Genomic DNA, 110,867 nt, shown 5'->3' with positions numbered 1-110,867 from the left:
TTGTAGGCCCATCGCTCAAGGCGTAGTTGATCACCTCGTGCTTAGGGTATGTCCCTAAGGGTGGTACGTGCTCTTTCGAAAGCTCGTATGGAGTAGTGAGAACTTTTCGCTGTCGGCACAACTTGTAGTCGTCGTAAGGCGCATTGATATCGCGTTCGTTCGCGGTTACCACATGACACGGCTCCTCTAGCAGTTTGTTGAGGACATCCGAGTGCTGCTTGACCAAGAAAATCCACTTCACGTTCGAGTGATATTTCTGGAATTCGGCAACGTACCTGAATACAGTGGTTGGCAGGGAAGTATGATGCGGTGCAGCTATTAAACCTGGTCGCGGGAAATCTACCTCCTGTGTCACGTATCGGACGAAGCTGCGGTAGTGATGTGAATGGCTTGGACACGTCCAAAGGGTCACTGGAACAGGAAAGTCTCTAACCAACTTCCCCAGCGCTGCAGCTTCCGGAGCCATACAGAGCATGGCTACACGAGAAACCGGGACGGCCATCGTCTTCATTGTGTCAAGCATTAATGGACTCATAGGCGTGTAAATCGCTGCAGTGAACGAAAGAAGTGAGAACGGTACTGCTAGAAAAGCGGCCATCTTAACGAACCTCTTAGGACAAATGAAAACCTCGGCCAGAGTTTTCCCTTGAATGAATACTAATCTTAGTTGTTTAGATTTTCGCTCCGGCGTATGAGCACTCTCGGAAATACCACGTGTCACTGAGCCAGCAACGGCCGTAAAATCATATTCGCTCCGAAAGTAAGTGGGTTCGCAAACTGGGAGATCAACCTTCGAATTAACAGAAAAAAATCAATAACGAAAATTCACACTACGCCGTCTGTGAACTCCGAGAATACATCTTCGTTTAAAGCAATCAATATCCTTTCCTCAATTCCGCATGTCTCCCTCTCAATGTTGCTTTCTCCAGTCCGTGTTATTGCGAAATACTTTCTTCCACTGAGAGGCTTTGTGCCATCAGTGCACTTCAGGCTTTTAATGGAGCTCTTTGCACGTTCCCCCGTGTTGACATCTCCAAGCATTAGCCAAAGCATTAGCCAACAGCCTCCAGCTCGAGTGGATCAAATAATGAAGAACCATTTGCCTGCGTCCCGCGTCTCTATAGCACTGCTGCGATATTATTTATTTTTTATTTATTTGTTTTGAACACATATACACATATACATAGGTATCAGGAAAGGGAAAGCGAGGAGCAGGCTGGGAACTGCCACTTGAAGGGGCACAACGCCTGCCTACTCCTCTGAAGGGAGGTGACTGCAACACAGAAATGGAAGATAGGAAGGAGGGGAGGAAAAATGAAAGCGGAAAGGAGAGCAACAGGACAAATCTAAAGACCAAAGTAGAACACTGCAACAGGTCAAATCTAAAGACCTAAGTAGAACTCTGCAGCCGGAGTTAAAGTGACGCCGCGTCGAACATCCTCCACAATTATCAACCACATCCATGGCTAGTTCGCTATGCGGCTAATTGTGTTCTCCACGATGAGACGCCAAGTAAAGCTGCACGTAATCACCGTTTCACCGGTAGTCGGTTAACAATTTACACTATAAGGTGTTTGAACCCGCCACCTCCCATCTTCGAAGGAAGAAGCGTTAGGGTACAGTACTGATCATACACAGTAGAGTCGGTCACTGAAAGTCACGCTACTACAGAATGTTGAATGTTCATGCTACAAACGTGAACAATGTGAAACAAACGTGAAACGAACACAGTAGAGTCGGTCACTGAAGGTCACGCTACTATAGAATGTTGAATGTTCATGCTACAAACGTGAACCTAAGTTAGTTAGTTCTATAAAGGTTAGTAGGGCGCGATGGGCCTGATCACGTTTAGATGCACAGCCACTGGGGTATAAACATTCCTCGAGTGTCGCACACCGCAGGCCAAGGAGATGATAGTTTCTCACTAGCGACATGCGCTGCGCACTGAAAGCGGGACACTCAAATATAAGGTGCTGAAGTGTCTCGTAGCAGCCACAAGACGTACACAATGGACTTTCCGCACGCCCTTGTCTGTATAAACGTTCCTGCACGTTCACGCAACTAACCCTCAGCTTAAGCAGTTGTGCTCTAGCGCGACGAGGCAAGCCTCGACCACGAACACGCGGCGGGAACGTTCCATTTGCGACGCGCTGATCTGGATGCTGCTTGAGTAGGTGGCGACGAATTAGCAGACGAGCATTTAAGCTACAGGATTGAGTCAGCGTCTGTGACCCGGACTGAGTGACCAAACGATATCCCCAGTGGACTTTCTCTTCTTCTTTTAATCTTTCCCTACCCTTTTCCCCTTTCCCATTGTCGGGTAGCCAGCCGGGCTCAGTCCTGGTTAACCTCCCTGCACTGTTAGCAAAAGTTAGCCGACATTGGGGTTCTTGCTGCTCATGAGCTTTGAAGACTACCTTGCGCCGGAAAATTGCGTGACATTACATCGTAACATCACCAGTAAAATGCGTGACATTACATCGTTTAACTACCATCTCTGAGAAACGTAGTAAAAGGATGTCATGAGCCAGCTTCACGACGTACAAAGTTTTAGATCACGTGACCAAAAATCGTCTCTTGAGAGTTTAAAACCACGTGATCTGGAACCAACCTGAAGATCACCTGATTAATACTACCGTTGTACTCCGCAAGGTCTCGATCATAGCAAGCTCCGCCCAATCCAGTTCACCCTATGCTCGGCGACAGGCACGGCCACGCAGAAATGGCAAAGATCGATGCCGTGGCGGTGCATCCGCCAACGGAACCGCAGAACGTTGGAAACTTGGAACGTATGTACGTCGCGTAAGAGGTGCCTCAAATGGTCGCGACTTTCTGCCGGCGCGCCGCCCGTTGCACGACCGACGAGTCTATCGACTGCATTGCGTCAGTGCGAACTCCTCGAAAAATAATGTTGCAATTTCGCTCTGCACGGCGAACCGGCGTGGCCATGCCCGCATTCAGCGACAAAAATCGCCTCAAGAATCTTTCCTGGACCGATCGTCTCTACGGCAGGAAAATATCTTGCCGTTCGCGAGGGATACCGCCATCGGCCGGCAGCCTACAAATGGCGAGTGGTCGCGTCTGCTGCTCTGGCCGGAAGCAAACGTGTCGGTAAGAGCTCATTGCCAAGCACAAGCCCACTGTTTCATGCTTCTACGAGCGAGAAAACGGCCGTCTCTTGTCCACTTTGAAGCTATAAACGGAATCGCCACGGCCCACTGTAGCACAAAAGAAACAAATTGTTGGTTAGTTGTAGCGACAGTCAACGGAAAGCCACACGCACTAGAAATAGATGCGATCATGTCAAGCGCTAGTTCGCATTTCGAGTAGTGTAATACGGGTGTCAGACCGCGCACTCTCCATGGCGATCAAACCCGATCAGGATCGAATTGCTTGGTCGCGTGTGCCCCGCCTTGAGCAAGCCGGGAGAGGAAGCCAATCACAGTCGAGAATTTTCAACGCGATCAGGCTCGACTGCGATCGAAAGGGGCCGTGTGAAACCGATATAATAAAGAAGAAAAAAAGCACCTTGGAACGCTCATTCTTACCCATACAAAAATGCTTCCTTACTTTCTTTAGAACTTTTCTCAACTTTCTATCAGCTTTAGCAACATCCTATAGACTTTTGCTTTTTAGTAACGTTTGTCAAAAGAAAGTTGGTTACTTTGTTTCTAACATCAGTATGTTAAAAAAGTCACTAGAATGTTAATACACGCTATTTTAACTTTTTAGAAGCACCATTCAGTAGGAAGTCAATAGAAATATTTATGCTTTTTAAGGCACTTAACCCAAGTTAGAGAACATGCATGAATATTATCAAATAAGCTTATAATTATTCTGCGAACATGGTAGGTGCAAGACAGTCTTGTTTCATGCACAGGTGTAAATTTGTTTCATTTTCAATCAACTTTCTAGTAACAGTGGTTATTATAAAGTTTGTAAAAATTATTTATTGAAAAATGAATGGATGACATCATCTTAATTATGAATGAATATGCAAAGACTGGCTGCTATTACACATTTTTTTTGCACAGTCTCTGTTTACTTATTTTTTAATCAACTTCCTAATAACAGATGATAGTAGAAGGTTCATAGAAAGAAATTGCTTGTAATACCGGACGCTAAGAGGAAATATGGTCTCACCAATTCAAGATGAGGGCACATGTTCTCGTAAACACGACAGCTAGCACCATAGGAAGCGTGTATACGAGTGGTGATCATGAATTCGTGCTCAGTAGGTGTCAAAGAAGCCCGTAGGCCATCCACCATTGCAAGCAGATGGAGCTGCACGGACGGCGCGCTGATCGGCTCGTGGTCGCCAAAGCTCGCTCATGGTTCGGCGTAAGTCCCTGTATATGCTTTATAAATAAGGAACCCTACCTAGGCACTGTAAACGCAACAATTGGGGCCTAAATGCCGGCCCTCCTCCCAGCTGCAGCTTTCTTTGAGTGACACAGTCCGATTTGGAAGGCCGTGCTTTTACAAACTACATGTGCCTGAAGCGGCTGAGAATCTTGAAGGCAACATCTGCTTAGTTATTTTATATATACATTTCCTTAAACTTCGTATCACAAAGTACAAAGTACGTATTTTTACAAAGTACACGCTTTTAGACCCAATAAATTTGTTAAAGGGTCCCTACGTATTGGTATTGGGAAAAAACACGTAATTTTCTCATTTACGATACATTTTTATAAAAACCGCAGAGTGGATCTACTGCAGTGTTTGGTCGACACACCACGTTGGTTGTACTGAATGCTCCTTGCAGTAAGGCGGTAGTTGAATTATATCTTTGAAGTACCTCGACAAAATGTGCGCCTTTTCGTGTGCATTAACCATCGCAAAACCTCTGGACTTGTGTAACGCCATTAGTTCGCCGTGTGTTTCGTGCGATCCACCAGTGTCGACAGTGAGTGTCCTACTACAGCGCCCGTCCGAGCTGCCTTTGTTCTGCTGAGCTGCCTGCTCGCGCTCTCGTGAAACGTCTGGTACTGGGGCTTCAAATCGTATTGTATGGAAGACTGATGAAGGTTGTGCTTTTGTGGAGCTGGAGTTCATCGGAAGTTCTACAGTGCTTGCGCCAGAAAAACGTCGGTGCCTCCGTACCTGTGAAACGAAGGTGCGTTGGCCAAGTCTTGAAAGGTAAGCAAGTTTGGCGCTTGCGCGCATTCTTGAAGCTTATCATTTACGTTATGAGCGTTGTGTAACTAGCTAGAGCAAAGCGCTTTCTGATCGTTGGTGGGCCATGTTGCTGTGCTTATTTAGCAAGCAATTTCACGAAGGCTTACTCTGATGTTAAAGAGTACTTGCCTTCTGCTGTGAAATATACGCTACTCGCCATGATTTCTATGTCTGAATGGGCACACAATTATGAAAACACTGAACGTTGCTGTTTGTTCGGTAGTTTTCTGGCAAGAAGTTATTCGTTATATAGACATTCCCGCAGGTACAGTACATGTGTAATGTATGCGTCGATGTATCATGGGCTTCCCGCGTTGGCACACGATTGTTATGTTTGACGCTTAAGCACATAGAAGCTTGTATGAAGATTTTTGTATGTATACAGTTCAGTTTGGAGGCCCGCGTCGCGAGAACCTGTGTATTGCTTATGTTCTTGAGTGTCTTCGCGTATTTGTCTTCTATTTTGCAGAGCGTATATAGGCCGATATTACAATAACGAGGTTTATTTTTAATCGAGACATTTCAATCAGACGCCAGCCTTTAAGAAAGACATAGACCAGCCAATTCTGAAGAACGGGATGTCACTTCTTGCAATCGTAGGTTACGGCAGTGCGTAATAAAGTAAGCAGTGCGGTTTTGTAGCGATACTTACCCCTGGGTTCTATACCACTCTTGTCGCCCACCGCTAACGGCTGGCTGTTCCAGTACGTAGCACGGGCCGGGGCATCGGTCAGATCACCAACGAATAGCGAAAAGGAATAGCATCGCTACAAAATCGTGGTCAAGCTTTCAGAATGCTTTTCATGTGCTCAATATGTTTGTTTAATCCAATGCTCTATGTTTTACTGCATATTTGAGTTTTGGTGTTGATTGTCGTGGTAGTCTGTTGCTGCTGCTGATTTCGTTCCTTCCTGAAATTTCACTTGTTACAAAATAGCAGTGTAACCACCTGAGATATAACAAAGAGACATTTGTACAACCAGACGCAAATTCATGCAGCTGGCTGTGTGAGACTGTCTTTGCTATTCCACATGACACTGGTAAATCACAAATTTTCAGGTTCACAGCGCAATAAATTAAACATTTCTAACTTTTGAACGCTATGCTGATTCTGGAGGCATCCCTACATCCCGCAGGAACCTGCTGCACTGCTGGAAGCTGGACAGGACGACGATAAGGCACCTGATCTGAGTGCTTTCTGAAAGGTGCGTACAAAACTGGCGCTCCCTTTCGAGTTGTAGGATACATTTGTGTAATATGCAATCTTTTTACTGTATTGTCATCTTCAGTATTTCTAGTGGCTGATCACGAGTTTTGTAATTCGGTGGAGTGCCCTCAGTTTAGTGAATTTACCTAAAGTAGCCTCCTCTGAGTTAAATATAATTGGGTCCTTGAGTAATTATGCCAGATATACTTCATATAGACGCTATATTAATCTAGCTGAAATGGCTTTTTAAGAACCACGAATTTAGGTTTCGTGCTGTGAATAAAGTGCTCTACAGTGTCTAGAAAATGTGTTCTACCACCTAAAGGCATGGTTTAGGCAAAAGTGCCTTAAATCATCAAGAGTTTCACGGAAGCCTCTGTAGCTGGTAAGAAACATGAGAAAGAAAGACATAGACCATCCAAATACAACATTAAAAGGAATACATTCCAGCTTGGAAGCCTTTTTCACAATGGGACAAGAAAAGTAGGAGTGCATATTTAAGTAAGTGTTCGCATAAGACGGGGGTGGGCTCCTTGGTTTCAGATGAACGTGTGTCCTGTTGATTGCATCTCTAGGGAATCCGGGTACAGGCATGGCTTCCAATTTCTTTCCTGGCCAATTATGCTAGACACTATCCAGTCACTATTGTTTAGTCATTGCTGCATGCTCTGCCAAAGCATTTGATGCCACTCTTTTCTCATCCACATCGATCTGATGTTGGCATAGCCATTGATTAAAGTTGCCCATTGCCCTAATGTAGATAGCATTCATATACAAATGTTATCTTTCAAAGGTCAGAATTTATGTCAGTAAAATTTTTCGTACGGTTTGTTACTGAGATGCCTATCTCGTTGGTTTAGCATGGCTTGTCACTGGGATTGCTGTCTTGCTTGTTTAGCTTCTTGTCGGGTTATTATGGATTTGTTCTAGTGCACAATGAGATGTTACAACACACCTTGCATATACATGAAAAAAAGGTTTACAACAGAGATAACATATGTGCATGGGCACATATATGTGTCAATAAAGTACTCTAGCCTCATTTCTGCCTACAGAAAAAGAAGTTATTTCTCCTCGAGGGCATGGCTGCTTGCAATAATGAACCTCCAAGCGAAGGTTTTTTCTAATCCCTATTTTTGATATCTAAATGCTTATGTGACATGTACAAACTACTTGCGTCAATTTCTCATTGGTATGAGCGGCATAAATTTTAAATTTGAGTAATAATTCCAATAATTAACTCATTCCACCTGTCTTCTAATGACTCTAAAAGTCTATGCTTCTACCTTGCCAAACCTTTTATGAAATTAGTTTGATGAGGCACAATATACAGGCCTTTCTAAATTGAAGGTATTAGTACCTATTAAAGGCTGTCCTAAAAATTAAAATGCTGCTTGTGTATGTGGTTTATTCACTTCGTCAGACAAAATCTTTACACCCAAGGGCAGTCAGTACATCGAGGACAATTCCATCTTGTTTAACAGTTCTCGAGCACTTGTGCGTCACTAATCCAGCACAGTGCGACCCTTGGCCCAATACTCAATCAGGCTTGAAGCTTTCAATGTCTGCTAATCGCTTGAACAGCACCAGATCTCATTCTGTGCCAAGGGGTGGAACGCAATTGCTTAGATCTTGGCAGATGAATGTCTTTCTTTCGTATTGAAGTTCCCAATACTTTCTAGTCTTAGGTGAAAATACACAGCTCAGCACAATGCATGTATGGTATACGTAAGGGTGCTTTGTTCTTTAAACCAAATCAACAAGAAGCTGCTACTTCCGTTTTGGCAAACCTTACTCAATTTCCTAACCATTCCTTGATCAAAAGTGTATAAAATGAATCTGTGCTTGTTCTATTGTTTCACATTTAGACATCAGTGACGGTGTATATGTTGAAAAGGGCCTGCTGAAGAGGCTGCGCCTGCATGCTAATGCGCGGGGGGCCTCCTTAAGACTCCTTTTACAAAAGAAGAGGTTGAAGGGAGGCGCTACACATCGATGCCCAGTGATTTTGTGTGACATCGTCGCTGCTGGCGGGCTTGGCCTGCCTTTTCGCTTCGTTCTTGGTCTTCCACGTTATCTACCCAAAAAAGGCCCACAGGATTTTGACATTTATTGAGCACTGCTTTCTCGATTTGAGCTACGCAAAGCCACGGGTGAAAGCATTGCAGTTAGTCAATTTTCACAAGAACTTTTGCTAGGCAAATAAAATTTCAGATGTATATCCTCAAAAAAGTTTCTGTAAAAATTATTTTGCCTAACAAAAGCACTCGGGGGGTTCTGTGGCCGGCAGGTTGCCCAAGCCATGTACCACAGCGCTTGCTATAAAGGGACACAAAAGAGAAAATTTATTTGTGCTTTATTGAATCATTCTTCTACAACATCGAAAAAACAACTCTTACCGTGAGAATTGGCTTGATAAGCCAGATAACTTGCAAAAACTAAATATGGTGTCGCCACCACCACCTTTTTATTCCTGCACCAGCTTGCTGTGTTATGGAATTTGACGGTGTCTGTTCGGGTCTAGTTAATGTTCTACTGGCCAATATTGATGAATTCTGTTCTAAAGGAGTCAAAGAATAAACTTAGTTGAAGTATGACTCCACACTGATGTGCGTGCGGGCGCTACAAACAATTTGAAAAATGAAAGTTAAATCTTCACTTTCTCTTCTAATAATCCGCTTATTGCCACAATGCTCATGAGTACAAAGTTCTGAAAGATTGTTTTATCAGTCTAAAATGATTTACTGTTTCTCTTTAGTGTCTCTGTAATGGACCTTTAGCAACAAAATATGTGTTAGGTTGTCATTGGTATTCTTAGCGGAGGCAAGAGCGCCAGTAGCAGGCTCAATGGTTCGACCTTCGTAGCCCCGTGGTTGTGGCAGCGTCCACCGTGTCGGTATAGGAGGGCTTGTCGATGGCTCTGTTAATACAGAGTCATCGACAGGCTTTCGCCGTCACCCTCTTTGGCGTATTGTAATGTAACTCTCAATATTATCTATTTACAGTTTGCCCCCCCCTCCATGCATGGTGCATAATAATACCACTATTACCTTGAGCGGGGCCTTGGCCTGCCTGAAGGCGTGTACCATTCTGCACTTGTCTGAAGCAGTCGTTCGAAGGATGTGCCCCTTTGTTCATAGGCGAAATGACAAGCATAAAAGGGAGCAGGGCACCGGCCGGAAATATTTGGGGGTGTCTGAAGCCTGTCAAAACCTCCTCCCCTCCATCTGGCTACGCCACTAATTTTTTTCACGGCTGAGAGACCCGACTGTACTTGCTCCATGCCCTGCACTACAGCTTACTTCGTCCCAGTGCCGTCGCACGGGCACTCATTCCAGTGCCTTGGCCTTTCTGTGAGATCCGTTTTTTGGTTTGGATCCGTGCTGGAGTCGAGACCGCCATAGTTTCGTACCCAAATTGGTTAATCTTTCTGAAAAAAGTTCTTCACAATTCGGTAATTGTCGCGCTCTGCTATTGTTCCTGAAGGCAACACTTTTTATAATCTGGAGCGCGCCTCGCGCTCAGTGAACAGCATGGCTGGTGTTTTATGCGAAGCATATTACGAGAGCTCAACCCAGCTCCTCAGGCGAGGCGGTGTCGCCTTCAGTACCACGTGACACCGTGACGTCACGACAGAGGAGAAATGGAGCTCCAACTCGCGCCGTCGCTCGCGGCGTCGCGGCGGTATATAAGCAGCTGCGCTTGCCTCTGCTAGACACTCACGAGGTGAGATGCCTCTTCGAGACAGAGCTGCTCGTTGGAATGAGAATCGAAGGTTGCGGCGTGCTACAGAGACTGATTTTCTAGGTGGCTTTGGCTCAACTCTTGCAAGATGGGCTGGGTGGGAATCGAACCAGGGTCTCCGGAGTGTGAGACGGACACGCTACCACTGAGCCACAAGTACGATGCTTCGAAGCGGCACAAAAGCGCCTCTAGTGAATGCGGTGTTGCCTTAGAAACGAGCTGTTTCTAAGGCTCAGGCGTGCGTCGCTTGCTCAGGCGCACATTTCGTTGCCGCGCCGAACGCTGCGTTGGTCGACGCTCACCGCGTCCAATGCGGGGCGCGTAGTCGCTGCGCCGTAGCCCATTGTCTTACACCCCTTGGCGGGTCGACGGGAACGCTGTCGCGTTCCACTCTTGAAGGCGAAGCAGAGTAACGCATGAGTTGTTTCTTCGTCTAGCCGAACCAAATATAGCCAAGCAACAGCAGTTCACCAGGCTAAACAGTGGTTCAACAACTAAAATAAAGGCTAGTATGCTTCGCATCCTGGGCTTAACTTTACCTAAGCCACAGCCATTTTTTCCACCTGATAGTGGCGTTCGTAGGCAGATGTGCAAAATCCTGGCCAGCCGCGTTTGCATTGATACTTGCCTGTTTTTCTGCAAGCTTCGTTTTATAGGCAGCACCGCTCGTTTCGCTAAACCGTTCGATTACGGGGGATATGGAGCGACGCGTACGTGATTTATTCATTCAACGTTATGAAAGTCTTGTAATTCAACACTTGAAAACTGTGGTTCATTATCTGTGAGGATTGTGCGCGGCAGCACAACAGTGCTAAAGATGGTGCGCAAGGCATCGATGGTTGTCCCAGCCATGAAAGTTCTCAAGGGCACAGCTTCCAGCGACTTGCTTTGAGAATCGACCTCAATTAACCGCTTATAGCAATTTAAATGTGTGTATTTACAATAAATGTGAAGACGCGACCATGGCTGTCTGGCGTGGTGCCATCGGTGCGGCTTGAACACATAAGTACCATGTATTCCCGAGTTGCTCAGTATTTTTGTCAAAGCGGGGGTACCAAAGCAACGAGCGCGATAGTCGCTTCAAAGCAGTGATTCCTTGATACGTCTAATGAATAAGCCGCAACGCTGCGTTCCTGGCGGCTTTAGGCACGACGACTCGGTGGCTCCGGAACACCAGACCTTCCCTCACCGTCAACTCGTCCTTCCACACCGGATACGGCTGCGGAGTTACTTCTTTTGTGTCTAACTGACGTGGCTAGCCTTCGTACACTCACTTCTCCACCCGAAGTAATTCATCGTCCTCGGCAGTATGGAGAACCAGTAGTTCCACTCTATGGTCCAGACCGGCGTTAGGGAACACATACCCACAGTAATCGACGACGTGGGCGGTGCTCCCCGTGGAAGGTGGCTTAGCGCGTCTCAGTGCGTCAGCCGAATGTTCCGGCTGGCGTTGTTCCGGCTCCGTTGAACTTGGTGTAGGAGTGGGTGCTCAGCTGGAGGGCCCCCCAATCTATCCGGGCAGCGGTCATGGCATGTCTGGATTGAAAACGCTGACTAATGGCTTGTGATGACTCAGAATCGTGAATTTCCGACCTAACAAATATGACCGCAATTTCGCCACTTGAACACAAGCGCCAGGGATCCCTTTTCCAGCTGAGAGTAGTTCCAGTCGGCGAATGTGAGTATGCGGGAGCAGAATCCGGTGGGCTCTCTCGTCCCCTCAGTCATGTTGTGAGACAGAACGGCGCCAATGCTGACTGCTGAAGCATAACATTCTAGTACCAAAGGCTTGTCTGGGTCATGATGAACAAGAGACTCTGCTTCTCTCAGCAATGCTTTGACATCTTGGAAGGCCTCCTGTGTGGCCACACTCCACTTGCACCCCGTCCTTGAGCGCGAAAGTTCATACAAAGGTGCAAGGATCGTGGTCGCCTTAGGCGGAAATTTTGGTTATACGTGATAGGACCCAACATTAGTGGCGTAGCCAGGTGAGGAGGGGAGGGCCTGACAGGTTTCAGCAACCCCCGAAATTTTTCCCGCCGGTGCCCTGCTCCCTTATATGCTTGTCACATCGCCTATGAACAAAGGCACATATCTTTCGAACATCCGCTTGAGACAAGTGCAGCATAGTATACGCCTTCAGGCAGGCCAGGGCCCTGCTCAAGGTAATAGTTGTGTTTGCCATGCACCAAGCATGGTAAACTTAAAATAGATAATATCAACTAAATTATGGGGTTTTACGCGGCAAAACCACTTTCTGATTATGAGGCACGCCGCAGTGGAGGACTCCGGAAATTTTGACCACCTGGGGTTTTTTAACGTGCACCTAAATCTAAGTACACGGGTGTTTTCGCATTTCACCCCCATCGAAATGCGACCGCCGTAGCCGGAATTCGATCCCGCGACCTCGTGCTCAGCAGCCTAACACCATAGCCACTAAGCAACCACGGCGGGTAAAATAGATAATATTGAGAGTTATTTTAGGATGCGCCAAAAAGGGTGAAGGTGAAAGCCTGTGGGATCAAGAGGTATTCATTAAATTGGTTCACATTCTTATTCGAATTTGTTCGTTACTACTTATTACTGGTTTTCTCCCGCCAAAGGTCGTGGGTCCAGTGTGTCAATTGACGCTCACCCGATTAAGTGAACCTTCATTAACTTCGTCCTAACAACCGCATCAGTCCCAGACTGATCCCTCAGGACCTAAGTAAGATTCTTCATACCATACCATACCAAAGGCTTAGCGAGGGTGCGACTCCCGCTAAAGGCCGTGGGTTCGAGTGCCCTAATTAACTTATAATAATTAACCGTGCCCTGATTAACTTAGCCCTAACACCAAAGGTCATGGGTTCGACTTCGACATAAGCTCGAGGGTTCGATTCCCACCGAGGGAAGTGCGTTTGGGTGCCTGAGCTAACTCTATCTTAATTAACTTGGCCTTTTTTTTGCATGATGAGCGGCATCGGAGCCAGCTGTGGAAGAAGAGGACGACGAACGCGCGAGCAGTGGCACGAGCGCGTGTGTGCGCGAGGAGAGCTCACCTGACTTTCTCAACCGCACGCTGCGTTTTCGAGGCCTTCGAGGCTATATCCAGTTAAGAGGAAGCTTTAGCTCGGCGGCTCCTATCTAAATACATGTGAAAGAAGAATTCTTTTTTCTCGGCAACCACTGCACCGAATTTGACAAGGTATGTTGCAATTAAAAGAATAACTTCAAATCTAGTGACTGTTTCGAATGTTCGAGTTAGGTCGTCAATTTTTTTTTTATTATTAGCAAAAATTGAAAATTTTCAGAAAGCGAAAATTTAGGAAGCTTTAGCTCGGGCCCAACTCCGACGCTGCCTATTCAAATACATGTAAAACGCAAAAACGTTTTTCTGAGATAACCCCTGGACCGATTTCAATGATATTTTTGCATTTGAGAGAGAAAGTTAGATTCCAGTGACAGTTGGAAGCAGAATTTCGATTTATGGGCTGAATTATGTTACAGGAATTTTCATAAATGCGAAAGCTTGAAAAAAATGGATGCAAGAAGTTTGCAAGTTAATCGCTTTGCTCCAAGAACAGATATCACGGTTTTGTAAACGGCATCCATTAGATCATCGAAAGTGGACAAATTTGACTTGTCATTTTATGTCTTACGTGAATTTGTTATGCAGTGAACAAGGATCCTGCAAAAGCTGTATTTACATACTACTCAATTTCTTTAGATTAATTGTGTAACATATCAATTTAGTCCGCTTTATGTGAACTATTAGATGCGATTAACAGAATAGTGATATCATCTTTCATTGCTAAGTTACAGGGTTGTAAACTTGATAGTTTCGTTTTCTGGAAATGTTCAATTTTTGCCAAATTTTAATAAATATTGGCCAGCGCACAAGCTGCTCCAAACGGGAGCCGGGTGAAGCAAAGGAGGCCCTCCTTCGTATTGATCTTCGTGAGCAGCTGCGATTCTTTGTCTAAAGCAATTTGGCTGTGTGCTTTATGGAGACCGATGGCTGTAAAAAATTGGCCGGTGATTACAATACTCCCTAATGTGAAATTTCAGCGCAGCTCTATATGCGGTTTCACTTCGCAATATATTTGCCGGTGCGGACAATCTGTCTCGTTTGGGACGTTGCGAACGGAGCGAAGTGTGGCGCGAGAGACAGCGCGTGGGTGGCGCGAGGGCGCGATTCACAGCAGCCACCGCAGACAAACCTCCGCTCATGGAGCGCTTTGTTACCAGCGCCTTATCGATGGCGTCATCGCTGAGCAGATGACACGCGCTACTATGGCGCCATCTCGCAACGACCGTCGCCGCAGAAGACGTGCTGCTCGGCGCAGCGGCTTCGCCATATCCTCCTCCTCCGATTTGCGCCTCCTGGTTCTGCTACACCTTCCTCCTCCGTTTTCTTTCTCTTTTCGCTGTCGCCGTCTTCCTTGCCCCGCTGCACTCCGCGTTGGTTCTTTCATCCTTCGCTGTGCTCATTCTCTCGGTTACGCCGAGGGATGGCGAGTTACTCCGATAAACAACGCAGGAACGGGCGTCCAAGAGATGCGCTCTCAAAGTTCGCCACCGTTAAGAGTCGCCATGATATCCTCTATGCGAGGGCGATGATATTAGATCTTGTGGCATTCTTGGCTGGCTGTAGTTTTTAAATCACCGCATAAGCGAATGCTTCCATTGCGCTTTACAACTGCCACCATGGGATCCGCCAACTCCCAGTGTGGGACCGGGGCAAGAATTCCACCCTCAACTAGGCGATGAATTTTGGCCTCGACTTTGGACCGCAGCGCGCACACCATCTGCCGTGCCTTGACGAACCGGGTAACAGCATCGTCACGCAAAGGCAGATGGGCAAGCGGCCCCTTTAAGAGCCCTAGCTCTAGTTGAAACACGTCGGAAAACTCTTGTAACTTGTCTTCAACGCCAGTGCCAGCTTCACTACTGGTTTCAATCGCACCTTCTTGTGCTGAGCTGAGCACCGGCTCTCCCAGAAAGTCAAGCGCTCCCATGAAGTCCTGGCCTCACTGTTTAGGCCCGCTACAACCCATAGCAGCCTGTCTTATACCCCAGTCACACGGGCACTTTCAAAGTCCTTTGAACCAAAGATCCTTTACTTCAAGGGAGAATGCGCGCTGTCACACGGGCACAGCAAAGGAGCCCTACTGGAAGGGAGCTTTGAGTCGAAGGAGTGCGCGTTCGTCCTTTGAAACCTCAAGGGAATACTCTCGAGCCTAGAGGGCGTCCGACAGCAGAAAAAAAAGATATCCAAAAATATGGGAGTTCAATTTTTACGTCTTCAGAACAAGCTTATAAGTACGAAATACTATTACTAAGGTACTAAACACTTTCGGGACACCCGCAATCTCCATCATGAAGCCGCCGGTACAGCAGCGCCGGCACGGCCTGTCGTCAGCAGCAACATCGACATGATCGACACAAACACGGGCAACACGGGTGCCACGTGCGGTTTGGTTCTTTGGCGAGCGGCAGCTAGGCATTTCAAGTCTCCTCGGCTTTTTTCTGTGCGTCTTCCCTCGTCACTTTTGTTTAGTAGTTCTGTATTTTACCTCGTTTACGCGCACCAACCGCTGCCTAGCCACAAGGAATGAGCGCCTCCGACTCCTCGCAAACGGCAACCCAACAGACGGCCCCGCCGCAACCACGAACAACGTGGGGCGAACGGGAGACATGGGCTCTTATAAGTCTTTGGGAAGAGCATCTAGACCACCTGAGAGGAGAGCGGAGGAATGCTAGAGTATATGATCGCATTGTGCAAGGACTCGCCAGGCTCGAAATTATCCGGACAAGAAAACAGGTGCAGAGCAAGATCGACAACCTCACCCAAATGTACAGGTAAGCCTTGATATTATGTGCTGCACATTGGCAGAAACAGCGTTGGCACTTAATTTCCAGTCATTTAAGGCTAGTATACTGATGTCGTGAGATGTGTGTGTGGGTTCATGGGCATGTTTTCGTCGATCGGCCGTGGTTCATTCAACGGGTGACTGCATTGTTTTATTTCTTTGTCTTTTTGAGTTTGGTGAAGATGCACTTGATATGCCCGCCGAATTGAAACGTTAGACGCAACAGCTGAATTCTCTCACACGAGCACTACCGCAGCGTCCGTTTCAGATCCATATGTGCTGTGCTTGTCTTTCAAAAAAAAAAAAGGGAACGGCTGGGAGCGTAAAGTAAAGTGTGTAGTGGGATTTAGGTGTAGTGTGATTTAAGTTAAGTGTGTAGTGGGATTTAAGTGTAGTGTGATTTAACTTAAGTGTGTAGTGTGAACTGTAGTGTGATTTGATGGAACATAAAATTCCCTAAAGTATTCATTCCCTGTTACCAAGACAGCTAACCATGTCTACTGGATGGTGCAAAATTCGCTGGCCTGCTCAGTGACAGTGAAAATTGTTCATACAGCAGTGCGTGCATGCATGTTGACTTTGAGAATTGCGCAAATGCTAGTTATGTCATGCTTAATCGAGGTCACTGGCACACGGCCACTGTTTATTTTGAAAGTATAGCGCTAAAGCACATACTGTAATTTTCTTCCTGCATGAAGTGTGCTTACTATGCCTATGGATTTTGCCTAGTTCATGCAATAGCACTTATGCTGTTCACCGACCTTTCCAGAAGTTGGGCAAAGAAACGCACAACAGGCTCTGCACCTGTGCCATGGATGTATTTTAATGAAATACATCGCTTTCTTGGAACGCTGCCAGCGAATGACCAGTCGCTGGTAGAAGAAAGTGCAGCGCACTCAGATGCCACAGTTGAACAGGCAAGTTTGTCATGATAAACCTATACAAATGCATGCTCATAATAGTGCATGAAGCAGACTCAGCATGACGTGCTTTTAAATGCATAAGAATGGACAAGTCAGTACAGCTTCGGATAGGTATGGCTGAAAACGCAAACAAAACAAATTGCCAATTGAGGCAGGACAAGTGCTTCCGAAAATGTTTTTATTCAGAAGAATGAAAATTGTATACATAAACTGAATGACAACGAGGTGACAGAAGAGCATGGAAAGCAACGTGATATAAAGGAATGATTGAAGTGCAGTTTAATGATGCTGTTGAATTGTTTACACACATCAAGCTTAATTAAAATGCTTCAGCAATTTCCCTTGCTCTCGTCGTACCTTTATTACAGTAAAGAACTGATGTGCACTCAAGCTGTAACAACGCCACATATCAAGCAATGTACCTACATATGCAGACAAGAATGCCCTCTAAAGCATTGCAATGTGCATGGCATATAATGAGGTAGTGCCCCATCTTCTCATGTATAGCGCTACAAATCGCATGCTTTCTGGTAAAACTGAATGCAGAAAGTGTGCAACAGGAAGTTTTTTGGCGTCGTGAACACTAGATCCACAATGTAAAAAATGCCTATAGAAGACAAGTGTATGGTTTTGATAATCAGGTGTGATGAGGCAGCCTTAAGAGCTAAGTAGGATGCTACTAAATCAAGTTTCACTGTTGTGTATGTGTGCTTAAGATACAATTCTTTTCACCCTTCAGTTGATCTGTAGCATGGAGCATGGCTACGAATCGCCAAACAACGAGGATGAATGGGAGCTGGAGCCATCGGAAGCTGTCCCCACATCAGAACTAGCAGATGAGGCACCATCACAGAGAAGTCGTATAACAAATGAAAACCAGCGTCGTTCTCGAAAGAGAAAGCTCACAAGCACAAGTGAATTTCAGCGGGACCTCCTTAACGAGCAACGCCTGCTTCGGCAGGCATTGGAATCGGCGACCAAAGAAGACCGGGTGCTCAGAGAGCGACAAATAAATGCTCCAGAAAGACTTGTTCGACTGCTGGAGCAGTATTTTAATAAAGATTGACGGGAGGTCGCGTCCCGCATTTGTTGTGACCTATTAGTCATTTCATCCTTGTACCTAGTGAAGAATGAAACTGATGCAGCTGTTGCTCAGCTTACAGCCTCAGGGCTGCAGGTTGTTTGTGCATGATGCTGGAATTCTTTAGTAGTACAGAAGCATTCTTAATAGATGTTTTCTTTTGTGTACATGCAGGGCTTCTCCAGAACGTAGTAGGACTGAACTAAAAAAAAATGTATTCACAATTTTGACACATCGACTTAATACTTAGCAAAATATGCCCAGTCTGCATCAACGCAGCATTTTCAGCGACTTTGCCAATCACTGAAGGCTCACTGGAACGCAGAAACTGAAATGCTCTTCAGCTTCCTCGTTACACCCCCCCCCCCCCCCTCTTGCTCTCTTCCCTCCTGAAACAATTTGTTCCGCTCAAACGCACTTCATTATGCAATGGGTCTCACTCACAGTTATGCAGTTTGATGCAAAAGTTCACTACGTAACGCTGCTCTAACAGACGATTCATTCTGCAGATGACGATGCACTTTTAAAGTGGTTCAGCTTAAACTCTATCTACACTCCCTGAAGGCTTGCAGACGACTGGCGCAACCGTAGCTAAGACCCCTACCACCCAACCAGTGCAACAACATCTTCCTCCTTCACCACGTTGTGGTGGGAAAAAAATCAGTGCTACTAGTTCCCAGACAAATCTTGTATATTGTGAATATACAAAGTGCCAGCATCAGCTGGCGCACATCAGCAACGCACATGTACAAAAGGGACCACAAAACATGTTTTCAATCAGTCCAGTCTCCTGTCATATTGATACAGAACTGCTAGTTCATTAAACAAAAATGGCAGTTGAATAAATGTTGCAAGACGTAATTGTTTGTCGGAACTATTGGCTGTGCTACAGCAGAGCCGCCACCTGCTACCCACTATGTTTACATGTGCTAGGAGAGTTTAAAGGTGATCTGTGTTGTAGTGCAGTCTGCCTATAAATGGTGGTTTGCACTTTTGCAGTGTGTAAACACATCTGGTCTTGCACTGTTATTGCATTGTAAGGTCAGTGACTGAACAGTGTAAGATAACTCATTCAGCTTTCAAATTAATTTTCCTACTTTCTCTGCTACAAAAGAAAAAGGTATTGTATGAGGATCATGATCGTGTGTGACATACCAGTTGGTAGATGCAAGAGACATAACGGGGAGCTGTTCAGCAGCTCCTATAATTGGCTGTTTACTGTGGAATTGTTAGTTTGACTGAAGGTAACAGCTATTATGAGCCTACAGAAAATGTCGATAAAAGGCCTGCAAAATATTTGATACTATTTCGCATCACTGTAATGCATATAATCATGCAGGCAACTTTATTGTTTCTGTGATAAAGATAACTTGTGAAGCAACATGATGACCCCACTAACATGCTGTTATTCAGTGATGTAGCTATTTTGACTTAGAAACTGCTTTTCTATTTCACAGAGAATTCAAGGGGGGAAACAAAAACACGTGGATATGTATGCGTACAAGTGAACAATGAAGAGCAGCGCAGCAAACTGAACACAGCCCTGCATCACAAACTTTGGTGGCCTCCACGCTCGCGGTAATATTCAACGAGGGCTCCTCGAACATCTGGTCCGCTTCCAACTTGCACATCTGTAGAATGTTCAGGTTGCACATACACCATACTTTCAATATCAGACTCTTGCAGCCACTGCTGTGAAAGAGAGTCTGAAAAGTGTTCACATATGTTGTGGAGCACACAACAGGCCCTTACGATCATTGGCACATTCGTAATGTCGGCGTCCATTTTCTTCAGAACCAGCCTAAATCGAGCTTTGAGCCTCCCGAACGCGTTTTCAACAATCCTTCGGGACCTTGATAAATTATAGTTGTACGACCTGTGCCGATCGTTCTCTCCAAAGCTCTTGAAGGGTTTCATCAGGTTAGAAGTCAGCGGAAACGCCTGGTCGCACAGGATCAACGGTGGTACCACAACTCCGCTGATTGTTGCTGTTGGGGCTTGGAACAAGGGTCCCTCAACCATATCGGCCAATATTGACTGGCGGTACACATACGCATCGTGACCGCGCCCTGGTGAACCGACGTTCACGTACCTGAACCGGTACTTATGGTCGACCAGGGCAAGCAATAGGATGCTGTACCGGCAAAGAACAACGTCATAACTATTAAGTTACATAGCACAAGAAAATAAAGAGCAACGAATTACACTTACACAGGTCATATTGCACCACTAAGAACGAGCGTTATGACTGGTGAAATGTCGAAACGCGCAGCAAGCCTAGCATTTATCTTTTAATTGCTTTGAAAACATTTAACGAAGGCAATGTTAAATGTTAATCCTTCAATTTGGTGAAACGTTTTCATCAACTACAGCCATAATTATTCATCACGTCAACGACAACAAAACGACCCAGAGAGAGATACTTACCAGCCTTTGTAGTTGTAGTAATCACTTGCGTGCTCCTTTGGCGGCGATACTGGTATGTGACAGCCGTCCAGGGCCCCGACGCCTTGCGGAAAGTCACACACTGCCTGAAATTCTTTTATGTGCGCTGCCATGTCGTCCGGTGAAGGCATTTTGACCCATTCCTTCTCGAGGGTGGCAACAACAGTCGCACAAAATTCCCTGTAGATCACGTTCACGGTAGAACGACCAATGCCAAAGATGTCTGCTATTGCCCTGTCCTGCGCGCACGAGCACAGCTTATACAAGCTCACCGCCACACGCTTTCCTACGGCGACGCACTCGCGCATGTTGGTCGCTTGCCGTTGCATTGCTGGCCGGCAGACGTCAATCAAGTATCTGAACGTCGTTTCTGATACCCGGAAAGACTGCTTGAAATGCCGGCTGCCAAGGTTTGGTAGCGTTTTCTCGAACCATTGTTCATGGCGACGATAGGCCCAGACCCGTCACTGAACTGCGCGTCGCGATGAAGCGAGCGCCGTCAACAGGCAGTTGTTGGCGATGAGACGCCGCCGTATATCGCGCACTTTTTTGCTTGACGCCTCGACGTCCATTTCTAACGATGCCACTGCAGCAATCGCCAGTGCTATTTCATACTTTTTCGCGCATCTTCAGCGTCGTAGCTCATCTTCACAATCGTTGCTTTGAAAACAGGCGAGAACACTAAACCTAACGAACTGAAGCAAGGGCAACAACGAAGAATCGACGCCAACATGCGGTATACGAAGCGGCACACATGGTGGCCATCATTACAATAAATACGGCTGTATTTGGTAAAGTAATGCCTTTACTGCGCGTGCATTTTGTTTTGATGTTTCTATGTATCAAAAAAAAATATTGCTGAAAAAATATATATAAATTTATTATAAGACGCATTTGAGCCACATTTTTTTATTACTTGCGAGGCGATGGCAGCGCTAAGGATACGTTGCGGTTTCTGTTAAAAGCTTCAACGGAGACCATCTGGAGACCGTGTAGCACCGACACATCTCCCTTGAACTAATGGGCCTTTGAAAGCTCAATGCTCCTTAACCTCAAAGGACTTTGAAAGTGCCCGTGTGACTGGGGTATTAGTCCTCGGGCCAAAGGAAACGCTGAGTGGCGACTGGCCTTGCACTGGCAGTGGCCCAAGGAAGCATGTCAACTTGAGCGACGATTCTTGCAGTTTGGTCCACGCATCTTGGTGCTGTACGTAGGTGGCTCAAGTGATAATAGAAACTGGGCAGGCTGTGTCTAGCTGCATCTGGGATACTACTCTAGCCCAGTGTAGAAAGCATATCATTGGCTTTAGAGTGTGAATGTTTCCGACAAAATTACCTACAGTTCCAAAGAAGAATAGACTTTCCGATCCCGGATCGTTGACATTTCCTGATGACTGATGCACCGCATTTATTTCAGCGAACTGCAGGTTCCTTCGTTTTGTTGTTTGCCTTTATCGGAGACATCTTGCGAATATGGCCGTGCTGCTGGCACTGGTAGCCCTTCACCGAGCTGAATCGACACGTCCCGTGGTCGTGTCCCATGTTTCGACATCTGAAACATGCTGACCTGGCCTCCCGACTTTCACGTGGAGCGCACATGTTTCTTAACATGCGTACGCCTTGATCCTCAGGTACCACCCTCATCGTCTTCACATCTTTTTCCACCATTTCCGCCACTCGAGCAAGTTCCTCCGCTTCGTTTTCTGTCGAGGATGCCTTTTTTATCAATTGACAAAGTACCGCGTGATCCTGCATGCCACAGACTATCCGGCCACGGAGCATTTTATGTAAAGGAGAGCTGAAGTTGCTGGTATGCGGTATCTGCCGAATGGTTACAAGTAAATTTTTGACTGGTTCTTCCGGCATTAATTGCGTAGAAAAATTTGTAGGATTAGGCTATTTCGTTCTGGCTGGACGAAAAATGCCTATGCAGTATGTCGAGCGCTTCGTTATAACTAAGTTCGTTCTCTTTCGTTAGCGTACAGCGTCCACCAACAACGGCAACGGAGTGGGTGCCTAGCCCTGCTACGAGCAATGCTCGCTTTTTTTTTTTTTTGTCCTTGATGCCACTCTCTTTGAAGCAAGCTTCCTTTCTTTCTTCCTTTCTTTCTTTCTTTCTTTCTTTCTTTCTTTCTCTTTCTTTATTAGAACTAGTTGGATATGCGGACGCTTCTAATCGGATATGCGGACACTGGTCCGCAGCTTTCTCGAACTGCGACGGGCTTGTGTTTCTGGCCATGGCTTCCATGGGGTGGTCGGTGGGGCTGGCTTATCCCAGCTTCGTCGCCGCTGAAACGACCATGTACTTCCGGAAAACGGGAACCAAAAGCAGAACGTCTATTGCAGATAGCCGTAACATGAAGCACTTGTTCAGGAAAGGGAACGGGAAGAAGGAGGATGTGGGAAAGACAGCGATAACAGGAACATGTAGAACGACAAGAGTGGGACATCGGCATGTGCTGTGCACGAAGGTACAACACCTTGCATCGCAGCTTTTCAAGCTTGGTTTAAATAAGCAATCGCAGGCAGGTCGTAACGAGCTATTTATGTGGGAACTCCTTATTCAACTACGTATCGAAAATATCGAAAACCGCTCACGGAAGGATAATTAAATCTATTACGGCATTCCTGATCCTTCCAGCTCGGAAACCACTGCCAACCCAGAAATATTGATCGTGGATCTGAGCCGTGATAGGTTGCTACAGCTTTTTGATCAAAAAGAAATATAACATGCACATCGCATCGGTGGTTCGCAGAAGGTAAAGGCGTTCAGTTTTCTCTCCGCTTTTTGACCTTGTTCAGTGGTTCAAAGAGCTACTTTTTTGATGCCACCTGGAATGGTGTGAAAGAGGTAGCACAGCAGTTAAATCGCCACAAACAGGAAAAGCGCTTCGCTGTTGACGTTCTTCTTTTTTCTATAATATACAACAGCGTGCGGAGTTTCCTCCCAAAGCGCGAATTGGTGTCGAACACGTTCTTATCAACCGGTAGTGACATAATATTACTAACTCAAACGTGACTGAGCAGTGACGTTACTGATAGCTAAGTTTCAACAGACAATCCCTGTTTCGGCCTTATAGGAACAACCGTGCAAGAACCCGTAGTAGTGGTGTACCAGTCGCAGTTCGCAAGCAGTTGCCATGCTCACTAATTACCGTTAGGTCCAATATTGATTTGTTATGGTTGATAATCCGTACCTTTCCAAAAAAAGTGTTACTTCGTGCCTGTTACAGACCCACCAGTTCCACTTCTCATTTCACCGATAAACTTAACAACGTCATAAGCTAACTGGTAACAGCCCGCCCAGACGCGCAAATTCTGCTCTTCGGTGATTTCAACTTCCCGCAAATGGACCGGTGTAACACAACATTATTAGCAGTATTCGGACACAAAGAGACCAAGAATTTTGTCGATTTCTGCCTTAACGTTAACCTTTCCCAGCTAGTAACTGAACCAACCAGAGTTTCACATCAAACTGCTACCGTCCGCAATCTCGTACTATATAATCTACCACTCTGACAGCCTTTCATCCATTTGATATTTACCCGAGATCAGTGATCCTAACGTCATCCATGCCACTTCATAGATTGATTTGTTAGTACCGGATCCCTTTAAGAAAGTAATATCTCTATAAAACAAAGGAAATTGCGAAGCAATAACTGAAGCTATGAAAACATAATTTCCTGTATTTGAAACAACTTTCCAAGGTCATTCCATTAACATCAACTTGAGGCGCTTCAAAAACAAACTGAGTGAACTTACAAACAAATTTGTTCCTAGCGTGACGTCTTGTTCCTCTCAGCAAAAAACAATGGTTCACGAAAGCCCTAAAACACCCAGAAAATAAAAAAGCGTCTTTTTCGCGCTGCCAAGCAAAGCGGACGCTCACGCGCCTGGGATAAACATTACGGAGCTGAACATAGCTACACTGACGTACTGCGTGACTGTAAACACTCCTTTTACCACAATGGTCTATCTAACCTAATAATTAATTATCCTAATAATAATATTAATGTCGATAAAGTCCCTCATCAGCGTCTAATATCGAAACACACAAGGCTTCACTTACATCATGATGCTTCGAATTGGATTATACAATTCTTTAGCAACCGCCCCCAATCTATCATAATAAATAATCAACTATCTAGCCCTGTGTTCGTATCATCAGCCGTCCCTATAGGATCGGTTCTTGGCCCTCTGTTATTTTCTATATATATTAATTACTTAACGTTCTATTCAGTGGGCTACCGTGGTCCTTTTTCACTTCTTTGTAATTAGGTTCTATATTTTTCTAACCTCATTGTTTCAGTACTGTCGCTCGTTGTCATTGGCGTTCTGTGCCATTTGCATTCATCTCCCGCTCCCTGTAACTATTGTGCGACTCATACGCGTTCTAGAAGGCTTTTATGATTGATGCGTTCTTTGTCAAAACCATACAACGTGCTTATTCAGTCCCGTTCAGTTTATTGATCTTAACGAACCCCGGAGGGGGTACTACGTAAACGGTGGGTTTTACGTAGGTTCCGCATTATGTACGCATTATTAGCTATCAGCAAAGTGATCAATCACACGCTGTTGGAAAAAACACGGGTAAGCCAAAAATGTCAGCAGGAAGGCAGTTCCAGTCTTTAGTTGTTCGAGGAATGAACGAGGCGCAACAATGAGCGGTTCGCGCACGCGGGCGTGCGGCTCGCTGCGGATGACTAGTGCGGTGAGAGATGTGTGCTGAGGGAACGATGTAGGGCGCACGAAGAAGGGTGCTGAAAAACAAGTTGCGACAGAGCCCAAAACTAGCAATGCGTCGGCGATTAGACAGTAATGTTTATGCAGATTCTGCTTTAAGTGACGAAACATTGACATCGTATGAATCTTGTGAACGAATGAACCTAGCAGGGCAGTTCCGAAGAGATTCAAGTGAGCTGATGAGACGTGCTTGATGTGGGCTCCAGATGGTAAATGCATATTCCAGTTTGGCGTGAAGAAGGGATTTGTATAAGTAGTTTTGCGTTTAGTGTAGCCTGACGGAAATTACGCTTTAAAAAACCCAGTGCCTTATTACCAGATGATATCAAGTCAGAAATATGTTTATGCCAGGACAGATCATGGCACACAGTGACAGCTAGGTACTTATATATGACTCGACTTCGAGAGGCAGGCTTCCGATTTTGTAAAGAAATAGCAGGGGATTGCTTTTACATACATGTACGTGTCTTTAGATTTTTTTTTTCCATTAAGTGTCATTAACCGATCGTCACTCTATGTTAGTGTATTGGTGAGGTCTTTTTCCAGGGCTGCTCGATTGTAGGTGCCACGTATAGTGCGATAAATGATACAGTCATCGTCGAACATTCGAATATTAGAGGACACATGTATGTCGGGCATTCTACTATGAAATTTGACCATTCCGAACGAATACAAACTGCAAGGTAATAAAGTACAAGCAGCTGGATAAAAACAACATTAACATTAATGAGAACAATCACGCCACTAAATAAATGTGGAGCAGAAATATCCCCAGAAATACATGAGAGAAGAAATTATACAATATTTACAATGCCACATTCACATGCTTGCAATATTAGCATACATGCAAATGGGAAACCATGTGATGCCAGTAAAATGCCGGACAGGGCGCTAAGCAGAATGTATTATAATTGAATGCATGGCAATTGCGCTTTGTCACTTACCAAGACGTGAGGCGAGGGCTAGCGGGAGTGATGGACCAGATACTCTTACTTTATTGCATTAGTGAAATGTGGCAGGATGCATCATGAGTCAATAAAAAACCATCAAAATGTATGCATGTAATATTAAAAAGGATGCGGTTCCCACATTCGATGCTTGCAAATAGTGAAGTGTCATGTTTCCTTCTGGTTGTTGATGGAATGCACACTTTGAAATAGTATCCTAAGCTTGCAGGGCGTTGAAATTTGCTCACCGAAATTTAGAATGTCGCGAGTCCGAGCTAAAATGGAATGCGTTTACAACGTGTGTAAGACCGATATTAAAGTATGCCTGCCTTGCATAGGATCCATCGAAAACCACTTTGATTTCACAAATGGATTATATTCGTTTAAAGAAGAGCGGCCAGGCATGCCCTGGGCAGGTATAGAAGAGTGTAGAGCGTTATTATGATGAACCAAGAATTGCGTTGGAAAACTAAGGTTAAATCTATTCCTTTTTCAAATGTTCTACAGCAAGTGTGGAATTATCAAATAAACTTGCCTAAGGAAACCGTTTTATATTTCCAAATAATACGTTTATACCCCAAAAATACGTGAATACAGACCCAGGACGTGCCTGGTCGCTAGTTCGTTGTTTTTTAAAGGTCATAGCGCAATGAAACCAGCTGCCCGAAGAGTATGTACGTTGCCAAAACGAAGAGCTGTTTATATCTATGGTGTTACCGCCCCCCCCCCCCCTCCTGCTTTAACGCTAAAGGGCAAAGCGGCACCACTCCTGAATAAAGAAAGAAGAAAAAAAAGCAGTGAACTCAGCATTAGTCAAGTAAATTATCTCCGTATTCTAACTCCCCATTTTTCAGTTCCCTTGGAAAGATAAGTAGTGCCAACGATTTACATGTACTCTCGGGCTAATTAATTCATGCTTGGAAACTGTTCAGATTCTTGTAATTAAACAAATCAAATTTATTCCATGTTTGACTGCAGATCACTTAGATGCCATTGACAAGCAGCGTTAACTACTGGACCAGTTGGTTCATGTTTAGAGGAATAAAAAAACTGTGAAAACCAAGACGCAGGAGCAGAAGGCGGCACACACACACACACAGTCTTCGGACTCTAGCCGGCGACTGTTTGTGTGTTTGCCTCCTGGTCCTGCGTCATGGTTTTCACTGTTCTTGCTTTCCTGTAATTGGCAAGAAGCCAGCAGACCACTTCATCGCCGCTAAATATATTTAGGAGTGTTTGTACTTCCTCTTTCCACGCATCAAATTCTGAGCAACGCTCGCAAAATTGTGTGCGCAGATCACCGATAAATCTTGTCAGAAATATGGAAGCAAATGCCGTATTAGTGTACGCGCAAGTCCGCGAACTGTAGTGTAAATGCCGACACTTGCAATTTTTACCTTGCTTCTCAAAAAGCTGCAACTTCGCACGTACAGGTCGTAAATGAGGAGTGCATTTCCTTGCAGTTTAACGTTGAGCTTATTCATGTAGTCTGTTACATCTTCACAAAATTCATTTTCCGGAATCCCTAATACCTGGACAGTACTTGCTAGAGCCGATCTTTCTGTGCACTGAATTCTTGATTTCATTCCTAAAGTTATAAAACGGCGACAAAACCTTTAAACACTTCAGCCATAGAACTGCCTCGTAATAGATCAGGTCCTCAAACTTTTATTCTGTGTGCATAAAAATTTCACGGAACTAGCAGAAATTAAGCCGATGCAACCTGAAAAGTTTAAACCTTCATAAATCCTGGGATTTTTAAGTGCCAAGCCACGATTTTATAATGAGGCGTGCCGTAACGAAGGACTCCGGATTAATTTTGACCACCTTGGGCTTTTAACGTGCACTCAATGCACAGTACACGTGCGTGCTTGCATTTAGGCCCTATCGATACGAAGCCGCCGCACCCGAAATTTGATCCCGCGCCCTCGGCCGTATAGCACAGCGTCATAGCCACTACGCCACCACGGCGGGCAACAATAACAAGTGAAAGAACAGGTTTTAGAACAAAGAACATGTCTAGGAATTTTCTACGAAGGATCGCCTGGTGACTTTTGAAGAACAAAACCATTGGCTTTGAGAATCGCCAATTTCAGCTGCTTTTATAATTTGGCATACGTCCTGTATTAACTCTGGAAATGTTTTCGCCCATCAGTTCTTACAGATTTCAGCTATATGTGGACACAATTCTTGGTTGTTGTTTTTTTTTCAATTATTTAGGGGTAACCCTTCTTGTTGCCGTACACAGCATGCTGCTGACTGGAACTTGTACCGTACTGTCGAATGAAGAACGTAGCTTTATTCCATAGGCAGGGATTTACATGCTGGATTTTCCCGGGTAAAGCTCTCTAGGCCCATGCAGGGTGCAGCGCGAATGTGCACAGTCGTGAAAGCTGCGGCCCGTCTTCTGGCGTTGGCCCGAACAGGCCAATTGGAGCATCACGTCATTTGAGGCTCCTGTGCTCCTGTTTCGTCGGCGCTGCATCGGACGAGGTGGCGTTGAGGCTCAATGTTGCAAATGTAAGAAGCGTAACGGCCTAAGATTTGTAGGAAAGCCTTAGGCGAAGGCGCGGTGGAGTCTTTGCGGCTATACGCGGCCCCTTCTACACGGTGGCCCTCAAGGAATGGACCTTCAGCGGCCGACGGCCGGTGACGGTCCATTCCGGCCCACGGCGACAGTCCATCCGGCCCACGGGCCCCTGCAGACCCCTGCTGTACATCAGGGCACTTTATTTTGCTCCCTTTTCACCTTGTGTGGAGCACTCCCGCCATCGCAGGATTTTTGCCCTTTGAGGTCACGCTGAGCCACTCTTCGACCAAACGATCACACTCGGACATGAAGAGTGGAGTAACTCATCGGGTCTTCTAAAGGCAAACGTTCACTGCTGCACACAAGGTGTGAGGTTTGACGAGCACATCATAATTGTATTTCTCCGCTCTTTCTGAGCATTCGCGAGGAGCAGTGGTTGCGAGGGAGAAATGTGGGGACTTTCGGTCCTTGAGATTTCTCTTCGCCTAGGCACTACGGGGTAGAAAGCTGTTAGCTCCGTTTGTCCCTATCGAGCTGGCAGACAATGCGCGGCTGGCAAGGAGAAGAAGCCGTGTCCGAGGTGAGTTTGTTGCTATTTTGTTGCGACAGTAGCATATTACGTTTTTATAGTCGCAGGGGGATACGTTTGCAAGTGAGTTGTCTTCTCGGATGGCTTTAGTGGCAAAGCATTACATCGTGCCGATGCATTGTTCATTAGTGTCGTTCAGCAAGGTCAGCATACCGCACATTTCAGGAGATTCGCGGGAACGGAAACAGTTTATGAATTCGACTGCCGTGCCGATGCGAGGTTGTTGCTTCTTTTTTTTTTTTTTTGTGGTGGTAGCATATTAAATTCAGATAGTCGCAGGGCGATGCGTTTGGACGTGAGGCGTTTTCTCGGATGACTTGAATGGCAAAGCATTACATCGTGCCGATGCATAGTTCATTAGTTTCGTTGAGCATACCACACATTTCAGGGGAATCGCAATAACGTTAACAGCTTATGTATTCAACTGCCGTGCCGATGCATTAGTTCTTAATGTAACTGAGCATACAACACACTTGGAGATTCGTGGAAATGGAACATTTTGTACTCTGTATGTGAAAGTACTAGAACTTGCGTCGCCATGCAATCTCAGCATTAGATCGTTGTGAGAGCTGTACAGCCACACTGGCAAAACACTACACCCTGCGGTCCGTCGCAGTCGTCACCACGCCATAGGGTGGATTCCTCCAGCAGTCGTTCAGTGCTCATCAGTGTGTACACGTGGGAGTGTACGGCGGTGGGTTTTCGCCTTTGCACTTTCGTTGTCGAGGCGCACTCATAATGATTTGTCGTCCTTTCTTTTGTACGATTAACTGCAGCACTTGGCCTTTAGCTATTGTGTGTGCACTGTAGTACTGTGAAGAAAGGAAAAATCAGACGTCCACCCGTTCGTAGCAATTGCTACCAAAGGAAACCCATACGGTTTTCTCGAAAGAAAAGCCTCATAGTTGAAGAAAAATTCGTCCTGGTGCGGGACTCGAACCCGGGACCTCCGCCTTTCCGTGGCAGCCGCTCTACCATCTGAGCTAAACAGGCGGCTAGCATATGGCAGGGCTAAGTCGAATTTGTCGACAACACGAAGCAAAGGCAAGTGTTTGACGTAGTAGTGCTGCGGAAACCCGCAAGGTGGAGAGAAGTAATTCCTTCTCTCCACCTTGCGAGTTTCCGCAGAACTACTACGTCAATCTAGTATTGTCTTTGACGCTCCATCGCGTGCTGCGTGTTCCGTTGCCTGCTCCGTTGGCAGCAGACATTCCCAGTTTCTTGCTGCCCAACGTGTTACGCATATTACAAAAGACGTTCCATGCAATGCTCATGAAGGTACGCGGTCGTTGCGTCGCCTTAATTAATGCACTTCTTTATCGGCATTGCAGCTCAATGTGCGCCGGATTGTCTGACACAAGGGCGGACAAATTTAGTGTAGAAAATAGTTGTGTAGTCTTGTAGTGCAGTGCTCACCTTCGCAAGATTATATTTATTTAAACTTGCTTACTTTCACTGTGACACAGTTCAACTCTGCATGTTGGTCGGCTGAGTGTAACCATTTTCTTTCTTAGCTCCTGTCATCGGTAGCGGGCACATTGCGCTGGTGAGGTTCCTCCATCGATGATAATTAGCTTGGTTGTGTAACAAAAAATGGCGGGAACCTTTGCTTAGACCACCATTTCAAAATACTTCGTTCTGTAAACGCGTCGTACTTATTTATAACTAAAACAACAAAATTGACAAGCTTAGGTTTGTTGGTACTTGACTGAACAAGTAGCTGGAGCGCTATACACGCACCGCATTAATACATACTAAACACATAGACAAAGGCACAATAAAATGTTCACAAGCTCTCTGGCGTTTTAATTCTCGTTATAACAATGTTTTTATAACGCCGTCAAAGTGATACTTTTGAAGTCGTTGCGGGCAGTCTAAAGTGCGTTGAACAGAAATAGTCTTATGCTAACTTACACAAACAATATGTTTGCTTTATAAGTCGTAATGCGAGTGATTTGCAAGAAGGTAGTGTAAGCATGCTTGACGAGTGCGAAACATGAAAGACCGTGGTGTATCTAATGTTGGAGATGAACCGCTCGTCAATAAAATCATGGTATTTTTTAACGTGGAAGAAAGTTTGATGTTTCCCGCAGCAAGTGATTAGAATTATGCACGAAACCTCGAGTTTGTAGTCAGCTACAATATTGCTTAATCGACGCGAAATATTGCGAATGAGCCCTGCGATCCGGCTTCATTTCTAAATGTGCGTCGACTCTCATTTACTCGATCGGCGCGATGTTTTAATACTTAGTCGCGAGTTTTATGGCTGTCCCGGTCCGCGGGGGCTGTGATTACGTAAAAAAAGTTATCTCCCTAAAATTTACACTATTGGACTTTACGTGGCGAAACAACCATATAATTAGTGGGCACGCCGTAGTGCAGAACTGCGGATGTTGACGGCGTGGGTTTTTCAACGCGCATCTAAATCTAAGTATACACCAGCGTTCTTGCTTTTCGCCCCCGTTGAAATGCGGCCGATGTCGAATAAGCAACCTCGGACTTGGCAGCGCTCCGCCGTTGCCACTGAGCTAACACATCGGGTAAAGTTAAATGAAAATACATTAAACATATGAGATTTATTGTACTCCTAATGCTGGCTGTTCTAAATCTACCACTAGCAAGAAATACAGATAGTAATGCGAGAGCGCCGTGCTAAGCGAGCACGCAGTGAGAGGGCGAGCAAACGCGGGCGAGATGAAGCTATTTTAGCGGAAGCCTAGCAAACGACAACGTCGAATCCCTCGTCTGACGTCAGTGGAGCTGTCGTTCGCAGCGCGGCCATCGGTCGCAATCGAGACTAATAGGGAATCTGTGCTTAAAACAGCTAGTTTGAGCAACTGAAATCAGATGGCGATGCCGGCGCGTCCGCGCGCTTGGAATATCCGCGCCCTTGGACGCCAAAACGAAAATATCATTGCTCCGGTGCGAAAGCGCAGCCGGCGGCGTCTGTCAAGCGCCGTTTGCTGAATGCGGTATGCTGTCGGGCGACGGGGAGCATTTGTAGCGGCGCGACTACCGCCTCCAGACTAAAACCGCTCAATCTGCTAAAGTAGCGCCAACCACTTCCCTCCTCCAGCGCATCGTACAACGTGCCAACTACGTACCACAACATGACACGAGGGTTGGCCCCTCCCGCCTTCTACTTTCCTCTCTCTTCATCTTTTTCTCCCCGCGCCCCTTTCCCCGTGCAGTGCTGTTTAGGTGTCCTCCTGTGAGAGACAGTTACGGCACTGCACTTATCTCTTCCATTCTCTTGAAAATCACTTCACACGTACCACAACATGAAATCGTTTTTATTGCGAAAGCAATAGTGCTCGCACTCTCGGCCCATCGGTGGTCGTGGCGCCTCCTCACACAGCTGCGCGTCACGTGACCGTGTGACGTCACGCCCGACCGAGAGACGGGGCCCCAGCTCGCGGCATCGATGGTGAAGGCGAAGGCTTGCGCGCCGCTGCTGCGGCGCTACCGAGAGAGGGCGCTCGCTTGTTTGGCGTCACGCTAGGAGGATAAATGGGGCTACATCTCGGCTCCTCGCAGTGGTCGGCGCGCTGCCTTGCGCTATGTCGGATGATGTATAGCCACAAGTTTACCAAGGGCAACCATGTCCACACCATCAGCCGAACCAAGGCGCAGCCGAGGGTATTGCTTTCGCAATCTTCCAGGCTTAACCAAGCTAAGCCTTCAGCCAATTTTTTATTTATTTATTACAGTGAAAGTGGTTGGAATTCGATAGCAAGAATGAACTTGGTACAACTGGACAGAGGTTGCGAAAATAATTAGGCCACCCCTCATTAGCACCAGTTACATTTATGCTAATTTTTCTATCTGTATACTACGTTCGTCTGTATTCTTTTGCAATGTAGGTTTTCGCAGGGAAGCAGTGTTGCTTTAACACAAGAAAGAAAAAAGACAGAGAAGACAGAGAGACAGACATAGACACAAGACAGAGAAAAAAAGTGATTCTTGGGTCTTACGTGCCACAACCACGATCTGATTATAAGGCACGTCGTAATAGGGGACTTATGATTAGTTTTGACCAGCTTTCTTGAACGTGCGCCGAATGCATGGTACTCTGGCGTTTCTGCATATAGCCTCCGTCCAAATGCGGCCGCCGCGGCCGCGATTTCTCATGCCCCCCCCCCCCCCTCCCCACTTCCGCTATCAATCCGTCTGCGCGTACTCTCGTAGCAACTGGGCCGGCAATGGAGGTTGGAGCGCGCTGGAAAGAAAAAAATAGACAAAACCGCGACGCGTGCTTGCACGTGACACCCAATGGCCAATGGGAGAGCGGAGGGGGCTGAGGCGACAGGAGGGGTGGAGGAGGATAAGCCAGAGAGAGCGGTGTGGTGGAAAGGTCTATGAATGGCGCTACCTTTGGAACATTGAGGGGTTTTACTTCAGAACCGCTAACAAGACGGCTTACGCGCGTGTAGCGCGAGAATAGAACACGCTGGCGCTCGACCTGAGCGGCCACGGCATCGGCCGCTCCAGAGATCGCGCGCTGAGGCTCCCAGACTGGCAAGCCTAAATGAACCCTCGCTACGGCGGCTAGCGGCAAGTGCCTCTTCGCGCCGCCTACCACAAATTCGTTACCCGGACGACCACACCCAGCCATGCCAGCGTCAACTCACCGACTCAGTAAAGGCGAGAGTGACGTGACGTCACCTGGTCCGGCAGACATCCCGCGGTTGTACGGTGTCCGGAACTCTGCATCGACATGCCGGACATCACCTTCATCCTGCTGGACAGCCACTTCTGTATGTACAAAGCTCCAGGCTCGGGCTGCCACCCCGTGGCCCCGACTTCTACGAGGAATTGCGGGCAGCCGTCCTTACTCACTACAGCACATCGAGTGCTCAGTCACAACAGGTCATACCATTTGATCCGTCGCGCCATTCGGCGTGCGATCGTCCTGCATCCACCCGTGCCGACCGTTACCATGCGCGGCCCCAACATCAAACCTCTACTCCGTTCGTGATCCTCCTCCCCAGCTCAAAGGCAGCTGCGCAACGACTCTTTCCAAGTAATTCGCTGGGCCAAACGAACGCGCTTTCCGCTACCCTACGGCCCAGAGCTCTCCTTCCCTGGACGTTCCCGCAAGTTATTCCGCTTTCCGTTCTGGGGCACATCACTCATCGCCGATTCAGAGGCTCTCCCACCGGCTCCACTAGGCGCAAATTTAGCTCTCACAGGCAGGGCGACGCCATATGCACAACCTTGGCGATGCCTTCAGCAACCATGGCAACCCTGATGCTATCGGCATTGGAGGTTTCAACCGAAGCAGCGGTAGCCGAGCCTTCCGATGTTCTGCGGTTGCACATTCCGCAGATGCACAGCCTACCGAAGTTTCGCAGGAGCAGCTCTGCCATCTGATTTCTTCAGGTCGAGAACAATTTCTACAGCGACAGCGTAGCGACACCGTGATTGACCAACACTTGCGCTATGTCTACGCAAGTCGCGAGCTCCCAGATGGTCTTCTTTCGGAGCTCTGACTTCTACCAGGCCCTGGCATCTACGAGAACCTGCGGCAGATCAGGATTTCGCATTACGACATCACTGATAATGATGATGAAGCAACATTTACTGGGCCCGAAATAAATCGGTGGTGCACGCAAGCACCAGACGGGGTGGTTCCCTAGTTACGGGGCCCATATGTTCGCAGCAGCTCCTGGCCCCTGTCCGTCAGTGCGAGCTGAATCGGTAGGGCGGGGCTGGATAACATGGTCTCCCATCGCTCCTGCGCCTCGCTCACGACCTACGCTGTCGGCGCTGCTTGGCACATCTCTCTCGTTTGGCGTGAACCCGACACTGTCAATGCCAACAGCATCTGCTTTCCCTGCCTCTCTGGCAAAAGCCCTGGCAAATTACGCACCAAGCGAGCAACGGCCGGCCTGAACACGCCATCTCGAGCCCAAGCTGTTACTGGTCGCCACAATCCGCTGCCTTGCACGACCCTACCCGCACCTGAAATGGTGGCTCAGCATGAATCCGCAAGGGTAACGAGGCACAGCGACACCCGCAGTTCTCCGCCACTGCCACAGTTACACGCCATTCAATGGCACCGTCTTCTGCATTGTTCCTCTCAACGGCCTGAACTCTCGGCATGCACAAAGATGCATTCTTCTTTTTAACGGTCTGAACTCTCGGCACGCGCCAGTAACCGGCCTATACGCGTCAAATCTGCTTGCCGAGTTGCACCGCATTGGGGGCGCAGGTGCCGACAATGCAAGACGATGTTTTCAACACCCACGACTATGCACCCTGTGTTCAGACATTCAGCCACGACCACCAGAGAGCTACTTGTGTTCTTCGCCGCACAATGGACTTTACCTGCAGTTCTTAAAGGACGCTATGAATTCCCACTCATGTATATAGGCTGACGTAAATAGCTGCACGTGGGGCGACACTTGCCTTTAGATAGGTCCTTCCTTTGGCCTTTATGAAGCGCAACACGAGATCCGCGAGTGCAGGAACAAAGAAGGTACATTATCAGCTCGGAACAGAAAGGAAAGAAACAATGACTCTCCGAATTGGGAGCGCTTTCTGCCATTTTACTTGTACTGCTAGTGGCGGCAAATGCAAAAGAGCTTGGCGAAAGAGATCGAATAAAGACTGGTATTACTCACGTTGCCCGCAGATGGGTTAATTATTAGAATTAGTTACGAATTAATAAATTATGAGCTCATCGGAAGATAAGCAATGGATAGGGTGACTGTTTAAATCATCAAAACTAAATCTCGGTAACTCCAAAGTACAAATAAAAACTAAAAGGTAAAATGGAGGCTGAAAGGAAAATTATCGAAGAAGCATCACATACACTCAGGCATAGAACGCGCGATTCATCGGCAACATTCGAACGTCCACAGGGCATATAGCCAGAACATGTGTCTGTTCATCCACTATACAAAAACAAAACTCGAAAGCAATCTCATCGCTATACGTCGACATTTAGGACATTGGCAGTAAATTCCACCAAAGAAAAACAGGAAAAGTGACGTTACCGACTCGGGTCATTCCCAGGCGCGAGAGATACCATCGCTCTCAATATCGGATCCCTGTGCCACTTTACGTGCATTGCTAGGGGCGATGAAGTCAAGGAAAGCGTGCGAGAATAACATAAAGAGTGAGAGCTGCGTGCGTAGCACGTAGACTAAGCTACTTAGGATGCAGGAAAACTTCAGTAGTGCGACGTCGCGGGCAATGCCTTATTCTCGATAGGTTTAGCTGTGTTCGTGGCTCGAAGCCAGCGTCAGTTGTGACCAACAAAGACGCGACGAGTACCTACGTCGTCGCTTCTGCACCTTCGCCGGCCTTGGACGCGCCTTTCTGCATACACTGCACCGGTCACCGCGCAACCTTCTTCGTTTCGGTAGGTTCAGTTGGTTAAAATGGTAAATGGGTTCTCGGAAAGGCCGCAAGATAGAAGAACTTGCTTGAAATGGAGACTCAGAAGCCAATTCTTCTTTTTCATGAAAGGTTTCTCTACTTTGCGGTCTTCCGCAGAACTCGCTTGGTAGATTGAGTGCCGCTCCGCTTCGACGTGTCAATTACTTCGGCCTCGTCCTGCATTCTGCTAGCTTCATATGGTAGAGCGCCCATTCCGGAAAGGTGTTGGTGCCGGGCTTGATACTGCGATGGGATTCATTTTCATTCAGCTTCGAAACTTTCTTCCTGGGAAACCATTATTGTTCTCCCTTAGCTTCGTCTACAGTCCAGGTTGACAGCACTTTTGTTTTCCTTTCTTCTCTTACGTAACGTGAACAAAAACATGGGCAAGAATGATTGGTCGTATATGTATCTGTCATTATATGAACGGATGGCAGGCGCTTTCAAGCTCATGTTTTTCGTGCACTTAGTTTTCAATGCTGCGCACTCCAAAAACACAAGCCTCTGCGGGGAGTTCACAAAGCGGTAAGTGTACCGAGTTCACTTGTTAATTCCGCTGAGATAGCCTTTCTTGTTTTGGTTTTTGCACTTCCCACATGTAGAGTGATGATCAACGTTATAGACATATTCGTTTATCATAGGGCCCTGTTGTGACATTGCTGATACGTACAAAAAGAATCTTGAAAAATTTTTGCTGGGCTCAAACAACTAATCAGCTATGGAATGAAATTTGAATAATGCTCGTGCTTGTTGCGTTTCAGCAATGAATGTTTGACCGGGGTTGTTGGAGAAGTATGGGAGAGGCCTTTGCCCTGCAGTGGGTGTAACCAGAATGATGATGATGATGAATGAATGTTTGCTTTTCCAGCAATTAATGCATTTTTGCTGCTACACAAATGTCAACAAATTTCGAAAGTTCCACAATTAGATTTTTCCTGAGAACAACAATTTGCATAAAGTTGTTCGTAGTATCCCTTTACGCCCAGTGATAGTGTTGGGTGAACAGGTTTCATCCGATAAACAAAAATTAGGCTCGGTAAAGCCTTATCCAAGTGATCGCTTAGGAAAGATTCATTTTGGCTTGGAAGTTGCTGGTTCTGTACTGAACACTCAAGATCAATGAAATGTGGGCTTTATAGGAATCAAATTTTGGGGTGGTTGGGGGGCAGCAGCCTTGTTATTTCTTTGAGGTGGAGGCGTAACTGAAGCAACATGTTCAGAAATGTCAGTGATATTCATAAATAATACCTCCATTGCGAGAGAACGGGCGGTGAATGAGACGATCAAGGAGCGATTGACCATTCCATGCGCGGTGTAGACGCTCAATATGATATAGAACTCTCTGGTCTGCTTGCAGCCTCAGGGGTAACTGATGCGCTTCAGTGAGCAATGCAATATAAATTGCCTCACGAGCTAATCCAAGCATTAGTCGAAGGGCAACGCGATGGTCTCGCTCCAGTTGGGCCATCAAACTAGGCGGTATATTCAGGACTGGTAATGCGTACATCATGCCTGAGAGTACAGATGACTGGTACACCTGGAGGGAGCCGTTGTAGGCCACACGTCTAGCAGTCAAGACGGCCAGATACTTAAGGAGGGAGTGCAATTTGCGTCGTACAGATTTACGGGTAGGACGCCAAGAGATGCAATCACACACAATTAACTCTATATAACGGTGTTGTCCCACCCAGTTTATAGGCGATTTGTCTATATACAGTCGGCTCATTGTTCGACGAGCACGTTGATTAGGGTGATATGCTATTGCTGCCGACTTAGTAGGTGATATCAGCAGGCCAACTTCATCCAAGTACTCCGAAGTAGCGTTTAGAGCTCTTTGCAGACTTGCACGAAGCCACGTAGCAAGGTGCGAAGGGCCGCTTATCCACAGAGCAATGTCATCTGCGTAGACAGCTATGTCACAGGGAAATCACTGTCCCGAGGCAAACGACTTCGAAGCGCGGCTAGTACGGTGTTAAACAAAAGCGGTGATAATGCGTTGCCCTGTGGGACACCGCACTTCACATTTCGGTATTCACTAGTTACACCTTCGACGCGCACTTTCATCCGGCCCTCCGATAGAAAATTATGCACAACGTGGTGCAGACAGCCCGAAATTCCCGCGTTTGCAAGAGCGAAAATAATTGCCGTATACGGATCTGAATCGAAAGCTTGTTGTATGTCTAGGAAGAGCATGTAGGCTGAATGCTCGTTTCCTTTAGTAAATTCGAGCGCTGAGACAAGATCTGATATGCTGTCCAGAACTGAACGGCGGCGACGAAAGCCACTCATGACATAAGGGAAAACATTCAACTCCTCTAGCCTCACATCTAAGCGAAACAAGACCATTCGCTCCATTAACTTGACATTTCAAGTTTGGCATATTGGCCAGTAGGACTTGAGGTGCGTTGCAGGACACCCGGGCTTTAAGATTTCTATCATCATGGACAATTTCCATTCAGCAGGGATTACACTGGTTCTCCATACTTCATTATATACTCGTCCAGTATACGGTCATGAAAACTCTTATCAACGTTCCCCAACGCTTCATACGTCACACCATCTTCGCTTGGAGCAGTGCCGCATTGGGAGAGGCTCAGCGCATGTCGCAGCTCCTCAAGAGGGAAATCTGCCTCGTCCATCTGGCAGACTGGACCGTAGGAAGCGGTGATGGTGCTGTGACTTGTCAAAGAAGGAAGGTCGCCAATTGTGGTGTCACTAGATGCAGGAGAGACGAAAATGTCTGCAAATTCATCCGCTATTACTTTTGGTGACTGGTCAGTCGCTATGCTCAATGCAGCCGTAGGATTCTTGCACAATTCAGGAGTGCGGAGAGCCTTTAGTACGCGCCATACAGTTCCAAAACCACTTCCAGTATGCAACGAACTAAACAAAGCTTCCCAGCTCTTGCGATGAAGCTGTTTTGTATGCCGCCGTATAGCTGCGTCAATGCGATTATATATAGCCCAGTCGGTGCGTCGTTTAGAGCGCTGTGCCCGTTTATACGCGCGCCGTCGACATTCGCGGAGCAGCAAAAGCTTTAGATCGGCGTTTGGTTTGCCCATACTCCGTCGTCGTTGTACTGTAGCTTCCCGTAAGCACTCACTCATAAGTTTAAACAGGCTGTCTTCAGATGGTGCCTCTGAGATCAGCTGACGGAACTTGTCCCAGTTAGTCACTGTATAAACGACATCCTAGCAACCCACAGTATGTGTTGGTGTTAACCAAATGAGTAGGTGATTTGCGCCCCACGGGTCAGGTTCACATGGCCAGGCTAAGCCCACATCTCGCGTTGATATCGCAATGTCTATAGTGGAATGCTCCTTTCCTCTACCTATAAATGTAGGTGAACCGTCATTCAGTATTTGCAGATCGTTCTTGACAATAATCTCGTATATCTCAGCCCGACGATTGTCTTGGGGAAGGCTGCGCCATCGTGGATGGTGGGCATTAAAATGTCCGCACAACACAAACGATGCACCACACCGAGACACTAAGTACTCAAGTAGTGAGGTATAGCAAGAGCGGGTAGGCCTGTTGTTTATGCTCACCACCGTCGTAGACACACATCTGAGGCTCACAGTAATAGCTGCACACTAAAACTCATCGTCACAGATGTCGTCTGTGTCAAGAACCGCGAAGTCCAAGTAAGCACGCACGTACACTGATGCTTTTCAAGCATTGCGCGTATGCGCCGCGTCCACACACTGGAAAGAACCTCAAGCTGGCTCCGCGCATCGAGTGTTACTGTTGACACCCAAAAATGCTGGCAATCGATATTCGTCTTTCCTTACGTTGGTTCTCTGAAGCGCTATAACGTGTGGTGGAGTCTTCATAGGGATGAGTCGAAAAACTAGATCAGCGTGCCGCGGTCGCATCGACCTGACATTCCATTGCAGCACAAAGGGGCGAGGCTGCTGACAACTGCTAAAATTGTTTCCGGTAAAACGTCTAGTGAAGGCCGTCGAGGACTGGAACGAGGCCCTCCAAAAGTTGCTCTGCTGCTGACACTGCTGGAGTCTGGCTACGCGTGATTAGAGATTCATGACGTTGACAAGCATCTTGCGAAGATTGACAAGTTGCATATCGTCGTTGGCTGATACCGGTTTAGGTACTGTGTTTGCAGTGTTTTAAACTGCGGTCGAAGTCTTTGTAGGTACTTGTTCCGGCGATTTAGATGTCAGCGCTGGCCAGGATGTGTCTGAGAGGCAGAAGGTCCACCCCCCTACTTTCCGATGCGTTTTGTCTTTGTCACTCTTTGAACGCGCTGCTTTTCCAGTCGCTGGGGCAGCACGGCGGCGACGTGCGCCTTCATCACCTGCCGCCTTCTTTTTGGCTTTCTCTTTTAGTGCCTTTAGTTCATTCTTCAATGAGGGACATCTTTTATCCGTTGCCAAATGTTCACCATTACAGTTAGGGCACCGATATGCCTGACTTTCACAGGAATCTACATGGTGATTCCCACCGCATTTGGCACAGGCCAGATCTCTGGTGCAAAAGCCCTGAACATGACCAACCTTAAAACACTTATGACATTGCAAAGGCCGTGGAACGAATGGTCGAACAGGATAGCGCACAAGTCCGGCCTTTACATGACTAGGCAGCTTTCCAGAGGCAAAAAGTATCTTCATACACTTTGACGAGCCCATCCTTCGAACGCTAATTATTTTCCGTGGTGGCAGGCAATCGATCATGTTCTTAAAAACGTCATCTTTGAGATCCAAGTCTACATCACATACGACACCAGCTGCTATATTTGTACCCTGTGGTATGTAAGGAAGCGTGTGGACCCCATAAATTTCAGACAAGCCAAGTAGAGTTTGCACCATCTTATCAGTTGTGTCAACAGCAATGATATTTTCCAGGGTGTTCACGCGAACCTCTTGGTTAGTCCAGGGGCAAGAGTAAAGAAGAAATCATTAAGTTTCTGTCGAGAGATAGCATTCAGGCAATCTCTCGACGCGTCAATGGGCATGAAAGCTACTTTCATAGTCTGCTGTGCTGAACGTAACATTGTTCCATCGGACCAACTCGGTGCACTGAGCCTGTGGCAAGGTGTACAGACGTGCCGCTCTTCAATGAACCTCCTTCACGCCATCATGGGTCACCTTAGATGTTGGACTAGAAAGGTACCGCTGTTCGAATATGTATATATATATATATATATATATATATATATATGTATATATATGTATATATATATAGTGCAACTGGCGGTGGTATGCTCCGGGTCACTGTCAGTTGCAAATCGCTCCTCAAGGAGGAACTACTTGTGACGAATGAGCGCCTGAACCAAGATTTTGCAGCGTGGTTTAAAACATGACTCCGGGAACAGAAAGGGCTGTGAAGTAATGATAAAGCACATCTCTCGCATTTACCGCAACATTGCCACTCATATTTCTTTTATTTTCTTTCTTAGTCTTGCCCAGCCTGCGAAGTGTATTTCAAAGGTGGAAGGAGAATGTTAGGCCTGTACGGTAACTTTCCCTGCACGAACTTCACTTAGCCTGGCATGTCTTAACACAGCATGATCACATGGAAAATGCGCTAGTGTTTCGTTTATTATACTAATGAGCAGTGTATGTGAAGCTACATCGTCCTAGTGTATAACAGTTTTCACAAGAGCGTTCTAAATACGAAGACGAAAGGATCACATACAACAGGACTGGCGGTACTTCCAACTGGCGTTTATTTCAAACGATCATCTATTTATGCTCTGAGCATCGGGTGCGTCTTCAACTCATCATTATACACACAAAAAAGTGTATTAGTGAATCACATCACATAAATGTTTTTATGGTCAATCAGTTCATGTGCCTAGATGCCTCGAAAGTAACGTCACTTCTTTTTCCTGCAAAACCAAAGACGGACAGCTGGCGCACTTGTCACGTGCTTTCCTTGTAAAATACGCTTGAATTATATCGTGTTCTGTCTTTGTGTTTTCCTTCCTCAAGAAAGTTGTGTTGCAAATATGGGTGTTTTTGATGAAAGAAACCACAAAAGCAGAGCGCGAAATAGTTGAAGCGTATTTTACCACTTCTAAATTTTTATACTATTTGTCACTTATTCTGTTACAGGCCTGGTTTAACCACAATTCGAAAGCAAGTAGCAATGCGTGGTGGGCAAGTTGTTGCCTGTTCTGGCGCCGTCATCGTCACTGTAGTTCTTTCATCCATGGCATCCACATTGCCTGAAAGAAAGAGTTACCTCTCTCCGTTTCAGGATGCTTGGAAGGTAATGATTACTAGATGCTAATACTTTTCAGACGTGCATCTTTTTTTTACTGCAAAAGAATGAACACTGCCACAAAAGCTGCCAAACCACGACAATTTACGGTGCAGTCGCCCCATCACCGGCAACACAAACGAGCATTTAAAATAAAATACAAGAAAAAGACAAACGCTGATTCTCTAGAAAATTGGGGAATGCGAGCACACAAAAAAATCTGATCAGGGTGTAAACATCCACAATAATAAATTTGCGCGAATTTAGTAGTTTACATTGCTAGCAAAGCCCAATTCTTTATACACAGAAGAAAAAATGAGAAAAGTGAAAAAAGTGTCTGGGAATCTTTCAGAACGTGCAGTAAAGTTAGTTAGAAAGTGCACTAAGTTCAGCCGTGCCGTTGTTGAAGATAAAACGTAAATATCAGTACCAAAAGTAGTTAGTCCGCGATTTTAAGAGACAATTTCACAACGGCAACGTAGCACTCGTGTCGTTTGGGGCGAACGTATAAACGGCAATAACATTGCTGATTTCCTGCAGGTTAGAGGTGCACATCAGAAGAGTTAATTTTTTTGCGCGCACAATACAGCTGAAAAATCATATCAACGGGTTCTAAAACAAATACCCACGGGCTACCAAGTGCGAGTCATTTCTTGGGCATAGGTCTTTTTTCCAGCACTCAGGCCAAAGGTGAACAAACGTGAACACAGCTGGCCCTTGTGATCTTTGTAGAAATGGAACCTTACTGGAATGCGGAACGGTAAGGATGGAGAACGGTGAACACACACGAGTTCTGTTCAGAGCGCTCAAAATGCCCTTGTGTGCTCACTTTTGCCCGTCCATATGTGCTACGCAGAAAAAAAAGGTTTCATTTCAAGCTGTCAACAGTGAACCTACTAGCCTAGATTAGGCTGCTCACTTTGTAGGATTCTGCATGCACTGCCAATTAGATTAGCTACGCTCAATTCGATCATTGCCAACTTAACAGATGGAAAAACTAACAAAAGAAATTGGCTTTTGTGGTGCTATGGTTATGTATTTTGCCACCTGTAATGAAAAATCCACAAAGGTCTTTCGGTGTCGAAAAGTTTCTGGCTTGCTTGGACTTAGCAAATGGGACGGTATTGTGCAACACAGGAGGGCATATACATACAGGATGGGTGCAAAAGCTGCCAAGGATTAGGTCTGGTGATATTTCAGAACGAAGCGTTCTTTTACTCTCTCTTCATATGTCTATGACCAACGTATAAGCACGGAACGCCGCTCCGAGCGCCAGGTCAGCCAGTGTTCAGAGAATAAGAAAGTCGCAGTTTCGCCTGAAAGGCGAAGCATCGATTGCGACAGCAAATTAGTTGACAGCTATACGAACTACGGATAGTAGATTTTTCGGCCGTATAGTTTTGTAAACATAAGCATACTAACTAAATTAAGAAGCATGGTGTCACGCATGCACAAGCCATGAACACATCTCGCTCTATGATCGCGGAAACTCGCTGTCAAAACGCTGCAGTGAGGAAACGCGGCAGCGGCAGTGAGCGAATTTACCTTCGTGCTACCGCTCGCATCAACGCGAACTACACCGCGAAAACACAGCCTAGCGCGTGTTCGGTACCCGTTGCAGACGGCTTTCAATATACAGCGGCCCGGCCAGGCACGCGCGGCCGCCCGAGGCGCATGGCACATCTCGCAATTTACGAATTCTAGCCCACAGAGTGTCGGAACGGAACCAAAAGAAAAACGAAAAAAAAATCCAAAATTTTTGACTTGTATGAAGATGTAACCGAAACATTATTGATCATTCTGTTTCCGAGTGAAACTGAAATATCTTTTTGGGCGTTCTCCATTAAAGGGGAAATACAGCAATCGGAAATAATCAACGTCAGGCAACGTCAGCATAAACGCTTATCTCAGGGCTCCGCACTAGCGCGTACCTTAGGCAGCGATTTTGCGAGCGATAGCCCGGTCGAGCGCTCCACTAATCTAAGCGTGCCGCTCGGTGCACTAGTAAAGGAGCATCGTAGCAACACCCAGGGCTTGCGTGCTGAAAAGTTGATTGTTTCGTTTCCTACGGCTAGAACGCCTTGTTACCGAAGTTTTATCGTTCATTTAAGTTCGTTTTATCGGTACAGCGTTCTCGCATTTCGGAAAGTACACACGAGGACGTGCTGCTTCTGAGGTCATGCTCAGTGCCTTGACTCAAGGCACTGAGCGTGATCAGAAACTTAAAAATTATTCAGAACAAAAAGTACTATGCTTTCATCGTTACCCTGCATCAGAAATTTTTCCATGCAAACAAAAACCGTTATGAACGGTTACTAATCTTACTTTTTTGAGTTCCGGAGCATAACCGGAATAGAATCTTTTTCAGTGGAACCAAACTAAAACCAGAACGAAAAACATTTCGTTCCGACACCTTCCTAGCCAGTGAATTTACAAGGCGTATTCACTTAGAATGACTTTCCAGAATTACGTCAGTTTGGTGGGATGAGCCGTCAAAGTTTCCGTAAAGATACGCTGTCGTTCCACTTACATTTTTAGTAAAACGCTGTTTTATGCATCTAAGCACAAAAGTAACTAGAACACCCATGTATATCATTCCACACTTTCGTAAATAATATCTCGAAACTGGTGTCATCCTGCAAATTCTTTTTCAATAGATACGTTTGCAATCTCACCAGCTACGATTCGCAATTTGGAATACGTGCCGTAAAGTAATTAAGACATAATTTTGTGTTTTTCGTTAAATTGTTTATGTATTCAGATTTCTCGTGCTAGTAATGTCGGCCTCTTCTAATGACACTGCCAATGGGCAAGAATTACGCTATCTGCCGTAGGCGATTTTCAAAACTTCCATAAAACTTAAATATGATCACTCTGTATATACAGCTCTATGGAAAGGCAAGATGCCTCGTCGTCCATTCTTTGCCTCCACAAGCGCTCCAGGGGAATCAGCCTACGCTTCGGTTATCCAAACTGTCATTTAGGTGCAAGGCTACAAGAACAACCATTTTTTCGAAATATGCAGCCGATATAACATTTCTCCGACTATTTGCAGCCCAACTGCCCGCACTACTGTCTTGCTTTTGTGTTGTAACTTCGTGTAAATGTTTTGAAGCTTCATCTGGACGTAGAGCAACGCACTTTCATTTTTTTAGTTTGGTTCGTTCTGTTTCGCTTTTTACCCGCACGTACAGATGCGTTTAATAAGGCAAATATTTTGAAACCGGAGACCCAAGGTTAGGACGCTGTTGACCAGGCGCACAAAGGACTTACATTTTAGCTACACAAGGCCGTTTCTGAACGCTATTACTGAAACTATGTCACTTCTGAACGGCCAGTAACCTCCACTGGGATCCTTGTTGCCTTCCTATTATTTTTCTTTCACTACACTCATTTCCTTCTTGTAGTCTTCCTCTTTTTCTTCAGCCATCTATATCGTATCCTCCTTTTTTTATTTCTAAAGAAGCTACCTTTTGCCCGTGAGGGAAGTTACAGGCAGCTTTATCTTCTGTGAACGCTATCGTGATTCCAAACCCAAGCACTACTGATAGAAACATGTCTAAATAGAAGGTGTCCCGACAGCATCACCAGTTTTGCAATAACGCGTGCTAAGTTCTGGCGATATGCATTGACTTCTCACCGATAAGCTTTCTGATGCCGTATTTTCTACAGATACTGTTCATTTTTCATTCTTGTTGCCTTGTGTTACAGAATCGCTCGAAGCCTTCGCCACCGCTATTACCGATAGCGGCTAGTCGACTGGACAGTTTATAAGCAATGGAAAGAATTCCACAAAAACTACCCTTACAAAATATGAACCCCAGAAGGCTTCGTCCATGCAGGGCCGACCTGCAGAATGTGAAAAACTTGAACGTTTTGCAGAAGTTTCAGGTGTCGAAAGTTGCGACAACGGTGGCAGTCTCAGGTTTGTTCTTCCGCCGACCTGACCTGAGCAATGAAACCCCCAAACCCCGTTTTATTTTGGCCACTGTTGTGTCGGCAACGGCAGGCAAGCGGGGGCCCCCGACCAGCGAACGCGCGGCGAGCGCCGACGCAGAGAGGGAGACACGGAGCTAACTGCTCCTGATGAAAACCGGACAAGGACTGAGCCGGCTCGCGGCTGTTTATTACTAAAAAGGACTTCACATGCCAGATGACACCTCCTGATTGGTCCCAGCTCGTCACATGACAGAAGGGTGGTGCGCCCCCCCATCTAGCTAAACTACTAGAAACATAAATCTTTGATAACACAGAGATCTGGCAGGGGCGAAACTATACTACAGACTCTACAACGTGTACCTTCAGAAGCTTATTGCAAAGTAATTTCTTCTACTTAACGACGTTTACTAGTGCCCCACACTGGCGCCAGACGCGGTGCCCAGCTTCATTGCGATATGGTTCCTATACCTGCGAGAAGACGCGACCTACGGCCGACTGCTGCGCGCCTGGCTGACGTACAAGGCTAAGCGTGCCACGCCGGCAGCGATTCGCTGCTATACACGTTCAGGTCGACGCCGTCGTGCACCTCTGCGAAGTGGCCGCCGGCCAGAACCAGCGTAGGGGAACGTTTCACGAAGAACGGCTTCGTGCCCAACCGCAACAAGGCAAGTCGTCGTTAGGCTGGTCAAAAAAAAGAAAAAGGCGACACACGTAGGACCATTCACCAATTTTCGCCGTCAGCTCGATGACACCAAGTAGGCGCAGCCAGACTCCGGCGCATAACTGCCGGGTATCAACCCTCTGGTGGCAGCACAGTTAGCAAACGCCAGGACAGTTCATGTTTATCGAAGATAACGGCGTGGACTCCTTGCCACGCTGCGGGAGGATAGCGCCGGCCCTTCTCATGGACATATTGCTGAGAGTTGTAGCATGGATACTCCAGGGGGCCGTTGGGGCGTCCAGGCATCCGAAAAACCCTGTGCATGCTTGCAGCTCGTCCCCAACACATCGTCCAAGTCCACCAGCAATCAAATGCCCACCCAGCAACCGTTACTTCAAGAACTCGTCGTGGGTCCCCAGCATCATCACAGAAAGACGCCCAGTTTGAGGATTGCTGCCATGAGGCACGCTGGAGGACAATCGCAGCCACCGCGCAAGCAAGAAAGAGGCTAAAGTGCAGACTAGCCGCGGCCAGACAAGCATAGTTCGGGCCCGCGTCTAGCGCACAAGTGTTAACTGGCGCTCATCGCACGGCTGTTCGTGGCCGGACGCACTATGGATGTGGCGCCAAGAATTTACGCTTCTTGAACTCGTCTGCATTGATTTAGGTATTTGTTAAATCTTCGCGGGAATGCCTGGCATAAACGCCAGGAGCACCGCCTTCTCAAGTACCCATATTTGGGTTATTAGCTTTGATGCCACAGTTTCACCGCTCATATCGCTAGCATAAATATTGTGCGCCGAAGTTATGCATGAATGATGCTGCATCAAAATCACCATTCTTCTCCCACTTTCGCTGCAGGCCTTTCTTCAGACCTCCGTCTTCGTGCTGTACCAAAGATCGTTCGAACGTGACCTCCTCCTCGGAGGGGATGGCCAGTGCTTCCATGGGAGAAACTACGAGTGGAATCACGAAGAAAAATACTCCCTTGCCGAGACGTATTACTGGGACAACACGACGGCGAGAATGTAAGTCTTTTGTTTGACCTTCGCTTATCGTGTTTGTTAGATGACGGAGTCCTGAAACACCCTAGCATAGTTAGAAAATGTGTTTTCAATTCAGCTTTATAAATCTTTTTCAGCGAGTAGTCTTTGAATGTGCTGCGTCCGAGCGGTGTTACTGGCAACCGAAAAAAGATCACCCTTCGTTTCCCTACATCGCGTTTACGCTGTTCCTTCCGAGTCGTGCACGCTAAAGATTATGGAGGAGCTGTTTTCCTTATAGCGACACGCTGTTGTCGCCGCAAGATCAGTGCAACACACGCTATAGATACGAGGATCAATCAGTTGGTGGCGCACTAAAAGCAAGCGAGACGACAAGGAAGAGTGGGCGAGTAAGCACATGGCGAAGGCGTGCTTTCTATAATGTAGGAAGATGTTCCCGGGACAAGTTACCCGGTGTTTGTGAGAAAACTGGTACTACCTTTTTATTCTGAGGGCGGTGCGAGTGTCGTCCTACGAGGAGTGGATTAGACCGGCAACTGGCTCGATGGATTCTGACAGGGTCATTCTGGACTCGCTCTTGGCTTTCGCCAAAAACGCGCAGCTTCTAGGACGGCTCTGAATACGCCTCCCCCCTTCTCTTCCTATTCTCCATTATAGGCCTTCGCGCCATCCCTTAATAACTACATTTTGTCATCATTCCATGGGGCCAAGATACAAGCTTCCTCAGGTCGTGTTTACGCAGAGCCTTTTAGCGAAGATAAACATTAACCTACCATCACTTCAATGCGTCGCTTCAATGAAAGGATGTAATGCTTGTCAGTTTCATTGCGTCTTTCCAAAGAATGCTAAGTTCATAGCCAAGTAGACACTAGTCGGACTTTTCAATGAGTAGCTGGGAGAGTTACCTTCTGTAGTCAACTAAAACGCAGGTGGGCTTCGATTTTGCATCCAGCTTGAGCACTGCAACATTTGTAGCATTTTCCACTTAGTCCGCCTAAGAACTATGAAAAAACGCGCTCAAGGCTATCCTTGCGCGTCGGAAATTGGACAAACATCAAACTACGAACGATTACATCTCGGTGTGCATTCAAATGATTCTTGACGCTTCGATACAATTAGCAAGCATCAATGCGCATCATAGCATACTGCCGCAACATAAAGGGTCCATCACCAGACCCGATTGTATAAATTCGTATATACGCTCCAAGCTGTAAAACAGTGCATGTAGCTTTTTACCCCCCATAATTCTTAAAATTAGTGAATTATCAGATGAATAAGAGGAATACAAATGTCCCACTGGCATGCTACCATGAGGTGAGCTTCGCCGCCAAAATAATTGGACTCTCCCGTGTCCTTGACTAGCGTTCGCAAGCGGTATTCCCTCCCTATCTTCCGTCATGCCTTAGCCTAGCGAGCGTGCCATGTTCACTTCAGGGGCACCGCCTCCATTATATCTCATAACCTATTTTTTTCATGCATATAATTTTTTGTCTAGGGTTCCGGGACACTTTCGACTTCGTTCAGTTCGTCCTTCCGTTTCGTGTCTCAGCAAATACGTAGCGCCATCTAGGCTTGAACAGGTGAATTTTGGTGAATGCAGTACGGAGCTTTCTGCCCCGTACTTGTGGGCACTGGAACCACCGACACGATATTTTGCCAGCCATCATGGAAGCGTTCGTTTCTACATGCATTTGCCTAAAGTTTATTTATTTATTTATTTATTTATTTAGTTATTTATTTATTTATTTATTTATTTATTTATTTATTTATTTATTTATTTATTTATTTATTTATTCGTCATACCTACATCGTCTGTGCGGCATTATTCTATGGGGGTTCAAATACAGCAGGTCACAATAGAAAAATGCTCAATATCAAAAGAATAGATCAGTAAATGTAACAACGGTTAAGCATTGAAATTCGCGATAATGGAAGACAAACTAACAAAGAGTACAATAATTTGTAGAGTAACAAAAATGGAAAAACAGTGCACACAGTCGTGTATGTTCAGAAATGAATAAAATAATATTCAAAGATTATGGCTCTCAATAGAATTTTCAATACTAGACGCTGCCATTATTTTATTAAGGTGCTCATTGAAAATCTTAATTGTTTTAGGAAAAAGTTAATATCTAAACAGGCTGGTATGGCACTGATAAGCTCTAATATTGTTAGCGTGGTCTCTCCTAGGTGAAACGTAATGCGGCTCCTTAATGAACAGTGTATTGTCAATACCCGTTTTACTGTGCTGCATACTGTAAAGGAATTTCAATCTTGGGATTTTTTTGCCTGAAGAAAGAGTTTTCCAACCCAACCCTTCCCGTATTCTGGATCCTCTGACAGCAAAATTATAATTTCCTGTTACGAAGCGTGATGCTTGTTTCTGTACTTATTTCATTTTGTCTATGAGGTTTTTAGTGTCCGGATCCCAGGTTACGCATACATATTCTAGAATACGCCTAACGCTAGTCAAATACAAGGTTGCTTTTAGTGATTACGGAGAATGCTTGAAATTTCGTTGGAAAAAGTGAAAAAGACGGCAAGCTTTTGCGGTAACGGAGTAAACGTGATTAGCCCATTCAGTCAAGGGTTTCAGAAAACTTAACTCTGAGGTGTTTAACACGCTCAGTGGCAATGAGCGCAATATTATTTACCTTAAAGGAACTGGGGAATTTTTTTCCCTTTTTCTTTGTAAACTGCACATATTTACCCGTATTCAGAGTCATCTGCTACCTGTTGCACAAGACAGACACTTTTTCAAGGTCGTCCTGCAAGACATATCTTTCGGCATGGCATTTCAGTGGACGATACATGATACGGTAATCGGCATACACTCTAATGCTTGAATTAATGCCTACTGCTAAATCATTAATATAAACAAGAAATAAAAGTGACCAATGTACAGAGCCTTGAGGCACTCCCAATATCACTTGCATTGGAGCCGATGTCACCCCATTGAGAACAACCTACTGTTTCCGCAGGTGTAAATAATCCTTTATCCAGACAACAATATGTTCAGGAATGCCCAGGAATAATAATTTTAAGTAAAGCAGCTTATGCGGGACATCAAATGCTTTCCGCAAATCTAGGAAGAGCGCATCTATTTGTTCACAATGGTCCAAGCTGACTGCATTGTCAAGCGTAAGTTCGGCCAGTTGTGTTGCGCATGAAAAACCAGAATGGAAACCAGGCTGAGCTGAGGAAAAAAAAGCTTTTTGCTTAAAAATTCTTCATCGGATTAGAATGCAAGACATTTTCGAGAGAGAGAAAACAAGGCTAGGAAAGGCAGGGAGGTAAACCAGAACAGCATCCCGTTTGCTACCCTACACTGGAGTGGGGGAAAGGGGAATAGAAAGAGAAAGAAAGGGAGAGAGTAAGCACTGAGGTAAAGATACTCGCTGTAATTGCCTATCTGTGCGCCATGCCCCTTTTTAAGTATCGTAGGGACGTTGGCTCTTTTGGGCAGGTTTTGAATTTCTAGTGAGTTGTTGAATAGTATTACTAAGACAGGTGCTATCTGTCTTGAGCAGTGTTTCAAAGCAACCTCCATATGGCTTTCACCGGCTTCGTGACTTTGTACACTCTCAGTTTTAAACGAAGGGCTGTTATATAAGGCCTTAAATAAACACCATTAAAAATGTCCGCGGGCAGGATTCGAACGCACGATGTCGAGAACAGAATGCAGATATTAAAACCCTTACGCCATGGACGCGTGCATGAATAACCGGCATCTAACGCCCTCACGAACTTCTCGCAGGTAAGCGAGTGCGTTCAGGCCCTTGGCGCGTTTGATTTTGGCCTCACGGAGGCGCAGTTAGAATGCAGGAGGGAGCTTGCGCGGACAACGTACGCGTGGAAAACTGAAGCAACCAGAAAATTGCGTCTACAACGACAGGGAGAAGCTTAAAGAGCTTCTGCGCTGGAACGCAGGTGAGCATATCACTGGCCAAAAACGAGAAGAAAAGAAGCCGGCAGATCGCACGCCTTTTGGGAATCGATGTTATGCGAAGCAGTGTTTGGAGAGAGCTTACCAAGTTAACAAATGACCACGAGAGCAACAAGACGAAGTCGGTTGTTTCATGACTTACGTGATACGCATGTCATGACGTTCACGTCATGACCTGTCACTTGTGTTCGTCATACTATGCCAATTCGGGTGCATACCATGTTAACGAAACGACCATGGGAGCACCCAGACGTAGGCCACTGATTCATGGCCTACATGACATACATTTCATGAAATTCAAGTTATAACTATCTATGTTCGTCATACACTCTTGTCATACTATGCCAGTTCTGGCACTTACCAAGTTAACGAAACGACCATGAGATCACCAAGACATAGGCCGCTAGATAAATGCTGTCAAAGTAGCAAATGTTGGCCAATAAGTGCCTCGCATCTAAAAAAAAACCACCACAACATTTCTTTCACTTACCAGCCACAAGATTGGAGGTAAAAAGAAGTTTACAGGGCAGATCTTCATAGTGTGCGTGCTAGTCTTTCGTATTATCTATTAAGATACGGCGATCTTGGTTTCAAGGCCACAGTATAAGCTTCGTAAGTAAATACAAAGAATACTATGCGCTATGTAACAATTCTCGAGTTTGGAGTTTCTGCCCTAATTTCTTTCTTATTGTGCAGCGAATTGTCAGTCTTATGAATTGCACTATTTATAGATATCGCGTGGTATTATCGTTCACGCCCTAAGCTGCACGTTAGAGCTAGACGCGAAGCAGCTATTGCAGGTCTCCGGAAAAAGCTTCTACCTATGCAGTTCGAATTATTTGAAGTGGGCCTCTACCGTTACTCACGGCGTATCTAAGACTCCGTCATTGGAATGAGTGTGAACTCATTCATGATATAGCGCGCCGTGCACGCCGTCAGACATGTCGCACGAGAAGGCGCGTGCCTGCGTCACATGTTCAGTAAAACGCGCTGCTGGGCTAATTGGTGCATGATTGCCTGACGAGAATTGTGGCGGCTGAAAAATACCATGGCCCAGGTGAGCCCAGGTATGTTTTACCGTATGGCTCCGCTCTTTCCAAGACAGTCAAACCGGTGATCGCATCTACGAGTTTGAAATCCGCATTTAAAAAATATTTGCGATCATGCCACCAATTATCAGACAACACTGGTCACTATGGTACATTTGATGGCACCAGCGTGCATTGTTTGCTACCCGCTGGGTCCTCCGTGGTTCTGCGTTGGCATTAAAAATGAAGACAGTGAAATTTCAGTAGTCGTCACCACAGCTACCCGCTTGCGCACCAGGGCTGTCGTGCTAGTAAAGAAGCTGCGGATGGACTTATTGTGGCCCGACATAGGAAATTGGTGGCTGCCTTGTTCTCAAACAAAACATATTCAGTGAAATTCCGCCTTGCATCGGTAATATTAAAACGACAAAGATATGCCACACGCATGATATAACTTGCCACCAAAAGTCTTGCGGTTAGAATGGTTCTGAACATCGTAACCGCAACCAAACAAGGTAAAATTTTCAGCAGATACAAACAAAAGTGTAGGACACTCACATAAAAAACATCATCTGAGAGCAAGCTCAAAAAAAAACGAGAATAGATTCCTTAGAATCCGTAGTTGATCCCTAAGCTTTCACGGAAACCAGTGAAATTTGTAAGTTTTTACTAAAGAACGTCATAAACTTTGAAAAATATTCCAACCTATAGATGCGGCCTCGGTTTTGGCTACCAATGCTTATTTGAAGTTTTTTTTTAATTCCACAACAACAAGCAAGCACAACAAGCAAGTCTTATCCTGGCAAGCATACTCGACAATTTTTCTCGGGTTCCTTTAAGTGGACCTAAGTTGATCGTGTATTTAAATTTCTTTCCTTTCGATGAGTGCTTTATCCCACTCTTCGCCTACGGCGTTTGCACCCGTGGACTGCTCCACGCACTTCTTCAGCTCCACCGCTTGTTGCGTTCCGCTTGAACTTGCCTTTCAGTCGATTCTCCGGTTTGTAAATCAAATACGCAAACACAAAGTGGGTCCAACTTACAGGCCCTCCTACTACATCTACTACTTCATGCGAACATCGAAGTTTACATGCAACAAAAGTTCGCATTATTTTATTTATTTATTTTATTTTATTTACAGATACTGTCGGTCCACATCAGGACCAAGACAGGAGTAGCAACAATATATAAATATACAGCAAGCAGTGAACGGAACAATAGAATACAGTAATACAGCAATATATGCGCTATTGAAAATATTCGGACAAAGGTTCGGAAAACTGCTCGCGGGTCCCTGCGTTTACAATGTTTGCAGGGAGACGATTCCAGTCCCGTGCTGTCGAAAGAAAGAATGAGTATTTGTAGCAATGCTTGTGAAATCGATTTTCCTTAACGTGTCTGCTATGTTTATTTCGCACTATGCGGGTCTTAGATTCATTTATGTAGCGAGACTTATCAACAAGCAGAAGCTCATTATTGATTAAATAGAAAAGGCTAAGTCGTTTTTCCTTCCTCCTGACAGTAAGTAGGAGCAGGTTTGCTCTCGCGTAAAGTGGTGTTACGGCGTCTTGCCGGCGGTATCGGGAATAAGTAAACCGCAATGCACGTTTTTGAACTTGCTCCAATTTTGCCAGTGAATCTTTCAAATACGGATCCCACACCTCACATGCATATTCTATTAGGCGCACGAGCACTTTATAAGCAGTCAGTTTTGTGGCTGGAGATGCTAGCTTAAGGACACGTCGAATATAGCCTAATGTCTGGTTGGCTTTCCCTACTACTTTTTTAATGTGTGGTGTCCAACTAAGGTCAGAAGTTATTAAAATTCCGAGATATTTGTACTCGGTTACACGATGAAGTGGTTCACCTTGTAGAGTATGTGAACGACAGAGGTTCATGTTTGTGTGTGGTGGTCATACATACAGTCTTTGCTGGGTTAAGAGACATCTGCCACGTGTCGCAACATTGGTGCACTTTTCCTAAGAAGTTATTTAAAAGTATCTGTCACTAATAGATTTCACTTCTGTATATATGACACAGTCATCTGCGAATAACCTCGCTGTAACTGTGGCCGATTCTTCGATAAGATCGTTTATATATACCAGAAACAGCACAGGCCCAAGAACTGAACATTGAGGCACGCCTGATTCGACCTCACAGACCTCGGACCTATTTTCATCAATACTGACGAACTGTCGGCGATCAGTAAGAAAGTCCTCCACCCATTTGACTACACCTGTATCACCTAAAATAGCCTTTAGTTTAATTAACAGTTTTCTATGATTAACCTTATCAAATGCCTTTTTGAAGTCGAGAAAGATCAGATCTGTTTGTCCCTTGCCATCGATAACTTTGCTGAAATCGTGAACACTTTCTAGTAATTGCGTTACGGCTGACAAGCCCTCGCGAAACCCATGTTGATAGTTACTAAGAATATTGTTCTGTGACAAAAACAGCCGAATGTACTTAGAAACAATAAGTTCTAACACTTTAGAACAGCCAGACGTTAGTGCAATGGGCCTGTAATTGGCAGTAGACGTGGTGTCACCGTCTTTAAATACGTGTATAACTTTCCTAATTTTCCATTCTGCCGGAAGTGTGCCTGACCGTAGTGACTTCGTGAAGATAATGAAGAGGTACTTTGCAGTCCACTCAGCATACCTCTTTAAGAACAGATTTGGTATCTCATCAGGACCTGCCGATTTCTTTGTATTTAGGTTAAGCAGCAAGTTTAATATTCCTTCATACTGCTACGGGATAGTATTTCAAATGTCGAAGAGCCGAGCAGTAAGAAGACGGCGACGCCGATTGGGAGCTAGCGCGGGCTGTTGCCTCTTGGCCAACTGCGGCGTATTGCCTTGTAAATATACTTGTAAATAGCTTTTCGTCGGTGTCTTCCTACGTAACATATCTGGTGGAGGTGGACGTTAGCTGTACCTCGTCACGGAGCTTCGCAGTGGACGGTACGTCGAGCCTTCCGTCATGGCTCTCGGCGACGACAACTCGACTCCGCCGGCTCCGACACCTGCTGCCACTTCGACGACCTACATCACTCTCCCCTCTCCCCGTGATCCTGACGTATTCTCGGCAAAAGATGGGGAAGGCGTCGATGGCTAGATCAGCCTGTACGAACACGTCAGCCGCAATAACCGGTGGGACCCTACTATCATGCTCGCCAACGTAGTCTTTTACCTCGGTGGCACACCTCGAGTTTGGTATCGGACGCACGAAGATGAGCTGACCAGTTGGGATTCGCTTAAGCAAAAGCTTCGAGACTTGTTCGGCAACCCCTACGGTCACCAACTTGCCGCGCAGAAGGCGCTTTCCGGTCGTGTGCAGACGTCAACGGAGCCCTACGTCACGTACATTCAGGACGTCTTGGCTCTGTGCCGCAAAGTTGACGCACACATGACTGAGTCCGACAAGGTCTCCCACATCCTCAAAGGCATTGCCGATGACGCCTTCAACTTGCTCGTATTTAACAACGTGGCGACGGTGGATGCAGTTATAAAAGAGTGCCGCCGCCTGGAACTCGCCAAAAGCCGACGTATCGGCCAACAGTTTGCCCGTCTGCCCAACACCCCAGCGACATCTTCCTGTGCCGACGCTCCTCGTCCCAACAACACTGGCGGTGTTACGAGGATTGTGCGGCCTGAGATCGAGGCCGCCAATCCGGCTGCCTTCGACTCCAGCCCCTCCAATGCACCTGCTGTCACTGTTTCCCTGATCCAGGCAGTTGTCCGCCAGGAGTTCGCCAACATGGGTATTCAAACCATCTGCTCGGCCCATCGCCCTGATACCCACCCGGCTTCTTCGATTCCACCCCGTCCCGCACCTTCTTACCCAGCACGTTTCCGCAACCCCTCTGAATGGCGCACTGCAGACGACAAACCAATTTGCTTTCACTGCCATCGAATTGGGCACATTTCTCGGTACTGTCGCAGTCGCTGGAATTCCCTGAACCAGTCTACATATACTGGCAACTCTCGCCCCCCAGGTGGCCTTTCTCGTCCCTATGCTGCCCGCTCAGATAATGCCGCAACCGATTCTCCTGCGCCGAACCGCCCCTATTCTCGTTCGCCTTCGCCCCAACGACGACAATCTCGCTCCCCCCATCCCCGTCGCTCCTATTCGCCAACTCCCTTCGGACGCCGCTCCCAGCCGGAAAACTAGACGATGCAGCGCCTCAAGGTGACGCTGCATTGCTCCCTACGCCGCCAAATCCTGTCCTGACGTTGCCCACTCTTCTGAACCTTCATCTGAACACAGGAACGGTGTTCCTGTATCTGCTCTCACAGACACGGGGGCGCATTCGTCATTAATGAGCGCTGACCTTCGTAACCGGCTGAGGAAAATAATCACGCCCGCCACGACGCCTGTTGTCCGTGTCGCCGATGGCGGAACAGCCCCTGTAATTGGTACGTGTGCCGCCCGCGTCTCCTTCGCCGATCGCTCCACTACCGTGCTATTCAGAGTCATCGCTCACTGTCGCCACGACAGCATCCTCGGTTTAGACTTCATCTCCGCACGTTCTGCTCTCATCGATTGCTCCGCTAGTACTCTCCGCCTCGACCTGCCTGTTCTGGATCCCGCTGAACAACACCCTACTCGCCTCAGTTCCGTCGACTTTGTTCGCTTGCCACCTTCGGCACTGACTTACGTTGACTTCGTGTCATCCCCACCAGTCCCCGACGGTCACTACATCGCGGCTCTATGCAAGACGTCCTCCTTACACACGGGATCACAATACCTCATACAGTTTTATCTATTACGGCGAATTGCGTCTGCCTGCCGGTGGTCAATTTTGGCTTGACGACACAAGTGCTGCCACGCGGGATGTCTCTGGCCCAACTTTGCCCATTCGAGGATCACTCTGTAGCATCGATTTCAGTAGACAATTCAGTCGATCCTCCTCTACCATCGCAGTCGGCAACTTATACCATCGCCAACTTACAGAAAATGATTGCACCCGACATGCCGTCCGAGCACGCTCGTGCGCTCTACCGTGTTCTGATTTCCTACCAAGATATTTTTTACTTTTAACGATCGTCCTTTGGCCAAACAACGGCTGTTAAACATCGCATTAATACCGGCGATGCCACTCCTATTCATCGCCGCCCGTATCGAGTATCACCGGCTGAGCGTCAAGTTATTCACACCGAAGTTCGCAAAATGCTTGCCAAGAACATTATTGAACCGTCATGTAGTCCATGGGCGTCAACTGTTGTGCTGGTAAAAAAAAAAAGGATGGCTCATGGCGCTTTTGCGTGGATAATCGGCACCTTAACAGGGTTACACAAAAAGGACGTGTATCCCCTACCTCGGATTGATGACGCCCTTGACTGCCTCCACGGTGCTCGCTATTTCTCTTCTATTGACCTTCGCTCCGGCTATTGGCAGATTGCCGTGGACGATCTCGACCGTGAGAAGACTGCCTTTGTAACACCCGACGGTCTTTATCAATTCAAAGTGATGCCGTTCGGTCTATGTAACGCTCCTGCCACTTTTGAACGCATGATGGACTCCCTTCTTCACGGTTTCAAATGGTCCACGTGCCTGTGCTACTTGGACGACGTTATAGTATTCTCCCCAACATTCGCTACGCACCTCGAGCGTCTCTCTGCAGCCCTGGACGTCTTTTGGCGAGCCGGTCTGCAACTCAACGCATCGAAGTGCCAATTCGGCCGTCGCCAGATTACCGTCCTTGGACATCTCGTTGACGCGAACAGAGTGCAACCGGACCCAGGCAAGATCCATGCTGTTACGCACTTCCCTGTTCCGAAGTGTGTCAAGGATGTGCGCAGCTTCATCGGACTTTGTTCGTACTTCCGCCGTTTCGTGGAAAATTTCGCGGCCATAGCACGACCACTAACCGAGCTTTTGAAAAAAGACGCCCCTTTCCAGTGGGGCGATAACGAGGCCTCTGCATTCTCGCTTCTAATCGACCTTCTCATAACGCCTCCCGTTCTGGCCCATTTCGATCCTTCTGCGCCTACCGAAGTCCGTACTGATGCCAGCGGTCACGGAATTGGCGCAGTACTGGCACAACGCTAGCGTGGCCACGACCATGTTATCGCTTACGCCAGCAGGCTCCTCTCGCCCGCGAAGCGCAACTATTCCATCACTGAGCGTGAGTGTCTGGCCATAGTTTGGGCGGTTGCGAAGTTCCGCCCATGCTTATATGGCCGACCCTTTCCCGTTATCACAGACCATCACGCGCTTTGCTGGTTATGCTCATTGAAAGACCCTACAGGAAGACTTGGTCGCTGGGCCTTACGCCTCCAAGAATATTCGTTCTCTGTCACCTACAAATCTGGCCGACTACACAAGGACGCTGACTGCCTGTCTCGCTACCCGCTAGACGAGCCTGACGACGCGGACAGTAGTATCGCCGACGGCGTTTTCTCTGTGTCTGCCTTCGCTAACATCGCCGATGAGCAGTGCCGAGACCTATCGCTGCGAGTACTCATCGAGCGTCTACGCTCTACACCTACCGACGCATCCGTTCGCCGATATGTCCTGCAGGGCGGCATTCTGTACCGAAGGAACTTCCTCCCTGATGGCCCTGATCTTCTTCTTGTCGTGCCAAAACATCTACGACAGACTGTGCTCTTTGAGATGCATGACGCACCCACTGCAGGACATCTTGGGGTAACCCGCACGTACGACCGCGTCCGCCGCCGCTTCTATTGGCCTGGTCTCGCTCGCTCCGTCCGACGCTATGTTGCTGCCTGTGATCCCTGCCAGCGTCGGAAAACACCTCAGGTGCTACCTTCCGGTCATCTCCAGCCGATCACCATCCCTGTGGAACCGTTCTTTCGTGTTGGATTAGACCTCCTCGGTCCCTTTCCCACTTCATCCTCTGGGAACAAATGGGTAGCCGTCGCAACTGATTACGATACGCTATCACGCGGGCTATCCCTACCAGTTGCACCACTGACGTCGCGGACTTTCTCTTGCCTGACATTATCTTAGTGCATGGCGCTCCGCGACAGCTGCTTACTGAACGTGGTCGTAACTTCCTCTCGAAGGTTATCGCCGGCATTGTGCGTTCCTGCTCTATTCAACACAAGCTGACTACCTCACACCATCCTCAAAGCAATGGCCTGACAGAGCGGTTAAACCGTACTCTTACCGACATGCTGTCCAAGTACGTTTCGAAGGACCACCACGACTGGGACGTTGCCCTTCCTTACGTCACATTTGCTTATAATTCTTCCCGGCACGACACCGCCGGATTTTCTCCATTTTATCTACTCTACGGTCGCGAACCGACCTTGCCCCTTGACACGGTACTTCCCCCTGCTTCGACCTCAACAACCGAGTATGCGCGTGACGCCATCGCCCTCGCCGACTATGCACGCCAGCTTGCCCGTGCTCGACTGACGGACTCGCAAACCACGCAGCAGCGTCAGTACAACGCCCGCCACCGTGACGTACAGTTTTCGCCTGGTGCACTCGTGCTCCTGTGGTCGCCCTCTCGTCACGTCGGACTTTCAGAAAAGCTCCTTTCGCGATACACAGGACCCTACCGTGCGCTGCGCCAGGTGACGCCTGTGACGTACGAAATTTCTCCTGTACGCTCAACCTCGTCATCTACTCTGGCATCTAGTGATGTCGTGCACGTCAGTAGGCTCAAGACCTACTACACTGCTTCAGAGTCCGGCCTTTAGTCGCTCCTGGACGGCGCTTTTGCCGCCGGGGGTAGTGCTACGGGATAGTATTTCAAATGACGAAGAGCCCAGCAGTAAGAAGACGACGACGACGACGATTGGAAGCTAGCGCGGGCTGTTGCCTCTTGGCCAACTGCGGCGTATTGCCTTGTAAATATACTTGTAAATAGCTTTTCGTCGGTGTCTTCCTACGTAACAATACGTTACCCGCAGTTCCTCTGCAACAGGTAGCTGTTGGTGTACCTCAAATTTTCACTGCTTTCCGTCATCACTGGTGAACACACTAGCAAAAAAGTTATTGAAGGCGTCCGCTATATGACCTTTTTCCTCAATAAGTCCCTCTTCTGTGCTTATTTTAGTGACTACCTTCTTAGTTGACGCCAGGTGCCTCCAAAACTTTTGGGGTGATTCACGTAGAACAGTATCCATAGTGACACCATAGTACTTGTCCCTGGATCCCTTCATCATTAACTTTAGCTGTTTACTTAAGTTTGACATATCATCACGAACAGCGGAATCATGTGTACGCTTATAAAGTGTCCTACGCCTTGCCACATTTCTTTTCAGTTGTGTGATCTCTCTCGTAATCCATGGGCTGTGCATTCGTTTTGTTGTACATTTGAGAGGTATATAGCGGCATGTACATTTGTGAACCGTTCGCCTAAAGTTTAACCACAACTCACTGATATGCGCAGATTCATTTTCACTTAATTTTTCAAGCTTCTCAAAAGGGAAGGCTAGTTCATCTATTATTGCAGTATCATCAGCTTCATTAAACTGTCTGTAATGTGAAACAAGCCTACGGACCCTTGAAAAGGAGCTTATATTTAAGGACAATCTTACAATCGAGTGATCCGATCCCGGGCAAAATGTCAACTCTATAGTATCTCGATAGAATGTTATGACTTAAAAAAAAGAGGTCATGAACAGATTTGGTATTACCGCAGACCCTAGTAAAGTCACGTACTACTTGTGTAAGTCCATGTGAGAAGCACATAACTATAATTGCCGAGCCTGCGTCGCGGTCTCGCGTACCCGTTTCCATTTCGTCCCATTCAACGTCTGGAAGATTGAAATCCCCCGCTATGATAACGTTTTTGTTCTGAACGCGTAAGCCATGCAGTTTCTTATTCAGTGCATCAATACTAACGGCAGCACTTCCCGGAGCGCGATACACGCATCCCACAATCAAGTCAGGGCGTCCAAGAATTTTGCAACATATTGCTTCAATGTAGGACGGTTTGTAAAGGACCGTGTATTTAAGGCTGCATTCCAGAAAGATGGCAACGCCCCCATCCCTGCTACTGCGGTCATTTGAATCTCGGACACCCTCATGTAGCCACGTTTCTGTTACAAATACTATATCTGGGTGATGCTCAAGCAAAACGTGCTCCAGGTCTACAGCCTTATTAACAAGGCTACGGGCATTGACGTTCAGTAGCCGAAGCTTGCCCGGATGCGTATGTCAGTCATTTAAGGAAGCAGTGGTTCTTGCACCTGTATTAGACGGGCTGTCAGTCACCCTATAGCGTTGGTTTGAGGCTTCATCCCATGCGTACATCACTCCGTTTATCTTTATTTTATCATACACAAGTGCGACTTTCTCTTTTCTTTTCTTGTTTTCTAATGCGCTGTTGCAAAGGCATTGTTTTTTCCTTCTTACATCATACGAGAAGTCCTCATTGATGAAAATATTTGTGCCCCTGAGCTTATTGCGATTGCGTAGTACGTCATTTTTTTCTGTGAGGCTTCCCAGGCGCATAATGATGGGTCTTGGTTCGTTTGAAGAAGGTTTTCCAATTCGATGTATACGTTCGACACTTGTAACTGATAGATTCAGTTTCCCCTGCATAACTCCCACTACAACCTCCTGCTTCAAAGCTTGTTCCGTCTCATTCTGCGCATCTGGAATGCCTCTGATCACAATGTTATTACTTCTGCTGTGATTCTCTATTTGGTCAACCTTTTTTATCAGTTTCGCCACAGTGTACCGCAGAGTTAACAGTTCTGTTTCAGTCACTTCTACCCTTTTTACCAGTGTAGGAATCTGGGCCAAAGCCATTTCGGCACTAACAATTTTTTGTTTCATTTCCGTTATTTCTGCTTTGATTTCCCTTTGCCCTTCTATCAGCTGTAAGAGCAGTTCCTGCGTTTGAGGGCCAGGGTTTGTTTCCACGTCTCCACTACACGCTAGTAGCAATACAATGACCTCCCAACAGTCGGCAACAAGTACACTGACTGCCTGTGGGCTCGGCAGCACTACAAGACAAAGACGATCATCTCGAATAGAGTCAGAGTAACGTTTGGGACCAACCTGTGCAAACAGCAAGACAGGGTTTAACATTCTTGTCTCTCCGGTGCCGCCAAGCCCATTGACGGCACAGATAGCTTCCTGGCTAGAAGAAACCGCCCCAGGGTTGATGTCGATGATCCTAGTGCCTTCGCTGTCCACGCACCTTCGGCGACATTGCCCGTTCCGTAGTTCCAAAGATTTCGTGAAGCTTGCGCACGTCTAAACACGAAGCAGCTTGTTCCGACGGAGTAAAGGCGTTATCGGCCTGTCCTGTAGCCGAACGAAGCAGCAGCAGCACCTGTGCAAACAGCAAACAATCATTCGACAAAGTTGCATGTTTCTACCGATTGCTGGAACGCCGCTTAGCAAGTTCTAGGTGTTTCGAATTCTTTCTACGTCACCGGGTATCGGTCTTCGCTTTTCAGAGGTAACGAGGGGACCTTTTCTAGAGCACGTGTGATTCACAAGCACGTGGAGAAGTGCCTCTTTTTAAGCTGAAGTCCCCCTGCAGTTTCGTAAAGCAGCGCGCCTTATCCCAAACTGCACTGCGTCAGTAGTACCCGACCGTCTCGTATGATTGGTTACTGATGTGGGTAGTGCGATAAAGAATTGTTTTCCTGCGAAACATTTGTTTCTTTGAAACACACGGTCACACGCACTTTTCTTTTCAGCATAAAGAAGCCTGTATACTTATACCCTGAAGCAACCCCAGGATATGAGGTGCCAAATGCAATGACGGTCTCTCCCTACAAAGGTAATGACACAATGATAAAGAATATTTCGTGATTCGCTGCACGAAAACCAAAGAAATTCTCTCCTAAGGTATTGAGTATACCATCTCTCCTAAGAGGTTATATACAGGCCGCTTCAGTGGCGACTGTCCCCCATTGTTCGAACCATGTAATTTGAGCTAACAAAATTTCTTCTGGCCAAACTTGAGATTGATGGTGGATGCTTGTATTTGCGTGGTTATCTCCAGAAAAGTTGTTCATTTTGTTGAACATCTGAAAAATTATCTTTCCGTACATTTCTATGGTCCATGCTCCAATTTTGAAATTCAATACCGAAAGTGGTCAAGCTATTTCCAGATTAAGGAATCGTAAGACGTGTCATCTTCTATGTCACCCTCCCGAAGCATGCGACGAAGTGCACTGGTGTTTCAGACAGCACCCCCATTGGGCACAAATCTTTAAATCCCTCCAGTATATTTATACCAAAGTAGACTTTACTTCTAAATTATATTTCTCCTTCTCTTAACACTTCGGAAAAACAAACGCAAGATCCTTTTTCTCCCAGCAAGATTCCAAGAAGCCCAATTCTCACCTACGTAATTATTTCTGCGCCTCCACGCAAGTTCTCCAGTATGTTTCTCTTGAAATGAGGTTTGATCTACAATCGTATTCTTTCCAGATTTCCCTGGGGGTTCTGAAGTAACGAACTGTTGAACCGAAACCCAGTACCTTCGTGAGCCTGCTAACTACGAAAACTTCTAAAATGGCCCATTCCTGTCCTTTGTGAGGCTTAACATACATTGTAATCACATTAGGTGGGCTTGAGCTTTCCCTTCAGCAAATTTTCGTGGTCACTAGAAAAGGACATTCTCCACCTCATCGACTCGCACTACCGATTTCGCTGTAAAAAAAACTGAGAATGCGCACAGCAGTGCTGAAAATGTTATCCATAAATCGTTACGTCAGGATGTAACGAATATACAACTTCATTACATTGCGCTGGAACTATATTAATGTGTGTGTGTGTGTGTGTGTGTGTGTGTGTGCGTGCGTGCGTGCGTGTGTGCGTATGTGTGTGTGTGTGTGTGTGTGTGCGTGTGCGTACGTGCGTGTGTGTGTGTGTGTGTGTGTGTGTGTGTGTGTGTGTGTGTGTGTGTGTGTGTGTGTGTGTGTGTGTGTGCGTGTGTGTGTGTGTGTGTGTGTGTGTGTGTGTGTGTGTGTGTGTGTGTGTGTGTGTGTGTGTGTGTGTGTGTGTCATTCTTAAAAAAGCATTTCATTTGTCCCGACAGGTGAATTGAATGAAACCTGCCCAGGAAATTTCTTTCGAAATTTGTTTTTCCTTAACGGCACGTCCATACAGAATAAGAAGCAATAAACTTACAAACAACGTTCCTTTAAACTGATATTTTTTGTCAGTGCTACGTACGTGTCATCTGTTTTCGATGCGATTCTTCCCAAGAGAGCTTTATTGGCATCTATAGCTAAGGTACTACAAAGATAGTTGGACCAATAGCCTAATTAGCTGCTTCCTGGTCCAATACGCAATGCATGTCCAGTCAGCACAAGAGCTACAAGATAACTCTTGCACATCACAATAGAATAACACATCGCATTATTCAAATTTTCTCATTGTGCAGTATAAGCTTTGAAGATAATCTACCAAGATGTCTTTATTGTGAACTTGTAACTAGCAAAAGCCTAGTGTTTGTAGTGATACTGGTATGTAATATATACTTGAGTACAACTACTTATATGACAGATTTGAAGAAGGAATCAAGGGATAGTGAATATTATTTTCACAGAGGGATGACGCTTACACCATCAACCATCAATATTTATTTGTTTGTTTTCCCCTCACAGGCAAGCTTGTGTCCATCTACTATCCATTCGTGGTCTCAGAATATGACAACTGTGATATACTCCGTTCTCCAAGGCACGACAATGGTGAGAGATTTCGGCAGCTGGACTTGTTACGTCAGTAGAAAACTTGAGGCCAACAGTGTGAAAAAATAGGCTTTTTACATTTAAGTTGCATTCATTTTTCGCCTCATGCAGATCATGCGCCACAGATTTAAACGCGCAATTTGCACACCATAGTCGGTGACAACTTCCATATTAAAAGGTTCAATCCACAAAAATACTGTGCAGCTGCGGTTCACCTCTGAAAGACAGGCTAGCCAGCTGGAATCCACTCACAACCTAATGACTTTGCTGATTGCAGCCGTAAGTGTGCGTGTCGGCCGTGCCGTGAAATGTTAGATGCCATGTTTTGTAACTTCTGCAGGTGGGATTTTTGTTTTGTTTTGTGGGATGTACTACATGTGTATTTTTTCAGTGCCTGCTCCTAGCCATTTTTCCCCTATTATCTTGTACCTGGCTTCTTGTTTTTTTCTGTCTTCAGCAGTTTATATTCTGTGTTGTATATTGTTAAGTTTTCTTTGATGAATCCCCCCCTATGTAACGCCCGCATTGGGCCTTTTGAAATAAATAAAATAACGTAAACGTTAGGCTCATTGGAAAATAAAGCTAGTTGTTTCCGGCTAAAATGTTATCTTTTGCTGAGCACTCATACGAGAATCTCTCGCACACTTTGACTAGAGGTTTAGGTTTCATCCTGAAGCAGTGACACAAAGACCGTTGTTTCCGGAAGCAGTTGTTTGAAACATCCGAGACCACTTGACGTCAGATAAGTAGGCGAACCTAATTCGCTGGCGCATCTTTGCCTGTACAATGTAATATTTTTTTTTAATATGGAATTGGCAAAGCCAGTGTCAATCAGACACCACTTACTATTTCGTTTCCTCATCTCTTTTGTTTATATCAAGTACGATGTACTGCATGTGCGATACCTTATGCTGTAATTTGTGATCATACCACAGTTGTAGGCATGCCTATGGGTGAATACATTTTCTAGTGATCTGTGTTTGAGTTGGAAAGCGTACACATGCCCTTTTAATTATTAGGTTGCCACCGACTGCAACAAGTACAACACGTTTTGTCTGAGTAGAGCTACTACACAAGCCTTTCATTATTTGAGACAGAAAGATTACACAGTACCATGATGTGTTTATCCAGCCCTGCTTTAGTCTGTCGTGGCGTAATCACCCAGTGCAATAAAGAAGCAAGTGGAAAATAATGCTCGCAGCCAGATAAATAAACCTGCCGCAACACAGGCTTGCGTTTTCACTAAAACACTATTGGGGCGAGCTCCACTACTGGAAAAGCTGGCGCCGCCGTCGGCGTGACGTGGTTTGAGAGATCACGTGGACACAGCGGCCCCGTCGATTGCTTCAGAATCGCTGGAGCTAGCTGAAAACGAAAGTTTAAGGTCCCGCCTGCGCTACGGTTCTCATTAAGGCATGAATCGGTTCTGATTCCGGATTCGAATGTGTGCTTGACAAAGCTTAAAAGCCCTATAATATGTAGTCGCTGCCTCTGAAGGCGTTCAGCATGATAGGCTACTGCTCGGTGCCGCAGTGCCGGACGTACACAACGGATCCCGGTGCCAACCTTCACGCGTACCTACAGGACAAGAAGCTGCATGAAGCTTGAATCATGAAGCTTGGAATCGGCAAGCAACTCGGGTGTGCAGCAAGCCTTTCCGCGAGGCAGATTTCTGATACGGCGTCGGGGCTGCAATGTTCGTTGAGTAGCAGAATGCGCGTACTGAGACGCTCGCCCGCGCGCGCTACCAGGCTATTGTGAGGAAGCTTTGGTCTATGAGCTTGTTGATGCTAGCTAGTGGTAAGTTCACTGGAATTGAAAGGGCACGGTAAAAGGCAAATTAAAAAAGGCCTGGGATATGCTCATGCTTGTGCAGCACCAAACAATGTAATTTACTGGATTAAGTAAAAGAAACAGCGGGTAATTGCCCGGAGAGAAGTCCGATAAACATGCAGTGCGACGCAACTTGAGAAATCTTGATATTGAAACGTCTAAGACTTTAGAAAAACAAGATTGAATCGTCACGACGGAATGTCACAAGTCGCCGTCGTAGGCGACGAAGTCGCTAGTTATAACGAAATTATTTTGGACACATCTGATAGTGTCCGCACAACAATGGTTGCTTGTGCCCTGTCATATTCTCATATGCTGCGACTTAAAACTCACGGCACGGTGCGAAAACGCGCTCACAGGGAAACCGAAACAATGTGCAAGCACATGCATGCTGACCCGTAATCGGTCTCCACGAGCACGCGCGATCGCTGCATTCAAGCTTCATGCTATGATGCTCCATTTTGCTATACAGGTAGCCTACTATAAGAACATATTTCACAGAGTGAGCTCTCAGTGACTGCCGACGTTTCGTGCATGAAGCCGGTTCGGGTAACTCCATCGCGGCGACCGCGTGCAGTGGGCGTTCACATGCACGTGTTCGGTAAAGAGATAATGTCTGCAAATATTCTGCGCTTTCTGTTCGCCCCAGATTATTATTTTGACAGTAAAAACTACTTCCGTTTCGACATACGCACAGAAATGTCCAGGAGGGCTCCCGCGCGGTGTTCTTATCGAGCGCCGACGGGCAAACCTATGAGGAGCGCACCGCGTTATCCCTCATAGTACGCAAGCGAGGCGCTTCCGACAGATGGCGACTCCGTAAGTCCTCGCCCCTGATATGGCAATAAAAAACTACTCAGCGTAGTGGTTGTTTGAGGACTGCACAAGACATGGTAGTTTCTAGGGAAGGCTTCAAGATGTGTACTGTTCTTAAGAAGCCGTTGTATAATGTATGTTTCACGGCTTGTACTTGTTTACTTATTCTTTACTTATTATTTTACAGTACCTCAGGTAGCCTCAATGTTTATATAGTACATGAACGGCGGCGTTGAACTTAACGCGGCAAGTCATGAAGGATGAAAATTTTAGGGCAGTCTTTTCCAGTCGATGGCTGTTTTCATTGGAGATAATTGAAGATTTGCGGGGCTGCCGGCCATCTCGAACATCAAATTGTTTCTGTATGGTTGAAGCATAGAGAGACGCCCACGTTCCCTGTGTACTGGCAGCTGTGTGACAGATGGCGCCATGTCGCTGGTAAACTCGACTGCACATATACTCTGTCATCGTGCTAAACATGCTCGCCGGCCAATACTTTGAAGTTCCTCTTTCTCGTCCATGTAAATAGTGTGATCCTAAAAAGTATAAATGAACTGCACTATTTAGAATGGACAAAGAGATCAGCAAATTTCCATGAAGAGAGGTTGTCAAATGAAGGGCGAGTACTTACCTTCATTAGGTAGGGCAGGTTTAAAACAACAATTTCATCACTCTGCTTCCGATAAGTTGGGTCCTCGCTTCGGGACTGACTCGAAGTTTCAAGGCCATCTGGAACGAACTTTCACTCTGGTTAAATAGGTAGTAAAAGTGATACACACCACTGAAACTATGATAGCCAAGCTGGAGGACTGGTAATTGTGTAATGTTCTTAGCAGCAGCCTTTCAACAAAACTTAAGCAAACAATGCGTGCATCTGGTGGTTACCGGACATGACGTAACTACCAGCCCGTGGCACCCGATACTTTTCAGCGCGCCGCGGAGTCATGCTTCTCAGGGTCATGCGTCACCTCACGCGAGCGGCAATGGCAACGTTTCGTTTTCTTCCTTCAATTTCGACGTCAAGAATGTCTACCTTTCAAATTATAACTCGATGCGTTCAATCGTATTTAAAAGATAAAATTTCGCACACAGGGTGCTTTATATGTACACAGTCAGAACTGAAGCTACTTAGACGGGGCAAAATTTGTTGCAGTTGGCGTTTGATGACACTCAGAAGTTGCACTCGTGTCCACGTACGTAAAGTTCAGGAGCAATGCAGAATGATTTATGGTATGCCAATAGAGGCTCCACGTCTCGCTCTGCAGCTTTAAGTGAAAAAATAGAGTTTTAGGGAATTCGCTGCATTCCAGAAATATCAATGTGGGAACTAGAGTGCGGGAAATTTTTTTGCAGAAGAAATGCACCACGACCTGTGCACCTAATTTTCAGTTTCTCTTTTCTACACGATTAACTTAAATTCATAACTACCGCACAGCCAATACTTAAGGTAAGCTAAAAAAAAATATGTGTGCGCGTTCAGGTGCCTTTGATTCTATTCTCCTTTAATGCACCAGCGTATTCGCAACTTCGTTGCTCTCTGTACTTCTTGATCGTGAGTTTTGTTTTCCCCACATGCATGCAGTATCCGATGATCACGCAGTATGGCGATGCAGTTGTGATGTATTAATGCTGATTTTGTTCTGCGGGTCCTGCAATGCGGCATGATTATACGCTACTTGTCTCCAATGCAGGCTGCGAGCTCTGGGTCACCCGGCAGGGGGTGCAGAACGTCAGCAGCGCCTGCCTTTTCATCTACGATCTCTTATGCGGACCTAACAAGTTTCAAAAGTACGACGAGGAATTCTGCAGAGATAAAATTCAGATTAGGTAATAAAGGCGTAATGTCTCACTCTTTTGAATCATGCGTGCCTCATTTGTTTGTCTTTGCGCCAGCGAATCCGCCCTTCTTTGCGATCACGGCTCTTTCAAATACAGAAACACACTGGCTTCATTTCACGCCGTTCTCCACCACTGGAGTCTCTACCCAACAGCGCACTTTGACAGAGACTTTAGGCAATGTCAGTGTGCGTGCCACTCAACGCCACTTCCGCTCATGCCGGCGGATGCGGAAACAACCTTTCAACTGCAGTCACTGCACGCATGCGGTTGAAGCAGTGTGCCTCCGACTTCTGTTGGCATGTTGTTTACGTATCGAGGCGTCCCTACCACGGTTTGGGAGTGGAGATCTCCATTCTATTCCCCTTCCATTGCGGAGAGTTGAGATTCCCGCAATTCCACGCCTTTTAACTCCTCGGAATGGCGAGACTTTGACCATTCCGCCTGCTGAAGTGGCTGAGCCGGTTCACGCCATTCCTCCAATTCAAGCGAATGAAACGCTCTCTCTGCCATTGCGCACTACTCGAGCACCCGTGTTTGCCTAGTAGCTGAAAACATATTTTCGATGTCTTCACAACGTTGGAAATAGTGTCACGTACTAATTTTTCGTACAAGATCATACGCGTTTTGTTGCATGTTATCTTGGCATTGAGTTGTTGGCTGTAATTTCTAGAATGTCTTCTTTTTTTAACAGTAGATACATGAGTCAGCCACGCCGGTTCAACTAACGAATAATTGGCTTGATTGCAAAATATATTCAGTTTTTGCAATCATGATACAAGTATCTCCAAAACATGTCAGTTTCGGAAGAATGGCCTGCATGGCAGGCAGAAATCTCACGTGGTTCTTTTTATAAGATTTTCCCACATGGAGCAGAGCGAATAAATAAGCCAAAGCCTGTCATTATTTAGGTTTTTTCAAAATGGTAATGAAAATATAAACGCGCCATAGTAATCGAACCTGCTTATGAAAACTTGCTTCGCCATGTTTAATTAAGCGCGGTTTTCACAGAAAAACTTCACGCTTATTTCGGACGGCATGGTACGTCGATTTTGCAACTACTAGCCTACAGCTACCCGCTCGAGACCTATGAAGTTGGCTTCACTTTAACTCCTCACGTTTTTAGACCCAATTATTACAACGGCTGCCATTCTGACTGACTCCCTTTCAGTATGCTCTTGCCTTACCGGTACTAATGAGTCACCCATGCTAAAACTATTCCGCTTACTAGTTCCAGCCCATGTGCGATGTGTTCATTTGATTTGGGTGCCAGGGCATAAAGGTTTGTTTTTTAATGAAACTGCTGATTCACTGGCAAATGCATCACTATCCGGCCCTGTTCTTCCTATCCTACCAGTGACAGCACAGATCACGGCGGCAAGATTTCGGATGCGATCAATAAGATTAGCCTTATCAAACCCACATTTGACTGCTTCTCCAGAGTATAAGCACCTGGCATTTCCCTGGCATAGCGAATCCTGTGACACAAAGATGCTTGAGGTCTGCCTCACCAAATTACGCTGCCGCATACCTTCGCTGAATTTCTACTTACACAGGTCGGGTTTGGTTCCCTCCCCCCTCTGTTCTTTTTGTAATGAGGAAGAGACGATACACCACTTTCTTCTATCTTGTCGCCGCTTTACTGCGGCTCGAAAAAGATGGTTGGAAATACCTTTTCGAAGAATTGGCCTGGACTTGACAGAACCTGCAATTCTTTCGTTCGGAGCGTCCACTTTGGGATTCAGCCACACGGATGCATGCTTCGCTGTCCGAACATTCCTTATGGAATCTAAACGAATGCCCTGCTAAATTCCTTTATTTTTGTTTTTACTTTTAAGTTCATTATTACCCATTCAATATTACTTTCCTGATTTTATTTAACAGGTAATTCTGCGCTGTTCAATGCTATTTTAATAGCTATTAGGAAATTTATGCTCCATAATAATTTCGAATAATCCACCCATCTCTTGGCCAATCCCCCATCGTGGGTAGGAGCCACACGCATCACAGGCCACAACAACAACAACAACGTTTTTGATGGTTCACGCCAACATCGCAGGCTATAATACAAGCAGGCTTTGCCTTCTAATTAAAATCCGCCGTCTCCAAAAATCAGTCATTCTTCCGTAATTATTCTCTTTGTCAAATAAAGCGACGCGTCAAGTAATCTTACACAGTTTTCTACGTCATACATGCACCCAGCTTATTACGTCACTTTGATGACTAACGCGAAATCAAGGCGCATTGATATGATTCGCAACACGGTCTTTTTTGTTTCAATGTTGCCGGTATATTGACAGCCACGATTCTCCCAACGTGCCTATTCGTCACCTGGTATTGCACGCTCTCGATGCTACACAATGTGTGAAAAACATCGCGTGCGTTCCAAATCACCGTGGACTCACGAATGGTGCAACCGTTTGTTTTTGTCCTCCATCTTCCTGACTTACGTTAAGCAAGCTCTTCCTATGATCGATAAATTCTACACAACTAAATGCTGCTGTAGCTGAAGAGTTCCTGAAACGGTTAGAACAAAAAAATGTAGGCGTGTACGTACAGCTACAGTAAACCATTCACGGTTCAGAATGACACGACACAAAATACGCGGACAAGAAGTCACGGGACGAGTGACACGGATGCACTCGTTTCGTTACTTCATATTCGTGTATTTTCTGTCGTGTCATGTTTAACCTTGAGCTATGTACCAACGAGCACACCAGAAATCTTTAATAAAGCGTTCACATTCGCGCCACAAGTGAAGCGTCTCATACTGAGAGAGCTATGGACGATTACAAGATGCCCTCTTCCCTAGCCATGCGTTTCCTCCTCACTTCGTTCGCCGAGCAGTCGGGACAAAGCTCCGCCTTCGCTGGGTCTATTTCATGGTATGACGTCGTGACTGCTGCTTCCGGTGTCTTGGAGCCAACGCGCGAAGCCTCTGTAACTTTTCCGCTAGCCGCTCGCCGTGGATCCCAAGCTAGAGCTATCCAAGCTGCATACGCTGCGAGCATTCTGTCACACCTCCGAGCGTGCCCGGTTTCTGGCAAACGCAGAGGAGCTTGGCTTTTTCACGGATGGGCGGAGGCATTAACGTGAGTGGCCTGCACGGTGCAGCCACCTGGCGGCGCCGAGCTCAACCAGCAAAACAGAGAGCTTATATTGCTATAAGCAAATGTAAAACATTTTAAACATTTAAAAAGACAACCAGTTTGCGATTACGCTGCTGCCGAGAATTTTCACTAGCAGCAAAATATACTAATATATTAGCCCTGTGTTTGTGCGGTTGAGCTCTGCGCCATCATGTGGCTGCAACCTGCAAGCCGCTCAAGTTTGCGTTTCCACCCATCCTGCAAAACGCCGAGTCCGCCTACATATAGCGCAATACCGGACACGCCTATAACTCTCTTTTGTGGTAGTAATCCTCCGGTGCCAAATCACAGCCGCAAATGCGTAGATCATTGCGCCGATCGAATACCGACAGCCCCATGCGCTGCAGCCACTCCGCTCGCCTGTTGCCATGAAGATAAACATCATTTCACAGCTTGTGATGTCACCAATCACTAGATTTGCAGCCCACAACGCAGCAAGGTCGATTTATGGTCCTCGCGAAAAGAAAAAATGACATCTACACTGACCATGCAGATCACGCCAACACAAAGCATGTCGTAACACATGCAGACGACGCGTGCAGTTTGCCAGAAGTGCTTCAATCTACTGATGAATTGCCGTTGTGTATTCTCTTTCTCTTTTACAGAAACAAGTTAACCAACATTCCAACAATGAAGAACTACGTTTGTTCACATTAACGTTGGGAAAGGTTGTGGATGACGCAACAAGGGCAGCCAGTCGGATAGCTCGCCCGACCGACTTCATGCGCGTCCGCTAGGTAGATGGTGACGCGCTGCATAAAACGAAAGGGACCGGTCCCGCTGCTATCGGAAGCGATGCACATTTTTAAAACCTTATCAATTACACGCTTTCCGCGGGGTGACTGAATGTGTCCCTTAATGATCACAAGGACCTACTATATATACAATGACTCAATACGTTTGTACAATATCGTCAAAATCGTTTCAGGGTAAAGTTAAATACATTTTAGCACTGTAACGCACAAATGCTTTAGGCTCTTCGGAAGTGTAGAATACACTGTGTCGTTTATAATTGCTTAATTACCACGGCTGAGGTAGTCACATACTTGAAGTTACTGGAAGATACCGTATTGAGTAAGAATTCAGAAATGTAATAATTTGGCCTAGACTACCTTACTCTAATTCGCAAATTTGCTGGCTTTGAAGTGCTCCTTCAAATCAATATTTGTTGCTCCAGAACTATCTACCCATTCCAGTCCTATTCCATTCCAAAATCCTGGGCTCTCATTCCCTTTCCATTCCTTCTGCCTGACTGGTGCCATCGTTCCATTGCTATTAAATTCCAGGTGTTTAAAAATATGCACTGATTCCGGAATTATTCCCACTTCGGAGTTCCCACTCCACAAATCTGGTCCCTACTACGCCTACTTAGAGTCGACATCGTGATACGATGTTAAGCAAAAGGACGTTTATTGTAAAACATTTGCAATTGCGCTAAAGTTAGCGGAAGGAAATTCTATCTGCACTATTCCTCTACGCTGAGTATAAATGACCGCGTACAAATGACGCTGAACTTACGGCGCGGGGAGGGTAATCGCGGCCGCTATGTTCAATAAGCCATCGAGTTCGCGTCCACGCTCTCTATATCTCTATATGTTTATTATTGGATGAGACCCAATCAACAATACTTGCGTAAATATTTTCCTGTAAGGTCACACAGAATGAACAATAGTGAATATTTTTCCTTTAATACGTTAAAGACGACCTTGAAGTTCGGAACTATATTCAGTAGCAACTCTCACACCTGAGCTTCGTTTTCGTATTTATCTTTGAGTGCGGTACCAGAGATAGATATCGCCAGGTAAAGTAATTAATATATGGGCATCAGTGATTGTGTCCGAGAACCATGTCGCGTGTGGGAACGCTCGCACAAAGAGAAGTGTTACCATAAAAAAAATGCTACCGATGTAACGCACTTGCTGGAAACCACAATGAGCGAAACAGTGTTTGAATTGCTTCAGTTGAGTTATCCGCAAAGAGACAGACAATACGAGCAAGTCCGTTTTATTTGCAACATCTGCGATTGCTTACATCTTACGCTTGAATGCGAGCACAGATTCACAAGGCTTCGTGGTACGCGACGGGTTTGCAGCGATCACTTGCAGTCTAGTGCCGCATTTTGCGAATGTTGAGGTAGTGGTCGTGTGCACGGGTGCATGTAAAGAGAAGTGTGATGCATAGCGATGCGTGTCTCAAGCTTCAACACCTGCGGCGAACACGTAGTAATTAATGGGCTAACCGCGCGACCCCACGGACTTCCCGACTGAGCCTATCCGGCGAAATGTGATCTCTGGCTTCCTTTTGTCTTGTAAAGGTTCCTGCTTTCCCTCTACGCAGTCTATGTAGGAAAAGTACCTGCTACGTCTATTGCGCGAGACATCCGCGCCAAACCACGTGAAAAAAAGCAGTAACACTATAGTTACGCATGCTGCACCTAAGCGGCTGTACTATGATAGCGTCTGATATTATATGAATTATGCATCGCCGGCGAAATCAAGCCCCGCTGCAAACCAACTGAAAACGCTTGCAAGAACGCACATCGTAAGACTTTGCCCGTCAAATCGTCACCTCTGATTACGCAGTCCCCCGAATCCGTTCAGTTTTTATTGCGGAGTCTCCGTAATGGACCCATTTTACGGCTACATTGTCTTCGACATAAGCTGACTCTACCAGGCAACAAACCGATTCACGAACCAACCCCGCACGCTGGAGAGGCAGGGAAAGCTCCGCTTTAAAGCATGAAACGCGAAGAGAAACATCGAATAGAAACTATCAATTCTGACCTGCCCCCCCCCCCCCAAAAAAAAAAACACGCAATATCAGTAAGATAATGTGGAAACTAAACAAGAACAAAGCAAAAGCTTCAGCAAGGTAACTGGATTGAACCAAAACTAAACTCGCCGACAGCAGCACGAACCTCACTCTAAGATTTTTTTCAGGTGAAGGAAATTATTGACAACGCTCCGAGGAAAACGATAGCGGGCTCGATTAACCGACTAGTTCGGCTAAGCGAAAGCTGTAAACTTGAATTAAAAAAGCTGTATAAACAAAGTAGGACAAGCACGAGACAAGCTGGCGAATGGCGAATGTTAAACCGGGGATCTTCGGCAGCAACCACCCCTTCAATGTTCATCTCGATTTGCGGAATTGGCTTCACAAAAAAATGGGTTTCCTTTGTAGCAATTGCTACGAACGGGTGGATGTCTGATTTCCCCTTTGTTAATTACTTCCCTCCTCTTTGCGGGTTTGCACAGAACCTTTGCTTCGGGTTATCAACAAATTCGACTTCACCCTGCCATCTGCTAGCCTCCTGGCTAGCTTAGATGGTAGAGCGGCTGCCCCGGAAAGGCGGTGATCCCGGGCTCAAGTCCCCGGCCAGGACGAATTTTTCTTCACCTGCGAGACTTTTCTTTCGGAGAGCCCGTATTGGTTTCCTTTGTAGCCACTGCTACGAACGGGTGGATGTCTGGTTTCCCCTTTATTAAAAAAAAGGAAAATCACAGCAATCACTACATAATCACAGCAACTAGTGCGGGTTCCAGCGGTGGTTCAAAGATGGCACACTTTCGAAATTTCACAGGTGTGATAGTTTTGAATAGACGTATTGCGATAGAAACACCTACTATAATTGACGCCATTTCCATAATGCTTCCAATTTCATGTCCAAACAAGCCGGTATGGCCGAGCACGTTAAAGAAAAGGTTGATTTTCCTGCCATGCTGTAAACGTTGTGTTCTTCCTACAAGCCAAAATATGCGAAAAGACTGCGATAACCCAGCCTGTTTTTTTCGTTATCATTATTTTTTTGTTTTGGGCATAAGACGGTGTAGGATATAAAGCGTTCTTTTCTACATCCTCAGCGTGCTGCAAGTAACCATGCGCATTTTCGGGGCTGCTTACGCGACTTCCTCTCGCAATATCTACGACGCATTCTTTCCGATAAGAGAGCCACGAGGGATACGCCGACGCCGACAACGTAGGCGAACATGTAATCGTAGAACGGGACGTTGAACGAGATCAGCTTCCGGTTCCGACGTGGCGTAAACGCACGCGACTCGACTGCCTGAAGAAGGCCCGACTCTTGTAGGGCCAGCAGGAGCCGCCGATGTTGATGCCTGCGGATATCGGGCATAGACACAAGGCTCAGTGTCATGGTCACGTCGGCACACTCATTCGTGAGTACTGCGACTCATACCGAATCGCAGTTCACAATTGGGAGTGTCAAGGAGTGACGAAGAGAGGGAGTGTGTTTGAACATTAAGTGAGTACTGGTGAGGTGTGAATGGACGTGTGTATCGAAGAGAATGAGTGGCGGTAAGTGGACGTGGGTATGAACCGGAGTGACTCTAAGCGTGTGTAATTCGGCGTTAGTTTGAACTCCAGGAAGCGTGAGTGGAGGCCTGTTTGAGCGTGAGTGATTCCAGGTGAGTGCGAGTGGGCGTGCGTGAACATGTATGCGAGTGAATACCACTGAGGGTGCCCAGGTGTTGTCATCGTAGTAGCAGAGAGACGTTACTTCTCTCCCAGCACATTATTTCGTTTAATTATCTGGTACTGTTATTAATGTGACACTCGTGACACTTTCAGAGAGAGCAGAGTATAAATAAAGGCACCGGTTGGGAAATGCGATGCAAAAGCGCATAAGAAGAAATAGAGCAGGCCACCTATTGACATATGCGCTGTTAAAGACGCCTAGAGGAAAAGTAACCTTAACACAATGCAAGGCGGCGCAGATGCCACCAATTAACGATCACTATGAATTTGCTCTCTTGATTGCTCAATTACCGAGTTTAATGTTCCGCAGCTGCACAGTGTGTAGTGCGGAAGGCCGCAATGGGCGACTCTTGATTACATTCGACCACCAGGGTTCCTTTGACATTCACCTAAATATAAGTGCACGAGCATTTTTTTTTTTCATTGCGCCTCATATCTGAATGAGGGCGCTCCTGCCAGGAATCGAGCCTGACGCCTACCACTCAGACGCAGAACGCGATAACCCGTGTGCCACCAGTGCGATTCATTGCTCTACATCCGTTGAGTAAGTATCTTGTCCTCTTGCCCGCTTCTCTGCCAGTGTCTCCAATTGTCGTGAGTCGCTGTGGATCTTCTTACTTAACAATACACCTTTTGCAGTGAAGTACAGGCAAGCAGACATTGCCGGCCAGGTTTGGGGCAGAAGGAAAACGACATCTAGCGTTTTCCGCACTTGAGAAGTCTAGGTGCCCAAAATTGTATATTTAATAACGTCTTAACAAGGCTTGCTGCTGGGCTAGTTGGCACATCGAATACATCAAAATCAAAGGAGTGGAAGAAAGGACCCGGACAAGACTGAACGCATGTGTCGTTCAGACTTGTCCGTGTTCTTGTTGCGTTTTTTTTTTCTATTCTACCATGCGAATAACGTCGTTGCCTTTACTTCTCTCACTTGCAAAGTTCAGGCAGAATTATACTTTGCAACGGTCACAATTTGAGAAGGATTGCTTATTTTTAAATATTGAAATATATGCTTTTTCATTCCATTATATCATGACTGTGCACACAGCTGCTATTCCAAGACGATAGGACAAAGGTCCTACGTCAAGCGTTAGCTTTATAAGCTGGTGTGCGGTCAGAACACATTCCTTCAGTGCTAACAGCGCTGAAGTGTCGTAACCACCCCAAGGTCAACATGACCAGAACTGCACCTTTACAATCTTTACCGACGTTTTACATATTGAAAGGTTTTGACGTTGTATTGTCGCAACAATCTTACCTCAGAGGAAATCTTCCATGCGTCGGGGATGTCCTCAGCACTGTCAGGAAAACGTCCTCTCCGAAGACAAGTCTATTTCCCTGTGCGAATTGCAGCGTAGATGCCTTAAATAATGTTATTCCAGCGTAGCCCCCAAACCTAAGTTTCTCGTGACAGCCGTTTTGACTCCCGTATGACGTACACCGACGTCCGCATGCCTCAAGAGCTCTGCGCACCGATTTCAGGTAAGTCACATTGCCGACGGATAGCCGCAGAGCGCGGGACGTCACTTCAGACACGCACGGCAAGATGGCGCCAGTATCTAGCTTCGCTGCAAACTCACGCATGTGCCGAATTTCTGACGAGTAAGACGGAACACTTCTGGATGCCGTGATTTCCATCTGAATGAAGTTCAGCAGGAAGAACACGCCGGTGGTCCACGCAACCATGCTTAACTTGCTGGACGTTAAATTGGACCTCATGCCCGGAGGTGGACCTCGGCCAAGAAAAGTGCTTAGCAAGAAGTCGCTCGCCACCGAAACGCTGCACGCTTCGTTCGGAAATAAGCCGCCCTGCAGACGGAGTGAAAAGAAAAACATGGCTACGCAGGGAGTCAATATCAGGGAGAGCTTCAGAAAAGAAAACCAATTACGGGCAAAGGAAGGGTATATAGGATCGCCGCGACGAACGAGGAAGCAGAAGTAGCTTGGCGAATGCATCGAGTAGCCGTAGACGAAACACGGAGTCTGCAAAGGGCATTTCACAGCACGGGTACCGAAGAGAACGTCTGCGCGTCGCTCTAGGAGCATTGAACTGCCCCCTTTGCGATTGTTACACTGCAGGATCAGCGTATTATTGAGTGCCTCGTAAGCCTCCACAGTTGCATTTACAGCGTTCCCGCGGAACGCGCTGCAGGATTTTGTAGGCCCATCGATCAAGGCGTAGTTGATCACCTCGTGCTTAGGGTATGTCCCTAAGGCTGGTACGTGCTCTTTCGAAAGCTCGTATGGAGTAGTGAGAACGTTTCGCTGTCGGCACAACTTGTAGTCGTCGTAAGGCGCATTGATATCACGTTCGTTCACGGTTACCACATGACACGGCTCCTCTAGCAGTTTGTCGAGGACATCCGAGTGCTGCTTGACCGAGAAAATCCAGTTCACGTTTGAGTGATATTTCTGGAATTCGGCAACGCACTTGAATACAGTGGTTGGCAGGGAAGTATGATACGGTACAACTATTAAACCTGGTCGTGGGAAATCTACCTCCTGTGTCACGTATCGGACGAAGCTGCGGTGGTTGTCTGAATGGTTCGGACACGTCCAAAGAGTCACTGCAACAGGGAAGTGTGAAACCAACTTCCCCAGCACTGCAGCTTCGGGAGCCATACAGAGCACGGCAATACGAGAAACCGGGACGGCCATCGTCTTCATTGTGTCAAGCATTAATGGACTCATTGGCGTGTAGATCGCTGCAGTGAACGAAAAAAGTGAGAAAGCTACTGCTAGAAAAGCGGCCATCTTAACGAGCCTCCGAGGACAAATGAAAACCTTGGCGAGAGTTTTCCCCTAAATGAATACCAATCTTAGTTGTTTAGATTTTCGCTCCGGCGTATGAACACTCCCGGAAATACCACGTGCCACTGAATGAGCAACTGCCGCAAAATTATATTCGCTCCGAAAGTAAGTGGGTTCGCAAACTAGGAGATGAACTTTCGAATTAGGAGAAGAAATCAGTACCTAAAATTCACACTACGCAGTCTGTGAAGTCAGCGAATGCATCTTCGTTTAAAGCAATCAATATCCTTTCCTCAATTCCCCATGTCTCCCTCTCAAGGTTGCTTTCTCCAGTCCGTGTTATTGCGAAATACCTTCTTCCGCTGAGAGGCTTTGTGCCGTCAACCTGCTTGAGGCTTTTAATGGAGCTCTTTGCACGTTCCCCCCTGTTGACATCTCCGTTTGCCAAAGCATTAGCCCAAGGCCTCCAACTCGACTGGATCAAATAATAAAGAACCGTTTGCCTGCGTCCCGTGTCTGCATTTTTATCCCCGTATTTAAGGAATTTGGCTTTATTTTTTTCAAGTGAACACGCAATCAAGTCGAAATGCATGCTCCTTAGAAATTGTGTGCACGCCTATGACATTGATTGCCGAGCACTCACAGCACTTCTCGGTATAACAGCCGTTTACTTCAACAGTGATACTTATTGTCACGCGGTCGTGACAATCACTGTTGTCGGTATTTCGTAAAGCTAAATCGCAGTGGCCACTGCTTGAGCAGTTGGAGACCGCTGTGATCAGATTACACTACCATCACCATTAAAGAAGTGACGCTTCACGGACAAAGAAATTTCGGTCACCCCTCATCACGCAATCCTTCATCAGAGTCCTAGCAATATTGCTTGATCGGCAAGTTAGCACACGTGCATCTTATTGAGTCAGCTAGAGCAAAATGAATGACTATGTGCGCTTGCCCCTAATTGACCTAAAATATTCTTATGGTGGTGGCGGCCGTGGCGTGTTGTAGGTGCAGGTGCGTTAGGTGAGGCGATCACGGCCGGAGAATGCCCCACCTGCGCGTATTATGGAGTGTCTTTCTGGGCGTATGTTCGCTAAATAAAAAGTCGTTTTTCGCTCACAATTTTCGCAGCCTTCCATTTTTCACTCACTGGAATACTAACGCCTATATTTGTTTCATATACCCACCGTGGTCGCTCGGCAACTTAGACGTTCTGCCGCTCAGCACGAGGCATGAGTCGAAATTCGGTGGCGACATAATTAAATAACGCGGCTGCACTGCGCTATAAATGGATGTGGAAGAAGACGAAGTAGTCTATCTTATGCCGATTTCATCCAAATCTTGGCTAATCCTCCACAGTGGGTGTGCGCCATCGCATAAGGAATACCATACCATACCATACCATACCATACCTATCCCGCTGCGGTAGACTAAGCTGCCTCTCACCGCATTAGCGTTGCTTTGATGCGCTACGCTTTATAAATCTATCACTCATTTACCTCCAGCTTGATGAGTCATTTACCTCCAGCTCCAGCGTAAGCGCATGGGAGCTATAGCACACACGACGTTATCGGCCCTAGGTGCGCCTAAACGCCTACACTGTCCACATCGCAGATCGTATTCAAGACAGGGCTCACGCGGCCGCGCTATACGCAGCAGCCGTCGGAGTAGAAAGCCCCCTTGTAAACATACGCTAACTAAATTAACTAGCATGGTACCAGCGCGTACAGGCAAACATGAACACTTCACACTCGATGACTGCAGACACTCGCCGTCAAAGCGCTAGGGTGAGGAATCGCGCGGCAGCAGCAGCGAGCAAAGTGACGCTTCAACGCAAAATGTAACTTACAAGGGTGAGTAAGCGCTTGTCCTCGTTTTTTCCTGTGTCCCCTGTGCAGGTTCGCGCTGCTGCACAGTTTCAACGCAAACTGAGGAGTGAGAACACACACAAGGCTACAAGCATTCGACCCAATTAGACTATGTCCTGGTCCGGAAGCAGGTCGCTTTCAAGATAAGCCCGTGGGACCGCGCGCGGCCGCAGTACAACGCCCCGCCTCCGTTCCCTCCACCGGTGGCATGCGCGCGACGGAATACGGCGCGCTTCCTCCCTTGTGCGCGCGAGCTTGGGTGGCCATCGCTGGCTCACCGTCGCATGCAGCGTACAGTGCGCGAGGAGGACGGTATCCGAGTAGGTCTGTACAGCAAACAAAACCTGCAGCAAATGCCAGAGGAGGTCAACCTGGCGCCCCTCTGCCTACGGTCGTCCTCCGCGACGCTTCTCTTCGTTTGTCCTTCCCGCCTTCCTTCAACGCTACCTATACTTTCCTCTAGGTCGCGTTACTTTGCCGCGCGCTTACACTCCTTGGTACTTTTAATAAAGTTGTTTCCATCTCCTCCAGCCTACGTACTTTCCCCGGGGAGCGACTGCCTGCCCCTCCATACACTTTCTTCGCAGGCTTGCTTCTTGGCTTCAAACAGATACCGCCGATTTTTAGAGCTGGACAGTTACTCGGGCACGTGAAAAATTAAAATCTGGAGTTTTAATGCAGGTTGTGGTGAGAGACTCCAAATTATTTTCGATTGCAGGCAGGCATTACGGAATCAAGGTGTAGGTGAGCCATATGTAAAAATACTGAAAAGATATCTATAGTGGCTCCACAGCCACCGTAGTCCTCTATAGAGAAAGCAACAAAATCCCAATAAAGAAGGGCGTCAGGCAGGGAGATACGATCTCTCCAATGCTATTCACAGCGTTTTACAGGCGGAGGTATTCAGAGACCTGGATTGGGAAGAATTGGGGATAAGAGTAAATGGAGAATACCTTAGTAACTTGCGATTCCCTGATATCACCTTGCTTAGTAACTCAGGGGACGAATTGCAATGCATGCTCACTGACCTGGACGGGCAAACCAGAAGGGTGGGTCTAAAAATTAGTCTGCAGAAAACTAAAGCAATGTTTAACAGTCTCGGAAAAGAACAGCAGTTTACGATAGGTAGCGAGGCACTGGAAGTGGTAAGGGAATACATCTACTTAGGGCAGGTGGTGACCGCGGATCCGGATCATGAAACTGAAATAATCAGAAGAATAAGAATGGGCTGGGGTGCGTTTGGCAGGCATTCTCAGATCATGAACAGCAGGTTGCCATTATCCCTCAAGAGAAAAGTGTATAACAGCTGTGTCTTACCATTACTCACGTATGGGACAGAAACCTGGAGGCTTACGAAAAGGGTTCTGCTGAAATTGAGGACGACGCAACGAGCTATGGAAAGAAGAATGATGGGTGTAACTTTAAGGGATAAGAAAAGAGCAGATTGGGTGAGGGAAAAAACGCGGGTAAATGACATCTTAATTGAAATCAAGAAAAAGAACTGGGCATGGGCGGGGCATGTAATGAGGAGGGAAGATAACCGATGGTCATTAAGGGATACGGACTGGATTCCAAGAGAAGGGAAGCGTAGCAGGGGGCTGCAGAAAGTTAGTTGGACGGATGAGATTAAGAAGTTTGCAGGGACAACATGGCCACATTTAGCACAGGACCGGGGTAGTTGGAAAAGTATGGGAGAGGCCTTTGCACTGCAGTGGGCGTAGCCAGGCTGATGATGACGACGACGACGATGATGATGATGATGATGACCTGAGTTTATTCAACGTGCACGGTACACGCTACACGGGCGTTCTTCGATTTCGCGCCCTTCGAAATGCGCTATCCGCGGCCGGGATTTCACCCCACGACCTTGTGCTTAGCAGAGCAACCGCAAAGCCACTAAGCGATCGCGGCGGGTCAATTTTGATATCCCCGAGCATTTATGATCCCTTCCGTTTCAGGAAGCTTTCTTTTATTGTGATAGCAATTATGCGGACACTCCAGGTGCACTTCTGCAGTCGGCGTCGCCGTCGCCGTGATGCCGCGCGTAAAGTCCAAGGGCGATATACCCGCCGCCGCGCGCCGCATGCTGTATGTGCGAGGGAAAGCGTACAAGAGTGAGCCGGCGAACTCACTGAACACCTATACAAAGTTAGAGAAGGGAAACTGTACCTTCCACAGTGCAACGGAAATAAGCGTAGCGGTGGCGTCGTGAACTAAAGTATGCGACCAGAGATGGCGCTGTACAACAGGAAACGGAAACAGTATTGCCGCTTTACCAGGTATTCTGTGGCTTTACTGGGTTTCTGGCTGCTGCGCCTCGATCGTTCTTCCGCCAGTTTGGTTGCTGTGTGGCAAACGTAGCGCCTACATAGGCGCTACGTTTGTCACACAGCAACCAAACTGGCGGGAGCACAATCGAGGCGCAGCAGAATATATGTAGCGCTGAGTCATATCGAGTTAAGGCACACTCTGAACTGACTTTTAAGGGCATCCTGAGCGGTTTTTCGTTTATAACGCCGCCGTTACCCCGAGTTGTGCCGCCGCGCTCCAGCTGTTGCATTTCGTGCAGGGCTACTGACAGAATGCGGTTTCCGGTGGCACGATGGCCTCGACTGGAATAAACGCACACGACACCAAAGATTGAGTAAGCTTGAAAATATTCTATTTGCATTTTACAAGTACAACAAAAAGCACACGTCTACGCATCCACACAAACGCGGTTACATAGTCAAGAACATAGTCAAGAAATGGCTCATTAATAAGGGTAGCACAAACGCACAAGAAAGAAGACCTAAGCTACAAAACGTACGGTGGGCTGCTAAGTATAATAATTTCCCTGTCACCGCGTGTCACTCTTATACAGCATCTTTACAGCACTACCAGGCCGGGTAGTTTGGCGGAAAGAACGCAAATTTTGGTCGTCTGTTTTGCCACGTGATTCGACGGCTACTTTTATGGTGATTAACAATGATTCTACCAATGATCCATTTCATATCACAAACGCATTTAATGACTATTTCAAGTCCGTTTTCACTCGCGACAACAACGTCATCCTTCCAGACATCATTGCTCGTAGTGACGTACCCATCAATGACATTAACATTACCGAAGAAGGTGTGTTGAACATAATATTGAAAGTCGATACTAAGAAGTCTGCTGGGCCAGATGGCATTCCGAACTTGTTTTTGGTACGGTACTCATTATGGACCTGTCGCTACCTCACTGTCATATTTCGTAAGTCGCTGGCATCCTCTACAGTACCCTCATCCTGGAAAATGGCTCAAGTTCTTCCTTTATTCAAGGCCGGTGACAAACACGTCTTATCTAATTATCGACCAATTTCTATAACCTCTCATTCGTGTAAAATGTTAGAGCATATTATTTACAAACACATTATGGAATACCTCGAGTCACATAAATTACTAACTAATTTCCAGCACGGCTTCAGACGTGGGTTCAGCACATTAACACAGTTAAGTGAATTTACACATGACATTTGTATTAACCTCGACACGGGCAACCAAATTGACGCAATCTTCATTGACTTTTCAAAGGCATTTGATACAGTGATTCATTCGAAATTAATGTATAAACTTGACGCCATCCTTAATAATCGCCACATTCTCAGCTGGATTTCTAGTTTTCTTTCCGATCGATCTCAATTTGTGTCCTTTAACAGAGCTAATTCCAGGTTGACAGAGGTGCCTTCAGGAGTACCACAAGGTTCCGTGCTGGGTCCGTTGCTTTTCTTGATCTTTATAAACGATTTGCCTCATCACATAACCTCAAATATACGTTTGTATGCTGATGACTGTGTATTGTATCATAAAATTTCCTCCTTTGATGACCATTTACAGCTTCAAGAATCATTTTCTAATTTTAGCTCTTGGTGCGATACCTGGCAAATGACAATTAACGTCCGTAAAACCGTTGTTATGACTTTCACTAATAAAACGACCCCTTCCGCTTTTACTTACAAAGTTAATAATACTCCAATTCAGAGCGTTAATGAATATAAATACCTTGGTCTTGTTTTCACACCTAGTATGTGTTGGTCGAAGCACATTGATTTAATAACCTCAAAAGCACTGAAAAAGTTAGGCTATCTGCGCCGCACATTGACCACAGCCCCAAGAGATACTAAACTACTCATGTATAAATCACTAATCCGGCCTATACTCGATTATGCTTCTCCCGTCTGGAATCCACACAAACAGTGCCACATTAATCAAATTGAGGCCATCCAAAAGAAAGCGATCCGCTTCATATGCCATAGGTACGATAGGGATTTTTCGCCGTATACAGCGCTTTCATCCCTAGGGTTAGAACCGCTCTCAGATCGCCGACGCACGGAATCATTGAAGTTCTTGCATTGCGTTATTAACTCTTCTTGCCGTATATCTTCGGATAACTACCTAACTCCTGCGAAACCATCTAATACTAGAAGTCACCATCACCTAAACATCGCACCTTATTTCGCCCGTACGGACACAATTAAATACAGTTTATTTCCCCGTGTAATCGAGCACTGGAATTCTTTGCCTGGTGCTACTCGTTCTCTTCCTTTAAACTTATTCCTGCCGGCCATTGAATAGTTTTGGCTTGTGTTTATTTGTATTTTTCGTATTGGCCTGTATTACTTACTATTCTTATTTCTCTGCCTTTCACACCCACTCCTGCAATAGCCCGATCGGGCTGCAGTATGTACAAATAAAATAAAATAAATAAAATAAAACAGCTTACGGCCGTCAGCTGCCTCTTCTTTACGGGTGTCATAATTATCCTAATCTCCGCATCGACGTCGTCCAAGTCCGCATACAGGTATCTGTATCTGAACCATATGTGCCAGCTTCATACATATGTAGTGAAATTATGATAACCACTGCGTCTTATCAAACATGTATTGGTTTTGCAAATGCGCATTACAGCTGACAAAACGACATACTGTAAGTGAAGCACAAGAAAACAAGGACAAAAGGACGATACAATACTTGAAGAAGAAATGAAGAATTAGTAGGCGTACAGCAAACAAGCGATGACGGGGAACACACAATGATGCATCGGGTGTTCTGTGACATCGGTTTGCGTACTTACGGTGTTATGGAGATCAACGGCATAAAAACGTACCTTCAAGCGTACTCCCTCAACCTCCGCCGCATTCATTATGATAATCAACGCCGAAACAAAATGAGGCACTATTTTTTGCCAGGAGTAGACCTCCTTATAGCAAGCCTATGTAATGACTCGCAGACGAAACCAGCATGCTTTTCGAAAATGTTTTACCGCCGTAGTATTCGAACGCCAACGGCCAGGAAACACATCGATACCAATAGGCTGTCGGCTGTCGTTGGTTAATCAAGTACAAGAACCTTGACGCTATGGCTAAAAAGCAGCTTCAACAATCAAATTTTAAAAAGATCAACTGCCTATTTGCCTGAGGTAAAAAAACATTCTTAGACACCTCGATTGTTTATGTCAATGGTTTGTGTAAAGTAAAAAATTCAGCATTTTCAGCGCCCCTAGCAGAGAAAGCACAAATTAAAGTATGCGACCAAATTACAGTAGCTCCACTTGCGCGCTTACGCTGAAACGCGCCTCGATTGATTTTTCGCCCTCTGTGGCCATTTGTTGAACTTGAGAGTGCGCGGGGCCTGCGACCTCGGCTAAATCTCGCGTACGCAAGCGAGGAAGACGAGGCGGGAGCGCGCCCTCTTCTGTAGCGCGCGAGGCAACCAGGTTAGGCTTTAGGTTAGGCGAGGGCGAGGGGGTGTACTCTGGCGGCTGCGGCTTACGGCGATTTGGCACGATACGGCGCCGTGCCGTATCGTGCCAGTAGGGTACACTCGCAAGCGATTTGCGACATGGCCAAAGTGCGCGCCCGCGCGGGTGTCGTCTTCAAAGCGAACTGCGATGTTTGCAGAGTGCGCGTAATGCAGGTAGCTTCGTATGCACTGTGCTTTCGGCGCTGCGTTCGCGTTGAAGCGACAGATGCACGAGGGTGAATTCGCGCGCTGCTGCTGCCACGATTCCTCACTGCAGCATTTTGACAGCGAGTTTCCACGCTCATCGAGCGAGATGGGTTCATGTATATGTGTGCGCGCGTGACACCATTCTTGTTGATTTAATTAAAACACGTTAGCGGCCTAGTTAGTTTGAATGCCTGATAGAATGTTTAAGCGCGACTGAGACAGAGACAGCGTTGTCTGTGCTTGTTTCAGGCACGTACCCAAGGAGGGGCCCGGGGGGGCCCAGCCTCCCCCCCCCCCCCCCGATATCAAGTGGCATACCCCCTCCCCCCCCTCCCCACCCACGCCACCACTCCTCGCACATTGCTAAAGCGCCGCCAGATCAATGTTGAGACTTGGCAGCTGTTCATCGGTCAGCATTATGCTGCCCTTTTCACTCATTTTAGATGGCGGTAGTTATCGGCATCTCTTGTAATGTGAAGGACAGTTTTATCATAGATTCCGCACCGGCGCGATTAACTTGAGATGCGTTCAGTTGTCACCATCTATTCAACCGTCACGCGCATAGCTGTTGTTTTGTTAGTTCAACCTTCTTTGTTTAGGCTGATCCTGGGGCCAGGAGAGGGATGCGGCTGTTACTTAGCTGGTCTGTACTCTCATGGAACAAGTTTCGGCGGGAGAAAACGCCAATTGCGTTTAACTTATCCCTTTGCTTCATTATTTCCTTGAGTTATGGCTCGCCGCGACGCTGGTAGATGCCCGGAACCATATACACGTGATATGGGTTAGGTAAGATGGGAAATAAAATAATGTGAAAGAGCGTCCATCATGAAACCCTGCAATAACCCTTAAAGCCATAAGCAAGGTGACTGTCGCCCGTTACCTCGTCTGTTTTTCCCTAATTGTATAGCAATTTTCGTGCAAAATTGGCAACTGGAAACAAAAATCGCGAGGAGTTGAGAAATTAAGCGATCTACTAAGGGAGAGAGCGAAGTCAACAACCAAACTTCAAGCAAAAGCGAATAATAAAAAGTTTACCGTTGCTTATGAGCATATTTATGGATCAACATCTGTTTATTTAAAAAGGAAGTAGAGAAAACGCCGCCGGAAGTGGAGAACAATTACTTGTTTTGAATGACGCTTCTACAGTTATCGGTCGAACCGCCTCACGTAGCCACTTCTCTGCTGTGCTTATGTGGGAGTTTTTTTAACCTTTCGCTGGGAGCGCAGTACGTCTAGAATCGCCGAGTCCTGCGCTCTACGCGGTTGTATGGGATTGGCGGCCGCACAGCGTTGTTACGCAATTCGCGGAACTGTAAAAACTGATCAACAAGGTGAAAGTAACTGATATTCGAAACTATAACATGAGAAAGACTGAAGAAGCCGTAAAATATGAACGCTGCCTGAATTCAGCAAAAAAGAAACCTGGCATAGGACAAACCATGATGTATGCACTAAAAGATACGAAGGATAATATCATCAGCAATCTCGAAGATATAGTAAAAGCAGCGGAAAAATTCTAAGCTTACCTGTATACACTACCCAGAGGAGTCGCGATACCTCACTTAGAAACAGTAATGAACAGGATACAGAAACTCTCCTATAACTAGCGATGAGACCAGAAGGGCCCTGGAAGACATGGAACGATGAAGAGCGGGAGGAGAAGGTGGAATAACAGTCGATTTAATCAAAGGTGGAGGAGACATAACGCTTGGAAAACTGGCGGCTCTTTATACGAAGTGTCTATCGACTGCAAGGGTCCCAGAAAACTGGAAGAATGCTGACATTATACTAATCCACAAAAAAGGAGACGTTAAAGAATTGAAAAATTATGGGACCATTAGCTTACTCCCTGTATTATATAAAACATTTACCAAAATAATCTCCAAACACTGGACTTTAGTCAACCAAGGGAACAGGCTGGCTTCAGGAAGGGATACTCTACAATGGATCACATCCATGTCATCAATCAGGTTATCGCGAAATCTGCAGAGTACAATAAGCCTCTCTATGTGGCTTATATAGATTACGAAAAAGCATTTGATTCAGTAGAGATACCAGAAATCGTAGAGGCACTACGTAATCAAGGAGTACAGAACGCTTACGTAAATGGATGGATGGATGGATACAACTTTCTTGTATGTCCGGCAAGGTTTAACGCGACCCGCGCTCAGGTCTCCCACGGAGGAACGTCAAGGCCCTGCCTCAACGCCGCTTCACGGGCTTGCTGGACTGCCCACATCTGAATTCCGAGGTCTGAGCTGCGCAGAGCGGCGGCCCACCTCGACGACAGGGTCTCCGGAGTAACTGCCATCCCTCCTATAACTGCATTGCACTCCCACAGCATGTGTTTGAGTGTTGCTGGTCCTTCCTGGCACAATTTGCACGTGTCGTCCTGATGCTTATCTGGGAAGATACGTTTGAGACGGAATAGATTAGGGAACGTGTTTGTCTGTAGTTGTCGCCAGGCGACGGCCTGCCTCCTGTTCAATTTGGGACTCGGCGGTGGGTATATCCTTCTGGCGTTCAAATATACACTGGTGATGTCGTTGTATCTGGTGAGCCTGTCCCGTTCTGCTCGAGAAGCGTTCGCTATTGTGCGAGAGGCGTTGCCCTGTTCGGCGCGGCGGGTCATGTCTCGCGCCGTCCGGTGCGCCGTCTCGTTTAGGTTCAAGAGCGCGTCGCCTTCCGTGGTGACGTGCGCGGGGAACCATATGATCCTCGAGCTCGCGGTTTTGGATCTGCCCGCTTTGGCCAGAATGGACAGGGCTTCCTTGGAAATTCGACCTTTGGCATAATTCTTTATTGCCGTTTGCGAGTCACTGAGTACAACTTCGCATTCCTGTTCTGTGAGGGCCAGCGCAATCGCTACTTCCTCCGCTATTTCCGAGTGTTTGGTGTATACACTGCATGCGGTTCTGATTTTTGACTCTGCGTCTATGACTACGGCGGCGTATGTTTGGCCGTTCGCATATTCGGCTGCGTCGACAAAGCGCGCGTTTCTCTCCCTGCCGAATGAACGGAGCAGAGCCTCGGCTCTTGCCTTTCTTCTACCTCGGTTGTAATCGGGGTGCTTACGTAAAAAGCTTGGAAAATATTGCTACATGCGTGTGTTACTTGTATGTTTGAACGAGGCGCGTAGGCGCCATCACTCCAGAAAAGAGGAGGAAGAACGAACTGGGCTCGCGCTGTGAATCTAACCGGTCAACGCTGCAACCGTTGTTGTAAATATAATCTGTAAATAGTTTCTCGTCTTACTGACTCGTCCTTCGCGTAAGAATATCTACAGAGGTTCTACAGCTACCTTAATTCTACACAAGAAAAGCAGGGTGATACCTATAGAGAAAGGGGTCGGACAGGGAGACACAATTTCTCCAAAGCGTGCTTAGAAGAATTCAAGCTACTAAACTGGGAAGGCTTAGGAGTAAAGATCGACGGCAAATATCTCAGCAACCTTCGTTTTGCCGATTACATTGTTCTATTCAACAACAATGCAGACGAGTTACAACAAATGATTGGAGACCTTAACAGAGAGAGTGTAAGAGTGGGGTAGAATATTAATATGCAGAAGATGAAGATAATGATAAATAGCCGGGCAAAGGAACAAGAGATCAGGATCGCCAGTCGGCCACTAGAGACTGAAGGAGCACATTTACCTAGGTCAATTAATCACAGGTAACCCTGATCATGAGAAGAAAATTCACAGAAGATAAAAATAGGTTGGATCGCATACGGCAGACATTGCCAGCTCCTGACTGGAAGCTTACCATTATTATTGAAAAGTAAGGTGTGCAATCAGTGAATTTTTCCATTGCTGACATATGGGGCAGAGACTTGAGAGCAAGTTAAGGGCCGCGCAAAGAGCGATCGAACGAAGATTTCTAGGCATAACGTTAGGAGAGAAAGAGAGCGCTTTGGATTAGAGAGCGAACGGGTATAGACGATATTCTAATTGACATCAAGAGGGAAAAAAATGTAGCTGGGCAGGTCATGCAATGCGCCAGTTAGATAACCGTTGGACCATTAGGGTTACAGAATGGGTACCAAGAGAAGGGAAACGCAATCGAGGACGACAAAACACTAGGTGGAGCGATGAAATTAGGAAATTCGCGGGCGCTAGTTGGAATCGGCTGGGGCAGGACAGGGGTAATTGGAGATCGCAGGGAGAGGCCTTCGTCCTGCAGTGGACATAAAACAGGCTGATGATGACGATGATGGAGGTGGTGGGCCCCCCTCCGAAAAAAAATCTTGGGTACGTGCCTGGCTTGTTTGTTTCTGCGTCCTGGTTCACTATCGCTTATACTTTCTATCATAGTTAATTTAGTTATTAAGCAAATGATAACAAGTTCATACGGCCGATAAAACTTTTATCCTTAATTCGTACAGTGATCTACTTATTTGCTATCGCTATCGGTGCTTCGCCTTTCGGACGAAACTGTGACTTTTCTTCCTCTGTCAAAGGGCGATGCTGTGGGAGTAACCGCATGGAAAGAAAGGTGTTGACGAGATTGGTGTGGATTCTTTGGAAGAGCATCCTTTACTTAGACGTGATGGCGGTCTTTCGCAAAGGAAGATCCTCCATTGACGGTCTGGTCGACTTGGTTTCCACCGTCGAACACTCGTTTTTGACGTCAAAACTGCGTATGACAATGCGTTACATGACGCCAATCTCGATGCACTAAGGGACCTAGGCATTGGAGGCAGAATGTCTCAATGGATCACGAACTCTCTAACAGGTCGCACCATCTTTATGGCGACGACGGATGACGAAACCAGTCACAATCAAGTCCCACGTAGCCACCTCACGAAGCATGCAGGGTGTCTAAATGCGCACCTCCTTCGCCGCCCCCACAGAACGCGCATGCTGGCGTGCGTGGAGGACATAGAGGCCCCTTCAAAGCATGCCAAACGCCCTCTTAGATAACGACCGGGATTACTTGATAAATATTACGTGAAAGTTAGCCTTTACAATGGCGGAGTAGCCAAAACATTACGGCGTTTCATTGCTTTTTCATAAAGATACTACATGTTTATACTAACGTCATTGAAGGAATAACTTATTTTAAATAAAAGTAGTAGTTACAGTACGCTTACCAACTAGAATAACACTGCACTTTTTCAGTTATGCTAGTATGTGCTGAGAAAAAGGCAAATATTTTATAAAAGTATCTCGCCAGTGTAAGACGGTGTATTGCAATGGGGTCGTATCGAACCTTCGTCCTAGTCAGCTTTGCGCAGAGGCGGTGTCGTACCCAATGAAGTGCTGCTGAGGGGCGACTATTGCTAGTTGAAAACTTTTCCCAATACCCCGCCGGGACAACGTGAAATACCGTTGGCCATGGCAATTTTTGGCTGGCCCTACGTGGCTTTCTTATGGAATTCAAAAATCAGAATTTTGGAGGCTGATTCATGTCGGCGCAGGAAACCGTTCATCTATTAGTATGGTTAAAATACGAACCTAATTTCTCCTCAGGCCTGCTACTCTGACGTTCTAAGAATAACATAACGATCCCCAATAATGCGATAACATAAATATACTAGAAGCCATTAGGCTTTGTTACAGCAGTAATACAGCTAAAAACTACCGCAAGAATTTTGATAATTAACTACTAAATGCGTAAGCATTCTACGGCTCCGCAGCTACTTCATTTTGCTTAGTAACCATCGCTACCAATCACCTACTATTACACTGTTATAACGATTACATGTGTTTACCAATTATGCATTTATTTTGCAGATATATCGTATCAGCGCGGTCTAAACGCCGTCACAACTGTTCATTTCTTTCCAGCGAGGCTCTATGTGGCTAGCATTAAATGGATTTTTGTTCTCCGAGAACAAAAACTATCATCATCAATGGCTCATAACCCCTCAAGCATTCATACACCCGTAAGCAAGCAAATAATGCAATGACTCATACCGTACCCTAATGCAGAGGCTACAAGCACTCGGCAAAGTGAAGCGAACAGGGACCGTATTCTGAAACGTTCACCATCCGCGATAGTTTCGCCGCCGCGATAGTCACGTTCAATAATCAAGCGACCGCTTACCCGTGACGTCAGCGTGCACTACCAATACGCGCTGTCGAACGCTTCACATCGCATGAGAGAGCGCACCGTGCGAGTGCAGAGTGGCTCGGGTGTGTTGTTTTCGAGTGTAGTGGCCGCAGTACGGGTTCTGCGCACTGACTACGGTTGGTTACGGCTGCTTTAGGTAAAATAAATTGAATAAAGAAGTGTGAAATGTTTTATTTAAAATGAATCAACAGATATCGCCGCGAAGTGATGCGTGTAACGCGCCACCAATAAGGCTACTATAAACTACTACCTACCTTATCTCTACTACACTCCCCCACCAACCGAACGCCAAAAGACGCCAAAAGACGCGTTCGTTAATTCAGGATATATCAAGAACACCCTTCGACACCATGACGTTAAAATGACATAGGCCGGAACTACCAGATGGCGCTACTTCTTTCAGGTTTTGCTAAAACTACCAATCAGCGCACGCCGTTGGTGGAGGCGCGGCCAAGGCGATAGTTTCGCGGAAGGCGAACATTTCAGAACACGGGACCAGTGCTTAAATTCTTTCTGATCACGCATACAACATACAGAACAGCATGTCGAAAACTGTCATCGTTATTGGCTCATACCACCGTAAGCAATGGCTCATACCCCCGTAAGCGAACAAAACTTGCGATGACTCACAGTCCCTTTAGGTTCGGGGTTACTCACTTTGCGTGTTGTCGGTGATTCCAATGTGGATGTGTCGGTACCGAAAAGGGAGCGGTTTACGCTTTCCGTGTTGCAGACATATCCGTAGCGATGCCACACCTATCCGGCCCTACTGACCAACCAGTGGCGTACGTGCATCGATTGGACAAAATCAAAGAATGTGATTACATTTGCAAGTTAAATAATGACCGCCGATCAAGGAAATAAACGAGTGTGCGTATCTTTCGTCACGATTACCGCCCATCGACACCAGAAATGAGTTCGTACCTTTGTTCAATATTGTGTAAACTCCGTGTCGTGTGCTAAACAGCTTCGCTGGTCAACCATCTTCACAGAGTGGAATGGCTCATGATCTTTGCCTCACTGTAGCTTTTTCTTATTTTCCTTTTTTATTGCGATAGCAGTGATATGGACATTCCATGCGAATTTGTGCCATCGCTGTCACCGTGCGGTTCCGTAAAATTCAAAGCCGACAAATGGGCTAGTGAAGGCGTGCGAGGGTGAGCCAGCGAACGTGACTCAATCTCGCGTGCGTTTGCGAGGAAGGCGGACCGGACACGCGCCCTCTCATGTCGCCCGCGAGACGCGGGTGTAGAGCCTGTTTCACATGATGCAATTTTCGTCGCACCGGAAATGCCCGGAAATGCCCGGAAATGCGATTTCTGTCGTTTGCGAGAAAAATCGCAGTCGCAGTGCCGACCCCCCCGATTTTCGGCTGCGACCAACCAGCTGGTCGCACCGTCGTAGCGATCGCTGCGATTTTCCGTCGAAATTGCGCGGAAGGCTATCACAGAGCTATTTCGCGGTTTGTTTTGGAAAATGGCGTCTCGCACAACAAGTGCAATGTGCCGAGACATGGATTGCCGAATTCGGTACGTACGGGAAGGAAGAATAAGAAACTTTTACCGCAGATTCCATCCTCCCGTTTCTATGCATTTGTTGACACGCTACGCAGCAAATGAAATGCATTTTCACGTTTGCTTCGTACGCCTTTGCGAGCTGTCACTAATAGGAGGTGTTCAATCCCCACCAGCCGACGAGGTCGTCACAATTTTCGTTCGTTGAGTAGCATGCAAAAATCGCGCTTACGGAGCAGCTTGAATTATTTCAACATCGGCAAGGACAAAGGACAAGACAGCAAAGTACCCGAAGTTTCAACGTTGTGCTGAACGCGGTACCCTTCAGTTGCATTTTCTTGTCGGTTTTCAAGCGTGAATTTCCCGACGCATCTTGAAAGATTATCTTACCTCACTTATTAAATTGGTCAGAGCAAAAGTGTAGGCTATCGTAATGAATTTTCTACAATAGCATTAAATCCGTGGCTTCAATAAACAACGTCGTTAATTTGTTTTCGAACAATACCTGCACGTTAAGTTGCACCTCTTCTTTGGATAATTCTTTTTCTTGCGCAGAAACCAATAAACAATGAATATGTTGCGGGCTTTGTATCCTTACTGTACCTGTATTAACATTTGCTTTGAAAGGTATTTGTTCTACAGCTAGCAAATTAAGTAAATTATTTGCTTGCTATACAAAATGACCCTCCTGCACCGCCATGTAAAACTCGTGCAACAATGCGAAAAGCAGGCATACAGCCGGTTCTTGTGGAGATAAAAGAGTTGAAAACGACACGTTAAAGGAAAGTAAACAAAAAATTTGCAGTGAAGTCAGTCAGTTGTATCCTTGCTGTGAAACGTTGAATCTCTTAAGTACAAGCGATTCTTCCACGTTCACAGCTGATCAAGTGTGCAGAAACATTCATGGCTTACATGTTTCTAATAAGTTTCCAGTAAGTTTGTGATCATATGTATTAGTGTGTAAACCCATGTAATGATATCCGCTGTGATTACTATCTTTATAAGTAATGAAATACCATGCTACTGGCAAGAACATATCACCAGAGGATTTTAGAACAAATTTCTGCATTTCAACTATACACAATATGTGGTTTATTCAATAAAGGACCACAAACTGCTTTTTTTGCAATCACAAACTTATTCCAAGTTTTACTTACATACAGGCAAAAAAAAAAGAATCTATATAAAAAAATATTGTTCTTCAATTTATTCACCTGCCACTGTGGCTATAGCATTCTGCTGCTAACCCAAGGCGAGGGGTTCATTTGCCAGCCATGGAAGTCGCATTTCGATGGGAGTCATAGGTAAAAAAAAAGCTCTTGCACTTAGATTTATTTGATTACCTTTTATTGAACACTTAAACTTCCAAATACTATTGCATAGGGGGGCACGCTTATGCAAAATCTAACACCAATCTAAAGCAAAGGGCACAATTGTAAAACAACGATCTTTCGTGATAATTCGAGTGTGTAAACATTCATTGCATCAATATGTATTGTTCAACAGCACTGCACAAATAAGCATAACCACGTATAGTAAGTACCCTGTCAGGAAGCTGGTTCTACAGATGTATAAATGTCAAGACATGAATGCTAACACTAAAGACGTGCACATAGCACAAAGAAAACCTTTTTTAAGAGTTTTCTCTTCAGGCAGATATGAATGGTCCATAAGCAGCAGAAACTTTATTGTAGGGCGTTGTGTAATACTGCTTATGAAAGAATGAAGATAGTGAAGAGGCTTTTAACAGCAGTACCTCATGCTACTCTAATAAAAGGAACGATGAGCAAAAAAATTCCTGATAGAGCACTTTAGTTCAACAGTAACTTTTTGAAAGACAAAAAATTCCAGGTGAGAGTTGGAGGTACATTTGGCCCACCCACACCAACAACACATGCATACTACAAGAAGTACTACAGCCTATGGTGTACTACAGTCTATGGGAAAACTATCGTATACAGAAATCAAGAATGATGCAACAAGCTCTCGACAACACTGCAGACTTTCTTGGCCAGTCTGGCCTCCCGCTTTCTGATAAGTCAGCTTACATGGACGTCGGAAAAAAGACTATAATAAAGAGCTACCCCAGATTGCACATTGTGCTCCACATAACTGGAGAAATATACTCGCAAGATAACATCCACAAATTCTCAGCTAGTGTAAGGCCATGACGGCAACAATTATGCCATGCCTGGACGCAAATTCTACACCTGGTGAACAGAACAATCTTGAAATCATGGGGGGGGGGGGGGGGGGGGGGACAAGTGGGTGCTACGGAAAATCGCAGATGCTGTGCTTGTGTCCAAAGTATTGTAAGGTATGAATTACCAGCAGAGTATAACAAAGACAACTCATTGAATACAGGTATCGGGTAATAACAGGTCTTTCTGACTTTACCATGCTTGAAGACCTCTATGAGAAAGAGCAAACGAACAAGCACCTAGACAGAGTAGAGTTGCAGCCTGGAGCACAAATTCTTTGCCTCAAGAGCTCAGAACCTGGCGCCAAGATACTACGCCAGCTAGCATATGAGATGCAAAGACGACTACCCCTCCCTTCAGAAACGACCTCGGCAACACCTGAACTTGAAACACAACAGGCCCGTACCGTGCAATATGGGGGCAAACAATTAGGCCAGGAGGCTATATGGAGGGGGTTGCTAATCATGAAGATGCAAGCAAACATCAGGCAGATATAGAACACTGATGTGGCAATAGTAGTGTAACAGTAGCATGAGACTGCATAAAATTAAACCCGATATAAGTGAGTGCCATTCCAGGCCATCCGTACCTGGAAAACCGGAACTGAAAGAAATCAAAGCAGCACTTGTAGTGCAGATTACACCCAGCACAACACCCGGCACACCTGCACGGTTTCACCAGAAACTGTTTGGGCCTGCACATCACACGAGATTGTCATGAAAATCAGGAGATTAACACGCGACTTGCAATCACATGGCCAAGAATTAAATGACAAGATACATAGCCATGCAGATATTCTACGATACAAGCGGGCTTATAAGCCCGACATAAGAACTGAAAACTGGACGAGTTCGTGTGTATTCCCTATTAACTAAAGCGCAACAGATAGACGGAAAAGAACGAAGCGCTCTGTGTTCACTTCGTTCTTGTCCATCGTATTTCTGCTGCATTATAGTTAATGAATTCATGAGGCTGCACAGGAGAAGAATGATACCTCCGCCCAAGGGCCTGATTTCGCATCCAAATCCATGCGTCTGCACACACACACACACACACACGCACACACACACACACACACACACGCACGCACACACGCACGCACGCACACACGCACACATACAAATTGTTGCAAGAGTGCATAGCATGAAGCAGTATCAAAAGGATGGTACTAGAGATGGATGAGGACTAACTTTCATATAAGGGTCATTGTAAAAATGTGGCGATTTATACAAATTACCCGAAAAAAAGATATCATTGAAGGCTAGATAAAGATTGGTGCTTGATGCGGCCAAACATGAATAAAACTGCTACAGAAAGAAAATGCAGAAAAATTGCAAGTGTAGGAAAAGAATCATTACAATTGCCAATCCTGCATGCCCGCACCTTTCAAGAAACACTGTTCTTATTCCAATAGACAGACTGATAGCTTGCTTATGTAAGCACTCTCTTCCAGTTACATGCCATTGGAAAAAAACGAGTTTCTTGGAAGGTAGCCACATGCGCACTTGGTGACCACAATGTGTTTTTTCACAATGCATCCATTTCTAACGGAGGCCATGCTGACAATATTCTCCCAGCATTTTTAGATCTACAGCTTCCGTAATTTCTCTAGGCAGCCGATCTGCACAGAATGCTAGCTTCTTCCTCTACAATGCGCCCTCAGATGTCGAGGGTGCATTGTAGAGGAAGAAGCCATCATTCTGTGGAGATCGGCTGCCTAGAAAAAATATAAAAGCTGTAGATGCAAAGACACTGGGAGAATCTTGTGTCAGCATGGCCTCTGTTACACTTTCAGAGATGGATGCGTTTTCTGTTGGGATCTATATGGACACACATCAGGTTTCGCTTCTGCTTTTTGTGTAATTTCGGTTTATTGCTTGTCAACCAGCATTTACTCGACATGTTCAATAAACTTTCATTTGTTAGTACGCCTCATGATCGTCTTGGCCTCTAGCAGAAACGTGTTCATTCCTTTTACAGTGAAGCTGTATACTCCTAGGCGAAACACTCGTGGTCCGATCGCTAAAACCCTAAGGTGGGGTATAACCCATTGTTTAGTGGGGCATGAGCCATTGCATTCGTCTTACATGATGGACGGAGAAATTTCTTGTTGGGTAGACATAGAAATGCTTATGCATTTAAAACATATACATTTATCTACGTACTATTGCAGGGAAGGGACACAGAGGGGGACGGGGTTAAGACAAGGTCATGATTTTATTATCTCGCAGCAAAGGTGTGGTGGGCCATTAGCTACACCGATAGTGAGGTCGTTTCTCTCTTGCAGCAGAGCGCGCGGGCAGAAGCCTCTCTCCGATTTCTCTATAGGTTCAAAAATGTGTCCCTGTATTTAATTAAATGAAATGTGCAGCCCCGGTGTGTCACTTGGTAACTACAGTGCGTAACCGGGTCCTAAATATTATGATTAAGGCATTATGAAACACAAATGTGTAACATAATTCAGAAATCCTTCGATATACCCGCTGGATTAACACAATGAACCACTCATTGCACATTCCATGATGGTGATCTTGCGAAGCACGATATGTGGCATTCAAAATGAACAATCTGGTATACCCAAGCCAAACGTGTGCGTAACCTCATTAAGAATCACAGACATAACAGCTCATTCAGAAAGAGTTGAATAAACCGTCGGAATTGACCCAGTGAGAAACACCGGGGCCGTACATTTCAGCTTCGCTTGTTTACCATCTGTACAGGGTGCATGGGCAGTAATTTTTTCTGTTATTGTCTGCAAAGTACTGTATAATGATGTGCCGGTAAAACACGTTGGGCTAAGTGGTGCATTGTATTGGTGCTGCTTTTTTTGCTCGTTTTTAATTAATGTTGTGCCCTTCTTCCTTTCGTAACTACTTTTTTATTCCCCCTCAACTAATACTCCAACCTTGCAGCCCGTGAGGTATATAATTAAAGAAGTACATAAGCACAAGTCATTCTTTCATCTGCATACACCTCGCACCATTCCTTGCTCAACAAATGTCACTATGTTGATGTCTCGCAGTGTGCATCTACATTAACTGCCGTTTGCATTTCGGTATAGTTTGTGAACAGTGTAGTGCATAAAGATTACATGACATTAAGATTGTGACCTATGCGGTGCATAAGCAAACCTTGCAAAAGATGACATGTTGTATTGTTGAAAATAAGACAAATTGTATATATCGCAGTTACTTTTACAGCATTTCATTGACCACTTGACAAAAACTTCACTTCGCATAGATTCCAACACGTGCACTGAATCTGCAGTTTCTTTCTTTTGCTTATTAATGTGGTCGTTACGGCATGGCCACATTGTAGATTTGAAAACAAAGTTCAATAAATTTGTTTGTTGAAATATAAAAATTGTGTAGCTCACTGCGATTGCAACACCAAAATGTGATACAAACATGCGCACTATAGGATGCAGACAAATGCTCAGGACAAACTCTAGAATGTTTGCATCCTAATACTTATGAAAGGGAACAATTTTGTTCCATGGCTGTCAATGAGAGGGAGAAAGAAAACTTAATTGTGGTCATGGAACAAAATCGCATTGATAAGCTTAGAGATAGAGTCATTGCTTAACTTAATTAATGAATAATTATAGCTTGCTATCGACATTGAAGCCGCCTTACGATAGCAAAAAAAGGAATCGGTTTTTCCAGCTCTGAACATTGAATTGCAGATAATGCAAGCAGGCATAAAATTCTGTCAATATAATCTGTTTAGGAATACCAAATTGGAATAAACATTGCGACTTTCATTTGCACGTTCTCTGGCTAAGCAATCTGATTTTATATGACTCCCATAAGCATGTCGTAGCAATTTCGATCTATACGGGTTAAATGCACGACTGGCTTAAGAAATTTGGAGGATTGCTATAAATTACAGTGAAGAAACTATAATATCTAATAACATCAATTTTATAATAATATTATTTATTTCCACAATACAGGCAATCCGTGAGCGGCGTGCGAGGCTGAGCAGAAATCTGAAAAACCCTACGGCAAGTGCGCCTGCCGTGGGCCTACGATCCTGCATTATGGATAGTGCGTATCGATATGGTCTTCTTGTTAGAAGTTCCGAGGATACTACCAGCGTGAGACACACGACAACAAAGTGGACGAGAAGCGTGTCTTTTAGAATGCTGTTAAAACGTACAGGTCTCTACAAAAGTGACGGTAACTGCTAAAAACATTTGGTGCGTCGGCTGCGCCTTTAGAAATATTTAGAGGGGACTCTCATATATATCTCAGCGCACGCAGTGCGATTGACGAACCAGGCTAGTGCTAAGGTTGAATTTCACAACACAATTTTCATTCCACGTTCAGTAATCACACAAATCATTTGCGGCTTCGTTCAAGGGACACATGCGGGCTTTCAGATTGGTGCTTGTTGTTGCGTTTGGCGCAAGGATATGGCTAGGAGCAGGCACCGCATATGCACAATCACGAGCAATATACACTCCAGAAGCTGACGCCGAGCACGTGTAGCGCGAGGATCTTGTTGGACTGACATGACGACTTCGTGGCAGCCGAATGCCGAATACTGCACTGCGGTGAGGGTAGCTATATGAACTTGTCGATAGGTAATCTTGTAGATTGTTGTAGCGCAGGCGGTACGAAACGGTCATAGAAGGCAGATGAGACAACACACAGCGCTGAACCACCTGGGAACAGCTATTTACGTGCGCCATGTCGCACTGAACTTCAGAAACCGCCGTTGCGCACTCCAAAACAAATCTTAACACATCTTTAAATTACTAAACGTGCGTATTATTTGCACCTAATAAAGAAAAGTCAATAATAATATAATGTAAACGTTTTATCCATTACAATAAGATAATTATGCAGCGTGTGCCACGAAACCTGGTAGCAAGCAACCCTGGGCGTCGCGCCGGTGGCATTGTTGAAATCGCAATCATGTGAAATGGGCCCTGTAAAAATCGCGTTGCGACGCGTGCGACTGGACCGATTTTCGTCGTTCCAGTCGCGAAACAGCCTTGAATGTGAAACAGCCTTGAGGCGAGGGTTCGGGGCTTTTCTTCGGCGGTTGCTGCTTACAGCGCGGTCGTGCGGGCGCCATATCTTGAACGCGTTCTGCCACGCAGCCAAAGTGCGTGCCCGCACGATCTTAGTCTTCGAAACTATCTGCGATGTTTCCAGAGTGCGCGTAGTGCACGTAGCTCCGTATGCGCTGGGCTTTCGACTTTTCGTTCGCGTTGAAGCGACAGATGCACGAAGGTTAGTTAGTTCGCTCTCTGCTGCTACCACGATTCCTTACTCTACCAGTTTCACAGCGCCTTCCCGCTGTGAGATGTGTAGTCGACGATAATCGACGCAGAAACGTTGGGTTCCGTCCTTTTTCTTCACCAAGATTACAGGAGAGGCCCACAAGCTTTTCGACCGCTGGGTGATGTCGTAGCGCATCGTTTCGACCACTTGTTGCTTCATAGCTTCACGTTTTCGCGTCGCAACTCGGTAAGGGCTCTGGCGGAGTGGTCGAGCGCACTCTTTGGTTATTGTGCGATGCTTTGCAACTGCTGTTTGTCGAATCCTTGATAGCGTCAAAGAGCAGTCTTTGTATTGTCCAAGAAGGCTCCTGAGCTGACGCTGCTTACTCGTGGGGGGTCTTCGATTTACGTCGAAGTGTTATCCGGGAACTACGGTCGTCGGGGTAGAAGCGGCAGAATCCGAGAGCACAAACGCATTGCTGGTTTCCGCAATTCCTCCGATGTGTGCGATCGTCGTGCTCTTGTTGATGTGCTTGAACTCCTGGCTGAAGTTTGTCAGCATCACTTTCGCTTTCCTTCTGTGCAGTCAAGCGATCCCTCTTGCGAAGCTAATTTCACAGTCGAGCAGTAGACGTTGGTCGCCCTTGATGACGCCTTCTACGTCCGCGGGTGTTTCGCTGCCAACGGAAATGGCAATGCTAGAGCGACGCCCGATGCTGTCTTGGTCCTCAAGAACAGTCAAGGCATGGTGACCACAAGTGCTCTTCGGCGGTATCGCTTGGTTTTCGGATAGCGTAATTGACTTTGACTTCAGGTCCATGATTGCGCCGTGTTGGTTCAGGAAGTCCATGCCGAGAATGACGTCTCGTGAACACTGTTGCGGGATAACGAAGGTGGCAGGGTTGTTCCGGTCATGAACGTTGATTCTTGCCGTGCAGATTCCAGTCGGCGTTATGAGGTGTCCTCCAGCTGTCCGAATTTTAGGGCCTTCCCATGCAGCCTTGACTTTCTTCAACTGGGCCGCGATGGGTCCACTCATGACGGAGTAATCAGCTCCTGTGTCTACTAAGGCGGTGACTGCTTGGCCGTCGAGAAGCACATCGAGGTCTGTGGTTCCTTGTCTTGCATTACAGTTAGATCTTGGCGTCGAATCACGGCTGCGTCGCGTTGACCTATGGCTGGTACGTGGCGTCGTCAGGTCGTCTTTCGTCGGCGTATTCTTTGCTTCCAGACTTCGTCGGGATGGCGGCGTCTAGTCGATATATCGTCGAGACAGGATTTTCGACGTCTTCGTCGGCGGCGGAGGATCTTCGTCAGTTCGTCGTACAGCAACCGCATATTCATCAATTCCTGCTTTTATTTTCCCGGATATGGGCTCGCAGACCGGCCCCAGGCTGGTTCAGTGAATGATCGGCGTTACGGCGACAGATAGCGGCCTGGTGGCAAGGTAGTCGGCCATGTCACAAGGGCGCTCCCCAAGCTGTGGAAACGGCGCGTTGACGGCGAACCCTCAAAGTCCCAAGTCGCGGTATGGGCATCGGCGGTGCACATGCCCGGCTTCTTCGCAATGGCAGCAGAGCGGGTGGTAGTCGGGGGAACGCCAAATATTTGTTTTCCTCGGTGCGCTTCTCTTGGCCAACAGGCGGGCGGGGTGGTGGCGTCTGGCGGCAGCATCGCGGCGTCATGGGGCCGTGGCGCACGCGCTAAAGGTGAATGTGGCGGCGGGCAACGGCGGCGCAGGTGATCGCTTCCGGGTGAGGACGCAGCGATTGGGGCATTGGGGACTACGAGTGACTACTCAATCTGCTCTCGGACGACGTCAGCAATGGATGCTACTTGAGGCTGTGTCGAAGGGAACATCTTCCGGAGTTTCAACTCGGTAGCTTTAAGGAGGTCGTGTCGCAGAAAGTCCGGTTTCAGACATCGCATCGGCAAAAAGATTTTCGAACCACACATGCCCAGGCCGTGCATGTGGCGCAAGAAATTCAATGAAATAATTGAATATCTCAAGCTTAAATAAGTGAAAAAATCGTGAACTATGACTTAAACACAACCTGCAGACATAATAGCTCTCGTATTGTAATGTGGATATACGAAGAAACATAATTCTGTTACCGCAAAACTCAACAAACCTCTTTTGCAGCGTTTCTACAAAGGACCGACCGCAGACGGCGTCCGCTATTGCACGCCGGCACGTAAATATCTCAGAGTCCACGGAGCAGGGCACCCGCTTCCTTGAAAGTCTTCCAGATGAGGCTCGCCTCCGTCGCACCGCGGCCGCTGCAAGAAGCTGCGCTTCGACCACAGAGTCCGCCTTGTGAGTTATGTCGCTTTTTGTGAGTTATGCTTCCTACGTCGCTTCTTGTGAGTTATCTCAGCGCCGGAAGAAGCTCTCTGTGCTCCCTGCTGGTCGACTCCAACGTCTTGACATTCCAACGGAACCCTTCTATCGCATTGGTGTAGACCTCCTGGCTCTTTTCTGCACATCTGACTCAGGCAAAAAGTGGATCGCCGTCTACAGTTGTGAACTCTCTACAGTTGTGGACAATTTGCGCCGCTCCTGTTATACCAAACACAAACTTAGTACTGCATAGCATCCGCAGGCGTACGGTCTTACGGAGCGGCTTATTCGAACAATAACAGACATGCTCTCCATGTGTGTTTCTTATAAACATCGTGACTAGAATACTGTTTTCTCTTTTGTCACATTCGCGTACAATTCATCACGCCACGACACTGCAGCTTATCCGCCATTTTAGTTCTTGTACCTCCGAGATACACTATTGCCCTTTAAAACAATACTGCCTACCGCTCAAGAGTCCGTGTCTCAGTATACCCGCAATGTCATTGCTCGAGCCCAAGAAACGACTAAGTTGCTCAATGTCGCCTTTGTTCTTCTCAGAACAAGCAGAAAAGCATTTGTGACAGTCGTCACCGGGGCGAAGAATATGTTCCCGGGGATCTCGTCCTTCTGTGATATCCCACCCGCCGCTTCGATCTCTTGGAAAAACTAATGCCCCGCAACTCCTGTCCTTACCGGGTCCTCCGTCAGGTGACCAACGTAAGCTACGAAATCTCTCCGGTCGCACCTACTACTCGCTACATCCATACTTCCCATGACGTCGTTCATGTGAGCCACCTAAAACGCTGCCAGTCCTTCTGTGCCTTGAAAGCACCTGGACGGCGCTTCCACGCCGGACAGAAACATGTTGCACAGCTCCGCCCAGCGCTGAGGAAGACGAGCACCAGCTTGAGACTGAAGAAGAAAACGCTTCATTGACTAACCTGCCGTAGACTTGTCTTTGTCAATTACTCTAAATTACTGTACATTCTGTAAATTTTAAGAAATTCAATTAAAATATGGAGTTTTTCTATAATTGTGCTTTAAGCGCCAGGTGGTTCCAGTCTGAGATGGTCTTTCCTCCCCAAGACCAGCTCAGACTGGAACCACCTGCCCGCCTGCATCATCTTCATTCCTGAACCTGAAGCTTTCAAGTATGCGCTTCTTGATCACCTATGTTAAAGCTCTCCTTTTTTATTGATTTGTATAAATATTCACCACTCCTATCTGTAACGCCTCAACGGCCCTGATAATAACGAAATAAATAAATAAATAATTAAATAAATAAATAAATAAATAAATAAATAAATAAATAAATAAATAAATAAATGGGGTTCTGCGTGTCAAAACCACAATATGATTAGGAGAGACGTCGTAGTGGGGGAATGCGGAAAATTTCGACAACCTGGGTGTTTTGAAGCGAAAAGCTTCACTACGCTAGTCAACACCGCGTTTCGCGCGATTCGGCGTATAGGCTGTTTCACATGCTGCGACTGCAACGACGAAAATCGGTGCTGTCGCACGCGTCGCAATGCGATTTTTAGAGGGCTCATTTCACATGATTGCGATTTTAACAATGCGACTGGTGCGACGCCCAGGGTTGCTGACTGCCAGATTTCGTGGCACACGCTGCATAATTCTTTTATTGTAGTGAATAAAACGTTGACACTATAATATTATTGACTTCTCTTGACAAGAAGCAAATAATATGTACGTTTACTAATTTAAAAACGTTAGTTAAGATTTGTCTTGGAATGCGCGACGGCGGTTTCTGTAGTTCAGTGCGACATCGCGCACGTAAACAGCTGTTCGCAGGTGGTTCAGCGCTGTGTGTTGTCTTATCTACCTTCTATGACCGTTTCGTTCTGCCTGCGCTACAACAATCTACAAGATGACCTATCGACAAGTTCATATAGCTACCCTCACCGCTTATGCAGTATTCGGAATTCGGCTGCCACGAAGTTCTCGTGTCAGCCCAACAAGATCCTCGCGCTACCCGTGCTCGGCGTCAGCTCCTGGAGAAATGATGCGTGTATATTGCCCGTAATTGCGCTTATGTGGTGCCTGATCCTAGCCATATTCTTGCGCCAAAAGCAACAAGAAGCACCAACCCAGAAGCCCGCGTGTGCCCCTGAACGAAGCCTCAAATGATCTGTGTGATTACTGGACGTGGAATGAAAATTGTGTTGTGAAATTCAACCTTAGCGCTAGCCTGGTTCATCCATCGCCGTGCTTGCGCTGCGAATATATATATGGGAGCCCTCTCTAAACATTTCTGAAGGCGCAAAAGCCGACGCATCAAATGTTTCGAGCAGTTACCGTCACTTTTGTAGAAACCTGTACGTTGTAACACAGCATTATAAAAGACACGCTTCTCGTCCACTTTGTGTCTCGCGCTGGTAGTATACTCGGAACTTCTAACAAGAAGACCATATCAATACGCGCTATTCTGATGCAGGATCCTCGGCCGACGGTAGGCGCACTTGCCGTAGAATTTTTCGGCTTTCTGCTCAGCCTCGCACGCCGCTCACGGTTAGCCTGTCTTGCGGAAATAAATATTATTATTATATTATTAATGTTATAAAACATTATAGTTCCTTCGCAGTAATTTATAGCAATCATCCAGATTTCTTAAGCTAGTCTGCCTACTTGCACTTCCTGCAATTCAATGTTCAGAGCTGGAAAAACTGATTCTTTTTCTTGCTGTCGAAAGGCTGATTCAATGTCGATAGCAAGCTATAATTATTCATTTCGAGAGTGTTAAGCAATTACTATATCTCTAAGCTTATCAATGCGTTTTTGTTCCACGAACACAATTAAGTTTTCTCTCTCCCGCTCATTGACAGCCATGGAATGAAACTGTTCACTTTCATAAGTATCAGGATGCAAACATTCTAGAGTTTGTCCTGAGCATTTGTCGGCATCCTATAGTGTGCATGTTTGTATCAAGTTCTGGTGTTACAATCGCAGTGATCTACACATATTGTTATATTGCAACAAACAAATTTATTTAACTTTGTTTTCAAATCTGCAATGTGGCCATGCAGTAACGATCACATTAATAAGCAAAAAAAATGCAGTGTACGTGTTGGAATCTATGCGAAGTGAAGTTTTTGTCAAGTGGTCAATTAAATGCTGTTAAAGTAACTGCAATATATACAATTTGTCTTATTTTCAACATCCAACATGTCATCTTTTGCAAGGTTTGCTATGCACCGCATAGGTCACAACCTTAATGTCATGTAATCTTTATGCATTACACTGTTCACAAACCATACCGAAATGCAAACGGCAGTTAAAGTACATGCACGCTGCGAGACATCAACACAGTGACGTTTGTTGAGCAAGGAATGGTGTGAGGTGTATGTAGATGAATGAATGACGTGCTTATGTACTTATTTATTTATATACCTCGCAGGCTGCAAGGTTGGAGTATTATGCAAGGGGGAATAAAAAAGTTGTTACAAAAGGAAGAAGGGCACAACATTAAGACAAAAAACAGCAGTAAGAGCTGTACCAATGCATTGCACCAACTAGCCCAAAGTGTTTTACTGGCACAGCATTATACAATACTCAACAATCAATAACAGAAAAAGTTACTGCCCATGCACCCTGTACAGACGGTAAACCAGCGAAGCTGAAATGTGCGGCCCCGGTGTTTATCACTGGGTTAATTCCAATTGTTTATTCAGGTCTTTCTATATTATTGGTTATGTCTGTGTTTCTTAATGAGGTTATGCACATGTTTGGCATAGGTTTATCACATTGTTTATTTGGAATGCCACACATTGCACTTTGCAAGATCACCATCATGGAAAGTGCAATGAGTGGTTCATTGTGTTAATCCAGCGGGCCCATCAAAGTCTTTCTGAATTATGTTACGCACTTGCGTTTTGTAATGCGTTAATCATAATGTTTATGGCTCAGTTATGCACTGTAGTTACCAAGTGACACACCGGGGCTGCACATTTCATTTAATTAAATACAGGGACACATTTTCGAACCTATTGGGAAGTCGGAGAGAGACTGCTGCACGCGCGCTCTGCTGCTAGAGAGAAACGACGTCACTATCGGTCTAGCCAATGGCCCACCACACCTTTGCTGCGAGATAATAATGACATCATGATCTTGTCTTAACCCCATCCCCCTCTGTGTCCCTTCCCTGCAATAATACGCAGATAAATGTATGTTTGAAATGCATAAGCATTTCTATGTCTACCCAACATGAAATTTCTCTGTCCATCATGCAAGGCGAATGCAATGGCTCACACCCCCTTAAACAATGGCTCATACCCCTACAGTAGGGTTTTTGGGATCGGACCACGAGTGTTTCGCCTAGGCATATACAGCTTCACTGTAAAAAGAATGAACACCTTTCTGCTAGAGACCAAGACAATCATGAGGTATATAAACAAATGAAAGTTTATTGAACATGCCGAGTAAATGCTGGTTGACAAGCAATAAATCGAATTTACACAAAAAGCAGAAGCAAGATCTGATGTGTGTCCATACTGATTCCGACAGGAAACGCATCCATCTCTGAAAGTGTACCAGCGGCCATGCTGACACAAGATTCTCCCAGTGTCTTTGCATCTACAGCTTCCATGATTTCTCTGGGCAGCCGATCTCCACAGAATGCTAGCTTCTTCCTTTACAATGCACTCTCCACATCTGAGCGTGCATTGTAGAGGAAGAAGCTAGCATTCTGTGCAGATCG

At 46.3% G+C, this 110,867-nt stretch overlaps 2 protein-coding genes, 1 long non-coding RNA gene and 1 other non-coding gene across 4 annotated transcripts; 3 read left to right on the top strand and 1 right to left on the bottom strand.

The window, feature by feature from the left end:
- The first annotated feature begins 15,170 nt into the window (after positions 1–15,170).
- LOC126540616 (uncharacterized) lies at positions 15,171–17,975 on the top strand. The gene is made up of 3 exons (XR_011892573.1): positions 15,171–15,976; positions 16,757–16,904; positions 17,650–17,975. It is a non-coding gene; the product is annotated as an uncharacterized lncRNA (long non-coding RNA).
- Positions 17,976–20,414: 2,439 nt separating this feature from the next.
- LOC140215852 (uncharacterized) lies at positions 20,415–20,744 on the bottom strand. Its single transcript, XM_072286174.1, has one exon. It carries the CDS (start codon positions 20,742–20,744, stop codon positions 20,415–20,417), a length of 330 nt encoding a protein of 109 aa, XP_072142275.1.
- A 13,217-nt stretch (positions 20,745–33,961) lies between these two features.
- LOC129380127 (uncharacterized) lies at positions 33,962–70,579 on the top strand. The gene is made up of 6 exons (XM_055076476.1): positions 33,962–34,005; positions 36,463–36,613; positions 48,314–48,480; positions 64,068–64,150; positions 65,988–66,071; positions 70,412–70,579. Exons 1-6 carry the CDS (start codon positions 33,962–33,964, stop codon positions 70,549–70,551), a joined length of 669 nt encoding a protein of 222 aa, XP_054932451.1. The 3' UTR covers positions 70,552–70,579.
- A 23,431-nt stretch (positions 70,580–94,010) lies between these two features.
- LOC126541027 (U4 spliceosomal RNA) lies at positions 94,011–94,151 on the top strand. The gene has a single exon (XR_007601610.1). It is a non-coding gene; the product is annotated as a U4 spliceosomal RNA (small nuclear RNA).
- Positions 94,152–110,867: the final 16,716 nt, after the last annotated feature.

This window comes from Dermacentor andersoni, chromosome 2 (genome assembly GCF_023375885.2).
Source record: "Dermacentor andersoni chromosome 2, qqDerAnde1_hic_scaffold, whole genome shotgun sequence".
Taxonomy (NCBI): Eukaryota; Metazoa; Arthropoda; class Arachnida; order Ixodida; family Ixodidae; genus Dermacentor; species Dermacentor andersoni.
This window is presented reverse-complemented; position numbering and strand designations above follow the sequence as displayed.

Excerpts from the sequence above, each read along its gene's own strand:
- LOC140215852 (XM_072286174.1), bottom strand. The coding sequence starts at position 20,744 with ATGCGCGAGTGCGTCGCCGTAGGAAAGCGTGTGGCGGTGAGCTTGTAT.
- LOC129380127 (XM_055076476.1), top strand. The coding sequence starts at position 33,962 with ATGCCGGACATCACCTTCATCCTGCTGGACAGCCACTTCTGTAT. Across the intron at positions 64,151-65,987 it reads GACGGTCTCTCCCTACAAAG|GCAAGCTTGTGTCCATCTAC; the intron begins GTAATGACACAA and ends TTCCCCTCACAG. Across the intron at positions 66,072-70,411 it reads TTCTCCAAGGCACGACAATG|GCTGCGAGCTCTGGGTCACC; the intron begins GTGAGAGATTTC and ends TCTCCAATGCAG.